Source organism: Rhinichthys klamathensis, unplaced genomic scaffold, assembly GCF_029890125.1.
Source record: "Rhinichthys klamathensis goyatoka isolate OS25496 unplaced genomic scaffold, OSU_Roscu_1.1 h1tg001175l_1, whole genome shotgun sequence".
Classification (NCBI taxonomy): Eukaryota; Metazoa; Chordata; class Actinopteri; order Cypriniformes; family Leuciscidae; genus Rhinichthys; species Rhinichthys klamathensis.
In genome coordinates, this window is record NW_026607374.1 from 40,021 (window position 1) to 158,317 (window position 118,297).

The following is a 118,297-nucleotide window of genomic DNA, read 5'->3' on the forward strand; positions in this document are numbered from 1 at the left end:
ACTAGAAAGTCCTTTTCAGTAATAATAAGGCATGCAATGACAGCTGCCACCGTTCCACTTATTGAGTAAGTGTGAGCCTAGTTGCATAGGAGAGCAGCCCACCATGATGGGAAAGATGTCACTGAGTAAAGAAGATGCAATTAAAGGCTCACCTGAGAGAAAATGAGTGCCGGTGTCTCGACGGGCTGTTATGAAGCCTCACGTGCTGTGTATTAAAGATAAAAAGGTTCATCAGAAATTCTCTCTGAAAAGGCAGGAACAGTCACCATGAGGATTATGATATTCATTAACATAATAAAATAAACAAATGAAATCTGTGGGGCATTTAAATTATAATCCACATCAATGGCTTTTCGGAGCATTTTTCCCCTCACAGAGAAGACCATAGAGTGTAAAATGATGACAAGTGCTACAAATATACCATAAAACCTGATATACAGCCATGTGGATGCCAAAAGAACAGCCTGTACCACAAGTTGGATGTAAACGGAGAGGTCTAGCTTTGCGTTCTCTTGATCAGTCACCTTTGCGAATCCCATTTTCATCCATAGATGTCGGGATTATCTTCACTATCTCCCTGACACAGTTTGTTTCTGTTTACACTGTCATGTGGCGTTTTATGTGCTGTTGTATTGTGCATATTGATATTTCACACCAACACAGTCCTCTGAGTTGTCACAGGTTGCATAACATTCATTCTGGCTGATACACTGCCAATTCTGTTCTGGCACAGGCCTTCGTTGCCCATGGCAAAATAAACATCAAAACCTCACCATGCACGCCAAACCCAAAGAGATTCAGGAGCGACCTCCGCGGCTCAACGTGGATGAGGATGAAGCCAAAGAAGCAGATTTAGAATACATCACAAAACCTCTGATGAAAAAGAATCTCCTCTCAAAGGGTTTTACCAGCCATCCACACTGGGGTTTGGAGGAACACATCGTGTATCAGGCGCAAAATAAAGTTGAGGTGAAGAGAGAAAATATTGCTAAAGAAAATAAAGCATGATAAAAATAACTCAGAACATGTGACCAGGAGCACTAGAGGAAAACCTGATTCATGTCAAACTGCTGGATAATAATCCACACAGCACAATTTCAACAGATGGGATGATGTCTAGTGGGACCTGAAATGTAAGGCTTCATGGAGAAATGGCTGAGCACATTAGAGTTAATACCCACCTGATATAATTTGTGATCTCTAAGTACCAGCTGAAAAGCTCCAACATGACAGGTAACGCCAACATCTGGTCCTCAAAGTGCTCACAGACATACATACTACTGTAGCCATCCATGAGCCAATTGAATGAGCCAATCACAACAAGCGACAACAGCTTGAACCCTTCAAGACACTTCTCCCACCCCAATGTCAATCACATAGGCAAAAATACCAAACAATTCCAGCCTCGCTGTTGCTTTTTAAACAGAAAATGTATGTTGTCTTAAGGAACGGCATCTGCATAATACCCCATAATCCTGTGAATCCTGCAAACGTCTGTCTGACAGCAACATAGACAGAGCCCGCAGGAGAGGTTTAATCAAAGGTCAGGACAGAATCTTAACACCGTTTACCAGCACGGCCCAATCCCTCATTTGGTGCGGCGCCAAATCCCAACTCCGAGGGGAAATGTGATTTCAAATGACTTATTGTACAGTGCATGCTGATGAGAAACTAATGTCATTAAGAGAATATGCAAAAGCAATTGTTCGATGCACTTTTAATGGGAAGGAAAATTTTCATCTCTGTTTTGACAGCAAACAAAGGCACGTCAACTGTTTATGACCATTTATACCTGTGCAAATGGAGGGAAAAGTATGATTTGCCTTTACAGGCAAAATATTATTCAGGCTGTCATAGCAATACTGATGACAGACAGATGGAGTGCTTGTTTTGCACTCCGGAAAATACAGCTTTACACGGACCGTATATTACAAAATAAACTTTGCTTATTGCTTGCGCTAGTCACCCTACACACAGCCACCCTCCTTTTCTTCGGGGTAACCCCTGAACTGGTTTTCTTCCTATTCAAAATAACTGCTTAACATAAAGATTCTTCTGTCTTACAGCTTTCACTTAAAAAGATTGAGGACAACAGGCAATTTTCACTCAGGCACCTCGAGTCACCACCCCCTGCATCAGAATGAAGACGGCCGGAACGGGCAAAGCTCAAACATCTGGAAATCCTGAAGAGATAGTGGTACTTTTACAAGATTAAATAGACCACATTTAATAACATTTTACTGGGGAAGACTAATGTTTCCTTTCGAGCGCATTAGCATTTTGATAACCAGCTGAAGACTTTTCTTCCATTTGCGATAAGGAGAGAATGCAAGGCTGCATAGACAGCATGAAATAATTGGCACACCGCATGTGAAAAGTCAGCATTTAAAAAGGAGAGTGAGTAGAAATAAGGAAATAATAAAAAGGAGGTGGAAAAAAACACATTTTCAGGTAGATGAGAACCGAGGGAGTGCTGATTTTAGAGTTCAGAGAAGGTTCGCTACAGCTCAGGGTGATTTCACAATTTGAGCAGTCCTCCATGTTGAATAAGTGTCTGAACTAATTATGTTAAAAAAATAAATAATAAAAAAAGCATGCCTCAGCACTATGCCCAGAGTTAGCCTGACGTATTGCACTGTACTTCCACTGAATACAAAAAGCTTGAGAGCCCCTACCTCATACGATCTCCCTGATGTCTAAAATAAGAGGTAGAGTAGCCTCAATCCGTTATCACGCTTCTCAAAAAAGCCTTCAGATTGCGTTACGGTGTAAACGAAAAAGTAAAGCAATGACTCATCTGACCTATGAGTAAGGCTTGGTGTAACACACCATGGTAAAGCCTCTGGCGGATTTAAGACACATGAGCGTGTAGCCGTGCCACGGGGTGTTGGTGACTGGTCTGACAAAACCATGCTGTGTGAAATCACTTTGAATTATCACTGTTATCATCACCAGCAGGCCCCAACCTCAGAGTACCTAAGGACAAAACGCCCAACATTCAGCTATAAGATCTTGATGTCCATGAAGACCGACGTGATTAGTAACCCTTCCTCAAATACAAAAGCCTAAACGAATACAAGGAGCCAATTAAATAATATACAAACAAACACAAATTAAAGGAGATGTTAAGCGCGCTGCTAATGCCCGTCAGCGAATGTCATGAACATGGAGACTGAAGGTCAATGTGGTGGCGTGTTTTTCTTCACTTAACTGCTCCTGAGCTATTGACCTGCAAAAGCCACATTTCTAATCTGTGCACTGTAACACGTCAAACATTAAAATTTTGCTAGTGATGAAAGCATTTATCGATGACTCATTCCGGTGTCAGGCAAGATTCGGTCACCCCACAGGATCTAACTGATATAACTTTAAATGGGAGCTCTATTTGGTGCCTAAACAAAAATCTATGTCAAGTCAAGTAAGTTTTATTTGTAGTGCGCTTTTCACAATATATATTATTTCAAAGTAACTTTACAAGAAAAAGATGACGTTAATGTTTAATTAACATTGCGATTTTATTAAATATCTTAATATCTATCTTCACACCTTATATAGTCACATTTAGCAGATTAGAGCTGGGTGATAATATTGTTTACATTTTGCAACAATATAAACAAATCAAACTATAGCAACAAATTGCTATATAGTCTATATCCCTTTATATATGTATGTAAGCAAGTTTAGCTGGATATTCTTAAATATCAAACTTTTTTTTACAGAGCTGTGCAATAATATAGTATACATTGTGTGATAATATTTTTTTAAAAAACATACATGTTGTCTTAATTTCGTCAATTTGACAATTAGTATCTTTCAAAATGTCATATATCATAATCAAAGCGTAACACTTTATTCTAAGGTGACGTATTTACACGTTACTTACTACATGTACTTACTATAGTAATAACAGTAAATTATGTATAATTACAAGTAACTAACCCTATACCAAACCCTAACCGTAACTCTATAGTAAGTACATGTAGTCAATAAATATTACTCAGTACTTATTTTTAGTAAGTACAATGTAACTACCTCACCCTAAAATATAGTGTAACCAACCAAAGCTATATTTTTTTTTAGTTAACTTGCAAGCTAGCCTACTAACATAGTATCATGAAAAATCAGACCTCCTTTAAAACCCCAAGTGATCTTGCTCAAAGAACTTTTAGTGAGTACTCTCTCTTTAATGGATGTTTACAATTCCTACAAAATCACATAGCGATATGTCATTTGAAATATGTTGTAAAGACCATTAATGTCTGTTTTAGATAGCTCACAGATACCGAAATTAACCTGAAAGCTTAAATTATACACTACGCATTTGCATTTACACTACATGTAATTACGACAATGTTTAATGTTTAAAATTAAAATTGAAATATAATGTCAAAATGTTAAATGTCAAAATGTTTCAGTTATTAAAAGAAGAGTGTAATTTTAGCGATTCCATTTCCGATTCTTATCGATTCCAAAATGGTCAAACATTTAGATATCAAACATATTTGAAGAGTTCAGATGCAAAAACCTCTAAGTGCCATTTGAAATTTTCTTCTAGAATGATCATTTTTATCAAGCTTGTTTATTTAAGTTCAGTAATTTCACTTAAATGACAATTAATAGGTCATCTTCATTGCCATTTAAGTGAAATTACTGAACTTAAATATACAAGCTTGATAAAAATGATCATTCTAGAAGAAAATTTCAAATGGCACTTAGAGGCTTTTGCATCTGAAATCTTCATTTATTCTGTGTCTTTTTGCAAAACATCCTGTTGCAGCTGAATACCATGAACAAATATCAGCCGCCAAAAGAACAACTAACTAATATAAATTTCAAACGTAATTAAATACAGTCAGTAATACAATAAGAACAAATAAGCAAATTAACAATAGCAGCACAAATAAATACTGAATAAAATAAAATAAAAACTGAACAAAGTTCAGAAATTGAAATCAAATAACATTGCGTAGTTTTATTTGTACCACCAGTGCAACAAAAGGATGACCAGAAGGATTTTTTTTAATTATCTAGAAGCGATTGTCATAATGTGATAAAAAAAAAAATTTAACGGGCATTACAAATGGTCCAAAGGGGATGGAATTCTGCAGAGGAGATATAATCTCGCACAACACCGGACAAATTCCACTTAGGTCTAATTAAATCACTGTTTTGTTTGGCCATCTATGATTTCATTTATCACTGATTAAAACAAACACCTTTGAAAGGTGTCACCACATCTTCATCCCTTTATCCTCTCTTAATGTTTTGGCGATATACAGATAGAGATTTAACTTTGCCCACCGTGAACATAAATTCAATTACATTAAAAATGTCAGCACAAATAACTGCCAGCATGAGATCTACAACTGAGATACTATGTGTTGGGGGTGTTTTCTTAAGAGGATGATGCAGGTGCTAAATGCTAATGGCTTTGAGCGCTACAATCCACGGCCAATTAAGATTTGCAAATGCGTGTTTATCAATGCAAACAGAGTTGGGATTAAAAACAGATTATCCTGAAATTCATTGCCACAAGGGCCAACATACACCATTACATTCCAATAAACTGGTTTCTTCTCCAGGCCAATAAGCATCTCCCTCCCTGAGGCTATTAAGCAGCTATTCTGTCAGTCTTCTTCATTCACAGACCTTCTACAAGCAGCAGTATCGATTGCACTGGAAACCCTTAATAACCCAGGACAACAAACAACCAACATGGATACTTTCTTCTTGAAACTGCAGTTACAGTTCGCCCTCTGGGATTACACAATAAATCACTTGCTTATCACCTAGCACTAGGCTTCTTGGTTGGTACATCACATTAATGAGATTCATCACATGTCTTTGCTTTTAAATCTCTATCATGCACTGATAGAAAAGACCAGATTTGACAAACGCTGTCTAGACTGCATTCTCAAACAGACTGCTTTAAAAACCTTTATGTTATAATAGAGAGGGTTAAACAGTTTTGTGTGGAAGTCAATGACAAACGTCATTGTCAATGCAAAACGTATCTGTCATCTGTTATGGAAATAACTGTGAGTATAAAGAATACAGTCATGGTCAGAATTAATGGCACCCCTGGTAAATATGACCAAAACTGGCTGTAAAAAATAAATCTGCATTGTTTATCCTTTTGATCTTTCATTAAAAAAATTTGCAAAATTCTAACCTTTCATTGAAGTAAAAGAATTTAAAGTGGGGGGGGGAAATCACATTATGAAATAAATGTTTTTCTCCAAAACACGTTGGCCACAATTATTGGCACCCCTACATTTTTTTTACCAGTAAAATATCTCTGAAGTATATTCCCATTAATATTTACCTTTTTTAGCACACCAGGGTGACTAGGAACATGAAATTGTCCAGCCATGACTTCGTGTTTCACAGGAGTTTGAATTTGAGGAAACACAAATGCCAAATCCCCTTAATCATTCATCACAATGAGTAAAAGCAAAGAATATAGTTCTGATGTCCATTAAAAAATTGTTGACCATTACAAAATAGAAAGTGACTGTAAGAAAATAGCTAAAGAATTGAAAATCCCCATTTTGACCATCAGGGCAATAATTAAGAAGTTCAAATCAACTAAAGATGTTACGAATCTGCCAGGAAGAGGACGTGTGTCTATATTGCCTTAATGCACGGTGAGGAGGGAAGTTTGAGTGGCCAAAGACTCTTCAAGGATCACAGATGGAGAATTGCAGAGATTAGTTGAGTCTTGGGGGTCAGAAAGCCACAAACAACCCCTATACGTCACCACATGTTGTTTGGGAGGGTTTCAAGAAAAATCTTCCTCGCTCATCCAAAAACAAACTCGAGCATATTCAGTTGTCAGACACGACTGGAACTTCAAATGGCACAGGTTTCTGTGGTCAGATGAAACTAAAAAAAGAGCTTTTTGCCAGCAAACACGCCAGATGGGTTTTGTTCACACAAGGATAAAAAGTACCCCATGTGTACAATTTAATATATCGTTGGATCTTTAATGTTGTGGGCATATTTTTCTGCTGGAGGTCCTGGACTTCTTGTTCAGATACATGGCATCGTGGATTCTATCAAATATCAACAGATAAAAAATCAAAACCTGACGCCTTCTGCTAGAAATCTTATAATGGGCCGTGGTTGGATCTTCCATCAGGACAACCATTCAAAACAAACATCAAAATCAACACACAAATTTGTTACGAAGCACAAAATGAAGCTTCTGCCATGACCGTCCCAGTCCCCTGACCTGATGAGTGCAGAACTGAAGAGAAGAAGCACAAACATGGATCTGGGAATCTGCAGGATCTGGAGAGATTCTGTATGCAGGAATGGTCTCTGATCTCAGGTCAGTTGTTCTCCAAACTCATCAGGCATTATAGGAGAAGACTCAGAGCTGGTATCTTGTCAAAAGGAGATTGCAAAAAGTATTTAATAAAAGGGTGCCAATAAACGTGGCCAATGTGTTTTGGAGAAAAACATTTATTTCATAATGTGATTTATAACCTAAGTACTAATACTCCACTATATCACAGTCCGATGAAAATAAAAAGGATTTGGAATATTTAAGAAAAATTGGCAAGTAAAAGAGCCATAGCATGCTTTATAAAGACAAAATCATACAAATCATTTCCTTATCATCATGATTTCAATACTGTTTGAGCAAAAAGAGCCAAGTGTTCTGATTGGGCAGGTAAGAATTTGACTGACAGCATTTAATCAGGCCTTATAATTTGCACTGCTCTGTAATGTCCTTCCTCTTGTAGCTGCTAGAAAACTGTCTGACATTACAAGTCAAAGTAGAGTCGACTATATTTGAAGGAAATTGATTTTGAAACTTGAGCTCTGCGTTTTATTCAGAAACCAAATTCCTTCACAGGAATGTCACAAAGCTTGTTTCTATATGCTATGCAGCAGACACAGTACTGTATGGCATATAAATGCAGAAAATAAGTAGGAAAACATAAAAATCACACAAAACGAATACTGCCAATCAGAACCTACTTTCTTTGTTCAAAACATTGAGAGTGTTACAGAGTTTTTTTCAGGAAGGTGTTTAAAAGTTCATCTATTAGTGCCAAATTCATTTGGTGTGGAAAATAACACCATAAATCATCTGAGACATGGAGAAATCATACAGAGCGTTTTGACATATTGTTGTGCCACGGATCTTGGCACATTTTCTTCCATTTGTTGGCACTGTGTCATAGCCACAGTGATTCAGTCTCCATTTGTAGTAAAAAGAAAAACATCGGCATTGTGTAGGACCTTATACGGGCTCAGCTGTTGTTTTCTGTGCATAATATTCCTCTGTGGGAAACCACGATTTTAGCCATTGACTCCAGAATGAAAATTGGTCTTTTGCCATGTACTAAGCAGGGTGCAGGGAGCACTCCTTATGGAAGCTGGCCATTAAGCATTACAATTACGAATCAAAATTGTAGGTTCTTGTGCCTATATGGCTAACAAATGAAAATAGCAGATTAAGCATCATTACACTATTAGTGTTAGTTAAACACAAAATGCCTCCTCTGTCACACAGACATGTTGTGTATTGAGCTAAATAAGCCTGGTTTCAGGCAATTTAAGACATTATAACTGTCACCTAGCTTTATGTTAGTAGTCAGATGTGGCTCGTTTAAACAAATGCAGGACATAAACTCAGATCAAGAGTGTCTTAGCTGCATTCCACTGTCACTGTACAACTCAACATGGTGCAAGATAATGCACTATTTTAGAGTCAAAACAATATCTTATATTTCTTAAAGGTTTAAATGTGACAGATGACCATACATTAGTGACAGTGGAATTAGTCAGACTCAGAGTAAACCACTCAAGTGAAAGTGTCTCTGCTGTTAACCTGGGAAAGGTTAAGACCTGTTCTCCAGGATGCTTCAAATAAACTAGAGCCTGATTAAACTGGAAGTTACGATCGCTCTCGTAAAACAGAACCCAGGGTCTGTGTGTCGTCCACAAATACCTGTGTAAATCACACCTGGCTGCCATCATAACTCAGCTGAAGAAACTGTAATGATAATCTGGAAAAATGCAGTATTATATTAAATAATAATAACAATCACATTTCAAATTAAAAACAACAGAACACACCACAAATGGTTCACACATGGCTAGTACACTACATACTACTACTAGATTGTATAAGAGGGTACAGGGCACATTTCTCAAGCTTTTTATTCTCTATATGAAATGAGGTCTACATTTGAGGAGTTCTGTGCTCAAAACAGTCAGTTTGTGACTAACGTCCACGAAAGACTACTCTTTTATTCCCTGAGCATAAGGCAGTGAGAAAGCAGTTATCAGTCTGTCTCCAAGTGACAATCTGAAAGGCATTATTGTTTGTCATCTTCTTTGTAACCCTATTTCATATTTCAACATCAAGTACATTTGCAATGCACAGTTTTCTTCCTGACTCCCACTGTCAAGCGCACAGATGCATTTATTGATTTCAGGGTGAGGAGATGAACTTTCCAGTCTCAGGTGAACCAGCAAAGTCCTTGGAAATAACGCAGTAACAGTTAAATCCGAACGATCTCAAGCATGTTTAATCAAGCAGGTAAAAGCGTAACTTTGCAAGCTAGGTAAACCACATCTTAACGACCACAAAGTCCTTTAGAAATGGTATCAGTGTACTGGCATCGACAATTAAAGAGAGACCATGAGATATGGACCATTCATTAACTCTAGAGATCTCGGAGAGCATGCCTGAACCCAAAACACATGCCATGCAGAAAGCACCGGTCTCTCTCTCTCTCTCTCTCTCAAGTCCCTGAGAAATGTCCCTCAACGCCACAAACCTCAGGCGTGCATCAAGATGCAAGAATACAAGCCAAGCTGTTGAGATGTCACCACTAACCTTTGATGTTGCAATAAGGCTCAAGCGAGAGTCGAACGAGAAGAAAAACGTGTCGGCTGAAGGTTTAACGGCGGCGCACTGAAAACATCCCACGATTTCGCGTTCAAATTCCTCCTCTAACCAACGTGCTCATTTTCCTTTCTCCCCACCGCTCATGTGTCTTACCTGAAGGGCATCTCCCACGACTGCAATTAGCTGCCAAGATTTCATTGTGGTCGGGCAGCGAAAACGCAAAGGAAAAGTGCCTCCTGTTTTCTCAGTGGAGGTAAACCGATTGCGCGCGGAGAGAGGCAGAACGGGCAACAGAGAGCGCGCGAGTGGTAGTCAGTGGACCGTATCCACGTGGTGCCATGTAAATGACTGCATCTGTCACTCCACGCGCCTGTGCCACAGTCATCCTTGTGATCCTTCTCAAGTTCACACCATTGAGCCTGACTTTGGCTCAGGGGTTTAGTGTAAACAACTCGAAAGTGATGCACGGAATCCTACAGCTTTTCTGCACCACAAGTCGATCTAGTTAAGTGGCAAATGCTGAGCTATGCATTCGGGCTGAAAGTTATGTTCTGTATAGATACCAGTTTATTTTACAACCTAAATATATGAATGCATTCAGATAATCTTAAATAAGATCCATTCAGACACCATGGATTCTTCAAAACCATTAGAAACGAGCGATGGAACTGAAATAACTGTCATACCATCACCCCTGAGATGACAGCAATGCTGAAATAAATAAATAAATAAATTTCACATCTGATAAAATAGGACTTTGGGCGTATTTTCCAGTTGTGTGCACTTGTATTAATCTATTTGAAATAAAAGCATAAACTTAAAAGAATACATTGTTTTAAAAATACATTGTTTTTTATTATTATTTAGTATATATAAAAATTGTAGAATTTTATTAGATTGTTTTCTTAAAAAAAAAGATAATTAAAGGGTTAGTACACCCAAAAATTCTGTCATTAATTACTCGCCCTCATGTCGTTCCAAACTCGTAAGACCTTTGTTCATCTTCGGAACACAAATGAAGATATTTTTGATGAAATCAGAGAGCCTTAAAATAGTCAATGTGACTAGTGGTTCAACATAATGTTATGAAACAACGTGAATACTTTTTGTGAGCAAAAAAAAAAAAAAAAAAAAAAAAACGACTTTATTTAACAATTTCTTCTCTTCCGTGCCAGTCTCTGACGCTGTTCACGTGAGCACCACAATGCATGCGTGTGATACTGATGCAGGATCCAGCCAATACGCAGCTGGAGCTTTGACGTAGAACCGGAAACTGCTGCGCTGTGTTTACAACGTGAACAGCGTCAGATACTGACACGGAAGAGAAGAAATTGTTGGATAAAGTTGTGTTTTTCGTTTCGTTTTTTTGCGCACACAAATATTATCGTCGCTTCATTACATTAAGGTTGAACCACTGGAGTCACATTAACTATTTTAATCATGTCTTGACTCTTTACTACCTTTCTAGGCCTTGAAAGTGGTAATTATGTTACAGTCTATGGGGGGTCACAAAGCTCTCAGATTTAATAAAAAAATATCTTCATTTGTGTTCCGAAGATGAACAAAGGTCTTACGGGATTGGAGCAACATGAGGGTGAGTAATTAATCACAGAATTTTTTTTATTTTTGGGTGAACTAACCCTTTAATAATTCAAAACATAATTGTTTTGAAGTAAATTTGATTACCAAAGTGCATACATACAATTTATAATGCCTAATTGCTGTTACAACCCAAAAAGTGGGATTTGTAGGCCTTGACATTAATTTACACAGTTCATGGACAGTCTGGTATGGTGTTACAGTATGGTTTGGGAACATAACTGTACAGCTTAAATCTAAATTAGTACACCTGGTGTTGACAGCATTAAAATATTCTTCTAGCCCAAACAATTTTCAATCTTAATCTTCACTACTTATATGAGAACTGCATTCTTAATCAGGTACAGAACATTTTGGGGGACCAAACCCCATTTCTTGTATTCACAGTATGAACTGCTTCCCTCTGGTAGAAGATACAGAGTCCCAATGTGCAAACTAAACAGGTATAAGAATTCCTTTGTACCTGTATCTGTACAAATGTTTGAATAAGTGTTTATCCTGATAATTTAAAAATGTAAAGTCTAAACTGTCTTTTATACACTCACCGGCCACTTTATTAGGTACCCCATGCTAGTAACGGGTTGGACCCCCTTTTGCCTTCAGAACTGCCTCAATTCTTCGTGGCATAGATTCAACAAGGTGCTGGAAGCATTCCTCAGGGAGTTTGGTCCATATTGACATGATGGCATCACACAGTTGCCGCAGATTTGTCGGCTGCACATCCATGATGCGAATCTCCCGTTCCACCACATCCCAAAGATGCTCTATTGGGTTGAGATCTGGTGACTGTGGAGGCCATTTTAGTACAGTGAACTCATTGTCATGTTCAAGAAACCAATTTGAAATGATTAGAGCTTTGTGACATGGTGGAAGTAGCCATCAGAGGATGGGTACATGGTGGCCATAAAGGGATGGACATGGTCAGAAACAATGCTCAGGTAGGCCGTGGCATTTAAACGATGCCCAATTGGCACTAAGGGGCCTAAAGTGTGCCAGGAAAACATCCCCCACACCATTACACCACCACCACCAGCCTGCACAGTGGTAACAAGGCATGATGGTTCCATGTTCTCATTCTGTTTACGCCAAATTCTGACTCTAACATCTGAATGTCTCAACAGAAATCGAGACTCATCAGACCAGGCAACATTTTTCCAGTCTTCAACTGTTCAATTTTGGTGAGCTCTTGCAAATTGTAGCCTCTTTTTCCTATTTGTAGTGGAGATGAGTGGTACCCGGTGGAGTCTTCTGCTGTTGTAGCCCATCCGCCTCAAGGTTGTGCGTGTTGTGGCTTCACAAATGCTTTGCTGCATACCTCGGTTGTAACGAGTGGTTATTTCAGTCACTGTTGCCCTTCTATCAGCTCGAACCAGTCTGGCCATTCTCCTCTGACCTCTGGCATCAACAAGGCATTTCCGCCCACAGAACTGCCGCTCACTGGATGTTTTTTCTTTTTCGGACCATTCTCTGTAAACCCTAGAGATGGTTGTGCGTGAAAATCCCAGTAGATTAGCAGTTTCTGAAATACTCAGACCAGCCCTTCTGGCACCAACAATCATGCCACGTTCAAAGTCACTCAAATCACCTTTCTTCCCCATACTGATGCTCGGTTTGAACTGCAGGAGATTGTCTTGACCATGTCTACATGCCTAAATGCACTGAGTTGCCGCCATGTGATTGGCTGCTTAGAAATTAAGTGTTAACGAGCAGTTGGACAGGTGTACCTAATAAAGTGGCCGGTGAGTGTATGTTTATGCAGCAACATGTAGTCCACAACAAATTTCCTTTCGAGGACAATAAAGTATACTACAACTACTACTACTACTAGTTGTGGAATATTTTTGTTATTATTATTACTATTATTATTATTATTATAATATTTCCCTTACAATGAGGTTGAAACAAAGTGTTCCAACACTCCCCACTCTCTACTACTTTACTTTGAGGGAAATTGAGTAAAAACAATAAGCCCACTTTCACATCCATATCTGTATCATTATCTCCTTAGCCATCTTTTTTTATCCTCTTACAGATCTGACAGATATATATTGCTGTCGGATAGCACGTGAATTCCCCCGTATTAACCCTGTTGTATTAAGTAGCCCGATCAAATTGCGCCCTGCCTTTGATATGAAATTCAATCACAGTAGTCAGTCTCATGCCTCTTAGCAGTCACTGCTGATAAGTTTAGCATGAGGCCTCTCCCGGACTTACCCCATCCCTGGCATGAGGTCGAGAACTTGAAAGGCATTATTCGACTGCAAGGTCCTTGGCAACTGTGACATCTGACAACCACATGACAAGAAAATATCTCCCTTTTTTTTCCTGGTGAGCAGCAGGAGGCTAGTGTAGATCAGTGTGATAGCAGTCACCGCTGCAAAATCCCGGTGACAGTCTACATAAATTGGGTTAGCAGCAGCCCCCACAGAGCTGCATCAGGCAGGGAGACTAAAGGACTTGTCATAGGTGACCTCTATGTAACTACATCCCTGCTGCTTTGAAGTGCCGTGAGACATGATGTTTAATATGTATTCCATCCTGCCCTGACATTCCAATTTCTTAGCGCCTCACAATGTTTATTAGAGTGTTTTTATACATGCAGACTTTTATAATTTCATCATGAGCACAGTCATCTGAACGTTTCTCCCCCAAGTGCCAAAATTATGAACTAATAGCCCTGGGATGTTTATTAGCTGACAGCCGTCCTTCAAGCAAAACAGAACATCATGTTTGGGGAGTCTAGCATTCAAATTTAAAAAATAAGAATTTTTAGACCTCCAGTGAACTGGTGCTTGACTGAAATAAAATGTAACAGCAGACTTTAATCCTTTCATCTAAGAGACACCATAGAGCCCCACTCTTTTTCTTCTCCTTTTTTTTTGGTGCCATTCCTCAAGCCGTGACGCTATTCCCTCATGCATTAAATACCCAACACATTACAAAATAGGCCACCTTGTAGGGCCCTGCATGTTAACACACAGCATCCCACTTTAGGTGCAAATGAGAGCAAGGGGACAGGAAGAGGACAGAGGCTATAGAGATGGACAGTTCCGTACAGTGGATTAGAGATTCCTCCTTGGCAACATTTATGGTTATTTATGAGTCTCCAACACAATATCGGTAATGGGTTACCGTTCATCCAGGTCTCCCCGGGCGCACCCCTATACGTTTACACAAATTAAAATTGGCAACATGCCATTTGTTTCCACAGCGCCTCTTGCTTCCAACCAGGTCGCTAATGGGATTATTCAGTTCTTGTTTTTATGAGCACAAACAGTGTTGGAATCATCTGCGTGCTGTAGATCTGTTACCCTTTTTTCCACTTTCTCATCTTATTTAATTAGATTTCTGACTGATTTGTCCCGTGCTGTGATTGACAGATGCCAGTACGTGGTTATCACAGGCTTAGTATTTCACGGAAGGCACGCAGGCCAGTTAGCTGCACATATACTGTAGCGCGTCAAGGACGACTCTTACGATAAGCTGATAGAATCTGGGCCGTAGGTAGCAGAAGCAGCGGCAGTCTCTATAAATTGTCATTATTGAATATGCTGTTCTTCATGCCCATGCGATAAGAGCGCATTAAATGAGAGGGGTGCACAATGCCAGAGAGAACTGAAAGGAGACATTTCGATTTCATTTTCATCTGTTTAATTTGTTCCTATTACACCCAACAGCTCTACCTTTGTGCTCGGGCCTCCAAATCGGTTAAGTAATAATTGTAACGTTGACATGTTGAGCGATGACAAGGCAAAGCGGTCGAGGAGATTGTTGGTCACGTACAGTATATCCAGGAATAAGCTAAGAGTATTTTTCTCTCACTCTGCAGCTCCTGGCGGGGGGGCTGCCTCATCTCTTCATTGTCTGTGCGGCTGTTGAATCTGCACAAATTATTTTTCCGCCATTCCCGTAATTACCTCCTCCCTCTTTAAATAAGAGACACCGCTTGATCGCCAAATTGCCTGATGGTGACAATAACTCGTATTTGTCGGAAAAGTTCAAGGGCTGTGGCTTTCCATTGTGCAATAAAAAAAGAAGTCAATAGAGAGATTAGCGTGCACTGAGAAACTCAATATATATTCAAATATGAACAGCAATGTGATTCGGAGTTAGCCTTCTAGACTATTATCTTAGGATAATCTCATCAGATTCTGTTTATTGCTTTCATTTATAACTCTGCCGTCCTCCCCAATTCAGCCCGCACTGTTTCATCATCTTATTTACTTAGAACAACTTTGAAGCTCTTAACAGTTGCTTTCCCCATGAGAGGCAGCCAGGGCCTCGACGCCCCAAGCTGCTCCCTACCTCGGAGCCTAATTGAGGGAGATGGGTAATGGAAGTGACTTCTCTGCCTTGTGAGAGAGAAAATTCCATCTTGCTACTAATCCACGACAAACTCTCAGGTTCAAAACCGTGTGACTCACCGGCAGAGCCTTTGCAAGAATTAAGATCGCAATCTATGGCAGATGAATGCTTATCTAATTGAGCTGATACTTTATGATTTAAATTAATGAGGCGAGAGGCGCCGTGACAGAAGCATGGTGTTGTTGCTTTTTAGCCGCTTCGCTCGCAGCCATGTAATTTTGTTAATACGCAGATTGCCGATACCAAAACGCAGTAATACCTTTGGGATCATGCCGTAACCACTGTCAGTATGATTGAAATGCAGTGGGGCTTTCCTCTGTGCACTGGGTGGGTTGTCGATGGTATACCGATCGGTGGCCTGTCTTTGTAAGACAAAGGCAGCATGATGAATGCTGTCAGGCACGTTTAAAGCTGCCATCTCGATTTCGTCTCACCTTCCACCATCTTCCCCTAAAACAGGGATATGTTCTTTATTCTGGAGTGGGGCCACGGAGCCTCATCCATCAACGTGGCAAGACATGGTGCAGCACTGCTCATACCTTTACAGCCAAATCAATAAAACAATTCCAGCCATCTCCTTCACACTCCTGAGTTTCACAGTGATTATCTCGAGCAGCATTCATATTTCTTCCATTTGTGTATAAAACGCCTTGGGCATCAGGACGGAATGTTGAACATAATATTGATGGATGCAAGAGTCATTGACCTCTATTCCACCATGTTGTGGGTGCTGAGGGCTCGTTAGAGCTCGCTGAAGAAATCTCCTGCAATACGGGAATGGAGACTGATGAAGAGAATGGGCTTTTGTGTTTTCTTCAATGTGAGCAAATGATGTCTTGAGGTCTCAACAGGCAACGGCACAGAAAACGAGAATGTGTGTCAGCAGTGGGCGGATGTGGGCCAGGCACCAGATCATTTAGTACTGAAGGCTTCTGCTATCCGTTAGCATTCCTAATAATCTCAATGGAAGCACTCAATCTGAAAAGTGGCATCTTGGAACCACAGAATTTTCTTAACCAATCGGTTGAGCTATAAATGCCATGTGACCAATGACACACACAGTCTCAAACACTTCCCTACTTGGGATGCGTTTCCCAAAAGCATTATTAGCGAACTTTATCCGCAAATTCTGTCGTTATTTGGTGAGAACAACAAAAGAGTGAAGTAGTCATATGGCAGGTTTGTTTTTACAGCAATAATCTCACATGAATCGATCTAAAATCTTTTCATTAGCAGAAGCTATTACTCCACCACCTGTGTAACACGTTTAACGACAATACTATATTGTTTAAAACTGTTTGAATGATGAATGTGTGAGAAAATTATCTCACACAAATTACTATAGATTCAGGTTGTGACTAGCTAGTAATTTCTGCAACAATGCAGTGAACTAAACAGTGAGTACGAGAAATGTACGAGAAAAGGCCAAAAAAAAACACATCTTTAAGATAAAAATGCTCAAATCAAAAAGACATCTCCACATATTAGTTTGTTATCAGAGCATTATTGTGATATCCTAATCTTGTTTCAATTAATCTTCTTAACCAATTAGCACGATGCTAAACTAGTTGCCTGATGAAAAACACGTCATTATCGTGATGTCTTGCTAATCAAAAAAGTTTATTTTAAACAGTTATGCTAAGCTAGTATGCAAAGCTGTTAGCATGCTAACCAAAGGCTAACTGAAATAACAAAGAAAGGGAAATGTTTAATTTCACCATGTTTAGCTTTTAATGAGATATGTCATTCAAAAGACATTTTATGACACATCCTAAAACAATTTTCTAATCGGCACAGAATAGAGTAAACCAACACGTAAAAAAATGTCTCAGCCAATGGAATGGCTGTGGGGATGATAGATAGGATTTTGCACAACAATATCATCTAGCGATTACCAGCTGCTAACAGGCTAACAAGCCAAACAACAACATGCTGCTGCACCAAAGCCGTCCTTCACCACATCCTGCCCTGATCAATCCCTGATTCCGATTCACCCACGCAGAGTTCTCATTATCATCTACAGCGTTTACTGCGTTTGATAGAATGGTTTGGCCCCTCTCTGATAACTTGTATTGGGAAGTTAAGTCAATTGAAACTCTGAGGTGTGCTTTAGAGAGGCAGGAAGAGAGAAGTGGGAACTTTAGGATGCCACAACGCACCCCCCATCCCCAACGACATTAAAATATGAGAGTTAGTAATAGCAAAGTAGGGGGACACAATATTACTTTCTTAAATTATGTATAGTCTGTAATACATACACAATGATAAACAACCTTCATGAAATATTTAACTGGCTCCCCTCCGATCCACTCTCATTCACTCCATTGATATGACTTTACTCTTTAATAGTGCGGCAGCAGCCACATAATAACCTTTGCCGTCGGAAACATGCTGTGCTGTGCGTTCGCCGCCGAAAAGAAGGGAAAATAAGAAGGGGAAAAAATGCAGTGCTAAATGTTTGCTTCAAAATTCATAAAGCGCATTACTGGGTGAGATGGAGCGTGAAAGGATTCTATCCAGTGAACACACATGCAGGCTACACTGGCTCAGAGCATATACAGCCCTGGCTGCTGTTTCCTACCCTCATTTAATTGCATGTTTCCATGGTTACTGGCATACTTGGGAAAAAAGACAATAAACAAAAACAACAACAACAACAACAACAACAACAACAACCTAAAAATATTATCATCCAGATATCTCCGCCAAAATAAGGCAGGGGCAAAGACGCTACAAAATATATAATCTCAATATTTATTTTGACACTGTGCTATTGAAAAGGAAGTCCTTTGAAAAATCAAAGTCAAAGGCTTATGTCTTTGAGACAGTAAAAACTTTGCTTAGTCACCTAGGAGACTAGCTATATTTTTAGTCATGTAGCCTCTGGTGTTTTGCAAACATATTTCTTCCTTTGTAACGGATTTCTCATTTGGAAAGTGCAGCAGGTGAAGGTAATTTCAGACAAGAGGCAGTCACATGGGCTGTCGGAGCACGTTCGGACACATTTACATGTGAAGAATAGGGCAGAGAGCATGACTTGAGCACATTCATTCCGCACCGCTCAATAGTTCAGATTTAACTGATGCAATTCCAAAGCAGGGAAGATGCAACCAACTGCAGTATAGTACATTTCCCATCACCGTAAACTACTCGAAAGACGAAACCCATTTTACTTCTCCCCAAGTGCTGTGAGAGCATGAGACATTCACACAAAAGTGCATCTTTTTTTTTTTTTTTTTACCGGGGACACATCACATGAATATCCACCAGCATTGTCTGGCTTTTATGCTGAGAAAATGGAGAATGCCAGTATGAATTCAGAGTAGAAACAGCATGCCTTCACCTAGCTCGGGGCTGTCACACTGTGTATGTCAGTCATGTGACAAGCACAATGCAATTGGTTGGGGCCTAGATATGCTGACCAAAGAATAAGAGATAAACTCAGATTTTTCACCCAGACAAAATGAAACCCTCACTGCACACAGCTGAGCTCCTCAACGAGCCTTCGAATGGTTTACTCAATCAAGAGCAACCCTCTTAACATAATGTCAGAGACAATGCCCCCATCACAAAGCTACCATCTGCCAGTTAGTTTGCGGCAATCTGCGAGACGAGTGACTAATGCCGGAATAGAGGGTTTCGGTGCAAGAATGTGAATGAAGAAAACTCAAAACAAAGCAACATAATGCTGGAGAGCAATGAATATGCCTTTTGTGGCCTTGTTGGACTGTTATTGAGGAAAATCATATTTTTTCATATATAAAACTACTTACCTGCATTCAACTCCACTCAAGCCTGTTGAGTGCAAAATCTTAGGGATGCACTAATGTAAAAAGAAATTCCATCTGTAATAACAACATAAAATAAAATAGAGGAAATGAACATGAACAATTACTGTATATATCCAATACAAATACATTTAAAAATGTCTACTGTTGGCTGATGGTATAACGCATCTCTACTAACTATGCATGATTAATATGTTCAGTTGCATTTTACTATTTGCATTTTCCCACAGCTGTCCAGTGACAAAACACACCTGACACCACAAACACCAAACCCTCGGTTTAATGAAAGGTGAAGGTTCAGGACTGAGAAACATTAATACTTGGCCAACTGGTCAGTGCCTAGAGTTTGTGACTCAATAATCTATAGGCTATAAGATATAATCAGAGAGAAACAAGTAGTTGTTAGTGGTCCCTGCACACTGAAGAATGAATCAATCCATCCAGTGACAGTACAATTCCACAAGCGGGTCTCAGCTTTTCTCTACAGCCAAGATGACAGACAACTGCTCTTGATTGGCCATTGAGAAAGATGCGTCCCAAGGTGCTGGAAGACAAAGTGACATAAATGCAATACACATTTTGTATGCAATAGGTTCTTGCATTAGCTATTCAAAAAAGCATGTATTATCATACTCTTGTCTATAAACATGACAGTAATGGAGGACAATTGCACCAAGTAAGAGACTCAAAATGATTGAGTCTTACTTTGTGATTTGTTCTCCCTCTATATGCGCAGGATAATAAATATAATCATAACGCAAAATTCAGTTTACCCAAAGATACCTCTAATCAATGAATCTCATTATTTCAAAAGATGCTTCAAGTTTCCAGCAGGGATGCATGTAGTCCACATTGGCCGTGGAATATACAGAGCAGCGTTTTGCCGTTTTAAATTTTCCAAAATGCATAGACCCTGCAAAAACAGCTTGCATACATTTGCTCCACCAAGAGCAAAATCAATTAGGTGAGCGACCCCTTTTGTCACAAGGCGTTTACACCGGCATGTTTATTTGTTGCTTTCTTCACCAGTCAACATGCTCTTATTCACCATGATCAAGGTCACTCTCCTCTATTTATTCCGCATTACCGAGCTGTCGCAACAAAACCCCTTCCCTCTGTCCAAGTCTGGACTGATGCGCAATGACCCGACTACCATGGCCAATACAACTGCGGCTAGAAACCAAATTGCCTCGCTGACTAGGCCTCCGTAAATACTTAAATTGCAATGGACAGATTGGACATCGGTCCTCACTGGACACAATTACCACAGAGGTCCAGCTAGTGAGCCCCAAAAGATCCCTCTGCCCTTCAGATTTATCAGGTGTGCCTGCGGGACCCTGATAAGACCAATGAAGTCTGCTTGGAGCACAGCGGAGGTACGTTCCATTCATCCTCAAAACAAGTCTTTATCTTGCCCTCTCTCTCATCCTCTGTCAATATTCCCCAAACGTGCCACGGGTTGACCATATCAAGCAAATTATTGGCATCAAAGGCAAATCGGAGGGAGTTTAAGGGTTTGAGTGTTTAGGTGGCATGAGCGGGCAATGGATCTTTGTCGTGAGAGAAAAGAAAGGAGCGGGAGGAATCCTCTTACGGGTGGAATACTGATGAGAGCGTGATTGAGCTGGTGTGCTAGCGATGGAGAAGTGATGTCACTGATGAGGCTATTGCAGGCAGCTGGAAATGACAGCAGGAACCTGACACCAGCTCTGCCTTCTGGCTCACACAGTTTCCTGCTGCTCACCTCTCACACCACACAAACCATCTGAACTCGAGTCAACAAAATCTCTGCTAGTTCCTTTTGTCGCACCGACATTCTCCGATGGCCGAGAACACAATTGTAAAAGAGGCCGTTTAGCTGCTTTGTAAGCACAAAAACAAGTGTGGAAATCCCAATCTGCTACAGATTATACCTAATAACGTCAGAGTACAGGAAACACATGAACGCTGCATAATTTCAAGTCCCTATTTACATACCAAAGAAAACAAACTTTCTGTAACAATTGTGTATGCCTCGGCTCGTACCCATATCTGAGTGTAACATTCAGACAAAAAAGAAGGAGGAAAAAAACAGATCATGACATTTTAACCATATCAAATATGAGGAAAAGCCAATCAAAAGATGAATATTACATTTATGTTTCGTCCACCAGAAAAGGGCCCCGGCTCACTCATCCAAGGAATGAAATTAATAGCATTTAAAGCAGCAGGCGAAGGGGAAATGTGTTTCTCTAGATCCTCTGCTTCCTCCCCGCCCCAGGCGCTCCGCTACACAACTATATTTCACAGCAAAAGCTAACAATGCTGCCATCTTAATGACCCTAGCAAGGCCACATTATTCCAGAATTTGTTTGTGCATTTCCACTCACAAATATGCAATTACTTCGCTGCTCATAAACAAAACAATAATGCTAGATTTCATATATGACCCCATAGTACAAACCTATCCATTCTCCCCTCGCAACAACACCAACGCGTCTCACCCTAGAGATAATTAAGCGAGGCTACTATATCAAATCAATCAATGTCTATAAACAATATGTACAGTGGGATCCAAAAAGTCTAAGAATTAAATTCAGTTTAATTACATAATTTGAGTGACGAGTTAAAAAGAAGTTGCTTATAGGCTCACCAAGGCTGCATGTATTTGGTTAAAAATACAGTATAAAAACAGTAATAATGTAAACAATTATTACAATTTAAAATAACTATTTTCTATTCATATATTTTAAAATGTAATTGTGATGGCAAAGCTGAATCTTCAGCATCATTACTGCAGTCTTCAGTGACATGATACTTCAGAAACCATTATAATATGATGATTTGATGCTCAAGGAACATTATTAGCAATGTTGAAAACAGTTGCAGTGCTGCTTTATATTTATGGTGAAATGTGGTACTTTTTTGAGGAATCTTTGATGAATAAAAATTTGTAAAATTGTTTTTAACATTATAAATATCTCTACTGTGATTTTATTTTTATCAATTGAATGTGTCCTTGCTGAATAAAAGTATTATTTTCTTCTTATTCGTAATTTCTAATGACGGCAGTGGTCTGACGCGAATGTGGTGGAGAAAGAAAAGCCATTTGAAATAATTCAATTTGTGAAGGTTGTGAATATGCTACAGTCAAACCTAAAGTATTTCTGTCAATTCTAGCCACCTAGGTCCAGTCACTCCAGGAGTGCGATGTGGAGCTCATTATCCTATGCATTTAGTGGACGAAGGGCCTGTTTCACATACAAATAAAAAGACATCAGAGATATTGTGTACAGACTGAATTAAAATGTACATTACAAGACAATATCAAAGCCCGAATTCAGCCCGTTTCCACTGGATGGCAGTATCTGTTCAATTAAAGCATATGGATGTTTATACATTTAATTATGACTTAATGCAGCACTTAGATGTAACCTAATTTCATTTGTTCAGGAAATAACATGCTACTTTACTGCTGTGTGGTTCAAACTACAAAGCAGAGTAGTATTATACACTGCTCAGGTCACTGGTTAGATGATTGTATATGTATCTCGCCATCCAAACATCCGGTCAGTGACTAAATGCATCTGGCTCACAAGCATTCCAGCTCATTTGTCAAAAGAGGGCATCTTCTTATGACAAAAGATGCACATAGAAAATGTCTTTCTTTTATATGGTCCTTCAATGACTGCAAAAAAGAAAGAAAAAAAGCCTTCAGGATTCTGTTAACCACCCATTACGTAGATGGCAAAGATTGTCTGCATAGCACAGACAGGTTTGCATTTGAAATGCAAATGGAAAGCAACAGCAAAGATTCTGCACAAGTGCCCTTGCTAATTTATTCTACATTCAAATTCACACAGATATTGCTATGCAGAACATGTCAATGTTTACGGCCAATCAATAATTTATCATCTTTTCCACAGATTCCTCGATACCTAAAAGAATTACCATTGTGCTGAAGTCCATTACTGAACTATTCTGCTTTTGCAGCTCCCACATTCCCTCCTTCAATGGAACAGAATAGCTACAAGCTTTACAAGATGTTAAATCAATCCATCTGCTTATTGAAGTGTCTTGCTGAACTTTTGACTTGCCTAAAAGTCCATCTGTGTGGCATTCCAAAAACACAACATGCTACGCGGAAGCCCATTGGTTGCTTGCCTTGGGAATTCACACAGAATCGGAGACATTCCCCGATTCCCCTGAACACACACAATTCTGCAGTACTAGTGTCACATCTTGTAAGAGTGTCAAAAGGAACATGACGAAAAGACCTGGACGGAGTTGTCCAAGCCCAGTGAGAGGTTAAGGGAGGATCAGAGAGAAGAAAAACAAGAAGAGGTACGCTGCCACACAGAGTTACCATTTATGAGGTCAATGTCGTTCCCCTGGCTTTGGCCTTGCAGCTATTTTGAACTGGCCTGACCTACATCTTGTCGGCAGTCGGCAGCAGACCTTTGCCTGACATGAGGCCCTCTCTGGGCCAAGCAGTCGCACTGCTTTTTGCTTGTAAATATCTGTTGACAAGAGCAAAACATCCTTTACTTTCCCATGGCTGATGTTCTTGCTGAGAATTATGGGTAGTCAGCGAGGCACATAATACTCTAATCTTCTTCTGATTATATGGTAGCACGTATGTGCATGCACACAGTTATTATAAATCACTGCACCTTTTAGCCTGACTTAAACCCAACTGTATAATCACGGGTCTCCAAAGAATAAAACCATTCACCCAAAATGATAAAGCCTTAACCTCACATTTCAAAGTGAGATTATCTCTGGACAGAACCCTTCCCACTTAAAGGTGGAGTGCATCATTTTTAATGTGAAAATACATTTTTCTATCCAAGCTTAAGCCATTCATAGCCTGACTTAACACAAAAGAATAACAGAGCAAAGCTGTTGCTGTGTTTGTGTGAATTTCCTGACCAGACCTACATAGCAACACTGTTTCAACCAATGGCACGTGTTTGGGGGCAGGATTATATTTTTGTCTAACACATTTAAGATGGGGGAAGAGTTCAAGAAACCATTTGAAAACAGTAATTCGGTCTCTTTCACTAAGCCTAACTCTTTCACACCTACATGTATTCGTGCATAAAATCGGCATATAAAAAATGTATGATTCATGAATATGTTTGCACTAAATTTTAATTCTAACTTCATTATCAAATTTAGAACCAACTGAAACCACATACATCCGGTGGCCTTAGAAATGTGAAGTATATTAAAGTATTCATCATTTCAAAATTTACAACAAAATTACTAGATACAGGCACAGTCTCTCATTTATAATAATCATTAGAATGAGGGTAATAACAAATTTATGGTTTTCTGCAGAAATTTTGAGTGAAAACTTTTCCTGCACACATAAAATTATTGCTGAATGAGGCCCTTTATTTTTGCATTTAAATTTGGTGAACTGCTAATGGCACAGAAAGTACATACTTCAGCTTTAAATACGAGGCTTCCAAAACCAGTGGGTGAGAAAGCCAGTAGACATTAGTCTGTTAATGGATGATCAGCATGTGTGTATCAGAATTCAGGGAGACCCTCTTGACTCAGCAATTGTGTTTCGGGAATAAATCTCTAAAAAGCCTTTGCAATAATCTGCTTGACTCCTGCCCAGACATAGCCAGTGTGCACTCCAAACGGCAGGCTGCAATGACAACCAAACAGAGAAATGGCAACGGTTTATGGAGAATGAGCGGGCTTCTCTTAGAAGCCAAGCAGTGGATAACAGAACACAACAGAGTCAGTCAGGTTTGAACAAAGCACTATGGAAACATGTGGAGACAACCTGGAACCCAGTGCCGTAACAGGCAGTGAAATAAACAGAATTTTTATCTTTTTTTCTTTTCTTTTTTTTTATAAATATTTCTGATTTCAAACCGATTTGAAACTACACCAGGGTGAAAAGAAAACAAAACTAAACAAAGACTATAAAAAATAATTTACAAACTTTACAGCAAGGTCAATTTCCGGTTTATATATTAGGTGTCATGAACTAACAATGAACAGCAATTGTTTTACAGTGTTTTTTTGTCTAGGTTAATGCCATTTAAAAAAAATATATATTGTTCATCGTTTATGTGGATGATTTAAGTAGTTCGTTTCAGTTATGCGGTGAGCGGACTTAGGCCAAGAACAATGGCGAATATAAAAATAAATATAAGAAAATACCACGATTTACCAATCAAGTATTCCATAACAAATGTTAATTCCTGAAATATTTAAATGTTAGTATATGTACAAAACTGGTATACTATAGTTAACTAAGACTAAAACCAAAAATAAAAATATAAAACTTAAAACTTGTTAAAAACAAAAACTGAAATGAAAATAAAATAAAATGCTAATGGAAAATATAAAAAATAAAAAATAATTCAAAATATTAATAAAACAACAATAGCAGTCTCAGTGTTACTAAAATAACACTGGCACAAAATAACATTAGGCAAGATGGAAACAATACTTTACAGTGTCCTTGTTACATATGTTACATGCAAAGTAATAACAATAAATTATTCATAATTACATGCAATTAACCATGAACCAAACCCTAATCCTAACCCTATAGTAAGTACATGTTGTTAATTAATATTACTCGGTAAATATATAATTACACTAGTGTAACAAATCACACCTTGAAATAAAGTGTAATCGGCAAGATTAATGAATGATAATGCATTAGCTAATACATGTTATCTTTTTCATTAACTAAAGTTAACATAGAAGAACCTTATTGCAAACTGCTGCAACTCAACTTACAGTACCACTCACACAAGAGCTTGCAAGTGTCCAAATTTGTAATTACCTGTGAATGAAGAGAAAATGAAAAAAAAGTGATAAAACGAACGAGAGTGAATGAGAGAACCACTGTATGTGTAAAAAAAAAGACATTAAAGCATTAAAACAATGAAAATCAGATCAAACTATGCCACCACATGTGTTCATTTTATGGCCACTAAACTCTAAAAAGACTCTTTTAGACCTGTTTATGAGTTATCGACAACCTTGTTCTTTTCATCTACTAGAGTCTATCAACCAGCTGTCAGGACAAAACATTCAGGCAGTGCTTGTGTTTGAGCGGTTCTCATTGACCTCCATCAGCTTAGAGGTATCGACGAAATTTAGGAACTCTCTGGACGTTTCAGACCGAATTCAAATGCTCAAGATGCATCCGGTGAGGAAAATTAAATCTATAGTCATCAATCAGAAGGCTCTTGAGATGCTCAAGTGCTTGCATGTGAATGGCTTCTTTACCTCTGTCATGCAATAGCGGGGCGGCCCACCAGTGATTATGTTTGGACACACTGGCTCTCATAAATAAGCTCTGCCATTCTGCAAGTGGGGACCTGAAAGGCGATGGGCCCCGGGGAGACATTTAGTGTGCTAACAGAGCCCGCGAGTATACAGAGATTAGAAAGCTGCCTTTTTATGTGCCTGCCAATATTGCGGCAGTGTGTCGTTAAACTCATCACACTTCCAAATCACAGCTGTAATATGCAGTAACATTTTAAATGAAGTGTTAAATATGGTATCTTTGGTAGGTGAGGTTTTTCTGAGATGATAAGTATGCATTTGTGAAATCTGTCATTTAGCAGACACGTTTATCCAAAGTGATTTATAGCAGGACAATTCCAGGGACGGTCCTCCAGGAGCACCTCAATGGCAGAAGGGAACTGCACAATAAAACCCACCCTCACCACCACGCAGCTTCAACACAACTGTCAGTAATCAATCAGTCCATTGGCTTCCCTTTCTCATAAGTGTCTAAGTGCTTGGTTAAAACAGACACATTCAAAATGTACATTAAGTGTACTGAATATGTAATTAATCTTGTCAGGTTTATGTTTGTATTCGTGGACTTTTAGTTTGCTTTTCCTTGTCTCCTGTGTCTTTGTTCCCCATGTTCCCGCTCTTTATTTGTTGCCATAGTTACTGATTTAGTTACACACCTGTTTTTAGTTTGCTTGTTTCACTATGTATTATTGTATTATTATTTATTATTGTATGTATTATCATTATGCATGTAGGCTCAAAAAGACAACACGTGACGTTCTATTCGGAGCTGTTCACGTCCTCAGATTGGGAATTATGTGTTTCTATGGCAACACTATGAATGCCTAAATGAATCTACAGCGGTCATGTGGTACAAGTAAGAGCTCTCAGAAAAGTCCCATCTTACAAGCTGTAATTACTAGCTTTACAAGGACGTGAACGCTTTTTACAAGTTGAAACCTGTGGCCAAAACCGGTCTTCCGGTTAGATTAGTTTCATCAGAGTTTTTGAAGCCTCATCGTTTATTGGTGTTTTGATGTACACCTTTATTTCTCATTGCATTGTGGTCTTATTGTTTATATTTAGTTTTTATGTTTATTTTAATTTGGTATTGTACAGCACAGTGGTCAACTACTGTTGTTTTTATTGTGCTTTATAAATAAATGTTGGTAAACTTCAACATGGCGTGAGCGCACCTTTAAGCCCTAAGTTTTCCTCAGTTCTTTGTCGTTTATTGTCTGTTGCACTGTTCCTACATTATTTGCCCTAGTTCGATCTTCTTTGATTTTGAAGCACAATAAGAAAAGTTAATGTCAATTTAGGTGAATTATTTTGTAATTTTAGTAGGTAAAAGTATATTTTAATTCAATATCTTTCTATCAATGCTTAAATAAGAATGAACTAAGCATAATAAACATACATCATTAAGTGTACTTAAAAAGTACTTAAGGGGTTAGTTCACCCAAAAATGAAAATTATGTCATTAATGACTCACCCTCATGTCGTTCCAAGCCAGTAAGATCTCCGTTCATCATCGGAACACAGTTTAAGATATTTTAGATTTAGTTTGAGAGCTTTCTGTCCCTCCATTGAAAATGTATGTACGGTATACTGTCCTTGTCCAGAAAGGAAATAGAGACATCATCAAAGTAGTCCATGTGACACCAGTGGGTTAGTTAGAATTTTTGAAGCATCGAAAATACATTTTGGTCCAAAAATAACAAAAACTACGACTTTATTCAGCATTGTATTCTCTTCCGGTTATGTTGTCAAGCCGCGTTCAGTGACGCTGCTGACGTAAGACGCTGCTGACGTGTAATCTGGTGCGCCCGAGCTTCGTTTACAGTCTGAGGGAGAGGCCCGCTGTAAACAAAACAATCTTTGCAAACATGTCTAAGGATTTCGACACAGAGGAAGACTTGCCTTTTTTTGCCCAGCCATATTTATTTGAACCCGAACGCACCAGAACACGTCTGCAGCGTCTTACGTCATCAGCATCACTGAACGCGGATTGACAACAGAACCGGAAGAGAATACAATGCTGAATAAAGTCATAGTTTTTGTTATTTTTGGACCAAAATGTATTTTCGGTGCTTCAAAACATTCTAACTAACCCACTGATGTCACATGGACTACTTTGATGATGTCTCTATTTCCTTTCTGGACAAGGACAATGTACATACATTTTCAATGGAGGGACAGTCACAGAAAACTCTCGGACTAAATCTAAAATATCTTAAACTATGTTCCGAAGATGAACGGAGGTCTTACGGGCTTGGAACGACATGAGGGCGAGTCATTAATGACATCATTTTCATTTTTGGGTGAACTAACCCTTTAAAAGAGCACTAAACTGCATATAAGTAGGTCTTAAGTATCTGTAAATACATTAAAGATTATAATACAAAATACAGAAGATAAAAATACAAAATTAATATTTTAATAATTAAAACAATGATTATAATAAAAACAAGTGAAGCAGATTAAAATTCAGCATACAGTATTTAGTTGCAGTAAAGTGCATTATAGTTACCGAATAAATTACATACAATTTCAAGTATATTATGTGTTTGGCAGTCTATACAACATTATACTTTGAATATATTTCAAGTCTACACTTGACTCGCTTAATGCTGAATTTAACACAAATTACAAATCATCCTAATAAAATGAAGTTGCAAATCACTGCTCCAAAATAATACATTAAGTACATGTACATAAAAGTATGTGTGAACTCTGAAAGTATATTATTTTGATAATCAGTACTTTTTAGACTCAACCTCTTAAGTGTCAGACCTTTTTTTTCTAAATAAAATTGATTGGATGTTATCTTTTAAACTCTTGGCATGAAAACAAACTGAGGTTTCTACGATTCTTTCATGATTTTTCATGTTCACCACCATTTCAAAATAAAGGTCTGGAGTATGAAAATATTATTGTTGCAAGTTGATAAATTACGGCTCCTCTGTCATTTATTTTGAAAATCAAATATTTCACCAAATATGAAAACTAGAGATTGTAAGCTTCCAAATGATATATAGTTTGTCAAGATCAGTTTAGATTTAGTATAGGATATTACTGTTTTAAATATGTAAAAACAGTGGGCCGGTGACACACTTTTTTCCACAAGGGTATATATAAGCATATGATTGGCTGGTCTTTACCCAGTCCTTTAGATCCAGTGTAAGAGTAAAACCTTATGATTACGCAAAGAATGAATTATTCCCTGCAATAACTGCAGTATTTGTTTTTCAAGCTATAATTCAAAAGAGATGTGAATTCAAATGATATACCCAAACTGAAGTCATATCTATCAGAACTAAACTTTTCCTTTTCCTACCAGATTTACCAAAGAAGGTATCAAACTGAGCCAGTGATATTAATTGTTTTTCCTGTCTATTGGCGTAAGAATCCATTGTCTGAGACACTGAGAGTCAATCCACAACCAAATTTGTTTTCACCCTAGAAAGGCTTATCTTGTCTTGACATTTGAAAAAAAATGAAACATATCAGTAAATGACTCTGCGAATATTGAATCCGCAATAAATTAAGTACCTTCTCTCATGTCTAGTGGGATCAGCATGTCGTCGTGATACACTTCAGAAAGTCTGAGTAGGAAGTAGGGAGCAGGGAGGAAAATGAGTCTTTCTTGAAGATATATTGAACAAAACAGCATCTCTGTGATATAAGGCCTCAGGCTTTTTATATGAATCAGCCAAGCAAGGCTACTGCTAACAAGTGTACATTTCTGGGCTGCAGCTCTGAAACTTTATAGTGCCTCTCTGGGATCTCAACCTACTACACAATGTCTACAAAATCCACAGTCATGTCATATTTGGCTTTTTCTTTAACGAAGATGTGGGGCACCACTGAAATGTTATCATGTGATTTGACTTTTTGAAATTTTTAAACAATCAAGTCAAAGTAATGATCACTTACACACAATTCTCAACCGGGGTTTATATATGCATTGAAAACTTTGTTCACTGATGTATCAAAACAGACTGTGTTTTGATCTGCTTTGGCTATAGAAATAGCAATAACACATGCACACTGCTCAAAATAATACACTAACAATAACAATATTGTTTAATGTGCAGCAATTAAAAACAGCTAAACCATGAAGCATGTCTTATTAGCTTTTTGATGCATGAATTATTAAATCACTGTTTACACAATTCTTTTATACGAGAATAACAAAATCGGAAAATACAAATGTTCTGATATGACCTTTTCATATAGCCTAGCTAGCTTTTGATCTCACTAATAAATAAATTCTGGCATCAACATGCTCATCTTCTGCATTCATGGTATACAAAGATCCCATAGGTGACCAAAGCATGATGCACATATACAGTCCATATCCATGGATGACAAACAAACAGATATTTAGTAAGACATTTCTAGTCTTTTCTAGGATGCAGAGCAAACACAAGCATGAGCAAACACACTCAGCTGGGTCACTGCAAAATGTATTCATTACTCTACAGCAACAGAAAAGTAAGCTGAAGCGGTGAAACCTCGGCATATCCTTGGCACTCTGAATACAGCACACCATATGAATATCCCATGGAAAGGGGGGTACATTTACAGAGCAAATTGTGTGGGAAAGTTCCAGAGGAGTATCAAAGAGCTCAGGCCTGGACAGCGAGTGTCCACCTTGGGAAACTCAAGACTCTGACAGCATAGCTGCAGGCCACAGACGAAAGCAGCAAAAGTTCTGCAGTGCCACAGAAGAAACCCAATTACATTCCCACCGTTGCCCAGCTCATCCCCTCCTGCCCAATCTGCTTCATGATAAGGAATGGCAGCAACATGGGAGAGCCTTTATAGAGGAACTAGTGATCGATCCAACTTCTCTCCAATTAACAGCAAGGTAAATCCCTCTCTGTGGTCCCTTGAACGTGTTGCCAATTAGTGCTGGATGGCAGATGCTTGAGGGCACTTTCAACAGACCTGCGTCTCAAATTTGTTTAGAAATGCAGAGGCTGTTATTCAATTTCGCTCCCTCTTAATACCTCGTGCCTCTTCACACACCGCTTATCTGGGGAATTGCGATTAACAAAGACGTCTAACACACACAGGGTTACCGATTGTGGTTTAAAGGCCTTCCAATATTCAGTCCGTATCGGCTTTTGTTTATTTCACAGCTTCAGAGAGCCAGTTCAGGTATTGGAGCAACGCCTCGCTCACACAGCGCTTGTTCTTGCTGTAATGAAACAGCAATAGAGGAAAGCTATTGCATGCTTATTTCCCACTGACCTTAAAAATGCAGACAGCAGCACAGAATCTATCTTTAAAGTAAACATGAAACGCATGTGGCTTTGGCTTTTTTGCCTGCCGCCTTTGACTATCTGCACTGAACATTTTTCTGAAGCAAATGTGCATTTTAATCTAGGGATTGTGAGATTTAAATAACCCCTGGCCTAATCACAGCCCTCGCTCGCGAGTCCTTCACCACGTACGATAGAGAGCTTGGCCGTAGCTGGTTATTAACAATACACTTCATTACACGCTGCATACGCTCAAGTGGAAAGGCAGGTTAAAAATAGCATGCTTTGAGATTTGGTTCGTATGCTTTAATAGCTCATGAACGTAACTAAAACAAAATGTCCGAGGAGGTTGCCTGGCAACAAAGGCAGCTCATTTCAAAATGTTTCTACTTAATGAAAGAGTTGAGTAGGTGGCGCAGAATCAGCCCGAGGAAGCGGTTTTAGTCGATGCCTGTCGACACTTTCGCTGGCCATCTTAAAAACACTGATGGCAAAACATTGTCTGGGGACTTCCCCTCTTCTTTGTGAAAATGAAACCAATTATAGTATGGTCAATTATTTCCAAGTTAATTGCCGTTAAAGCCTTACTTGTCAAAGGCTAATGGCTATAATCCCGATAAGAGGTCTAATTACGGCAGTTATAGGAGTAAATGGATTTAAGAGTCTGGTGGCAGGTGAAAACAGACAGTCTTTCTTCCGTTCTATATTTTACTCGAATGAACGAGTAAACTGGGGACCTGGTATCGCAACGCATCACATTTTCTATCATAACAGGCCTTGACCCCATTGTGGATTGAACTCGCGACCGCTCACGTTAACCAAACACTTAAGATGGAAGCACCATCACTCACAGAGATGTGTAATTGTGCCCTTATCTCTTCACAGAGAAAGATTTTACCATGACAACCAAGGTACACAAGTAATCGAGCAGCTTTGTTACACCTGCTATTGTGGCTTTACAAAAAATGTGCTAGTATCATATCGAAGGCTGATAAAAAAATAAATAAATTATGTACTACCCTTTTTTGGGTGGAGGGGCAGTCTGTTTTGATCAAGGCATGCATTTGTTTAAATATACTGTACAGTAAAAGCCCTAAAATCGTGAAATATTAGAGTTAGAATTAGAGTTTTAAATGGTCGTTTGACAGTACAAGTTAAAGCTGAATTTTCAGCATCAGTCTCACATTGTCACACATTTTCAGAAATAATTCTAATATGATGATGTGGTGCTCAAGAAACATGTATTATTATTATTATGCTGAAAACAGTTGTGATGCTTAATATGTTTGCAGAAACTGTGGTGCATGCTTTATTTTAGGATTCTTCTATGGAAGTTTAAAAGAACAGTATTTATCTTTTTTATTAAAATAATAATTTTACATGTAAATAAGCTAATTAAAATAACACAAAATACAAAAAAAGATGCTGGGAGGCAAAATATGAAAGTATCTTTTACAGTAGGTGGCAGTGTAAATGCTTAGGGTCAAAATGGGTCTCGTTCTTCAGGACCTCCACAAGCTTTTCAATGTCCTTTTCCTGATGGTCGTGTTTATAGATATAACTGACATGCCCTATACCAAGGACACCAAAACACAGCTCCTTATTTTACAGCAATGCATACATTTTGTTGCTGCTTCAGAAGATGACCTTTAAAAATATAGTATTCCTGAGGTTTGTAGACTTGGGAAGGTTATGATTGTTGGGAATTTTTTTACAGCTCAAATATGATCTATGGCCTCGTATTAAAGTAGTGCAGAATCGAAGAAAAAAAAAAATCCACCAAGACTGCACAGATAGGTTGGCTAGATTCAATAAAAGAAAAAAAAATATGCATGACCTCCAACCAGCACCTTTTTGAAATTCACTGCAGTCTTTGATTTCCTCTGAACTTTGGTTAATTGACATTTAGGAGGGGAAGCAACAGCCTGTTGAGAACTTAATTGCAGCACGACAGTTTTCGCTTTCTCTTCAAATAAAGGTCAAGACCTTACCTCCTCCGCCGTTAGAGGCATGCATATGCGAAACTCCTTCAGGAGCATAACGCCCACACTCGTGAAAAGTGTTCAGAAATTCATGAGAAGGAAACGTTTTCCGCTGACTGCTCCCACTTAGTTAACTTCCTTCCTTTGTTAAAGTTCTCCAATCGCCTCGAAACCTACAGGGGGAAAAAAGATCTACAACACTTACATTTTACCAGCATCTTCTGTGATCTGTATTATGGGTTTTATGAAATACTTTGTTTTTTCCATTGCATAGCAATATAATTTTTTATTCTGTTGCAAGGAAAATGTTTTTGCAATGTTGTTCAAACATTTAGAACTGGGGGGGGGGGGGGCTTAAAAGAAAATATAAGACTGTTATTTAGTGTAGCCATGCAGCAGAGCCTAAATGTCAAACAGTTTGTCTTTGTCTTGATGAAAAATATCATTCTTTAAAGACAAAATGTACTCTGATGGCTGATCATCAATTAAAATACAGATAGCCTATTTTAAGCATAATGCAGATGATGCAGGTAAAGTTTGTTTGATTTTTTGGCGGTCTTCCGCAGCCTTTCACAGTGAGAGTTGGACATGTTGTGTGCATGTTGCAGATTGGATTCCTGCTGACATGACAATGGCATTTAATTAGAGCGGGTGAATGGATGTTACCTTTGGCATGGTGATTGCCTCTCAGCTTCTGCTGGGCTGTCATTGATGCTGTCACATCACTCTGCAGGTAATCATACAAGAGAAGGACGTCAATATTACACCTCACAGTGAGAATGTGTACCGCTGTCTCATGTTCAGGCCATTACGTTTCATATTTACACGTTTTGTGTTCCCTTTGAGGCAAATATCACTGACATACTTGAAAAAAATAATAATTCTCTTTATTTCCATTTTGTGTTTTCCAATAAAAAAAATTAGACAACATTTACTGGAAAAGGAGGAGTTTACTGGGAGTTGTTTTCAGAAAATGTCTTCCTCCATATATGCCTAAAACACAATAAAGTTATATGCCAATTAGGTGAGAAATATGAATTAAAAATATCTGCAAATCAGTGTGTGTGTGTGTGTATGTGTGTGTGTGTGTTTTTACTGGAAAATAAGACAAAAATCATGATTAAAACCGACCTTCACACTGCAGAAAGAAAAGTGATTTTAGTTCAAAGCTTTGTTTTTTTTCCTCTACAAATGGTTATTTCAAGATTGTGCAAGCTATTCTTCTTCTGGGGTGAAAGAAAGTGTGTTTGTTGTGGTTGTGACAGGTGCCGCGTTACTTTAGCTTTGCTCATCAAATATGCATTTTGTTTTCTAAGACAACACACACCTCAACTAGTTCTTACCTACACCCCCACCTCTCTGAAGAGATGCCCTCTGTGCTCTACACCAAGCCTGGCTACCTGCTCATCTATCAACCTGTCTGACTGTGCTGTGTAGATCCAGTTGAAGTTAAATTCCTAGCCCACAGCACACACACACACACACCTTCCTTCTCTCAGGGTGCTATTCCTTTATGGTAAGATGTGCTGTAACGCATAAACGCATGCATAATTGTAGATTTTTTTTTAAAAGTGGCTTTGATATTCGAATTCCATTTATTATGAGCATGATATTTATGTATACACAGCACCAACAAATCAGTGAGTGACGCCGTTTTCAGATTGCCCTCTACATTACAGAATGTGATAGAAAGTGCATGCAACAAACATCAAACAACTCATCAATAATGTTATATTCAATCCTGTTCATTAATATCATTCAAGTGGCCAATCAAGTGGCAGTCACGGTTTAAATGTACTATCTAATGAAATACACTACGCCTTTCAGCAGCAGATGGCAGCAAGGAGCTTTTTACCAAGTAAAAACGTTAGGAACTGAAAAGGTCACTAAACAGTCTGTAGTTAGATTCCTATCTTTTCACATGATCCAGTGATTTGGAGAAATAATCCTCATGTTAAAATATAATCCTCTTTTGAAATTTAATTTGATTATTTAATTTGGTTTTAGCTGTGGTTGTTCAGTATTCTTTTTTTATTTTATGTAGCCTTGTTTCGTACAAATTTTGAATGCATATAAAGAAAGCATCAGAAGAACACACACAGCACACACACACACACACACACACACACTTCTGATGTTTATCTGATATGTATTCTGAAAAAGCAATATGCACAAACTACCCTTCAAAAGTTTGGGGTTGATATACAGTATAAAGAGTATACTGCGGAATATTGTTACAATATAAAATAACCATTTTCTATTTTAATATATTTTGAATTGTAATTTATTCCTGTGATGGCAAAGCTGAATTTTAAGCAGTCAATACAACTTCAGAAATCATTCATATATTCGGCTATGCACAGCAGTGGATTTCATATCCACAATGCAATTAAAACTATACCCACACATTTCATACATGTCTCAAATCAGTCATTCTTTCATTACACTAGCAAAGGTTGTCACCCAACATATACACTTTGTAAAAGGGGTTTTAGCTAACAACAGGGAGCATTATACAATGTTTTCATTTGTAAAATATTATTTCAAAAACAAGAATGACACAACTCTATTGTTTAGAATTCACTGCAGCATATGCTACATGGTCTGTGTTTACATTGCAGTAAAATCATGATTCTTAAGTTGTCCCCTTTTGTACAGATGGGAATGAAATTACGTAGTATTGATAGCATTTCATTTTTTAGATTCAGAATATATTTCAATGTGGTATTACTTTAGAAATGTAGCAAATTGATGTCATATTCAGTTTTGAAATGAAGTTAAAAAAAAAATGTAAATTGTAAATTGGCCTTTAGGTACATAGAATTTTGCCGGTGGTTGTGCCTGAGTGAGAAAAGATCGTATGTAATTTGAAAGATGTAGTCACTGAATGCTTTTTCTACAAAAGCAATGGAAAATTATTCACAGTTTAACAACATAAACTGCTGTTGTACTCACTGTGAGTTCTGAAATGATCAGGAAATTAGTCTAAATATAAAATGTATTATTATTTCAAATTCAGACCTATTTCAAATAATTATATACTGTGTGGCAATCTATCCGTCCAAACAAATCACACATTTATTCAAGCCAAATGAAAGCAGGTCCCTGGCTCACTTGCTCACACCTGAATTCACCTGAAGTTCTGAATATGTCCTTACGTCACACAAATCACCCACTTATGGCTCTTATGTCTCTAAAGCTCTCGATCCTCTACCCCCAGCAGCTTTATCATGCTTGACTGTGTCGGCGCAATGCGGTAGCTGGTGATAATGATCAGGAGGTCAAAAGAATGATGGGAGCTATACGAGGCCAGGGGGCAGTTTTCTCCTGCCTGTCAGTCTGTTGATTTCTGGATAGGGTTAGATGACAGCCGGCCCATAGCCCCCTTGCTTTAGGTGCAGCTCCCAAAGGGATCAATCAATTAGCAGTGTCAACACAGATATTAGCCTATGTGATGGTGATTCACGTCCTAAGAAAGCAGCAGGCACATCCGATAAAACAAGAAAACTCCTGCAATATTTGAACACATTCGGTTTGAGAAAGCACTCTATCTCTGCAGAGGATCTAATTGGATACTGGGTGCAGCATAAATCCAGTGATTTATGCTGCACCTCACCTCTATCTGTATTGGCTGGAGGCAGCTGTGAAGAAGAGTATGATGGGAATAGGGAGTGCAGGCTGGCACGTTTCCACAGCGGGAAAGCTCTCATACACTGTTTTGCGCTCCTTGATCAAATTCCATTTGCTGTTCTGGTCAGTTGCACCGTATCAGAGAGCATGACAAATATTAATCTCCTGTTCCTGTCAGAGCTGTGCTCCCATCGCACCCTTGAATAATTCAACAGCGACAATGCGAAGTTGGTAACAGAAAAATGGGAGCGAGAGCCGAGAGGGCTGATGTTGTTGATCGGCGAGGAAATCCACCAAAAAAAATATTTCACAGCGCAACGCTGTCAGCCGTAGTGACAACATGCTCACAGGTATGCATGCCCTGCAGCCACAGGTGCCAGTGCTGATTTCAAGATCATTGGCTCGCTGGGTTGAAAAGTCTCCTTTTCACCTCTTTAAAAGCAGATTACGAACACAATGTTATCACCAGCTTCTGAGTACATACCTTGGTGACAGCACCTAATCTGTGACCTGAGGCAGGTGAGGTCAGAGGTCAACCACTGTCCAGCCAACGAGCCTGACTTAACCTGCATAGCCCTCGCTTCAGTGGATATATCTGCAAATCAGAACAGTTCAACAGACCTGAGCTTCTGCTACAGCAGATAATCTGCTCACACATGTCCACCAGTCTGAAATCATTCATCTCAGTCAGTACTCAAAGAAGTAGCTGGAAGATGAAACCATGATACTTCTGGGTTTTGATACTGCCAAGAGTTTGTCAGAGTATACCGGCCTTGCAAATATGATACAAAAAAAAAAAAAAAGTTGGAAGAAGCAAAACCGTAAATGCAACAACAGATTTCCAACTCCTGTGAGGAATTCAGATGATGCAAACACTGAATCTACATGCACCTATCCTAAATTTGCAATTATATCCTAATCATTTTTTAAGTCAAGTCGCCTTCATTTCTATAGCGCGGTTTACAATACAGATTGTTTCAAAGCAGCTTTACAGTGATAACAGGAAAATAATGCAACAAAGTTTGTTTCTAGAAGAAAAAAGCGTCATAGTCCAGCTTAAGTAAGTTCAGTGATGGTTCATTTTTGTTGTAAAAAAGTTATTCATTTAGTTTTATTTATATAGCTAGCCGCTCTGGAGAAAACCGTGATGTCATCGCCCAGCTCAGTTCAGTTCTCATATAATGGTGTCAATGCAGGCAGATCAATATTATGTATGTTAACTTAAAAACATGTATTCATTACTTCAATGAGCTCACTGTTTCTGCCTTAAATGAATACGTTGTTAGCTAAATGCGTGATTTGTATTTCTGAAATACATAACTTGACACAGTCACCTCTGTTAACAGATCACTCTAAACTCATACATTTTCTGTAAAGCTGCTTTGAAACTACCGGTAAATGTATTGTGAAAAACACTATGCAAATAAATGTGAATCGAATGGTGTTGAGTTTTTTTAAACTGAAAGCGTGCTTGTTGCTGTGGCTTTATACAGAAATTTAAATGATTTTCGATGCACTACAGTGACTATTTTCTTACAAAAACTGCCATTACCGGTAATTATAAAATAGATATCAAGGATGGGCCACTGAGAATAATTACCGCATTTACACTTACAATGATAATTTCTGCTCGTCGAGCAGAACCTGATCAGAACACAAACACCAAAATGGAGCTAAACTGTGGAAGCCAGCATGCAGTCCGATTTAATGAATTAATGTTGTGTGCCTGTCACTGCATGGAGCCTGCATCTAAAATCATTTCAATATTCTATACTTCATAAAAGCCTTTATTGCAAAAGATCATATTGACAAATAGCTTTACAAAGGATATTCACCGTATTTTCTGATGATTGCAGAATGCTATGCATTGCAGAAATAGGCTTATCATCACACTGCTTATGTGTGTGAACAGTGTGAAACATGCTAATTTGGCCGCCGAAGTAAATACTCTACAGTTCAAAAGTTTGGAATCAGACTTTTTTTTATTATTAAATTTTTTTTTACAGCAAGGATACTTTAAACCAATCAAAAAAGTGGTAATAAAACAAATATAATGTTACAAGAGATTTTTACTTCTAATTGTATTTCTATTCACCGAATAATTAAAAAAAAAATGTATCATGGTGTCCACAAAAAAAAATATTAAGCAGCACAACAGCTTTTAACATTGATAATAAAAAGAAATGTTTCATGAGCAGAAAATGATCATATTAGACTTATTTCTGAAGGATCATGTGACACTTAAGACTGGAGTAATGATACTGTAAATTCAGCTTTGCCATGCCTGGAATAAATTAATGTATTAAAAATAGAAAACAGTTATTTTAAATTGTTATAATATTTCATAATAAAATAAAATAAAACAGCCTTGGTGACCAGCTAATTCATAATTATTTATGCTTGTTTTCTTGCATTACATAACAATTCAGGCTGCATTGGTCACATATCCATACCGAAATCAGCTTTAATGATTTTTTAACTACATAAATCACATGGATTTACATTGACATAAATAATATTAAAAACCTTGGTCATGACCTTTGAAACAATGCTTGAGAAGCTTATTTGTTTGGTGTGGGAAAGTAACTCTGAGCTATAGGATTAAATGCTCCCCAAATGTTTTGAGAAGCGTTTCAGTCAATTGCAGCATGCAGGAAATTGAGCGAGTTTATGAGTAATTTACTGCTGCAGCAGCTGTGTTTGCTAGTTCTCTGACATTTACTGTTTAACTCGGATGTGTGCAAAAAAAGAAAAAAAGAAAAAAAAAAGGCTTTTTCAAAAGATCTAATATATTCTGGATAAACACATATCCCATTAATGGTAATTTGTTTAAAAGTTGCAAAGATCTTTTGTCTAAATTCTGGGAACCTCAAGAAACTTTTAGGAATGTTGTTACACTGAACATAAAAGCAGACATTCATGGAAGTTAAAAAGTACTTTGCCATCAGGCCCCAGTTCAGAGGGCATACACTTGAAGTTTGTACTATCTCAGATCGCTAGTATCTCAAATCTATTTTTACCCTAACAAACCTGTTACCACTTCAGTGCTCTTAAACATGTTGGAGAATAGCTGGCAATACAAACATAACACAGTCTAATCCTTCCCTTTAATTTCACGAATACATAATGCACTTTTCAACTTCCAGAGGTGGTTAGTGGCGCGGTCAAGGTCTCAATCTTCTACCAAAGCCCAGAAACTCTTCGCCTAGTCAGGACCTGTCTGTCTGAATATTAAAGACTACATGACATTAATCCCTAGCACACTACTCTCAAATGGCTAATGAGGGCCACTGAGGATCACTGTCTGGCTCCTCCGCATGGACGCTCAAATGTGAGTCTGGGAACTCAGTCACATGGTCACTCTCAGTCTCCTTCCACTTTTAATTGCCACATTTCCTGTTTCTGATATAAATAAATCCCCCTATCTCTTGAAAATAAGCAGCAAAATCAAAGTAGGCCATGGAAGATGAAAGGAATTCTCAGTTATCCTTCAGATGAGGGGCTCTCTACAATGGATTAAACCTTCTGAAGCTGTTTTCTGATCTAAGACTTATTGTTATACTGTTACATCGGAGTATAATTGCATTGCTAGAATTCAGTTTTTAAAATGGGGGGATTATAAAACAAATCAGTGTTATTACAAACACAAGATAAAATATACATTTCACTTGTTCTTCATTACACTGAAGTGAACATGGGCCTCTGGACTTAACAATTACCCACAGAACGATGAGGGGTCAATACATGTGTTAATCCAGGACAGGTAAGTCCCTAAATCATACGGTGGCCGAGACAGCTCAACGCGCTGCAACTGAAGCAAACACATGCAAATAGAAAAAAACGCGTGCAAAAAGAAAAAAAACGCATGCAAATAGAAAAAAACACATGCAAATAGAAAAACACGCGTGCAAATAGAAAAAAACACCTGCAAATTTAAAAAAAACATCTTCATCAGTTTCACAACACACGTGTGCTCCAAATACAGAAACGCGCTGCAAAAGTTCACAACACCACCAAATACAGAAAACGCGCTGCAAATAACACAGACCACAACGGAAATGTTTCCAGGGGAACCAAATAAGTGACGAACCCGGCTGGGACGTGCTTATTGCTCGTGAGCTTCCCTATGCCCTACTCCCTTCGAAGGGCAGATTGCAGAGCCCTAAAAGTGGGACTGTGGAGTGAGCAGGGCTCTAGTGTGCCATTATAGCCGTGTGGAACGCACTTGATGAAGGGAGCAACGAAAGACAACGTAATTTCCTCATTATTTTCACCTGGGATGCTCCCATGACAACGCAGCACAGTGTCCATTAGCTGGTCTTACGACAGAAATATCATGCTGTTAACATTACGGATGCAAATACATTTTTATTTTTAGTTTACAAAAAGCTTTTAAAATATGCGTTATATATCTGTGTCTCAACTTTAAAATTTTGGACCCTACATTACTTAACATTTCTTACGAAACTTTTCTTTTATAAAAATGTAATAACATGAAACAATTTGTACAGTGTAACTGATGTATAGATAAATATCTTTCCTTTCCATGTTTTTCTTCTTTATCTTTTTTATTTATTTATTTTAGTTTCCAGCTCATTGTTCTTTTCTCATTTGTATTCTGATGACATTGAACATATTGTTAATACATTTTGTACATTGTATACAAGTTGTATGTCATAAAAAAAATGTAATCTCTGTATGTTTTTCACAAATAAATAAATAATTAAATAAAAGTATAATTTTAAGCTGTAAGCACCAGCACGCATAGATTTGTGGATATCTATGCCAGCACGTCCCAGCCGGGTTCGTCACTTATTTGGTTCCCCTGGAAACATTTCCGTTGTGCTCTGTGTTATTTGCAGCGCGTTTCTGTATTTGGTGGTGTTGTGAGTATTTGGAGCACACGTGTGTTGTGAAACTGATGAAGATGTTTTCTTAATTTGCGGGTGTTTTTTTATTTGCACGCGTTTTTTTTCTATTTGCATGCGTTTTATTTTATTAGCATGTGTTTTTTTTTCTATTTGCATGCGTTTTTTTCTATTTGCATGTGTTTTCTTCAGTTGCAGTGCGTTGAGCTCTCTCGGTCACCGTAAAATCACCCTCTCAAAGCAAATTATACCTAGACCAGTCACATCTTACATTCATAAAAGCAAACAGATAGATAATGCACAGACACACACACACACACACACACACACATTAAATAAACAAGAAAATACATTATCACTCAAAAATGTTTGGGTCAGTAAGAAATTCATTTTAAAATTTATTGTCAAAAGTGACAGAAATTTCAAAAAAATATCTTTTTTTAAACATTCTATTCATCAAGGAATCCTAAAAAAAAAAAAAAAAAAAAAAGTACCATGGGATGATTTCCACAAAAATATTAACTGTTTTCAACTTAGATAATCATACTTGAACACCAAAACAGCATATCAGAATGATTTCTGAAGGATCATGTGACACTAAAGAGACTGATGTAACAGTAATGGCTGCTGAAAATTCAGCTTTGCCAACACAGGAAATTACATTTGAAAATATATTAAAATATAAAAACATTTATTTTATATTATAATTTATAATGTTCTATCAAATAAATTATATATTATATAGTTTTCACCAATGGTTATATCTCAGCAACTACAAGGCTTTCACAAAAAAAGTCCAATTACACAAGTGTGTTTTCTCTGGCAGCACAAATTCAGGTAAGAATCAACAATAGATGTGACCTAAAAAGTTGAACTATTGTTTTCAAATCAGGAGGGTTTTGGGGTCAGGCTGTCACAAAAGGTGTTTTATTAAATATTATCTAATTCATTACAATATTGGTTGGCCAAAGAAATGATATTTCAGTGTAATATTTGCCGTTTCATTAATTGTTTTACGGTTTAAGTTTGAGTAGCCTACAGAACTTCTAATGGCAGGCGCCATTGTAAGAACCTGCAGGCAAACGCCAACCTACCCTAAACATTTTTCTTAATTTACTTGAGTAAACCCGTCAACAAGCGCTAGTCTAGTCTGATGGCGTACGTTCTGAATGAATCAATTACAAATCTTAAGTCCTTGCTGCTCCACATACAAAGTGTTTCATTGATAATAATCGGCTTCTCAAGAAATCCACTTAGACTGAATCCCTCCCTCATCTCTCATGAGATAAGGACAAAGAGTCGTCTATTTTGGGGGGCACGCATGTTCCCCACACAAACAAACAGAAGAAGCAAACGAAGGGGGACATATACTTGCCTTTTCCAGGTGTAGCCGCCGGGTGGGGTGAAAGGTGGGGAGGTACTTTACCCACCATTCTGTTCGGGAGGGGGGCAGGACTCACAGGGAGGAGGAGGTTTATCAGATGGTTTGTCTGCTTTTGAGTCTCTATTGAATCTGACGTTCAGCTCTGCGCTCTCAAATGAGAAACGACTCCCACCAAAATCGCAACTTTTTTTGTTGCATCACAAGCCCAAAAATCGTTGGATAAACTTTGGTCGGGTTGATATTTTTTAAAGAGGTTTTGTGCTGGTTTTGCATTGATTATTTCTTGTGATTGCGTGCAACTGAATCTGGAAGTTTTCTTTGGACTGAAGTCACGATGTCAGATATCTCAGTCAATGATCATCTGGAGGGGATATTGTCTGATTTCGAGGGTAAGTGCATTAAGTTTAATAAGTGATTTATGGAGCCATGGGAAACTTTTGCAAGTGTAGATTATTTAAAAATAAATTAAGTCTACAAAAACTTTTTTTTTGTAAATAACTTTTTTCACCACGTGTATGTAGGTAGAATAATAAATATGTAATTTAAATGGATACATTACTAAGAAGTACATATTTAACTTAAGAACTTTTTAAAACTATATTTTAGTCTATTTTGTCATGCACATTTACTGCTGATTATAGGACGAGTGTGAAAGTTTATTTGATGTCTTATTATAATGTTATTAGAAAGGCAATGCTTGGTAAAGAGCCTGACACTATTCCACTGTTGTTCTGCTGCAAGTATCTTATTATCTTAGCATCCAAATCTCACATTTTTACACTGCAGAGAGTGTCAAGAAGCATCTCCACCCTCACCACAGCCGTGTCCACTATTGAATCTGACACATTTCTCAGGAAGAGAGGCACCCTTTCCAATAGATCCGTCATGGACGGACACAGCGGGAACTGGAGAACAATAGTTTCTCTCAGTGTTTAAACGGGTGCTGATGTGAAAAGGAAAAACAAATTAGTTCAAGCACTCAGAATAAAGCACCATCTATTATTATATTTATGTGCTACGTGGAGACAGTTGTGGGCTAAATACTGTCTGAGGAAGAGCTTTAGCTGCTTTGGTAAAGTTGTGGAGCGGTTTGTCTGGTAGATGCTTCAGCAGAAAATCATTCTTGAGAAGACTGTTGCAATTACACGTGATGACAGGGAAAATTGAGGTGTCTTTTGCTAAGCAGTAAACAAATATGTTCATTGGGTGTGTTCCTTCCAGAACTGAAATAGAATCACAGTTCTCAAAGTTTTGCCAATGCTTTAAACAAAATCACATGACATGCCTTGATTTCTGTCAGTTGCAACCAACTTTTATTAATATTTTAAAAAGTACTAAGACTTGAGACAAAGCAACATTGGATTTAATTAGAAGATTGGAGCATCGCCATCCATGTCCCTTTAAGTATAGATGTGAAGGCATAGTGTTCTTAGCTTTGGCCATTACAGTTTTCTCAAATTCATACAGGCCATGTGATTCCTAGTAGCAGATGCCACAAGAGAGATATTACATTCTTTCAGCTTCACCTCAAACCAGCAAATAGGGTCATTTCCGAACAAGAGACCAGTGTGCCGCCATGTGCTTGAGTGAAGATAGACAGAACCGCTGTTCATGTTGAGGAAAACGCCTCTTGGAATGTTGTGGGACGTATAGTGAGATCCTTGGTTCTTTCATATGGAGTAACTGTGAAACGTAGTCATCCATTTCTTATCAGTAGAAGTTTAATTGTAGGCATGAACTTTCGTGATCCAGAGAGATGTCTGTTCAGCGGGTGACGACGGATGCATTTCCTGTAAATGTGAATGTGTGGAAATGAGGGAAAGCCCCCCTCCTCCCCCCCCCCATTGAGTAATTTGAGACTGACCCATTAGAAATGGCATATGCTGTATTTTGAGGCTACATTTTTGATCAAGCAGAGCCAGGGTCATATGCTCTTGAATAATACTGATTTACTGATTGTGATAATACTGATACTGGTACTGATTCTAAACTAAAGTTTAGATTAAAACAAAAGACGTTGGTTTTCATTGCTTTTTCATCCTATACATTCCTCATAGCATTATGGGAGTCATAGAATAAAGATTGAGGAGAAATAGGGGCCCGGGTAAAGCCTTATGGGATAAGGAAGCCTAAGCTTTAAGGATTGTGTGAAATATCTATGTACTGTGTTTATGTATGTGTGTATGAGCACTACTGGGGAGGAAAAATTGGACCGTGCCAAGTTAAGTTTTAGAATTTTGGCGTATATAATATTACTCAACATGACACACAAACTGACCTTGAACTTCAACTCTAGAAATGTGCAATTTAAGGAAAGACTTACTTGACCTTCTGATGTCCTTTCGAGATGTTATCTGTTCTTTCTGCAATATAAAATACCACTTCACAAAATAGTTGTCCAAATAGTGGCTGTTCAAGCTTACACTATGTAATGTCATACCATACCATATGTTACCCGTTTACCGGACAATATATGTGGAATCTAACCACAGCTAGCCCCACTATTATTCATACACAGAATTCATAGTATGGATGTATAAATATATCTTTTAATAATTTTCCTCATTTATTTATTTTTCTTGATTATTTAACTTTTTTTAAATGAAGATCATGTAAACAGTGGCACCAAGCTTTTTAATGTTGCATTTTGTTATGTCAGTCATAGATATTTAATGTATGATTGCGCTAGATTGGGGGCAATTACAGTAACATGCCTCTTTTTATCTTGGCTGCATCTCAAAGACTCCTATGTGCACATACCTTCTAAATCCGCCATTTGACTGTCTCTTTCTAACTCAGCTCAGCCATAGTTTGATTGTTATTCCTAGGAATTGGTCTTCTCGAAACTAAGCATATGTACCTGAGGGTCTTGCATTAATCGACCTTTGTTTACCCTTTGATCATTATTTAGAAGAGGTACTTATCGTTTTTGAGATATTTCCCTTAGATCAGATTCTACAAAAAGCTGCCAAGTTAAAATTAGAAAGACACCGGAATCTGGGAGAACACAAAGTGGCTCAGGCATGTTTCTATGTAATTGCCTGACAGCTGATACCACACATTGAGTATATGTGGACTGAAGCAAATCAAATACCATTATCAGCCATGCATTCCTTTTTTTAAACTTTTTTTCCCATTTGGAACATTAGATACCAAATCTGAAATGGTAATAAAAACACACTGGTGTTGAATGGCACATGTGGTTATACTGGATCAGTATGATGGAGGAACTAAATTCAACTCAGGGTAAAAAGGTGATTAGAGAGTATCTGTGGCTATTTGAACGTTTTTCATGGCCCCCGGGGGGTGTAAATGCAGCGCCTTATTCGCATCGCTGCAATGTTGAAAATGGCGGCTCGGAATTCAGCTTCCAGATGTGCCTTAGCAGAGGTGGTCCGAACAACGTCTGAGCTATGTGCTTAGGGTGGTGTTTCAAGGGGTCGTCTGAGAATACCTGTGAGGAATGTGATGGTGGGGGATGGAAAACCACAACAGGCCCAGGCTTGCCCCCCTACCCCCTGCCCCCCCACAAAAAAACCACGCACACACACACACACACACACACACACACACACACACACACACACACCCCCCCACACCCCACCCCCCAATCACATTATACTCTCCCTCCCTAGGTGCATCTCTAAAAATTTTCCTCAGAGGGCTATCTGATTAGGAAAGAACCCACATTTATTACTCTGGAAATATAGGCTGTTGCTGATTATCTTCATGTGATTAACAGAAATGGCATAGATATACATCCATCAGCGACTATGTGGTGTCTCCTTTACCTTCCCCACCTTTCTTGTTTACTTCTCAAACATCACCAGGTCTTTCTCTGTTTGCCTTGCAGCCCCACACCATAAACTTTAGGTCCAAAGTAGCATGGCAGCTAGTGTCATAAAATCATGAACTGCATGATCCCGAATCTATGGCCCTGTTTACACCTGGTATTAAGATGCGTTTTGCCTGATCGGATCACACGTAGACTAGGTAGACACACCCGTTTACACCTGGCTTTTTAACCACTTCTGTCCTGATTTCTTCGAGGGGAGGGTCTATGGGTGGTTAAATGCAGTTTTTTTTTTTAGATATTTCTATCTAATGGACAAAATAATCTCTGCACAATTTACATATGAACTCGACCGGAGACGACGTAAAAACATACGGAGAGCATCTGCTTTCGCTTCTGCTCTTAGAAATCAGGAATGGTGAGAGAACATTGTGCTTAGTATGTTTTTCATCTTCAAACCAAACTTAGGTCTCCAGCCAACAAAGTTTAAATCCCGTCTGGCTAGCGTGCTTCCCATAATGTTTATGCATTAAGTCAGTAGGCGGAGAGCAGGCGGTCTTTTGTGGCTGTGCGAACGCATTCGACCACATTAGCATCTATACTACGAAAGCAATCTGGTCAAATGTGTTTATGACTACCTCTGGAAGTGGTCAAAAGTGTACAAGCTCAAAAAGTTTTTGACCCCCCTTTACACCTGTATTTACCTGTATGTGAATGCACAGAACACATAAGGAAACATCTCTTTTATTCTTCCACATGCGGCTTCTTTTAGAAGGGGTCAGAGATATATTGACAAACCACAATTCAAGTCAAGTCACCTTCATTTATACAGCGCTGTTTACAATACAGATTGCTTCAAAGCAGCTTTACAGTGATAATAGGAAATTAATGTAACAAAGATTTGTTTTGGCTATATAGCAGCTCTAGAAGAAATTCATTGTCCAGCTTATGTAAGTTTTTGATTGATTAATTTTTCATTGTAAAAATCATTGGTTATTAACTTAGGGGCCACTTACACAACACCGTTTTTAACTGAAAACAGAAAAATTTTAAAGTGTTCTGGCCAATCATTTACACGACAACAGTGTTTTTGTCGCCTGAGAATGCAAACTTTGAATTTAAATAGTTTTCAAAGTGCATGTTTTTTTAAAACGATACCGTTATAATCTCCGTATAAACTTGGCATGCACATACACACATTACGTGTTTAGTCCCCCGTCCCCTGCTCCTCTCCATCATGGCGAATGGCAGCAGGCTTCTGCACACGGCGAACGGCGGCGACTCCTCCGCTCCCTCACGGACGGCAGCCGCCCCTCCAGAACCAAGAAGGCCGGCAGTGAGCTCGTCCATCCACCCGGCAACTCACTCCAGCGCACCGCCTCGAGCGTCCATGGCGACAGACTCCGCACAGCCATGCTCGATTGCACCGCGGATTCCCCAAAGTGGCGAGGGCTCTTTGACAGCGCGTTCCTCCTCCTTCCCGGGTTTCGGCACCAGTGTAACGAGGTTAGATGCTATGGGAAGAAGGAGATGGGAACCTGCGAACATTCAACAACTTTAATAATAAAATAAACCAATACAAAATGAAAGTAAAGACAGCAGCCCCTCACGGACTACTACTGTCACATATAACAAAACACAACATAAAATCCAAGCCTGGCCCCGTCGTCGCTCCTCCTTTTATGCTTCCACTCCTCCGTTAGAGATACGTATGAAGGTAAAAGAGTAGCAATACTCGAGAGCACATAGATGTGAATTTGAGAACTTGTACAATAAATATTCGTACTTGTATGTGAACATTTACACTCACAGCTCCAATGTGAAAACCTGTAAAATAAAAATCTGAACTCTACTCTTTTCGCGATATATGAGGTGCAAAACTAATTTGTGCACTTGCAACTCAGTGGCAGTGAGAGAGAAATTGGGGCGGGAGCGGGGGTGTTCAAAGGAGCCATTTTATTGGTTGGCGCCTAGCCAATGAAATGGGACTTCTATTGTATGCGATGATGTCACGAAACCCGCCTCCTCGTGGATGTTCTGAAACGCTAACATGGCTTAATGCATTAGACAGATATTAAAAGAAATAAATGATATTATCAAACTTAGTAAACACCATACTAATAATGTATACTACAGAAAAGCAGATGAACACAGAATATGAACGCAACGCATTTAATTAAGACAGTGGTATGAAACACCCCCGCTCCCGCCCCACTTTCTCTCTCACCGCCACTGAGTTGCAAGTGCACAAGTTAGTTTTGCACCTCATATATCGCGAAAAGAGTAGCAAAAGTCAAGGCGCGAAATTTGAATTTGTAGTGACAGATTTGAGAAGTTGCAAGTGTCAAATTGAGGTTGTATTGCGAATGTGAATGTACGAATAAATGCAAATATATGTTAGTGACTGTCATTGTATTTCTGTGAATGGCATTTTACACATTTGTGACTACTTGTCTGCAGCTTCAAATTCAGAATGCTGGTTTGTGACTATTATCTGTGAGTGCAAATTTCAACATTCAACTTCAGATTTTTATTTTACATGTTTTCACATTGGAGCTGTGAGTGTAAATGTTCACATACAAGTACGAATATTTATTGTACAAGTTCTCAAATTCACATCTACGTGCTCTCGAGTATTGCTACTCTTTTACCTTCATAGATACGAGACTGGTGCGTCACGCAGGTGTTGCTTATCATCAATCACGCCATCGGCCTCGCGCCGTTCTCTCACGGCCCTCGGCCTTGTCCTGCTCGCCACAGTCTATTTTTTTCTTTCTTGTCCATACTATGAAAGACAATGAAGCACAATGTTGTTTTGGATGAAATTGACAGTTGAAAATTGAAATGTTATTTTGTGTTTCACAGAAGAAAGAAATGCATACAGGTTTGGAGTGACAGCATTTTAATTTTGGTTGAACTATCCCTTTTGATCATATTTCAGAAACCAATGGGTTTATTTAGCCCATGAGTCCATCAAATTTTTACCCTGGGGCCAAACATTCCCAAGCTGTATTGAACATGGTTAACAAGAAATTACAAAAGGGCCCAAAATGTCCTTAATGAAGGAATTTCAACAAATTCTTCCACAGGAAGCATATAATCATCACAGGAGGAATTGACATCCATCCCAAAGAGCCATAACATGCAGCAAACAGTCTCGATCCAGAGGAGAGACAAGGCTTAGCCGTGAGGAAAAAGGGAGCAGAGAGAAGGAGCTTCTCAGGTTCCTCTCTTTTATCAGATTGTTCGGGCATTGTGCTGCTCCATGTGTTAACAGAGAGGATTAAACTGCAGCAAAGCTGAGTGAAAGAATATTGAACAGCGCAGAGATGGTGCGCTCTGCTGCCAGTGTAATTATTTCCTGAGCGTTTGACAGGGTGCCAGTAATTACCTGATACCAGCCCCTTTTTTATCTCAGTCAAAGGGTAGTACAAGTTTACACTTGCATGTGCTGCACCGTAAAAAAAAAAAAAAAAAAAAAAAAAACTGTTAGACTGTGCCACTTGGTTTGCTGTCCCTCCCTCACTTTGTGTCTTTTCTTTCGGTTTCCAAAACTGTAGTCAGTTAAAGTAGTGCATACTTCTTTGCTAAAGTGCACTTCTCCATCACTTGATTGCCATTGTGAGAGTACACACTGCAATGGTGTGGTGTGTACCACCCTAATGGTGGTGTTCTCATATTAAATGACTTCTGGGGTGCTGCAGACAATGGCATTGTGTGTAGCAGCGAAGCACAGGCGGCCTTACCAAGGGACTTGCTGCTGGAATTCGATTAGGTCTAAACTTTCACAGCTGTGCGGATGATGATGGGCGAGCTGAAACAAAGGGTCTGTGGTCTCCTCACTGTAAAAGAGGTGGCTGTTCCAGCGTAAAAATCTGATTGCATTTAGTGCCTGTAGTCTTCTTGACTCTAATTGGTAGCATACCATACAGGAAGACAGACAGCCTCGGCTTCAGCCCTGCCCCCTGCTGTGCGAAGATAAAATCAGAGCTGCTGGGTGAGATGCTATGATAGCTTCACACTGATATCTGCGTGTTTATACAAGGCAGCACCTGAAGAGGATTGAAAATCTAAGTTTGCCTCTGACATCCTGTCAGGGTACCAGGGTTTTTGATATGCCAAAGATGGCATGTAAGCTGTGATAGTCTGCAATTACAAGCACCTCATAACATCACACCCTAGGCAGATCCAATTGTCATCACATGGCACAATGGTGTCTACATGAAATACTCAAGATGCCACTTCTAATTGGGTCTGCCACAGAGCCGTTAGGACATTTGTAATGTTCGCCACTGGAATTTTCTCAGTCATGGTGAAGGGCTGTTGTAATCCAAGCCTTCAGCCCCTGACACTGTGTCTTTGAATTGGCCCTTTATGCTGGAGGAAAAGACACAGCCTTTCACAAAGGGAAAAGGTCGGAAAGCACTGTTTGCCTTCAGCTTTGTGTTGCAGCTTCTGAGAATGAGGGGATTATACAGTGTCACTACAATTTACATGCTCCAGGTGTAGACTTACCATTCAGTCCCACAAGAGACTGTTTCCACTGTCTTTTTGTACCTAACATTTCCTTAGCACATATTTTCAATTTAGAAAAAATGGCATGATGCTTTAAAAGTTGATGTAGGGGTGACATGAAGTTCTTTACAATTTTTACTTCACAATCTATGTCATGTGGATTTTGATGCAGCTGGTATTTTAAATTGTATTTAATTAATATTTGCAAAAATCATACTTAATCAGTATGTTTTTCTAGTAAAAAAAATCTAATCAAAATTTAATTTAAAGAATAACATTTACTAGAGGAGAAAAAAATACACAAAAAATACTTATGTAATGTATCTAGTCTTAAGTATATTTATAACTACAATATAATATATTATCTGAATTATTGTCTTCTTTGTATGAAATGGTTAAATTCAGATCGTCAGTGATGTTTGTGCTGTGTACAAACATTTCTGTCTACCTATCCTACTTCTCCAGAAGACTTACAAAACATAACCTCGATGCTCGAATAAAGCATATTTGTTAAGTTGTTATGTCACCCTCAAAGCAAGATTGCACAGACACCAGTGTAATAATGGCTTGGCCCATCAAAATCTGTCTGACTGGCATCTATTCAGTGAGGGCTCCAGGCTGCCCTCACCGTCAACGTCAAGTGTATCCTTTTATGGTTTTGTGCCTCTTTCAATCAAATACAGGAAATGACTGTCCTTGCTGATTGATAATTTCTAGCACAAAAGAAATCCAAAACTTTGATGTATTATCAGTATTATCACAAATTTAGAAATGTTTCCTGGAAAATGATAGCGCACTGTTTTTGGATTATAGCCTTATAGCCTTTGGTTATTAGGTATAATTTAACTTGCCTCATTTTATGCTATGTCAGTTATTTATTGAGCCTTCAAGAGTGTCTTTTAACATTGAAAATTAATCAAATTTGTGTCCTCTTTCCTTATATAGCTTTGAAGAGGTCCTTTGATATCGATGACGTGAATGAGATCCCCACATCTTCTGTCACATCTCCCATCAGCCCGAGTGCAATCCTCAACAAGTCAAATGATGTGAGGAGTCCAGGGAACCAGGTGTCTCCTCCTTACCGCTCCAGGATTAGTATCAGCTGCAGTCCTGCCCAGAGTCCTGTTATGAGAAATAGGATGGTATCCAGTCTCTCCTTCAACCGAGGGATATTGGAAAAGCCCACTATAAATGCCAATTCTGGGATCAACCGAGCTGCCTCTTTTCAAAACAAATTTAATCCCAATGGCTTCATTTCATTTTCAGGTCCAGGAAGTGACAACGACAGTCTCCATAGCTCCTCTTCCAGTCTGGAGTACCAGGCCTCTTCTAAACTCTACTCTTACACAAGCCCTCCCCAGAGTCCTCTTGGTGTTGGGGAATTTAAGGCCCAACGTTTAGGCAGCCCAGCATTGAAGAAGTTCTCCTCCCATGGGAATATGTTCCATTCAGAGCTGGAGGGTCCTCTGGTCATCCCAACTGAACCAATGGGTATTAGCCATGGCTCCATGCCTTCTCTGGACCTCCAGATGGAGACTTCAGGAATGAGACGAGTGATTTCTCCTGGATCACGATTCACCAATACAGGTCCACAGTGGGGCACAAGTCCCCATAATATCCAGAACAGCAGTACCTTTGCAAGGGACTCCTCTCTCAACAACCAGTCTCCTAGACCTAAAGATCCAGTGCGCCTCAACAAGTTCCCTCTTGACCTTGACAACCTAGTCTTCAAGTCTCAGATGGAATCTCCGGGAGCACCTAAACCACCTCCAAGATTCCACGCATTATCCAACAGTCCTATTGTCTCTGCAAGTCCCTCTGCATCCATCAGCAGCTTGGACAGCACCGACCTACCCCTGGCCCACAACAACAATAACAACATCATCGAAAAGAGAGAGCCCCTCACTCCTCCTGGAGCTATCCCAGTCCCCAATATCAGCGAATCTCCTGTGCTGCTTTCTCCAGCCCAGACTCTTCAGTACAACGTAGTCTCTAAGCCCCAAGTGGTCCAGGTGGCCCCTGTCTCTCCTTCCCCATCAGGAGAGATGGAGATCAGCAATGATATTGATCAGGACGATATCCATGCCAAAGAAAGCGTGGGTTCCATATTACAGCGGATTGCCTCTTTCTCCAGAGTGGAGACTAAATTGCCCGTGTTTGATCCAAGTCTGGTCATCCCCCCAATTAATGGCATCAAGAAAGACTCACCAACAATACAACACAAGGAGCTCAAGAGATCTGAAGGTGAGATATAATGTCCTTAATATTTCAGTTCAGGACTTAATAGCTAATTATTAAAGTTGACTGGAAGAACTGGGTCAATGCCCCTGGTGGTTATGCTAGATGTCAGAAAAAGATTTTCTATCGGTTGTGCATTTAAAATGGGAGGTATGCCCTTTACAAAGAATTTTAATAAGTTAAGTAAACAGAACTATGTGGGTCTAAAGGCAGCACTTTATTTGAAGTGCTGCTGTCATCACAACTGTCTTTCCGCACCTTACTGACATACTGTAGAGAAAAGGGTGATGGGAGAGAAGAAAAAAGACACAAAAAAGAGGAATCCCTGGCATATCAACAAACGGTGACAACAGTTCAGTGAAGTCTGTCATCACTTACTCAGTAAAGTGATCCCTGGCAAACATAGCTAAGTCGAACGGTGCCAGAGGCTACAGAATCATACCCTTATACAGTTAAATTTCTCAGGTGTGTCAATCTCTGCTACAATGATCTCAACCCAATCCAGAGACGCCTACGTTACTTACCATTGGGATTAGAGCAATCCAGAAAGGGCTTGGAGTCCTGGCACCATAATTATGTTCTTATGTATGGCTTTACATCGCAATTGACATTTGACAATAATGAATTTCAGAACTGTGGCTTAGTGATTTCAAAGGGATCAGGTTGGAAAGCATATATAGTTCATAGTAGGGTTGGGCGATGTCTACCAAATTGGCATCAGATGATGTCTACAGTAAAACATTGCGATGGACGATGACATCGGGGGGTTGCTTTTGAGCATTAAGCTCCGTTAATGTGGCGTTCGTCTGGAGAAAGAGAGAATGCGCACAAAGCTGAAAGGGCTTGAATGAAGCGCATTTGGCTTTAGATAAAACTATAGAGGATATGGCACTGAAATATCATTACCACAAACTATCTTTAGTGATTGTGGTGTGATCCGCACCGCTGTTTTGACGTGCTGCTCACTTCAACTAGAAACAGTAAAATGGTGCTACCGTTCTGTCTCGCGGTCCGAATGGAAACATGCCGCGGTTCACCATTTGAATATCAGTGGTTTAGTTAGTGTAAAACATACAGCCTATAATTCGTTTGCTGTTTTTTGCAAAATAAAATCTTTAGTGTTTAAATTGTGTTCATTGAACTGGAAGAATCACGATGCCGCCTCAACATCGTGATGTCTGTCAGCCATTGGCGATGGACGATGGCATCGTCTATCGGCCCAACCCTAGTTCAAAGTCAACAGCATGGTTGCCACATATTTACCCATTTGCGGTGTCAAATATCTATTGAATCAGGATATTACTCTTTAAAGTACATTTGCCTAAACAATTATTGATTTTGCAGATGCAAGGCGACTTAAAAAATCAAATCATCATAGTGGTGCTGCTAGTAGACACGGTGAAAGTTACCTGATTGTGACGGATGGCCGAATTTACATGACACATTATAAACTAACATTATAGTCTGCCATAGATACAGTGTCAAAAAGAAGAAGAGAAGAGGAAAAAGGGGAGAAAGACAAAGGTAAAGTGATGTAATTAATGAACAGTTTATCTAATTACACAGTAGTAAGATACTATAATGTTTGCTAAATGGCAGTTATTTTTACCTTAAACTTTATGCAAACAGCTTTTCTGGGTTCTCCAGAGGATTTTGTAACAATCATGTTTTTTAGAAGCATGTACTATCACTTTTTTATTAATGTTTTTATTCTACAGTTGTGCAGTTTTGGGGGGATATATGGCTTTTTAAAAATTTATTTTCCAAAATTAGTAATGATATTTATATAGGGGTTTATTTAAAACAGCAACATTTTATGTACAATTCACATTAAAGAAGATCTACATTTCTCAGTTTCATTCATGGTGAAAACATGAAACGTGCCATAGTTTAGTGATAGATTGCTGTGTCATCAACTGGAAAGCAAACACTTTTGATAGTGCTCAGTAAATAGTTTGTGCATTGATGCAAGATGTTTAGGCTGTAATGTGCTATTTTTGTATAGTTCAACCATTATCAGCCTTTTATATATATATATATATATATATATATATATATATATATATATATATATATATATCATGAACACAATGACGGGGTGAAATGGGCTGTGATGCATGGGGCACCAGGTAAAATCTTGCCTAGGGCAGCAGATTTGTCAGGGCCGGCCCTGAGTTGATGCACTGTAAGAAAGACAACAGAAAGAGTTAAGTCTGTTGATAGAAACAACATGAGCAAACAGAAAACTCCACAGTCCTGAAACTTGGATCAATAATAGTAATGATAAAGATGGGGTTAGGTATCTATAAATCATGGTGTGCTACACCTCTGTGGAACTATGGCAAAGCAATAAAATGGTGACATGTTCATGTTGGATTCACATAAATGGCAATATGTTTCATATAACTGTGGTGTGCCACAAACTGTAATGAATTTTGACATATTTCGGACAACAATACATGTTGGGAAACCTGCGGGTTTGATTTAGTCTGACCAGAAATGAGTTGAGGATTTTTCATCTCCAGATGTTGTATATTTGCCTCCGTCTGTTGTTTTTCCCTTCTTCTTCATTTCCTGGGGTCATGTTGCAATGAGGAGAGGGGTGCATTTCCTGACCCGAGAAAACAGAGAGCATTGAACTGGAGGAAATCGGTGGGCGCCTAAAACTGTGTTTAGACACAGATCCTACTTGTATAGCTTATTTAGCAGCGCTAGTTGTGCATCTCACGAGTAAGCTAACATCAGGGTGGGCGTCTTAACATCTGCACAGATCCCAGGCAGCCAGCCCCCACACTGAAACTTCTCTGAAACATAAACATGACATGAATAATAAAAGTGATTTATAATTTCCAGTGTCAGTAAGTGTGGCAAAATGGGTGCCGCCCCAGGCTTGTACCTTAGGCTGAAATGTGTTGTTTGCTGTTTGTCAGATGGTTGAGCTGTAAAGGCTGCGCTGATAGGTTCGAATACAACCAACTTCGCAAAGGTTGCAACAGTGGAAGTCTGAGATGTGGGTGCTGTTTATGTCATGCTATCTGCTTCAGGCAGTGTTTTTCAGCGGTTCTGTGGTGTCTTGTTTTCTTTTCTTTTCTTTTTTTCCCCTCAAAATATCTGGGCGCAGTGCGTACGGATGTAGTCCTTTCACAAAGCCAATGGGAAATACCCGCCCATGTTTTCATCATGTTTCATGTGCATTATGACTTGTTTTACTTTTTGAAATGGGGGTATATTTAGGCCTCACGTCATCCACCCATCATTGAGCTATATGTAGGCCCATTGCACTGTTTCCTGTGATAACAAGGAAAGAGATCATTCACTGTTGAGGCCAAACACATGACATGCTCCCAACTGCGTTTATAGCTGTTCTCCTGGGACAACAGGATTTGTCGGTTAATTTATCCTGTTAGCAAATATGCTAATGTTAATGCCATAAGCTATCAAATGGGGTTATCATAATGACTTGAAGTACATTAAGAATTTATTTATATATATATATTTTTTTTTTTATTGTAACGAATCCACTGGTGGCAAGTTGCAGAACCCAAGTGCAGTTTATTTACATCCAAACGTGATCAAAATAAAACAAAACAAAGACTTGACAAAGCATAACATGACAGAACTTGACTTGACATAAACTAACATTCACCACAAAGTGGTTACACGAACAATACTTGACAAAGACACATGGCAAACATGAGGGCTTAAATACACACGATAGGTGTGTTCGACATCGGCTGCGGCTGGATGTAACCGATCGGCGAGAGTTGCCGCTTTCTCGCACTGCGTTTGCATACTTTGTCACAGTTGAACTGAAATAAATGCAATATTTGCCAAATACACAGACGTTGTATAAGCAGTACATTAATTATTAAATGGAAATGTCTCTGAAACGTCTGTTTGCACAAAGAATAAAGTTCAACATACTATTTAAATACCAATGTAGTTAGATCTACGTTTTTTTTATCAGTTTTATTTTGATAAACATGACACAATATAACATCACGACTACATGAAAAGAGATTTTACTGTTTTTTTAAAGATTTGACTGATTTGTAAACATTAGTGCAACTGAAGGTGTGAGAATAAACATGAAACACACGTGATCGTTGTCATGTGGTGTATTCGGCCAATTGTGGAAAAGTTGTGTCATCATCAGGGCTCGTGCAGCTGCTCTGGAGAAGCTGCGCAAAATGAATCAGCCATCTGCTCTCGAACCTCTCTCGCGGTACTGTGATGGCACGCGTGCGTCACAGTCACGTGGCGTCGGCTCTGTCTCAATTCAGACAAAATATCTAACCGGCATGTGCTGCTTCAAGTCAGCCGCCGATCAGGCTGCACAGCGTATGAAGTGGAACAAGCCTAAGGACTAAACAAGACTACCTGTGAACATGATTAGACAATTAACCAATGACAATATGACACAAAAGACTAGGGAAGCACATGGCAGGATCACATGAGGGCAAGGGAGTCACATGACAAGACAGGAAACATGACTGACATGAAACATGAACCAAAAACCAAAACTAGTAACATGAACATGAAATAAAACTCAAAACTAGACAGAACAATTCTCTTGTAAGCTGCTTTCAGATTTACATACTATAAGAGTATGTACTACATTTGATAAAGAACTTTCTTCTCAACTGTTAAAAAAAAGTATGGATGTACATACTGTAAGTATGTGTTGTATGTAGACTTGCCAGGTAATTCCTGTTCTACTCTGTACAAGGGACTACCAGTGTAAAATGTTGTATCTGGTAAGTATAAAACATCACGATTAAAACTTACGTAATAATAATGTTCCTTATTATTAATAAGTGACATCTGCTTAGCGTGTTGGTTGTTTTTGTTGAACAAAACAATTATTTTTTTCTTTTCTTTTTTTTATTTGTACATTTTTTTTAAATCATCTTGTGTTATTTTGTAGGCAGTTTTGAAATGAAATTTACCCCAGTATCACCAGCCAGCAGTAACACCAGTTGACATTGTTGAAAGTCCTAATATACGCTACATACTACATTATCATCATGGGATAGTGAAGTGTTTGTCTGACGCATACTTAGTAGTAAGGTAGTAAGTCTAATGGGCTATATGCACGCATAACTTCCGCGTTTGACGCAAGGATGCTCGTGCGTTTCCGGTTGGGGAGATTTAAAGCGGAGGAAAACCAAGGAAAACGGGATTATGGCAGAGTCTTCAAAATTTACTGTCCTCTCGTCTTTGAAACGAAACTTTAATACGTTTAGATGTAATTTTATATATAGTTATGTTTATTTAATATAATAAACACAGAAGCATAAACAAAATGAGGAGTGTCTGTTTTGTCTGTTTTTGTGACTAACGTTTCTTTAGTATAGCAATAGAGTATAAAAACCAATATAAATTCTCGGTATAGCATTGGACTCTACGATCGGCGGAAGTAATCCAGCATCCTTAGACCTTCACCGGAAATACCGCCGTGCATAGAGCCCATTGTATGCTAGTGTTTCTTTGTTATTCCAAATTCATATACCAATCTTGTTTTTATTTGTGGAATACTGATGCTTTAAAATAAGTTCTTAATAATTGCTTAAAGGTGAGTTGTATAATTTCTGCATCCAAAATAATGACATGTTTTAACAAGCATTCCTCCCATCTTCCATTGGCCTAACCAAACTGATAGCCCCACCCCCAAACTCACATCATTGATCGAGCCAGTGTTCCTGTCCTGGGCTGGTTGGAATTATTAAACTAACTGAGAAATGTTTTGATAGCACAGCACCAAACAGAATCGCAAAAATAATGACAGGTTTCTATGAATATTCCTCCCCTCTCTATTGGCCGACCAAACAGATAGCCCTGCCCCCAAACACACATAATTGGTTGAGACAATGTTACTATGCTGGGCTGGTCTGAATTCTCAAACAAACAGAGCAATGGGTTGATAGCAGCTCAGAACCACTGTTTTTACACTGTTTTTTTGTTTTTTTTGGCATGTTGCTTACTTATTATACATAAAGCTGGAATAGAAATGGAGCATTTCAGCAACAAAAAAATACACACTGCTGCTTTAAAATAAAAATGTTTTTTTTTTTTTTTGTAGTAGACTACTTATGACTGAAAACAATTTGAGCAGATCTACTCTTCTTGTTCCTTGCATTTATTGGAGTCTTACACTAATATAGACATGTAGAGAGTCTTGGAAAATCAGCCATCATGTTATAACTGGCTGTAAAACTGAAAATTGTTCTGCTGATGCATGTTACCTACTCAAATTATTATTTTGCTATCACTCCTTTCTGCGCTAAGTGTTTGCTAGTAAAAAAAAAAAAACATATCAAAACAGCCAAAGGGCCATCCTCTGCTCTCTTCCTCTAACAGAGAGAGAGAGTGAAACCATCTTTGAAGCTGCTCATAAATACAGCAAGACCTCCTGAACAGACAATAGGTTCTCTCCTGAAACTGCCACAGCTACTTAAAATAAAGCATGTCTGCTGATGTGCTGATGAGTTGCGTTTCTTTTCATCACAATGACCTTAGAAGTTCCTCACGTATCCGGAGTGTAAAATTCCATTAACCTAGCTATTTCTTCATTTCTGTCAAAGTGCTGCTTTCTGCATTTTTACAGTATTGAAATCCAGTCAAAATGAAAAAGATTTGTTTCCATATAAGTCTCTCTCTTCTTTCTCCCCCCATTTCCTAGGTCTTGGCTTCATGTCTCCACTTGTCTGATGAAGGCTGAAAGCTCTTTGGTCCCTTTTACAGCACAATTTATTCTGGATCTAATGACAATGATTTAGGGAATAAATTCTTCCCAAGCAGATGTTTAAGGCCCTCCCATTATCCCCTCCAGCTTAGAGAAAGAACAAGAGAATGCTTGGCTTTATAGAAGTTTAGCGCCTTTCTGTGAGTTAAACAGTGTAGTTACATTATCAATTCCTGTGTTTCTGAATAGACAGGAAGTTCAGAGAGCGCAGAAGTGAAATGTTGTAAAGTCAATAGAGTGCAAGTTCATTAATTCCTATATAGTGTAATTGTAGATTTGAAAATCATGCTTTCCCCCATTATGGAGATTTGAAAATCATGCTTTCCCCCGTTATGGTTGAATCACAGAAGCTACACCAGTTACTTTTGCCAAGAGATTTCTATTTATTATTTTATACATGTATCAGACAGAGAGAAACAGACATAGCAATAAGGCTATAGATGAGGAGGTCTTCATTCCAGATTTCTCTGTTCCCCATTTCTCTATTCCCTCACCCCATCATGCCTCTACGTTTCTCTGGGGTGGTACAGTAAGGATTGAGCTTATATACACGACTGTGGGATGCACAACTTCCTTAAGGTAGCAAAACATGTTGCGTATGCTTAAAAATGGAACGTATACGCTTACACATGGCACAATCCACTTTCCATTAGAAACTTCCCTTCAGTGTATACATATGTGGTACATGTGGCATCAGTTGAAAAACATTTCTTTCCTTGTAAAGAATATGCCAACTGTACGCGCATTTGATGTATCATTATCAGTGGAACATGTTACATTCTCCCAGCGCCCAGTCTGACATGTGATCCTCACACATGCTATCTGTAGTATGCATTCAAACACATGCATTTAAAACTCCATAAGATAATACAACTGATTATGAATTTTAATAAAGAATAATAACACAGATTAAATAATGAAATTATATTAAAAAATGACATTTTAGTCTTCATGTTAGCTTCCTTTTTCATTTCTTTTTTAAAGGCTGTTTATGGTCAATGCTTGGTGCCATTTTCAGCCATATCACAGCTTATTTTGTATTGAGAAGGAAAGGTGTTTCCTTAGCAGATAAGACAACATTAACAAGCAGCAGTATTCTTATCTTAGAACCATTGAGGTGGGTCAGTGATGGGATTGACTTGCCTGTTTACTAGAACCTGGTGCTTTTCTCTGAGAAATATGTGGATGTCTTCTCCCTGTTTAGCATAATTTAGCTTGCTGTCATTGATGATTTATTACCCGTGCACGCTGTCTGATGCATTGGAGAGATGAACACTGTTTATGGGTTTAACTGGCAGTGTGTGTGTGTGTGTGTGTGCGTGTGTTGCTATTCAATAACAACCCAGTATTTAGTCAAGAGGAGCGTTTACAAATTACCATAGAAACCTTCAGGTGCTCTGCTTACTTCACATGTAAAGATATTTCGGTAACACTTTATTTTAAGGTGCTTGTAATAAGCAGTAATTAACAGTTAATAAGACACTTTATAAGACCTTATAAGATGCATATAAGATGCATATAAGCATTAACTAATGATAATAAATAAATAAAATTAAATAATACATTTCTCAAGTATCAATACATTGCACTTTTAGAACCGCCGAACAAACATAAATGGTAACACAAACTCCCAGTGCCTTAAAAATTGACCTTCCCAAGAGGGAGTAGTTTCCCTGATCTCTTCAGGGCCTGGACCTTTAATTAACCTTTATATGAAGTAGTTAATGCTTATATGCATCTTATAAGGTCTTATAAGTGTCTTATTAACTGTTAATTACTGCTTATTACAAGCACCTTAAAAAATGAAGTGTTACCGATATTTCAGTTAAACTCGATGGCACTCATTTCCATGAGAGGAAAATATGGCCCTCTGGGTCATATTTGACCTCATCTAATCCTCTCAGCAAGCAAAGTCAATGATGACAACTGAAGGACAAGCTTTTAAATCTAATGCTTGGCCTCACATTCATCAGCTACAGTTAAAAAAATGACAAAGATTAAGGAAAATCCACATTTTAGGGAGAAATTGGTTGAGATATCAGGTCTTCCTGTTTAAGGCAGGGAGATTAAACTGTGCCGTGATCAACATTCTTTAAGCGAGGAGTACCTGCAACAGAATCTACTACCAGATAATTCTGCATAAAGCTCTAGAGATTTCACATGCACGTCTTTCAAAATATTCTAAAGACCCCCTGCCCCCTTGCAAGGGTGCTTATGAAATATTTTGGCTAATGTCATAATGATTTGAGCTGCTTTATGCTTTACTATACTATTAATTGCATAATACTTTCAGTTCTAGGAAAGCAACAATATTCCAATTCTGGCTGATATCGATAGACTGATAATTGTCTTCATGTCAGTCAATTTGTCTTAATAAATTAAAAATAAAATTATGAAAAATCAATATTCACGTTAAGATTTGCTAAAGGTGACATTTACCACTGTTATTAAATGATTAGTGTTTTTAAAGATTAGCTTTAATGGTGAAGTATGTATGATTTTTTTTTATGTTAACATACATTCTCTTAACCCAGTTGATTGTTCATTGACTACTATTCTATTAGTATGCCATGGGTTTATCTCCTCAAAAAGCGTAAACATTGAGCCCCCCTGCCACCGTCTAAAACCCTGCTCCTGGGGACCCGCAGTCCCGCAAAGTTTATTTCCAACCTGGTCCAGTTCACCTGACCTGTGATTTTCCAAGCGTTCCTGAAGAGCTTGATTAGCTTGTTCAGGTCTGTTTTATTAGGGTTGTAGCTGAACTATGCAGGGCAGTGGGTCACCAAGAGCATAGTTGAAGACATAGGATCTAAAAACATTGAGAGCGGTCCGCTCAGATCTTTACAGTAGTTTTTTTTACAATAAATTAATACTTTTATTTAGCAAGGATGCATTAAATTGAAAATGACAGTAAAGACATTTTATGCTAGTGCATTTTATAACTGCTTTTTTGTCAAAATTCTTGAATCTGATTGTGTTGAATATTTAGATAAAAATAAATGACATCATGGTGTCCCACAGGCTTGCCCTCCATTCTTATTTTAGAGTTAGCTTGAAAGTGTTGATGTGAATGAGTTCAGATCAGCAGCCCAGGGGGGTTTCATAACTGATACGAGAAATGAGGATGTTTGGGAAGGGAAATAGGTAATTTAATGGGTTTAATTCATTCTTAGTGGAAAAATATTCCCACCCCGAGGGAAGTATGCACACAGTTCAGATGTTCAGTTGTGTTGACGGTCTGTGTGGGGAGCTAGCCTTGTTGAGTTCAACACAATATACCGATAACAACACAGGACAGGTTTTATTAACCTGATATTGTGGATGCAAAAGGTTCTCCGGTTTTTTTTATTTTATTATTATTTTTTTTTTTTTTTTTACACTTTAGACTGGGGGATCTTTGTTAAATCTGGCCTGCTTCCTAAACAAATAATGCCACAAGTGCTTAAGAGTGACATTAGTTATACTGACATTGTAGTCCAGCTGTATAGAGTTGTGGTTTCAGTATTCATGAATAATTTGAATGAGGTCTCAGTGGAGCAGAAACAAACATGTTTCATGTAGTTTATGTGGATAATCCAGTTTTTGTACCAAAGTTTGTCTTTTCACTAACAAGTAAACTTTCTTTTTGACAGTGTGATCCAACGCAGCTGGTAACCTGATATCTGTTTGCATATGATATGATATATGTTGTCCATTAATAACGAGTTGTATATTGTCTCGAACAGCCAATCTGCTAATGGGCTGTGCACACAGCTCATTCCAAACATGTGACGGGGAGTGAGCACATCATTCAGGTCTTTGGATAGATTTGCTGATTTAGAAAGTGCCAGCAGTAATACATGGCAGCTGGTTTGGGGCGTTTTCCATCTATCTGGGTTTTTTTTTTTCTCTGGTGAACAGGCACTCTGATGGGGTGTGAGGATGGGGGCTCAGCTTGGAGTTTATGATTTAGCACGAGGGAAAAAACTGTTTCAGCTGAGAATTGACTTCTGAGACTTCATAGGTCTTTCTACAGACAAAGATATAATTAGTCAAGGAATATCAACAATCTGACAGCAAGTGTCCAATATATTTTCCTGGGCTACATACATAAATTGTTTTTAAAAGATTTCATTTATAAGAGGCTGCCCACCTTGGTAGTGTTGCGTAAGACTGTTAACACTTTCCTCTCCAGCATGTTTTTTTTTAAAGCTGCCAGCCACCACCAGCATGTTTTATCATTTTCACAAAATGAACCTCTGCTTTAATGCATTCTATTTATTCTAGCTTCACGCATTCTTTTTTTTATCAACACTTGAATGTGGGTACGTTTATTTAAAAAAAAAACATTTTGAACAAAAAAGCTGAGTGCTCCCTTCTGTACATCAGTGAAAACAAGGATTGCCAGAAATTGCCATCAATGGCAGGGAAGCGTTGTGTCATAAACACAAATTACTTCAATATTCTATCAATGGCGGGGAAAGAGTTAAGTCGGCATTATGCAGAAGTTGTGCTAGTCTTTTTTCCCCCTGTTGTGAAGTATATCTAAGTGAAACGGCTTCTGGAATGATGAAAAAAATCTAGAGCAGGATTTGATTTCATTCTTCAGAAATTGATTGGCTCATATGAAGTTGGGTTTTGCTTACTAATTGGTGGCAGATCTGAATGCAATGCCAGTTTACAGTCAGTTGTGGAGGAGATGTAACCCCATTCTCTGCCAAGACACACGTTAGAAGAGAATCGACGCCGTTTCGAGGAAGAGGGGAGTTATTTTATTTTTTTATTATTAAAGATTTTTGATTAGAGGGCATATGCATTTTAAATTGTAATTTACTTGAACCCATGGAAACTATCTTTAAACCATGTTTTTAAACAAGGATGAATTTGCACAGCATGAATTTCAAATATTTTTAAATATTTTTAAGTTACACTTCAAGTTCACAACAAATTAAAATTCTGTCATCATTTACTTGCCCTTATGTCAGTCCAAACCTGTACGTTTGTCTTTCTTCTTTGCAACACAAAATAAGATATTTTGAAAAATGAACTATCCGTTTAATGAAATTGCATTTCCTTTTTTAAATGTTCAGACTGAGTAAATGATGGCTTGTTATTTATTTTTGGGTGAAGTGTCCCTTTTAGACAAGCCTAAATAAATGTACTATTTCATATTTAGGGCCAGATTTACTAACAGCTTGCGTCAGAGCAAACCCTCTTTTGGTGTTAAAAAAACTACGATCAGGATTTTCTAAAGACACGCAGTGAAAAATTTGCGCTGAAAAGGCGTGGGCACGGTTATTTTGGCGGCTGACCTATATTTGTAGGAGATTCCCATTATTTACCACCCAAAAAAAGCATGTCTAAACCTGACGCTAACTGGTAGATTGCGTTATGGAAATGATCAGGCTGTCTGTGTTCTTTAATTTACACTTGTCAGTAGATCATGAGCAGGACTTTCCACTCCCATCTGCATTTTTTTGGAATTGTGCTCTCACGCTAATTTACCCTGTTTAGTAAATCTGGCCCATAATGCCTAAATATGGACCTCAGTATGTTAGAGCAGAATCTTAAAAAATGGATGCTTCTGACAAACTCTTACTGTGATAAAATATTCTCAATATATATATTTTTTTAGAATAATAGAATTTTTTAATCAAGGTGTCAGTTCAAAGTTTCATTGAATCAGTCTGTCATCAGAAGTGCAACTTAATCCCCTTATTTGTTAGACCAAGATTTTGTTCCATTCCAAACATTTCTTTGATCATCCAAGTCTGAACATCATCAGAACGCACTTTATTCGCCAAGTGTGCATAAGCACACAAGGAATTTGGTATGGTTTCTGGTATGGTATGGTTTTCAAGGAGCTGTTGCTCCGCAGGGTGACTGTTCTGAGATACAGTACCTCCAGAGGTTTGAATAGGGACTGTTTGAAACTGACACGAGTGGAAATAGGACTTTGCAGTCGGTCATGTTGGGTGTCAAGGATATAATCACAGACCAGTGACTGTAATCAGAGTGTGGCTTGAGTGTCTCCTTCTGTTACAGTAACCGCTCCACCGCGTGCGTCATAACATGTCGCACCTTCATTCTACAGGCGTGACTCACTGGTCCTCGCTCGTGCCTTCGATAATGTACTGTTTGTTATGCCTGGTGAAGCCTTCTATATTTAATCTGTGAACTATGTGCTCTAGGAGGAACTGATCTCACAGTCGCAAAGACGTTGTTATGCAGGGAGTCCATTGTTTTGACAGCTTCTCTGCCCACATTAGGCCGACTTTGATCTGAAAAGGCCATTCGCATGTGCTATTGATTGATCTTTCTCTTGGGCCTGAGTTTCCATTTCTCTTACAGAGCTGTGGGAAATAGATGGGTCAAACAACAGACCTGCAGGTACTCCAGTTTCAAGAGAGAGAATAATCTCACTCTTTATTCATTTTGAATCCCAAACCCCGCTTTTATACCAAAGGACCTCAGATTGGAGCTTTCAACAGGGGGGCTTTTGCTTGATTGGCAGGCTGGTGTTTTTTCATCATTTCCATACCCTTTGTGAATAAGGTTATTTTGACAGTTGCAAAAAAGAAAGTCAGGTTTTGAGTTGATAGATGAAGCCGAGAGCCAATTATTTTTGTTAGCGTAAAAGTCTAAACAAATGGCAGTCACAGACCGAAGGTTAGACTCTGAGAGCAGACTGTTTATTCTCCTGATCTGAAATGAAAGGCTTGGTTTTTTTTTTTTTAAGCTGTTATCTTTTAAGCTGTTTGACATTCTCTCTGGGTTTGTATCAGCCTTCAAGGCACCATATCTTAATAAACAGGAAACGGTAAACTCTGAAGTGCTCTTTCTCACTAATTCTTTACAGTGACTCATGGGTAATGAGGGGTGTTATGTGGCCTTTTTGACAGTTGCAACCATGAGTCTCTCCCCTAAATATATGCCCTGATGTGAAAAAAAACAGCTCTAAACATTATAACATCACATTGCCTGAAGAATGAACTGATAATGATAGTTCTTAAAAAGAAAAGATGGGAAAGAGACACTCACTTATAAAATCCTTGGAGGCAAATTCACTAAATGGTTGTGCCACTTTTGCATGCTGTATTCTTATACGAGAACCACCTGCAACCTGACCAGGTGCTTAATGACGTATCATTAGTAATATCGTAATATTAGTAAAATACGAATCATGTTTGGTAATAGCCAATCAGCTGACTTTTTGGTGTGCATCTATAGGAATTAATGTGGTAAGTGTGTTTCATTTGCTTATAGGGGCTGTTTACACAACACCGTTTTCAACTAAAAACTTAAAACTTTGTATGCTTTTTGGCCTTTCATTTACACAACAACGGGGTTTTGTGTGCCTGAAAACGCAAACTTTTGAAAACGGGCTTCAGAGTGCAAGTTTTTGAAAACGGTCTCTGTGTAAACAACAAAAACACGTATCTACAGTATTACACGTATCTACAGTGTTTCATCACCATCTAATGGCCTGGCAGAGGAATAAAGGTTTCCGTGTGGATCTGTGTGAATGGGGATCGGTTTGACAATGGTGTCGTCTGTACGCGGAAAATTCAAAGGAAAAACGTCTCCGTTTTAAGCATACCGTTGTCGTGAAAACGCACCCTTAGAGAATAAAAATACATCCACCTCAAGGGAGCTTTTACATTTTTTTTATTTGCATCTTGGTGTTTAAATAAATTGGGGTCAGTAAGATTTTTGCAAATTGTTTGAAAGAATTCTCTTATACTCAAAAAGACTGCTTTTTTTTTCAAAAATACAGTAAAAAGTCTAATATTGTTAAATATTATTACAATTTAAACTAAGGGTTTTCTATTTTAATATTTTATTTAATTTATCAATTCATTATACATGTCTTTACTGTCATTTTTGACCAACTTAATATGCATCCTTGAATAAAAGTATACATTTTTTTCAAGAAAAATCTTACTGACCCCAAAACTTTTGAACAGTTAGTGTACATTCTCGATCACTGTTTTGTGATTATATCTAAATTAGTAGAAAATGCATGTTCAAATGAGTCAAATTACCTCATTCACAAATCTTGCACTGTTACCGGACTTGCATGATTTATTTAGTGAATACAAATATATAAACATAAATATCCCATACATGCATGTAACATAAATGTAAATATCCCGCGCATACATATAAAGTCACTATCACCAATATTTGTGAATTTCCCCTTTTCAGTGAGTGAGTAGGAGTTTTCCATGAATTCAAGCTGTTATATCACATTACAGGAAAGCTTTAACACATACTTCACCAGTTCGCACATAGCTCCAGCTGTCTCAATACACACAATCTTATTGTGCAAATTGAACAAGATTTCCTGGGGGCAACAGAAATCTGAAGTCACATCACAGAGGAGGTTTTATATGCCTTTTGTGGTAAACAACTGTCTCTTTGTCCAAATGGCCCTCTGTTTGTTTGAAGCTGATACATCTCCCCCAGCACCTGATATGTCTGTAAGTGCCAGATGATAATGCTAATATTTGGAATCTGTAGACGCACAGTACTGTCATTCATAACCAGCTACCACAGGATAAACATAGAGAGTTTCTTATCATATCCGTGGTCTAGATGGGTAGGGAAGCTCCCAAACTAATCTTATTAACTCCAAGCATCTGTTTTCCTCTCTTTGAAAGGATGATAGTGTATATGGGAGGAGAGCAGCATCAGCTGTGCATAATGGGAGGTTGCTTGTTTTTGTGTTTATCCTTTCCGACAGGACGGGGAACTTCTCGCGAGGAAGGAAGGAAATGCCAGATCCGTGTGCTGAACTAAACTTGTGCATTTCCCTCTTTTGAAAGCCATAATAAACTCAACCAAGTGTGTAAACATGAAAGATAAGCCCTTGCAAGATATACTTATGCTTGCCTTTGAAATCCATCCAGCTACCATAAAAAGCTAAATGTGTGCCAACTTCGGCCTGCGTTCCTCCGCCTGCGACAGTGAGGCTTACAGACAGCCTGTAGTCTAAAACTGACAGAGCAACCCACTAACCCACTGCTGGCATCTGCATTCCTCAGGCCTGTCCGCTGAATGAACCGATAAGTTCCTCAATAAACTTCAATGATTAATCTTTCAAACCATGCCACATAATGCATTTTTTCTCGGCTGTTGCGCTGTCCCTAGGAATGGGAATCAATCAGGAGGCATTCCGATTCTGATTCCTCTTGGTGATTCTGGTTAAGAAATATTTGAAAAACAGAAATAAAAAATTAAATATATTAACTGTAAAACAAAACAAAGAGTATTTTTTATTTATTTATACAAAATACTACTGACAGTCAGGAACTAAACTTGAATATTAACAGCCTTAAGAACATCACAACATAGTATTATTTATTGGGAATAGGAATTCAAACAGTATGTTTATAATTCCTTCAAAAGAACTGGCCTATAAGAATCATTCACTCAAGACTAAGAGTTTGCTGGTTGTGCTGTGTTTGTGATTCACTAAAAAGAACTGGCTCATAAGATCCATTCATCAAGAATCTGACTTTACTGGTCATGCTGTATGTTTGTGATTCTCTAAAAAGAACCAGCTTATAAAAATAATTAGCCCGGGATTCAGATTTCACTGGTTGTGCTGTATGTAATTTAATCGAGTGTGACTCTTAATTGAGTCATTTAATCGAGAATCGAGTGTCACTAGTGGCTCTGTATGTTTCATGCTGAATAGCAATGCAGGGAAAACTGTGGTAAAGTAATAGAACCAAATGTCATGAAAATTAGCTTGGATCCCAAACCTATCTGTCCCTCACCTCATGTGTAGCCCAACTTTCAAAATCAATTCGAGAAGTAAATGTCACAAGCTGTGTTTGCCACCTCCAATAAGAATCATTCACACCCGTGTGATCATTCCTGACCCTGGACCAGAAGAGCTCCAATCATCTAAGACGGCTTTATTGAAAGAGACTGAACCCGACGTGCTAAACGTGTTTTGTGGGTGTAAATGATTTCTAATTAGATGAGCACTCAATTACAGCGATTGCTCTCTCAGAGTAAGTTAAGCAATTGATGAGGCTAACGCTCATTTCACAGGGAGATTAATTGAGGCTACGTAGAGTCTTCACCCTTCTGTCTGGAGATAAGGACCACAGACACCCTGCTGAAGCCAGGAGGACATGGAATAATGGGGGTTGGGCACCTCAAAGAAAGAGGTTCCTTGAGTCTTTTGTGTCCAGGGTTGTTTGATAAGATGTGAATGGAGCCCTTGTTGATGATTGGGTGTTGTTGTCTTCTGTTCTTTGGACAGAAAGTGATGAGACCGGGGAAAAGTTGGGAGAGCGTAGTGGATATCTTTACTGAGAAAGGGAGCGATAGACACAGAGCATCTGGTGGTGAGATCCGGTTATTGTTAGTGCAAAGGAAAGCCCCAGCTTCACAGGGCCTTGACCAGTTACTCTCCACAGCCAGCAGAATGGAAACGGAATAAGGATGAGGCTGTTTTGAGCTCTTCAGGGGGACAAATCGACTCAGAGCAGGAAACAGTTACAATGGGATTGATGCCCTCGGATGTATTATAAATGTCAGTCATTATTAGGATAATCACACACTCATTATTATTATTGTTTTTTAATTGTTAAAAAAAATATCCGAATACATGTTTGGCCTGCTTTTTTAATGACAGGAAGGGAAGTTACTGAATTGCAATTCAATAAAAGTTAAACAATCAATTCAGAATGCATTATTGGAAATTAAGTTTGGTTCTACCTTCTTCTTTTTTTTAGAGCTGCTTCATTTTAATTTTTTCCTGGGTTTCATTGTAAAGCTGTTCAAACAATCTAAATTGTATAAAGGTGACTTGACTTTTTTCAAAACTTAATGGCTTAATTTATCTTGACAGCTAATTGTATTTAAATTTAAATTGCAGTTCTGGATTCTGTTTGGAATTGTTTGGCATTCCAATTAAGAATGACACACATCCCTTCCACCACTTTGAGCAAAGCACCGTCTTACACAAACATGGTGGGTATGTGAGACCTGTCACTGATTACATGCTAATAAAAGCTTCCCAGTGCTGAGATCCTGAGAAAGTATTGTATCCGTGTGTCAATGTGGAAGACAACTGCCCAATTTTGGAGGATACATGAATTTGTTCCTTTCAGAGCCGGAAAAACTACACTCTTAGCGGGGTTTTGCAGCAATGCCATAGAAGAACCATTTTGGGTTTTCTCAAATAACCTTTTGGTGAAAGGTGAACCATTTTTTAGTGCAAAGAATTTTTCAATAATCTTAAGAACCTTTTGTGCAGTGAAAAGATTCCATGGATCTTAAAGGTTCTTCATGGAACCATAGATGCCAAATTGCGAACCTTCATTTTTTAAGAGGGTAGAGAAGCTAAAAAAAAATCACCCAGGGCCCCCTTACCAGGTCCTAGCCACACCTAGTGCTTACAGCTTCAATAGCTGGACTCTGATCCCAGGAGAATTTCAGCCATATTTCTGGCTGTCTTGTTGACTCAGTGTGGTAGTGTGCAGCTGTGATGGAGTAATTAACCGTGTGCAACAGACATGTTATTAGAAGCAGAGTTTGGGTAAGATGTTTCTGCAGGATACCTGATACGGTGTCTGATCTGGAAGCAGTAGTCTGTGTAAAGGCCAGGACCATCAGTATTCTCACAGTACGGTGTAGCGCCTGTAGGCATGGCAATTTGTCTCAGCTCCACCAACAAACAAACCCAGGGGAAACGGTGCAAGGCTGGACTTGTAATAGGGGCAAGGCTGATAGAAAAGACCCAGAGTTATGGCTTGTGTAAAGACAGCGTCTTTATGTGATGACTTTTCGAGCCGACCTGGAAGGCAAGGCAAGCATTTGTGCTCAAACATGCATTAACATACATGAACTCCCCCTTTCCGCCACACACACACACACAGGCATACATACAGACTTTTGACACTTTTGACGCTTATATGTTCGCTTTGGGAACATGATGCTGCCTGCTCATCACATTTCCCTGTGGTCTTTCCAATCAGTTGCGTAAAGCACAGGAAATATAGGTCAGACAGCAGATGTGCTCTCGACTACAGGACAAATCACCCCCTCTTTTCAACGTGTCAGGATCAAACGGCATAGCCGGGGGGAACAAAATTCTGCTTTCTAAACGTCTCTAACCTTTCTAGAGGAGAGGAAAAGTGGGAAACGGATACCGCTGTGCTCCATGGTGGTGTATTGTTGGGTCTGGAGTGTGTACGTGTTTGTAGAAATGTTTGTGAATGAGCTTGTTTGGAGATTTGTATGTGTGTATATACATTATACACATATATATATATATATATATATATATATATATTACACTTGGCACTATAGTGTGTGTGTATATATATATATACACTCACCGGCCACTTTATTAGGTACCCCATGCTAGTAACGGGTTGGACCCCCTTTTGCCTTCAGAACTGCCTCAATTCTTCGAGGCATAGATTCAACAAGGTGCTGGAAGCATTCCTCAGGGAGTTTGGTCCATATTGACATGATGGCATCACACAGTTGCCGCAGATTTGTCGGCTGCACATCCATGATGCGAATCTCCCGTTCCACCACATCCCAAAGATGCTCTATTGGGTTGAGATCTGGTGACTGTGGAGGCCATTTTAGTACAGTGAACTCATTGTCATGTTCGATACAGCATTATCGCGATATTTTCTGTGGCAATACTGTATCGATACACGGGCGCCAAGTATCGATCTTTTATTATTTAAATTAGCTACACATGAGAATTTAACTTTGGTAGTAGAGTGCATGTCTGCGTGAGTGTTCAGCGGTGCCGCGTCTTCTATCTCTCTTCTCTCAAAATGTGTTGTGCAAGGCAAGCATCAAGCGCTGCGGCGATAATACACACTCGCGTTTAGGAGTCGGGACATGACGGAATATTCACTTGCACAATCGAGCCAGCAGTGCATCGTGACTGAAGTTTACCATTTGCACGTCTTTTTAAGTCTTACCAGTTTAAACATTCAAGCGATTTTAAACTAATCAGTGTTCGCGCGCTCTCTGAGATTATTTTCTATGCGCACATTCATAGAAAATCCGCCTCAAAAACAGCTGGCCAGTAACAAATGTTATTTTTCGCGGATTGTATTGCTTTAACACGCAAAATTGTGTCAATTTCGGTCTTCGTGAGTATACTTTAAACAGTCGGTTTTGTCTTTAATAAGCATAGAAGGCATGTGACAGTATAATGAACACAGGATCCGTGCACTAGCTCTTAAAGTGACGGCAGCCATATGTGTCTGTCATTAATTTTGTTGTCAAAAAAACAACAAAAGATAGCTTTAAGTTAAAGGAATCAGGATTAATAGCCTATGTATTTAATTTAGTCAGGACTAAAATACTACCCAGTGTTACTATCTGGGTAGTATACAGTGTTGTATATCCATTTGATTACATTATTCAGTTTCTGTATTTATGAATATTAGTGTTAGACCTATTCAAAAACTTTTCTCTTTATTTGTCATTATTTGTATCTTTATTCTATTGTATTTATTTGTGCTACTTTTTTCAATTTAATTACGCAATTTAAATCAAGCTTCCTTGTGTTGTGTAAATTCTTAACAATATTACCCCTATTGTAAAAATTGCAATGAGCGCAAACATTTAGGCGATATAAATGTAATAATTTTGTTTTGAAAAAATGCAAAAATTGAAGTTGAAAAAAGGTAATAAATTGCAATATATTGCAGAATATCGCAATATGTTTAAAATCGCAATAATATCGTATCGTGACCTAAGTATCGGGATAATATCGTATCGTGGTGCCTCTGGTGATTCCCACCCCTAGGTATGCAGCAAAGCATTTGGGAAGCCACAACACTAGTGATGTATGTCGCGAGACCGGTTAAGACAAGACCAAGACCAAAGACCGTCAAGGCCGTGACAAGACCGAGACCACGTAAAAGTGGTCTCGGTCTTGTCACGGCCTTGATGGTCTTTGGTCTTGGTCTTGTCTTGGTCTCGGACCTCTCGGTCTTGTCTAAGTCTCGCTGTCTCAGACCGACATAGTGGTCGGGGGATTTAGCAATACAATACTACAATATCCACGACGATATCCGCAACGGATTGAAGCGCGCGTCCGAGTGAAGACAGTGCGGTGCGCGAGCCGTATCCGCGTCACTGATCGCAGCGGCAACGAGCACTTTGATCACTTGATTTAAAAAACACATATCATGTACAGTTTTTGATGTATTAATATTTAGTAAAACACAAATCAGTGACATGATGGGTTTTAAATTTATTCAGGAGATTTTGGGTAACTGCACAACTGACAGATGACTTTGAGCGCACCGCCAACGGTGTGTGTGTGTGTAACCATAGCGACAAAACAACCAACTTTCAGATCCTGCACTTAAGCTTATAATTTTGTTTTTAAAAATATAATTATGTATTTAAAAGTTGCAGAATGGATTCATTTGGAGACTTCGAAATCGGCAGAGATAGGCAGGCAATGCAAAACAAAATCTTAGAAGTTATTGCTTAGCTTCAACAACACTAGTCTGTTTTTTCCCCTCCGGTCTCGGTCTTGGTCTCGACTTGCTCTGTCTTGGTCTTGGTCTTGGTCTTGTCTTGGTCTCGATACCCTCTGGTCTTGGTAGTATCTTGGTCTCGGTTTAGGCGGTCTTGACTACAAATCTACACAACACGCACAACCTTGAGGCGGATGGGCTATAACAGCAGAAGACCCCACCGGGTACCACTCATCTCCACTACAAATAGGAAAAAGAGGCTACAATTTGCAAGAGCTCACCAAAATTGGACAGTTGAAGACTGGAAAAATGTTGCCTGGTCTGATGAGTCTCGATTTCTGTTGAGACATTCAGATGGTAGAGTCAGAATTTGGCGTAAACAGAATGAGAACATGGATCCATCATGCCTTGTTACCACTGTGCAGGCTGGTGGTGGTGGTGTAATGGTGTGGGGGATGTTTTCTTGGTACACTTTAGGCCCCTTAGTGCCAATTGCCCATCGTTTAAATGCCACGGCCTACCTGAGCATTGTTTCTGACCATGTCCATCCTTTTATGGCCACCATGTACCCATCCTCTGATGGCTACTTCCAGCAGGATAATGCACCATGTCACAAAGCTCGAATCATTTCAAATTGGTTTCTTGAACATGACAATGAGTTCACTGTACTAAAATGGCCCCCACAGTCACCAGATCTCAACCCAATAGAGCATCTTTGGGATGTGGTGGACCGGGAGCTTCGTGCCCTGGATGTGCATCCCACAAATCTCCATCAACTGCAAGATGCTATCCTATCAATATGGGCCAACATTTCTAAAAAATGCTTTCAGCACCTTGTTGAATCAATGCCACGTAGAATTAAGGCAGTTCTGAAGGCGAAAGGGGGTCAAACACAATATTAGTATGGTGTTCCTAATAATCCTTTAGGTGAGTGTATATCACTACTCATTTTCTTTATGGGTTGCTTTTGATTTTAATTGTATTTTTTAAATATCTATAATATATCCTGAACATAAAAAATGAGCAACATTGACAGATTGCAGGTATGTTTCAGTGTGAAAGAGTGCCACAAAGGGGAGAAATTATAGAAAAAAACATCACTGAGCAGAAAAGGTATCAGTGATATGCTCTCTTCTTCTCATTCCAGTCATGTGTACTTTACTACAGCAACGCAATCACATTCTCTTATGACACATTCATTGAGACTGACCTACATCACTTTGGATAATAACTGCAGCTTTAAAAAGAAGATGGATAGTTTGATGGATGGATTCTAATTTTTCCTTTTCATCCGCTGCAATTCTGGCATACAGGTTCACTCTCCATGAAAGTGCAGTGCCTGCCTTTGCTTGATCCAGTAGTTATCAGATCAACCACTAGGGGGTAGCAGCGTTCTCATGTCAGATTACCCCAGCTGATTGAAATCCTTTATTCTGAAAGATTCATTTACTCACTCGAGTGAAAACATGCTTTCTCACATTCTTTTAGAGTGATACTAATACGTTTTCAAAAAGCTGTAATCAGCTCTTCATGCACGCCTCTTTGAGAGCATGCTCTTTTTTGTAGGAATTTATACAGCACACTGAAAGATGCTGATTTGTTCTTATTTCCCTTTAAATAAGCCTTTAATCACATAAAAACAATAATTAAGAGTCAATTATTCCCTAGTGCCTGAAGCAGAAAAGAGAGAGAACATGATTTTTAACAGGCCAGAAGCGTATATTCTACATACTAACTCGGTTGTAGCGAACATAAGTTCTCATTCTCATTGGTGTTAAGCACCATGTTGGTCAAATCTCCTTTGATCCCATAAAGATGCCTGATCTCTAGTTACCCCACTTTCAAACCCCACTTGTCTTCACATCATAGGATAAGGGTGGGATTGTGAAATGCTGATCTGACAAGGCAGCTCATCTGGAATGCTGTTCCCTTCATCTACGTTCCCCTGCAAATGAGTGGGTTAATTTACACATTAGCACAGATTAAGGGTACAAATGAGACCTTGTGTCACTAATGGAGGTCAAAAGAGGGGAAAAGGGTGGAAAGGAAAGGGCGAACACCTTAGGGGACTAGGAAACTGTAGCTCTGTTCTTTTGAGCTTATCTGGGTATATTTTGGTTGTTGCACATGACTGTTTGGTTATTTGACCTATTATCTGTGATATGGTGGGATACATATTAGTGTTGTCACGATACCAAAATTATTATTTCGATACCGATACCAAGTCAAGAATTGCGATTTCGATACTTTTTCGATACTTTTCCTGAAAAGGGAGAAACACTCTCAAATATCATTGCTGTGCTTTATTTTAAAACTGGGACAACATTCCAATCATAACACACTAATAAATGAACATTTGAACAGCAGATAGGCTATAATAACCATTTGAACAAAATATGAAATATGAAAAATATAAAAAATAAATTAGAGCAATGACATTCAATGTAAAAAAAAAAAAAAAAATTAGCAGCATTATCTCAGTTATCATAAGAAACATAAGATTTTATCAATATCAATGCCACTGACGATTCTGCTTATCGATCCGATTCTTTAACGATTCTCTTATCGATTCATGATAGCATTGTGTGGAAAAAAGTAGTCATATGCTTTTTCGGGGGGGAAAAACAAGTGTTTTTATTTGTTTTATGTAATTTATGTAATAAATGAAACCTTATTACAAAGTGTTAACGATTAGTTATACACCGATTCAGACAGATCAGTTGTTTTAACCATTCATTAAAACGAATCGGTTCAAATGAGTCATTAGTTCGCGAATTGGACGTGTCATTATCGGACGTGTGCGCGTTGTGTGATTATCCAGGCGGTTACATCCCACTGTCATCACAGAAAACATTTCATGACTGGATAGTTTTTTTCGTTTATTTAAAGTGTGGTTTATGTCAGCTGAATGTGCGGAACGATTCAGAGAAGATAAGGCAACGTATTTTACCACAATTTACACCCAGCGGTAATTCAAAAAAAAAAAAAAAAAAACTCCGAATGCTCCACATGAAACTTGGTGCGAGGGAGAGAGAGAGAGCAAGACAGCGCTTAGTTTTGAGACGGTGAAGCCTTGTTTATACTTTCGCCTGGCTCCGCAGAGAGAGAGAGAGTGCGCGCGCGCGACGGGGGCTCGCTCACTCTCTCTCTCTCTCTCTCTCTCTGCTCGTTCAGTTCACGCGCCCTGTCACACGCGCATGAGGAGAAAAACACAGACGTCCATAGGGAGGCACTGGAAGCGTGCGTTGCACACACCAACATGCAATACTCTCTTACAAATCTGGAACGCGGTCATTCTTAGAAGTATCGATACTAATAAATTTAGGTATCGTGAAGTTTTTAATTTCCGAGTATCGCGATACTTTTGAAGTATCGGTGCACCGTGCAACACTAATACATATATTATATTATATTATCATTTTTTATGTTATTTAATATATAATGTTAATTTAATTTAATTTTAATATTTATTTAATTAATTTAATATTATTTAATATTTTTTTATTTCCTTTATCTTTTATGATTTAGGTGCTTAATGGTAATTCATGTTTGTTTTATTTATTTATTTTTGCTGCTGATAAATTGATCCGACAATGTGACAAAGGCATTTCTGAACGTATAAATAGTTCATGTTATCTTGTCAATTAAAACACCATAAAACTGCAAAACTACTTGCATTGAAAGCAAATTGGAGGACGGCCCAATTAGGAAAAAACATTACTATGCTACTGTGGTTTCTATGTATCCAGCCTTTGCTCTGGGCAGGGGTGGTGCAGTCTCCATCTGAATGTTTTTCTTCGGCTCTAAGCGACGTGCTGAGTCTCTCGCCCCGACCTGTTGGGTGTTTACGTGTTGACACTCGCTACGTTGGGACTCACATTCCTGGCAGAGGCCTTCTTGAAGTTGGCATGTTAGTAAAAGACTATTAGGTTTTTTTTTTTTTTGATTTTGAATAACTTGAAATTAATATTTGCAAGTTAAGTTTAACTTTCAGTTTTCACTTGAAAACTTTAGTGAAAAGAACATCTGTGACACTTCCCCTTTTCAGACCACTTCCACTTTTGTAGATTTTCTAGAGATTTATATAAAATTTGTCTTAGTTTATTAAAATGGCATTCAGGTTTTTTTTTTTTTTTTGTAAATGTTTTTCTTTTTTTTCCCACTATTTGCAGTCAGTCATGATTAATTCATTCAACTAGCATGTGTGAACAATACTAAGGCAAAAGTAGTAGTATTTGGTCATGTGATTTCAACTTGGGACCCACGTGAGGCAAACTGCTCCGTGTAAAATAAAACAACCTACTGATTTTTTTGATTGTTAAAAAAATACAGAGGGCACCTTAAATGTTTAAAAACCCATCAAATCACACTGCAAATGTTCCATCCATGAGTCTTGAAACATTGTGTTGTAGATCTAGTGTAGAAGGTCAAAGTTCTGAGCCTTCTGGACCCACATTTTCCCCAGCCCGGATGAGGGGAGGGGAGGGGAGGGGAGGGGAGGGGGGGGGGGAGGGGGGGGGGGGGGGGGGGAGGTGATTTCCTCTTGGACAGCATGACAGGGCTTCCTGGAAGGGTCGTCCCTCCCTAAGAACAACTGCATCCTGCTTTGAGAATGAAATAAGACTCAGTAGAGCCACATATGTTGTGAAAACTAGCATGGTGAGCCATCTTGAACCAGTGCTAAAGAGTCAGCTATTATATTATCAAAATGAATTTGATTAAGTCACTCTAGGGAGCAGGCGGTCCATAGATAGTAGTAATAATTATGAAGTCACCTTGCGTTTATTGATGGTTTTCTGAATGTCACTGGGTATATTATAGGCTTTTATAGGCCACGACACAAACACAAAATAGATAGAGAATATGAAAGTAAATGTTGATCATGTGTTTTTCTCTTTAATACATCCTCTTGGCAAGAATCCATGAGTGAACTGTTAATGGAAAGAAAGCAAAATAGAAAGTGAAAAAAGAGAAGTGTGCGGGGGAGTTTGTGTGCTTGGTTGTGCTTGTACTGTATGCAGTCATTTTTGCTGCTTTTGGAAATTGTGCCCTATCAGGAGCAGCAGCTGTCAGTGCAGGACGCGACTCAGCTCTTTGTGCACTGTTGATTTGTAAGTTGCTCTTTGTCATCCCTATTAAGCTTAATCACCAGCTGTTACTAGGAAGTATTCGTTTAGGCCTACCTCAAAATGGTTTGATGTGAAGGACACTTTACGCATGACTGTCCTAGTGTATAGTGACTCTCTCAGACCAACAGGTCACTGTTAAACAACGACAGCCTTGATTTGTGATGACTGTAAAATAATTGCTGTAGAACTCTTTTACTTAATATAGTTCAACTACAATGGATAGATGGTTGGTAGGTAAGTATGCATGTAATAGTTAGGTAGTTGGTTTGTTGTTCAGTTTAGTCGGTTGGTTTGTCAGTTTGCTGTGCAGTTAGTTATTCTTTCATTCAGTTAGTTAGTTAGCAACTAACGCTAAATTATTATAGTCTGACCATGATTCAAACCAGTTAGTTAGTTAGTTAGTAATGTAAGACAGATTATTAAGGAGTCTGACCAGTCCATTGAGTGAGTGAGTTAGTTGGCATTTGGATGGTTTTATGTTTATTTTATTTTAGTTTATTAGTCAGTTGGATGTTTAGTTTGTTAGTCAGTTGTTTTGTAGTTAGTTTATTAAATCCAAACCAGATTATTAAGGGATATGACCGATTAAAACCAGTTAGTTGGTTGGTTTGTGCTTTAGTTTAGTTTAGTTCAGTTTAGCCGTTAATATTACAGTGAATATACACTATATAAACATTATGCACAATATACAGTATAAAGGAAGGTATGTAATGCTGAAATATTTTTAATTGCACACCACATTAGGGCCTAGAACCTTTTTAGGGCCTATAGTTCAAATTCAGTTGAACCTTGTTGTGCTGTGATGCTCTTCCCTTCTGAAAAGTTCTCAGCAGAAAGTCCAGCTGTGCATCAGCTCAGTTTAGAAGACGCTCTAAAAGATGTCTGGAAGTTTTCCACTGTCCTCCTGCTATGTCCTCACCTGTCCCTCCCTCTGTGTGTGGAAGACACTGAGAAAGCACCGGAGGACGGGGTCAGACTTCAGGAATCCTTCTCTTCCGTCTACCACGTCCTTTTAAGTGTGCTTGGATTAGGATGAGGTTAAGATGCTTTAATTGAATTTACCCCTTGAACCCACACAAGCAAAGCTGGAGTAAAGAAGCAGAGCTTTTGCACGGTGTGTCTCGAGAGAACTCCGCTATAACCCGATACTTCCAGTCTCTTTGGGGAGGTTACCCTAGCAACAGTATGAATGAACTGACAACGTCTGTGCGTACATGTGCTTTTCATTTAAGAGAAGCGATAATAGAAGCATTTAGTGGCAATTCACTGTCCCTTGTGGCACAGCAAACACATACTTCCTCCCCCTCTCTTCCTCTTCCTCTCTCACCTTTTTGCTCAACCATATCAACATCCGCAGAAATTAGCGGCTGCGTTTAGATAACCTCTGTTCCTACAGCCAAAGGTTTTATGAAATTAAAAAGATAGTTCACCCTAAAAAATATATTTGGTCATTAATTTCTCATGCTACTTTCTTTATTCTGTAAAACACAAAAGAGATATTTTAAAAAATGATGTTTTGTCTATACAATGTTGTTTTTGGACCCCATTGACTTTCATTATGTGATCAAAAACAGTTAAACCTTCTACAAAATATCTTCTTTTGTGTGTCCCAAAAGAATGAAAGTCTTACAAGTTTGGAACAACATGAAGGTGAGTAAATAATGAATTTTTAGGTGAACTATCATTTTAGATAGTATAGATAGAAAAAGAATGTCACTTTCTTTGCACATTTTTTAGGTTTGTTTATGTCAATCCTTGTCAGAAAAAGTGGCTTGGATTTGCTGTAAGTGTATCTTATCATGCATAGATGTCCAGAGTGTGTGGATTGGAAGAGGAAAAGATACATTAGTCATCCGATAATGACCTGGAATGACCAGACCGATGTGGCGGTGGAGAGCACTTTGTAGGAAACTCCATTAACAAACCTCAGTCAGTTAATTAGCTGTAGACGCAGCGGAGCATACAGACCCCGTGTGTGGCTCTGAGCTTTGCGAAAGGCTTTTAGATGAAAGTGATGAATTGCTGTCATTGGGCTTGTTCTATACTTTATCAAATGATTAAATATTGAATGTAAAATAGACAGCTCTCGCCGCATGCAAAGGTCATTTTCCGATTGCCACATTAATCAAAATGCTTTTTCCTGTCAGCAGTGAAGAGAGAATTCCCAAAACAGCAGAGATGCGTTGTGTGGTGAAATGCTGCAGGCACAAGTGTGTTTGTTTGTGTCTGTGTGTGTGTGTGAGTTAGACACTGTAGGATGGGAATTGGCCTCTTCTGGAACCTTCCACAGCCTCTTTTAGTTCATTCTACCTTATTTCCATTCATGCATCCCAGCAGATTGTATTCAATTCACAAGGATTGCATTTCCATTTTTCTACTTTACCTGCCTGGGATTGTGAAAGACATTTCCTCGTATCTCAAGGGTGGGATTTTAACACAGACTTGTGCTGATGACATAAGGAAAATGGATAAACATCCATCCCACTCTTGAGAAACACTCTTATTTAGGTAACCATGGTGATAACAGAGCTGGAGAAACGGCCTTTCTTTTGTGTGGCATAAAACTAGTTAAAATACAACCAGGAAGAGAGAGGCCCAAAGGCAAGGAAATGCATCACCCTCAGTGCTGTCTGTGGTTATGCTACGACACACCCTCACACACACACAGACACGCATAGACTCACACATTCTCGTAACTGACATCCTGAGCAGTTTGCAATTCACTCTCTGACAGCACATGGGGCCTGGCAACTGCTCCAGGATCCCACTTATCTGCTAAGGTAAAAGACTGATTTCTGTTAATATTTTACCATATCAATCTCTCCCCTGGAATGTTTCTGGTATGTGTAATCTGCTAACTAGCTGTCATTTCAATAGAATCGGTTGTGGTTTGCGAGTTTTGGCTGTTGTGTTGAGCTGGGAGTGCTGTAGGTACATGTTGTGGTTTAGTTGTTGGCTGGTGTCTTTTGAGTGGAAGTGTGAATGTGTTGTTTTGGGGCCTCACCATCACACATCAGCCGTCTATTGAGTTCCAAACAAAGGAACTGTATTGTGATTCAAACATAAAACCATCCCTACAGTGTCTCAGCATGGGCTTGACCTGCACACACACACATTCTCTTTCACACACAGGCACATTTTGAAAAAGACCCATCCTTACATGGATGTATTTGTTCGGTCTCCTTGAATTTAATTTATATGAGGTGGACTTCATTTTATGGAGAGCATAAAGACTAAACACTCAGATTGTGTGATAAGTCAGACAGACAGCTTGAGAGTGAGAAAAACACACTTCCTCAGTGAAACTGTGCAGAGATGCTTCACCTCCTCATGTTTAAACAGATCCAGAGGGGAGTCCTTAAAGGGATAGTTCACCCAAAAATGAAAATTCTGTCGTTTGTTTTACTAACTCGCATGCCGTTCCAAACCTGTGTGAATTTCTTCCCTAAAACAGGAAGATGAATTTTGGAAGAATATTCTGGCCACTTTTTTCAGTACAATGAGTGTGATTGACTGGGATTGTCAAGCTACAAAATGACAAAAAGCACCATAAAAGTGTTTAAAAATGTGTCCAAGCACTGCATTATGTCATTATTTACTCACCCGCATGCCATTCAAAACCTGTACCACATTTGTTCCTCCTTAGAACCCAAAGATGAATTTTTGAAGTACAGTGAAAGTGAATGGGGACTGGGGTTGACAAGCTACAAAATGTAAAAAAAAAAAAAAAAAAATCATAAAATTGTCCAAGCACTACATTTCAAGCTATACGATAATTGTGTGGGGAAAGACCAAAATGTAAGTTATTCACTGAAAATCTTGGCGTATGGCCTAGATGAGAGAAGTATTAATAAACATCATTCTTTTTCAGTGAATCGTTTGCTCCAGTTCACATTTGGCTTAAATGATTCATTCATTGGATGATTTAAAACACAAGTTCATCCCACTGACTCAATGGTCAGGTCATAGCGGTTAACAGCCAACTGGCTGAATGAATGAATGTCAAATGAATTACAGCTTAAATGGCAGTCTTGTCATCATAAGAGTATGGCTTCAGAAGACTTCAATATAGTGCATGAATTGTGTTATTAATTATTTTATATATATATATATATATATGTTTTGTTTTATTAAATGTCTCCTTTTGTGTTCCACGCATAAAAACAAGACAACACAAGAGTGAGTAATTGATGATTTTCATCTTTGAGTGAACTGTCCCTTTAAAATCACGCTTTGCTTTCTTGAGCAAATGCTTTTCTTCAAAGCCGGTCTAGTTTTGATGGGCAGTTTTGAAGGTATAGGCTAGACTTACAGAACAGCTAAAATTATAACTGTTCAAATAAAAACGTACCGATATTATTATCCAGTAATATCACGCTTTCTGTGCACTGATAATATGTATCCATGCACTTAAACTCCAATGCTGCGTTTCTGTAAATGGTAAAATACAAGCTCTTTGTCAGCATAAAAACCACTCACATCTGATTGACCATTACCATGTCTTTTAACTGCAATCCACAGCCAAACAGCCCAGCATGACAGCACAGGAGGCACTTATTACCAGCACAGAAATTTGCACTGAACGAGTAACCTCGATTTGCTTTTCTTTTTCTCTGAGTTGAGCGAGTCTGTGGATGCCAACTCAAAGAAGCACTGAAATTTCTCCTAATTGATTTTATGGGTCAATTACGTATTTTCCTCATTGTGTGGTCAGCAGGGGAGCCTGGGCCGGCCGACTGACAGCAGCTCCACTCGTGTGCAAATGAGTTTGAGAGAGGCAGTGGGAGGAGGAGGAGGGGTGGATGGGAGAAGTCCTCTTTTGGATTAGTGGAAGCTTCTTGGCGATCTGCATGTGAATGAGTGTGAGCAGCTTTAGCCGTTACCCCTGCACTCTTTCTCCGTAGTGAGGGAGAGAGACACAGAGAGAGGGGGAGAAGTGCATGGGCAGTTACACAGAGCACAAAGCAAAAGTTTAGGGACAAGTCTTGTGGTACATCACAGTTGCGGACTGCCTGGTGTGGGCCGCTGGGTCTTCAGTTGGGAGAGTGGTGTGGACAGAGCTTTGTGAATGAGAGAAGGTAAGAATATTTTTTATCCTATGGGCTTTTCGTGTGTCTCAGCTTCACTGCCCTTCTGATAACAATGGAAGCAAGAGCAATGGAGCACTTCAACTGTGCCAAAAGGGGGAGGGGAGAGTCTCATGGCTGCTCGAGAAGACACTTTAAAAAAATTATGTCCTCAAAGTTGGGTAGTTTTGCTCTATTTTTGTAATTAGATATATATTCAGGCAGGAAGGAACTGAGGGTTGACACATTCTGATGTTTGAAGCTTGGTTATGGTTATTGGTGACCCCTTTTCAAGATGCAACAGGCGTGTTTGCCATTTCCAGCAAGTATAATGAAATACTTGCTCTTTCATATGAAACCGTTTGAGTCATTTCCTCTTGTGTGCAACATTTTAGAAGTAAACTTTTGAAGTTTTAGTAATTTGCGACAAAATAAACAGGAAGTTGGCATAGAGAGCCTAGGAGTCCAAAATGGTTCCATGATGAGGTTCAGATGTAAGGTATTTTTTGTGGTATTGTTGACTAGCATGGATAAGATGTTTTTTACATGGTCCTGGGATTGATTAATTTTAAATGTGTCCTTTACTTAGACTCAGCTAAATTAAGCAAAACTGTGTAAAATTTGTACAGAGCCACATAAAAGACAACACAGGCCTTGGAAACTTTTATAGCCATTATCAATGCTTCATATTGACATGCGCTATTTGATCATTCTCTTTTTCTCTCCTTTTCATTCGCTGCCAAATACAGTGTATTTCTCAGAGATATTGCTGTGGTTTAAGACCATTTAAATTTATATGATAATAATTTCCATATGGGAAGAGGTTATGAGGCAAAAATGGCATACAACATTCATTTTCTTGAGCTGTAGATCAGATGTTAGCATTTAGCATTTAGCACAACCAAACTGAACATCATTAAGTGTAAAATGGATGCTCTGCATTCTTTCTTTTATGGCTCTGTGGGTCTTTGTGATGCTCAAGGGAAAACGTATGTGACACATTAGGAGTGTGTGTGTGTGTGTTTGCCAGTTTCCTGCCATTGGTCTGTTCATTGGGCATTGGTGTGTTTTCACCACACATTTAGTTGTAGATTATCTTATTATCTTGACATTTCGGTTCGCGTACCCCGAAGTGATAAAATAAAACAAAATAAAACAAAATTCTGTATCAAAATTTATAGGCAAGACAAGTAGTTTGTTTAGGCATGGGTTGTATGGAATTACAAACCTGCGCACATATTTTCAAAAGCACATAACTAGAATCAATTCTGAATGAGCATGTGAACGCCGCCAGAGTTAATCACAGGTTCGCGTTTAAAGTCTGATCATTTCGACGGAGGTGAATCATTCAAAATTAACTTTAGCTGGAAATAACATTATTCAAGAACCGCTATAAAACCAAAACAATCTCTGTTACCTTAAATTATATGTTTATCTCTGTAAAGCTGCTTTGAAACAATCCATTGTTAAAAGCGCTATATAAATGATATAAAAAATATTTCAAAAGCTTTGAATGCAGTTTGTAAAACTCTGAAGTTTAGTTTGAACTATCAATATGTACTTGCCCAGGTCTCAGCCAATCAAACAAATATCTCACTTTTTTATTTCATTGATGTCTGAGTTAAAATGAACAAATTTATGGTGTCAGTGAGGGAGTACTCAAGTCTCAATGATGGCGTTTTCGTGGGATAAATACAAAAAACACTTTTATACCATATCTGAGATGCTTTTTTTGTATTAAGTAAGAAAGATTTGTGTTTTCTTGGTCATGTCAAGTGAAGATGGGCCACGTCTGTGAACAGTTTTATTAAAGAGCAAGAACAGACACTGAGCAAACCCGGGGACAGACCGGCTTTTATTTGGACACAATATGCAAGGCTTTTATTAAAAAGTTTCAACTTCGTTCCTAGCCCTTTTTCTCTCTGTTTGCTTTTCTCAAGCCTTTGGAAGACAGTGTGTCTGCCCTCTCAATCTCTGAGCAAGGCTCTATTTGTCAGCTTCTATTAGTGTGCAGGCAGTTTTCAGACTGCATCAAATAAATAAATCTGTCAGTCCACAGTCTGGTTGTCTCTTCTCCTTGCTGCACAAGTCGTGCTTCTCACAAAAGTCTTACTTCAAACTTTATGCGTTCAGTAATGACAATATATACTTTTAAAATTACGCTAAGTTCAAAACCAGAAATTCAATTGCTTTGCCTCAAGTCTTGCATAGATCATCAGGTGCTGGATGAATCGCTTGGATGTGAAGACTTAGAATGAGGCAATAAGAAGCCCAGGATTAGTTCCATTTTGGTGGCTGGAGGACGTACAGTATATTTATAGCCGATTAAGTCTTCTGGACCAGCAGACGGGCTCCTCAGTTCACGACAGTTCTCGGCTGATCAATCGCAGCACGTGCTGCATGCTGATTTACTACACATAGTTCTTGACTCACTGACATGAACATTTATCATCTGCTGCATGTGACGTATGATTTTTCAGATCTTAAGCTGATATAATTGACAGTGTGATTCAGCAAGAATCAGGGTTGTGACCTGGCCAAGGCCACAGCATGAGAAAGTTTTTTAAGTTGTCATGAGAAAGCCATATTGAGGTGAGCACATTTGCAGCCTCTGGCAACAACACTTCAACACTTTCACAATGTTCGTCTTCTAAGAGATACTGATGCCAAGAAACTCAACATAGTATTAATTTTTGCCTGAGGTGGATGATCATATTCAATTCAATTCACATTTATTTGTATAGTGCTTTTCACAATACACATCGTTTCAAAGCAGCTTTACAGAAAATGCATGTATCATATAATATTAGTTGTAAAACCATGGTGTAGCTTGTCTTAAAATGGTTGCTCACCCAAAAATGATCAGCATTGTTTTTGTTTCTCCATACAGTTAAAGTCAAAGGGCTTCGACGTGTTTTTTTTAGGACTCCATGCTTTTCATTGTATGGGCAAAAACAACTGAAACATTATTGAAATGATCAATATGAGAGTGAGTCAATTTTGGGTGAACTATCCCTTTAAGATAATCCTAGTGTGATAGTGTTTTGGCATACTTGTGTTAATGGCATTTTGTTGACCTGTTAATGTGACACACTCATGTATATGAAGCAATCAGAGTATCTGTGATGTCATGTTGGGTGCAGTTCACACTCACTGCTATTAGCAATGCATGATAAAGGATAGTAGACTTGGCATTTCCTGGGGATCATTTTACATTTCCATATTTTCATACACAAATGAGCTGATTTTAACACACACATGCACACTTTGTATATGGGTGTGAAAGCAGCTGTGGTCTTTGCAAGGTAATAAAACTCGTCTTCTCATGTTTGAGATGGTCAGTTCTTATATTATTCAGCTTGTCATAAGATTACGTGTAATACTCTTCATTCCCACAAGCTTGAGCGCAACTGTAGGATATTCTTGTGCTGTTTTCCAAGTTCAAGGTGTCCAAGTTTTGTTTACATTTACATTTACAGAATTTAAAGGGTTAGTTCACCCAAAAATGAAAATGATGTCATTAATGACTCACCCTCTTGTCGTTCCAAGCCCGTAAGACCTCCGTTCATCTTCGGAACACAGTTTAAGATATTTTAGATTTAGTCCGAGAGATTTCTGTGACTGTCCCTCCATTGAAAATGTATGTACGGTATACTGTCCTTGTCCAGAAAGGAAATACAGACATCATCAAAGTAGTCCATGTGACACCAGTGGGTTAGTTAGAATGTTTTGAAGCACCGAAAATACATTTTGGTCCAAAAATAACAAAAACTACGACTTTATTCAGCATTGTATTCTCTTCCGGTTCTGTTGCCAATCTGCGTTCAGTGATGCTGATGATGTAAGACGCTGCAGACGTGTTCTGGTGCGTCCGTGTATTCGGGTTCAAATAAATATGGCTGGGCAAAAAAATGCAAGTCTTCCTCTGTGTCGAAATCCTTAGACATGTTTGCGAAGATTGTTTTCTTTCTACTCCCTCAGACTGTAAACGAAGCTCGGGCGCACCAGATTACACGTCTGCAGCGTCTTACGTCATCAGCGTCACTGAACGCGGATTGACAACAGAACCGGAAGAGAATACAATGCTGAATAAAGTCGTAGTTTTTGTTATTTTTGGACCAAAATGTATTTTCGATGCTTCAAAAATTCTAACTAACCCACTGATGTCACATGGACTATTTTGATGATGTCTTTATTTCCTTTCTGGACAAGGACAGTATACCGTACATACATTTTCAATGGTGGGATAGAAAGCTCTCGGACTAAATCTAAAATATCTTGAAACTGTGTTTCGAAGATGAACGGAGGTCTTAGGGGCTTGGAACGACATGAGGGTGAGTCATTAATGACATAATTTTCATTTTTGGGTGAAATAACCCTTTTAATTTAAGGATGAATTAAATATTAAAGCTGCAGTCCGTAGCTTTTTTTGGGTTCAAAATTATCCAAAATACATATTTGAGAAAATACATAACCAGCCAGTGCTCAAAACTCTCTGCTTGCCTTAGCTCGATTCAAAGCGGTAAGCTTGTAATAATGTTTTTAATTTCAGTGGTACTGGTGGATTTCCGCGGGAGATTCGAGCTTGTCTTTGTGTCATTACGTCACATCTGTACACATAAAGAAGGAGTCTCGGCTATATTGCGTGTGAGGATGTTGGAGGTGGAGATTTATAGCCTTTTCTCACAGCACTTGATATAATTAAATTTATCAATTTGATGGCGGATCCAGAAAGTTTAAATGACAATCACCAGTGACAACAGATTCACCCGCTGTAAAATGCAAAAGACTTCGTTCGGACTTCGGAGTGGTTACAGAAAAAAGAGACTGCAACCGGACCCATGCGAAAACAAGGATAACGTTACATATCGGAAGGACATTACATGTAGTCACGCAATGCTGACGTTGTTAACATTAACAATTTGAGAACAAAGTATAATTTGCACTGCATGATAAGCGATTGTTAGATTTAATCAGCGCGATTTACTGCAATGTCAGAACCAGAACAAAAGTGGATGTTACTTACTAGTTCAGATGACATTTTCCTGGTCATACTTCCAAAAAGAATAATCTGTGATTCTGAATGCCAGTATCCACACCTGCACGATGACTGACAGCCTCACAGTCTCCTCAAACATTGTGTTCATCCGCGCTGTGCTGTGTCGAAGTACAACTCACGTAAAGTTGATAATTACGCGAATAACTGCAATTGCAGATTTCGAATAGAGATGGCGACAAAGAGGAAAAACTGCAGACTGCCGCTTTAAATTAAATCCAGATACATCAATGTATTATTTTTTCAAATCTTTTTTTTTTTAATCAAATGTAAAATGTCACATTCAATTCTAATGAGAGTGAGCTGATTCTTAAATCCTGGATTTTGTTCAATGCTGAGCAGCTAGTGTTGTGTACTTGTGAAGGTAATGTGATTTTGACTTTGTTTTGAACAATGTGACTGTTTTCTCCAACAAGACAACTTCAGAGGTTATCAGGGGGGGTTGTTTTCAATCCTCTTATAAAGCGGAGCTGTCTCAAGATGGCAATAGTACAAACGACAGTATACAGGGATAAGACAAACATTAGTCCTGTAACACTATCCACCAGTCAGATGGAGCATCCTCCGTCCGAGCCAGCTGACAGGTGTCCGTGCCTCAGTGGTTAACTAGTGCCGTGTGAACTGCTGTCTCTGTGTTGGCCGCTCTCGCAAGTGAACTCAATTGAGCTAAACAAACTGATGCGCAGGCAGCAAAGCCATTTCTGTTCTGTTTTTTTCGCTGCTGACACTATGCTGCATAAAGTTCAATGCACATTGAGGGTACTTTCCATATTCATTTCCATTCTGTGAATCTTGAGTAAACCTTAAGATAAAATTAACCCCTTCTTGACCCATAATATTAAAAGTTAACAAATGAATCTAAGGCCTTATTTCAGCCCAGGATGGAAGCACGATTATGGACAATTCTCAATTCTTCATCCTCATTATTTCAGTGTCTATTTACAATAAGTGCAAATAGCCCGCCTTGTTGGCAAATGCTATTTATACTAACTCCACCTACTGACGTCTGGTTGGGCCAGACAAAATTACGGAAGACACTTGAATGTTTACAGCAGCAATAGTGTAGGGGTAAGGCAGAAAGTTCTGACGCAAATCTGACGCCTTTTGTCGAATTCACTCTACTCCCGTTTCCCATCTCTTATCAGATCGGAAAGGCATTTATTTTCAATAAAAATGAAGAAAATATAAAAAAAAAATAGAAATAAAGTGTCTAACGTGTGTTTATCAGTTAGGGTTAGGGGTAGGTTTAGGGAGGGCTTTGTTGCCCTAATAAGGCCCATCCATTTAATAATTTTAATAAATATAACCATTTGTTATTATTGCATACCATTAAATGTAGGCTACAACAACACTGAGGTCTAAATAGTATCTTCCACTATTTATAAGTATAAATATCCTCTAACTACTTTTTACACTTATTGCAAATACAATTTTATTTTTACATAAGTGTAAATAAGAGATTGCTAAGAAATGCTGCTACTTGCACTTTGTGTAATAATCTATTGCTATTTGCACTGTGTGAATACCATCTATTGCTATTTGCACTTAGTGTGAATAGCATCTATTGCTAGCACTTAGTGTGAATAGCATCTATTGCTAGCACTTAGTGTGAATAGGATCTATTGCTAGCACTTATTGTGAATAGCATCTATTGCTAGCACTTGGTGTGAATAGCATCTTTTGCTTATCTATTGCCTACCGCTGCCTTATTTCAAATTCCCGTCTGAATCGACATGTGCCTCACCTACATTTGCCTCCTGTCAGTCAAAATGTGCATTAATTTTCACCTGCATGCTCACAGCGCACAGCTCTCTAGCTCATAAACAAACCTGGCAAAAAATGAACATCTTTTCCTCAAATTAATTGCAGCGGTGAATTGTGCGTTAAGCTATGCACATAATGTCAGGAAACGTGGGCGTTGGGTAAATGTGTGCACAACAGAATCTTAATGTAAAAATGCTTAAAGGAAAATAACCTAACCTGGTCCAGGGGTTTTTCTACTTCCCAAATAGTTCAGATTTCTAATTTCCTGCCAACATTTTGGCCCCAATAAATAAATAAATTAAATTAATTTGTATAATGTATACTGTTATCATTAACTAAAACCTAAAACTATTAAAAAATAATTTCCGTTAATTGAAATAAGGCTCAAATAAAATAAAATATAAATATGACAACAACTTAAACGTAAACGAAAATTATAAATGTTATTTTGGCAACTAACTGAAGTAAGTTGAAGTAAAAAAAAAAAAAAAAAACTGAAATAAAAATAAATGTTTGGTATTTACACATAAAAAAATATTTTTAAACTTGATTCATGATAAATGATTTCAACACATTTAAATTTGATTCATTTAATGCCTTGCTCATTACCAAAGTGCCGTATAGTGTCCTATTTGTTATATTTAGGTGCCCGCAATGCACATCAGACTGATAACCCACAGTCTATGAGACATTACATCACTAAAGTGTCTCAGACACAATCTGCAAGGACTCAATTGGTGACTGAGCTTTAATTAGACTTTTTTTTAAGAAACATCTGAGGTTCCTGTATGCTAACTTTTGGGTGTCTCTCTCTCTCTTTCTCTTGGTAGAAACAGGACAGGAGCAGGGCCTGGATCTGGAGCCACCTGTCCGGATGGAGGAGGAGAAGGAGGTCATGGAGGAGAGGGAGGTGGAGGAGAGAGTGGTAGAGATAGAACGTCCTCTGCCATGCCTCACTGATTCTGACACACAAGGCATTATCAAGGGCAGAGATCTATTCGGATATGTCGGCATTGAGGCAGTCTTGGACCAGATGAGACGCAAAACCATGAAGGCTGGCTTTGAATTTAATATCATGGTGGTTGGTAAGTGGAACATTGGTCTGATTTAGTTGGGGAAAAAAATCAGGATATGTCCAGTTTGTATTTGACCAGAAGAATATCAGGCCCTTAAAAAAAAAAAAAAGAGCCGATTTCTTAACCATACATTGAAACTTTCAATTTCCAACGGCATGTATAACTGCTGGGCCTAAATAACTTCACACCTCTGTTTTTTTTCTTTGCTCAAAGTGTGAACTGTTGAAATGGGGGTTTTAGCCAAGACTGAAATGAAAATAGAACAGACTTGAGGCATCAAATAAGGTAAAAAGCTCTGTATAAAATCGTAGAGTATGGTTTAGAGGGACTGAAGGGGGCAAGACCGTTCAGACTATATAGTTCAGTCTATAACAGGGAAATGGTGTCATTGGCTGTTAGGGGAAAGGTTTAAACTGAGCTCTTTTCAGAGACTATAGGTGCATCACAAATTTGCGTACTTATGCACTATTCATTTTCACACATTTGTCGTATGAATAGTGTGAGTGATAATAATCATAATGCATTTTATTTTTCATTAAGTTTCATTAAGTATTTTTATTAAGTCAAGAGACATGCAAGGATGCAAGATTGTGCAGAGCTTTAAAATCTTGTACTCTACGTGATATTTAACAGGAAGCCAGTGTAACTGATAAAGAACAGGAGAGATGTGCTCTCCAGGTTTCTAGTAATTATGCGGGCGTCTGAGTCCTGGACCAACTGAAGTTTATGGAGAAGTTTGAGAGGTAGCCCAAATAGGAGAGAGTTACAGAAATCAATGTTTGAAGTAACTAGAGCATGTACAAGAATGGCTGTGGTATTGGGTGTAAGGAATGGACGAAGACGACGGATGTTCCGTAAATGGAAATATGTGGACAGAGTGACATTATTAACGTGTGTTTCAAAAGACAAGCTACTATCAAGGATGAATTAAAGTAGTGTGTTCTTCACACTGATAATTCCAAGAAGAAAAAGTGAACTTTAAATATCTGGATGGTTCACTTATTATATCATGACAAAATATTATTTTAAGCCTTACAGATGGTTGAGTGCATAGAGCATATATAAGTGCATAGTGTATAGCATATTGACATTTGGCACACAATTTATTATGCAGTTGTTAAATATGTTTATTTATTAAAGGTGGCTTATTTTATTAAAAACAAACACTATACATGTTTTAAATAGGTTGTGCCAAATTATATGGCAATATTTTTCAGCCTTTTCACAATATTCAATATACAGTTCAATATTTATGTATTAGCTCTGCAATGAAAGGGTTTTTTTTTTCCAAAAAAGACTAACCATCATTTTAAAAAGATTGTTTATGTTTGAGGTCAGTCTATTTATTTATTTAACTTTTATTTTGCAGTGATGCATTAAACTGACCAAAAGTTACATTGTACAAGATATTATATTACAAAAAAACTTCTAAGTGTTTCTTAAGCAGCAATTCATCATATTATAATGATTTCTGAAGGTTCATATGACACTGAAGACTGGAGTAATGATGCTGGAAATTCAGCTTTGCTATCACTATACATCTATACATAAAATATATTAAAATAGAAAATAGTTATTTTAAATTAGAATAATATTTCTGATTGTACTGTATTTTAATCAAATAAATGCAGCCTTGAAAGGCACTTTTTTCACAAACCTTGCGCAAACCAAAAAAAAAACACCTTGCTGATCCCAATCTTTTGAATGGTTGTGTATTTATTATTTTTCTCAAATATATTATGAAAAATTATTCATTCTTTTTTCTTTAGATTTTTTTTTTTACGTTGAATCAGATGAATCAAACTTACCATAAATGTTACTACAAATCTTCAAATCAGAGAAGCTATTAAACCGTCTATATCTTCTTTATTGTGAATATTTAATGTAGTCAACCCTAATTACAAACAAAGAACCAAAATAAAAATCTTTGAATGAAATTCACGAGAATACACTGGTTTTGTCCAGGAAGGGCCCTCTGAACTGCTTAAGTCTTCTGAATAGTCACATATTTTATGCCAGGTTACCTACTAAGGCTGTACTCTGCCGACCCAGCAGAGCTTGCTGGTATTAACTGTCTTGGGCAGTTACTGGACATCTGCCTGATTCAAAATGGCCACCTTTATTCAAGCCTAACCAATCACAGTGCTAGAGCCTCCCAAATCCCCCTGTGTTTCTAGAGAGGGGGGGGGGGGGGGGGGGTATTGTGTTGGCTGAGTGTGGGCCTTACCTAATTAAATGGCAAGGGCTATTGTTGTGTTGTCTGTGGGCTGGGAGGCAGGGCCAGGCTGGAACCAAATGTGGCTCAGAGTGTTCCCCAACTGGGCCAGCCAAGGGGATTTATGATGGCCTCAGCATCACAAATTCAAGGCCATCCAGCTCTCCAGTGAGAACCATTCTTCTTTTCTACTTTTTTCTCTCCCTATTTTTTTTTAACCAAGCTGCCAGGATTTCCACACTCCCTTGCTTTTGCTTTCATTCCCCTCGGTGGTTCTTCCATAGTGTTAATAGAAAGGACATTTTGCCAAATCCTTCAAAGGCTGCAAGTCTCATGGAGAAACACAGTATCAGCCGCTGTTCCACAACGGTGTCAGCAAAACAAATTAAAGCTGAAATGTGTCGTTTTTGCACCACTGCCCTCGCCACTAGCGTTACAAACTGTTTTTCCAGAACCGTCCTGCAGCCCTGTTTCCATCTGTCATTTTTCGGACACTCCGGTAGCCCCATCCCAGGAGAATTGGTCTTCTTTTTTTCTGTAAGTAATGAAAATTCATACAACAGTCTCATTTCCACCATTTACTTATACTTCTGACTTTTGTCAGCTTCAGGGCTTTTGATAAAACTACAGATCGTAGTTACACAATTTTGTATCCCTGCTTACAGACAGTTGGATTGAGCCCAATGCATTATGGGTGTTGAAGTTCCCCTACCTTTTTGGCAAAAGGGAACATCACAACCCTTTTACCTAGGCAGTCAGCACAGATTTTTTTGAAACAAATGCCTTTCTACTGCATAGACAGCCAAGTTTTCTTAAACGCATTTATAGCATTCAGACAAAATGACAGCAGTGGAAATAAAAAAAAATTTCTTTTGAAAAAAAGGACTTATTGTTTTCGTTTCGTTTTTTATGTATCCTAAATACATACTATCATATAATAGTTTCACACTTTTGTATAATTTTGCGAAAATTACAGCTCTATTGGAAATTATGTACAATAAGAATACATTCACACAAATATTGCATTGGTTTATGTTTACTTCACATTTTCTTTAATTATCAGTTAAACGTAATAATATTTGTATGATTGGTTTTCAAATTTTAAGACTGAATGTGAGTCTGGAACAAATAAAACAATAAATCTATACAAAACATCAGTTTTAATATGTTTAACAAAAAGAAAAGGATGAAAAAGGTCAAAATTTTGAAGAAACACCCATTGAAACACTCCATAAATACATTTCAGCTTTAAATATGATGCTGTATATTCTCTCAAATGTGTGGGAATGATATAAGGAGGAGATATGACAATAACAGTCTTCACCTGTACACATTTTGGCCACTTGGATGCTTTTCAGCTTGAAACCTGTTCAGTAGGGAGCAGATCAAAGGCATGTTAAAGCATATCATTTTTGCGATGAATTCTACAGAGCAAAACAGCTCTGGTTCAGTGCTCACTTCCCCAAATGCTGGTTTATGGCCTGTATGAGTTTCCTCCTTGCCTCAGTGAACTGTGGTAGTTACAGCATTGCTATTGTAGTAAGTATGGTGGTGCTCTCCATGCCTGATACGTGCTACTCTGGACATACATCAAAGGTGAACCTCTCCCTTTCCTGGCAGAGACAGGTGTGGAAACAGTGGCAGTAAAAGAGGGAAGAAGAAAGAGCTGTTTGACTCACTCTCGACACAATGTACAACTATTGACAAATCATTGACCTTTTATTTAGTGCAAAAGACTTTTATTTTGAACAGGGAATGTTTGTATTTGAATCAGTTTAATGGTTCGTGTAGTTTTCGGTTTGTGTATTTTGCAGTTGCCTTGGCAATACATTGTAAATTATAAGGGCAGGGGTTCTGACAAGGGTGTGTTTGGGAACACTAGCATGTATTAGCTAACATGACATGACAGCGAATGCAAACTTGACAAAATACAGGAAGAGGAGGAATTGTGCGAAAGCAAGATATACACAACAGGATGAAATTGCAAGGATGGAGGAAACTCTACAGGATGAGTTTGGTCCGCTACGCTCATCTGTCCACATTTTCCTGCCCTGGGGTGCTCTTATCCGAGAGTCGCACACACATATGGTAGCACTTGGAGTCGGTTGGTCTGTGTAGTTTGTCCTCGGTTGTATAGGTCAGGACCCTTTAGTAGCCTCTGGGCTTAAACTACTGCGAGTCTCCCAGTTTCCCATAAGTCAAGTAGCAGTCTGCTCCCAAATACAAGTTTAGCATATTCTGACATTTTCGATGCAGTCAATACATTCAGCTTTGTTGTCGCCCGCAAGTCGATGGGGCTTTGTAGATATTGTGTTCAAAGGAAAAGCTTTGTAAACTGCTATTCAAAGTGTCTCAGGGGAGATGTGTTTTTCACCATTTGAAATGCTTTTGAGAAATCAATCGGAGTTTAACACATATGACAGTGGTAAAATTACTACTTGCATTTGTTGAAGTTTCTTGTGGTTGTGGTAAATGACAAATTCTTACAACTCAGCATTTCTGGGTGAATGTGTCAATGCATGACTCAGACAAGCACCTGACTGGGTCTAGCCTTTATTCTTTTCACATTATCTCAGCACAGGGTCATTTATAAGATCATCAGTACTTGTACCGATTTCATTTTTTGCAAATACCTGAACCAAATGATGTTTACAATACAATACAAAACATAAAGCATGACCAGTGCAGTTTGATTTGCCAAATGAACACGTTTTATGAGGTGGTTCTTTTAGAAAGATTGAAAAGTCAATATTTTGCAATGGAATAATTGTTTTGCATTTATTAATTATATTAATACAAAAATCATCTAGCAACCATGACCATCTAGCAATGGAATTGCATTTCTTTTTTCCAAATATTTCTTAATATTTCATCCAAAAATAATTGTTAATGCTATCGTTAAAGAACAAAATTTTCCCATCCCTATTGAGCAGGTACAGTATGTGTGACTACACTGAAAGCTTCAGGAAGCCCTTCTTTGCTCAGCCACTGTCTGAACTGTTAAATCAAAGAGGCCCAGGAGGACACACAACGTGGGTTGTCAGTTCCTCATAAATTTGATGTCAACTGCCTCCCATGGTAAGAGGCCATGGCGTAAATCCATCAAAGCCTCTGTTGAGGTGGGCAATGATGGAGGGGCCAGATCTTCCCGGCTCTGTCGTCTATCTCTGTCAAATCGTTTCATCCATTGACAGCTTCCCGAGGCGGCCAGGCCTCTCAACAGGTGCAAACGGAGCGGCGAGAGCGTTTAGCACATTCTCCACCCCTGCCCTGTGAAAGGGAAGCTGACTGGTGGGCCTGAGGGGCCCTCTGAGCGAGACAGAACACACACACTGCTCATCATCAGCACTCAATACAAAGCAGCTCACATTAACACAGCACATGTCCTTTGAGGCAATGAAGGTGGCCCCATAGATTTACCCTTATTTGAGTGAATTGAGATGGCCTTGATAAGGCTCACTCTCTGGTAATAGCTTCCTCCCTCTGATCTGATCTCCGTGAGGACTAGTGTGAAAGAGTCATTAAGTGAAAAAGCTTCCCAAAGCTCCCAACGGTGTGGTGTTGTCAGTGTGTTTGGACACCCACCAGATAAGACACTAAAGCACTTTGCCGTGGCTTGACCTGGTCTTATTACATCACTGATGATTTGCCGTATCAAGGGCTTATGTAAACCCTGGAGGCCTGCGCTGCCTGGTCATGTGATATTTTATGACCTCAATTTTATGTGTGCCATCTTATCTGTGTGCAATAATAAAGTTTTATCCCCCCTGCTAATGCTAAGCAAAGGTCGTCCTGCAAATAAACGTGCTTAGGGTCTGCTACATATGCAGTTAATTGTACTTTACTGCAGTTTACAAACAAAAGTCATTAAATCTATTCTTTTTCTCATTGACAGGTCAGAGCGGTCTGGGGAAGTCGACGCTCGTAAACACACTCTTTAAGTCCAAGGTCAGCAGGAAGTCCTGCACTCCTAATTATGAGGAGAAGATCTCGAAAACTGTCCAACTGCAATCCGTCAGCCACAGTGAGTATTGAATACTCACAACACACTTCTTTCTTTACAGATACCCCGTCACACACCTGTCACACCCACGGGGTCAAGGATTAGCTGGTTCACATAGCCCTGTCAGCCCCTCCTGCTAATATCGTAACTACAACATTTGGACCCAATAAACATCTTTGAACATTGATGGTCTTTCAAAATTGTGCTTTTGTCCTAAACAGCCACAACAGGACATTTTGTCAATAGGTGTTTTTATTTTATGGTGCATTTAAGTCCTCCTAGGAAGTTTTGGGAGTTGGCAAGTCGTAACTACAACATCAGTTGCGTTCAAATAATATAGACCCTCCCATCTGTGACCATCTGTCACCAATAGGAGCACAGAAGCTCTTCCGTACACAGCTTTCAAATTTGGCAAAACAAAAGAGAGACGATGGTATTGGTGCTGTTTGGTTGAATTATTCAATGGAGGTAAGGTTCGTGGAGCTATGGCAACAATACTTCTGCCTTAATATGTTCCCTCGAGTGACTACCATGACAGAGTGAGAGAAAAAATGCTGGCAAATGATGGTAGGCGTACGGAGTCCTGGAACTAGCATTAAGCTAAATAACATTCCGCTTCGATAGGTTGTTTACGCTCTTATTTCCGGAAGTCAGACCCTAGTTCCGCCATCTTGATGACATCACATACGTTGTGGTCACATACGATTGGTTGGCAAGCAAACATGTAGTCTGACATGTTTCTTGGCCACTACACAACAAGAATTTAGTAATCAAAATTGCATAATCTGACACAGTGACTATCGTAACAGACAAAAATATTGAGTAGTCTGAACCCGGCATGACAGAGTGTATTGGCCGGAGTGATTTCTGAAAGGATGGAAGAAGAGTGACATTTAGACAGGATGAGCTGGAGGCAGAGCTCAGTGTTTTGTAGGGTTTGACTTGGAGAAGAGCCAGAGTGATCGGAGCATGTGCTCTCAAAGGAAAGAGAAATTAAAAAGCCTGCAAGGGGGACGGATAAGGAGAGATCAATCACACTTCAACTGTTGAGATCGGGCCACAGTTGTAGTCATGAGCTCTCTTTCACAGAGAATGATAGAGGAAGAGCACACACAGGGCCATATTTTATCGCATGGGTCAGAAGATGACTCCTGGTCTAATTGAAGCCACCACTTATAGACAGCGTCTGACTTCAGTGAAGCAAGCTCAGCTGAGTTAATGAATTGGTTGATTGAGCAATGTACCATCTCTGTCTCGCATATTACCTCCAGTTACAATCAATAGAGGCTTGGGTTCTTGTCTCAGGCAGGTGTGTTTTTGTGTAGATGTGTAGAGTTAAGTTTCATTTAGGCTTGTTTTGGCAATGAAGCAAAGCTTATTTTGATTTTTCCTTTGGTTTTGAGGTAACTATGGTTGATTTCTTCCTGAAAGCAAAACGTCTCAAATATATCAATAAATTGTCAATAAACATTGCATTTTGGCACTATCTGGTATCAATAAGCAGATAAATGTTACCACATGGCCAATAACCGAAAAATGTTAAAATTCAATACTTTTTGGTCAAAATAAAAAAACGTACATTTTAAATTAATTGCTTTACATTTTAAATTTAAAGATTGATTTTAGGCATCACAAAAATTAGAAAGTACAGTATGAAAATGGATTTTTTATTTTAAGATTATCTAAATATTACATTTAACACTGTTAAGTCAGCATGAAATTCACCCAAACTATTTTTAAATGTTATCTTATTGTGAAGGATTAATTTATTTATAATGAATTTATTGTCCTTGTTTTTTATCAAAATGTCATAATTAGATGCCATTTATCTCCAGCATACTTTGCTGATGTTTAAATTTACATCACGTGCACAGTATGCATAAAAAACAAAGTATACTTTGGGCTTTAGATGGTGCCAGAGGTAATCTAAATGTTAAATTAGGGGAAATTAACATGCACAATCAAATATACAATATTAGCGATAAGATAAATAAAAAAAACTCATGTTAGTAGCTACACAAAGGTCCTGCTACTCCTTTTTGTACTGGAGCTGAGCTGTAGATCACGCAGAAAGGCACATACCTTCAAACATCCCGCATATGCAATGAGAAAGCAATGAATCTCCATTTATCTTCTGGCGGCGCCACCATGCATCGTTGGAAAGAGGTGTGAAAGGCAGATGGCGTAGCCAACTTCACTAGTCCTTTAAATGAAAGTATTGTTTGAGTGTGTGAGTGTGTGTGTGTGTGTGTGTGTGTGTGTGTGTGTGTGTGTGTGTGGTGGGGTGGGGGGGTGGGGGGTGTTTGCCCTCAGTAGTTAGTGTAGTCGCACCCAGCTATCCATCTTCATTTCTCACTGTAGACCGGCTGACAGGGGTCTAACAAACACAAAATTTGATAGTGGTCCTCTGTGTCTTGTATTCAGAAACTGCCCGGTGGGACAAGTAAAGTAAATGTACTATCTTTGGATGGATTGCAAAGGCATGTTGCACTGCAAGAATGAGACTAACTAATAAAATGTATATGCTATTGCCCTATCTAATTACCCCTGACATTTTCATCTGGGTCAAAAGTTTGTGGAGTTACCCATGTTATGTAGTTTAACTGCAAATCTGCCCTCTAATTGAATGACCCACAATTTAGCATATCAGATATAGAGAGAACATAATCTAATGATTCTGTCTCAGGATGTTGTGAGACGCCAGAGAAGCATGCCTCCTTTTGTAGTTTTAAGTGTCAGTCAATTGCTGTGTAAAGGCCTTTGCTGGGCTAGGTCATTACCGTAGCCTGCTATGTTAATTGCCATGGTTCCTACGTGATAGCAGAAATGTATGAAGACCGCTGAACTTTACCCCCAGTCTGGATATGTGCATAGACACATCCAATTACAAAACCCCACAGAGAGTTAGTGCCATGCCAGGGCGTAGCAATGGAGTTAGTTGTTGCTATACCGCCATGTGCAGGTTTCGTAGCAGCTACGCTAAAACTCTGTCCTTCTTCCTTCAGTTTGCTGCCTACTGGTTTTGAAATTAGTCATCTGATTTTGTTTTCAGGTAAAGCTTTAGACCTAGATCTGCTTGTTGATCTCTCTTCCGTTTCTGACTTCCCCTTGACAGATTTTAGATATGTAAATGTTATTCAGTATCACACTCTCGCAGTAGCTTAGCTTCTTCACAGCTTTCACTTCAGTTAGCCAAAGGTCAAAATGTTGACATCTGTTTTTAGATCTGAAACTGTAATTTCCTGTAATTCTGTGCATCAAAATCTTCGCAGTTGCTGTCTCAGCCTGTTATAACTCTGCTGTTATATTTCTTTGTGGAAAGTCTTAGGAGCTTTTGGAAGTATTCTGTGTAAAATCAAGAACAAGTGTTTATTATTTTATTTTTTTTAGCGTAGCAGTGTCATTGCAAGTGGAAGAAGGTTTCTATCCAGTTGCAGTAGCAGCATCTGTTGTATCTCTGCCCTACCATAGCCAAACCTCATTTCTCACAGACCTCTCAAAACGTATGGCCCAATAGTTTATAAATGTTTGACTTGTAGAATGAGAGAGTGGGTGGATGAGAATAAAATAATGGGAGACGCTGGGTGTGCTGTTTCTTAACAAAAGAAGATTGACGATAAGTCGGTTCAGCTTGTGACTTCCTGAGATATCCCCATGGTTCAGGAGACACCCCTCACTGACTTCTCTCCGTAGCACAACGTAAACATTACAGTGAATGAGAGTGTCCTGTTCCTCTTTGGGTTTTTTTATGGTAGCCTTCGGAAAGGCGAGGCTGCAGCGCTTGACACATGATGTAAATATTTACTGTATTTTACTATTTCGATTGCATTAGCCCTCATGCGAGAATTTATTATTATCTAATATCTATACGATTACGGTTGGGGAACATTCTTAACATTAAACTATATAAATGATGTATTCATTACTTTAATAAGCTTAATGTTAGCTTAATGCATGATTTGTATTTCTGAAATACATAACTTGACACAGTCACCTCTGATAACAGATCACTCTAAACGGTATTGTAGACACGTTTTTTTTTCTGTTAAGCTGCTTTGAAATGATATGTATTGTGAAAGGCGCTCTACAAATAAATGTGAATTTAATTTAATTTAATTGAATTGAATATACACAGGCGTTCAAATGTTTGGGGTCGGTAAGATTTTAAAATATTTTTGAAAAAAGTCTCTTTATGCTAACCGAGGCTGCATATTTGATCAAAAATGCAATAAAAACAGTAATATTGTGGTATATTTTAAATTATAGGCCTGTGATGGTAAAGCTGAATTTTCAGCATCATAACTCCAGTCTTCAGTGTCACATGATAATTCAGAAATCATTCTAATATGATGATTTGCTGCTCAAGAAATATTTCTTATTATTATAATTTTCTTCTTATCAAAACATTGAGTTGAAACATAATTGATTACTACATTAACTCTTCTGAGCTGTGAAAGAGCAACTTCAGAGCAATATTTCTTTAGACAAGAAAAAAAGTGTAGAACCTTCTGTCTAGATTCTGATTAATTGTGCTTTTTTTATCTCCAAACAACATTTTTCTTCTTTATTACAGATCATTCCAGTGTTTATCAGTGTAAATATGACCTTCTGAAATAGGCTGAAACGATAGACCGTCTCTGGTATTCTCTATCAAAATGACAAAACTACTGCTTGTGTTACTGCTAAACTAATAAATTGCCTTTGCAGTCTCCGATTTGAGACATTTCGTCTAGCAGATGTCTTGCTGTCCCTTGCTTCCCCAGCAGTTGTGTCTTTCCAAAGAGCAGGCCTGTGGAAAACAAAGAGCACCAAAGTCTCAGGGTGCCTGACACCTCCACACACTACAAAGCGGCCCAGTGGCCCTCACAGCCTGTGAAAAAAATCTGGCCTGCAGACTGACCGCCAGGGGAGATGAGTGTTACACGATCCCCCCTTTTCTCAAAGACTACACAGTGCAGAAAATGAAGTGGCGGGCCGCTCAATGCCACCATTCAGCTCTGCTCCCTCCATGTGGGTGAATATGGGAGGAACTAAGCCCTGCTTTGTTGCTGAGTCACGCCAAGATGAGCATATGTGTTTCCATTAGCTGATCATGAGGGGTTTTCAATCATTGGCCCACCGATCTAAAAACTGGCACTCTTTTTTGCTAATGCCCCACTGCGTACGAAAATTGATCATCATCAGATAGAGTTATAGCACTTTGAATCTGGAGTGTTGACTGACAGTTTAATTTTTCCTTGTTACAATCTCGTCATATTTACCTTGATTGCCTCATCCAGAAAGATTAACATGATGAGTCAACAACAAATGCCAATCAACCAATGCCAGGGATACAGTATGGGTCCCTGCTTGCACAGACAGCGTATTAGACACTTTTTGCAGGCTGACTTCCTGTTGTAAGCATTCCTGCAGTATTATATGAGAGATGGAGATTAAATGAAAAGCTCAGGGTCTTCAGTATGCGATTTTAACTGATTAGTTTCTAAGAAATGTATGTTGCTGGGAAAAAAGACTGGTGAATCCTTGTCAACAGGACATTTTATCCTTTCATTCTTTTCTTCTCTAACTCTTTTGTCTTGTTATTTTCTAGTCATCGAGGAGAAAGGAGTGAAGATGAAGCTTACGGTAATTGACACTCCTGGATTTGGAGACCAAATCAACAATGAGAACTGGTGAGAGCAACATTTAAACCTTACCATATACAATTCATACTATATACAAATACAGGAGATTCCAAAAGTCTGAGGCCACAACGAAAAATATAGGATTCAAAATCTAATTTAAACTTGGAAATAAGCAGAAAGCTTTAGAATTATGAATAATATAAAAAAAAAAAAAATGTAAAAACACTAAACCAACCATTCCAGATTCTGTACTATTTCTAGGTCACTAATAAAAAGACATTTTAAAAGTATATTTGTGACTGACATTTGTGACCTTTTTACAGAAGGTCAGATGCTGAAGCACAAGGCATTCTTTGGATTATTATGAAACCATGTCGGAAAACATGATCATCAGGTTTTACACAAACCAAATACAAAGACATCCTGAAATTTATGTTAATTCAACTTTTCATTTAAATTGTTATGCTAATAATATAATTTTCAATGAAAATGCCAAATAGAAGCTTTTTCACTAGATGTCTCAGGCTTTTGAACCCCACAATATCTAAGAGAGCTCTAAAGCAGTGTGAGATCAAATATGTGCGAGATAAATTCTCGTAGTAATTAAAGAGCATTTGGGGTTTTTCTGTTAAAGTAATCATTTATTTGACACTAAAATCATGCCTTAGTGTTTTTCAGAATATTTATTTATTAATGACAATGTCATTTTAAGTAACTTTAAGTATAAGCATGTGTTGTTAATTGTAATGTTAACCCTTCCCTGTGTCTTTTTTCTCAGCTGGGAGCCCATTGTAAAGTACGTCAATGAACAGTATGAAAAATACCTGAAGGAGGAGCTGAATGTCAACAGGAAGAGAAGAATCCCTGACACCCGCGTTCACTGCTGCGTGTACTTCCTGCCAGCCACTGGACACTGGTGCGTGTCGACTTCTTGCACGTATGATGTGTTCACACCTAGCCAGACATGTTAAAACGCTGTTGTGCTTCTGTCACATTAATATGACAAGGCTTCATTTAAGAATCTCTTAAGAAAGTCTTAGATTTAAACCCACTAATCCAGTGAGATGTCATGAAAAATCCTTCTTTTAGCTGCAAAACAAGAGGGTTATATACATCTTCTCACGTCTCTGCTCACCAAGGCTGCATTCATTTGATTTGATTCCTGTGATGGCAAAGCTGTATATTCAGCATCATTACTCCAGTCTTCAGTGTCACATGATCCTTCAGAAATCATTCTAATATGCTGATTTGCTGCTCAAGAAACATTTCTTCATTATCAACATTGAAAATAGTTGTGCTGCTTAATATCTTTTTGTGGAAATCGTGAAACATTTTTCTCAGGATTCTTTGATGAATAGAGAGTTAATTTATTAGAAGCAAATTTTTAGTAATATTATAAATGTCTTTACTGACAGTTTTATTAATTTAACACATCCTTGCTGAATAAAAGTTTTATTTTATTTTATAAAAGAAAAAAAAACTTGCTGATTCCAAACTTTTGAATGAAGGTGTATGTAATATTATTTTATGTTACTTCATGTAATGATATTTTAGCATCAAATGATCTAGATTGATTAAGTTCCGTTTAATTTTGCAGACGCTTTTATCGAAAGTATGGTGTGTACCCCATTTTCACCTGTATTTAAAGTCAAAATCAATGGTAATACTGGGTGTTAATGAGGTCGAATGTGTCAGCAGTGAAACATGGGCTTTGATCTATCCTGCCCTTCCACAGGTTACGCCCTATAGATGTGGAGTTTATGAGGAGACTGGGGAAGATAGTGAGCATCGTTCCTGTGATCGCCAAAGCAGACACGCTTACTCTGGAGGAGAGGCTAGAGTTCAAACAGAGGGTGAGCTGTCCGTCATCTACACCTGCGCACATTTTATCATATGCATGCACAATCGAATCATCCTCTATATTTCCCGCCCACACGTAAATATTCAGTTCTTCGCATAATTGAGGTCATGAATATGGATGACCTGCTGCTGTAAATGCTGGAATTGTTAGAATTCACAGTTCAGCTGTGTGGATAAAAAGTGAGATTGATTGAAAAACCAGAATGGATTGAGAGAGAACCGTACGTTGCATTCGAATCTCCAAAGGTCCTTTGGCTCTGGCTTGGAAAAATGAATAGGCCAAGCTAAGGTTACGAGCGGTGTCTGCGACGTCTCCGTCGGGAGACGGTCTCTCCTCTGACTGATGTATAGCAGCTACTTCAGCCCGGGCCACTTGCCATCAGTTCTCCCCACGGAACGCTTTTGGACAGCTCCGACGGCACGGACCGCAGGGCCAGAACGGCCCCCGCACGCAGTGTGTCTCCTATCAATATACACCAAACAACACTCCTAATGATGTACTCTGTCATTTCAGCCCATTATCCAGAGCTGTCTCTCACTGCTCAATAGCCTGAGTAGAGCACCATGCGGGGGCGGACGTCACACTGTGCTCAAGATATCAATCGCAGATATCATATCCATGTTCAACAGCCGCACTCCAAAATCCTCCCCCACACGAAAACATGGCAGCAAAGGCATTAAACTCTAATGCTTTGCACCTCGGGCCCAAAATTCTGGCTGTGAGGGGGAAAAAAAGAATTTCCTAGTGAACTTTACTGTGGCCTCCGAGTACAAGAATGCATGAGGATCGAGATTGAGGCTAGTAAAATATAGCGGGAAGAGCTCGAGGGAGAGGAGCTGCTGTCGTATTTCACCCCCAGGGCAATTGTGTGGTTTTTGTGTATGTGGTTGTTCAGTAGGTGGTAAAAATCAGTGTAATCCATCTAACTGGAAGCCTCTCTCTGCAGATAAGACAGGACCTCCAGGCCAATGGGATCAGAGTGTATCCACAGAACGAGTATGATGAGGACACTGAAGACCGGATACTCAACGATAAGATTAGGGTATGATGATGCTACTCTTGAGACTTCATTACAACCAATTAAAATAACTTGATTTAAATTGTTTTTGGGTAAACTGTCCCTTTAATTGCTTTAAGTGGTTTTATACTTTGTGCTTGATGACATTGCGAATGTTTCTTTTAGGAAAACATCCCTTTTGCTGTGGTGGGAACAGATAAGGAACACCAGGTGAACGGGAACAAAGTTTTGGGAAGAAAAACAAAGTGGGGGATCATTGAAGGTGAAGAGTCTAAAGAAATAATCATGTCTTCCTTGAACTGCTGGTCACCAGTAATATGTTGTATTTTGGATGCTGGTGCCAGGCTTCTTAACTAGCTTTTCCCGAAAGATTGTTGGCTGACCTACTTGGTCTTTTCAGCAGGGTAACTGTAACAATTGTCAAATCTAATTGTACAACGAAGGCTGACAGGCTTTGCAAGGCAAGCTTGTCTGTGATTTAGGTTATTCAACACTGCCATCAAGTGGTATGTATAGAAAGTACAGTGATGCAAAATGCCTGGATGAATTCATGAACATGCCTTTGTATTTTGTTTATTTCAGTTGAAAATGTTGCGCATTGCGAGTTTGCACACTTGAGAGATCTTCTTATTAGGTAAGTCAATTTTTTAACTGCATGTATTGAAATATCATAATTGAATGATATTAGCATATGACAGACAGACTGCTTTTTAGGGAAAGTGGGAGTAGCCATTAATACCCTTGCATTCTGGTTGATGGGATTAGAGGATGTAGAACATGCTCTTCCTAAACTTTCATTTGGAATTTAGTTTTTGAAATATGATCCAAACGGTGATCAATGATATCCTATACTATTTTAGGATAAAACATTTTTTTTTAATGGTCAACTATAGGTGAACAACTGTAGGTATTCATAGGCTAACTTCCTGAAGAGTGTAAACACTGGTGCTATGGTCCAACATGTACATTTCTGGCTCAAGTAATGTTGTTTTGTATTGTTTTGTTTTTTTGTTTTGCAACTAGACATTATCTCATCTATATCTCATCTATCCTATCTAGCAAAGAACATTTATATAATCATATAATTATATCATATCATAATTTGGAACCAATCGTACATGGGATCATACAGAAATCCATCCTTTATTAAACAAGACTATATTCTTTTTTTTTCCGTCATTTTCATTGCACTCTAGAAACGTGTGTGTTGTGTGTGTGGCTGTGGTTCAGGTATAGCTTACATTATGGGGACAAAATTTCCCCATTAAGATGATAATATCCGAAATCCCTGTCTTTTTTCGAGAAATTTTTTATAAATTATATTTTTTTATAAATGTTATAAATTATAGCCCTACTAAGTGATGTTTTTTGAAAATGTAAAAATGCTGAACGTTTTCTGTGATGGGTTGGTTGAGGTGTAGGGTTAGTGTAAGAGGATATAAAATGCAATTTGTGCAGTATAAAAATCATTCATGTATATGAAAAGTCCCCATAAAACATAAAAATAGTTTGTGTGTGTGTGTATGTGTGTGTGTGTGTCCTGTATAATCTTACTTGATTCTTGAATCTTGTATAATCTTACCTGATTCTTTATTTGATCCCTTATATGGTTGGTTGCAAGTTATGACAGAAATAGCATTAGCATTTCAACAACAGATTGGTCAACAGATGTCAGAGTTTCATGCAGCAGCAGTTCAAATTAACTTCTGGTCAAATGACATCACTTTTATAAAGGTTTTTTTTTTTTTTTTTTTTTTTTTTTGCTCTTCATCCTTGCAACAGCACTGAAAACACAACATCTTCATATAACTAACAACTTGGAGGTGTAGTAACTTGTAACTTTAGAAAGCATACAACCATTTCAGTTGGTTAAGTTAATATATGAGTAGTAGCTGAGAAGGTCCCTCTCCTGTGAGCTCAGTAAAGGACAGGTTAATTACAGAGTCCGATCAGGTGAGGCCAGGTCACAAAGGTATAGCTTACATTATGGGGACAAAATTTCCCCATTAAGATGATAATATCCGAAATCCCTGTCTTTTTTCGAGAAATTTTTTATAAATTATATTTTTTTATAAATGTTATAAATTATAGCCCTACTAAGTGATGTTTTTTGAAAGCCCTCTCACCATAACTCTTGGATGGCGGCCCATTGACAGATGGTGTGAGAGTGATTCCCTGCTGAAACAGGATACAAAGGATGTCCGTTTTAACGCTCCACATTTTTGAATCACCTTTCACACTTTTTGATCGGCCTCCCGCTGAAGCGGAGATCAAATTAGAGTAGGAAACACCAACTGAATATCCACAAAGGGATCATAAAAAGCTAATGTAGTCAGTAAACAATTCAATTCAACATAGGAGAATGACTTTTATTTTACACTGTGCATATTTCCCTTAGGGTATGTTATTGTGGGATCAAAATTGATGTTATGCTCTATTGCGCTCTACTTTCAAGGTCCCATTTGCAAGATTTGAAGGACGTCACTCACAACATCCACTATGAGACGTATAGAGTGAAAAGACTTAACGAGAGCAATGCCAATGGACAGGCACTTTCACCTTTGAACCGGGAGAATGGTATCCTAGAGAAGAGTGATGCAGAGAGTCACCTTTGAAAGAGATGAAGTGTGCACCCGCCTTCACCCCCCGTCAGAATGGGAGAGATGAACATTTCACTTCTAGATTGCCACTGTTGGAAAATCGACACGTTTGACTAAAGACATTTCCGCTTAGGCATGTAAACTTCATATGAGTCTATTTTTTGAAATGAATCTATATTGTGGGTAGGGATCTGGGATGAGAAACAATAACTGATGAATTATGGGTAGAATTGAACCAGGTTTTGGGTAAGAGAACGTTTCCCTCTATGTAATTTTTCTCTTTTGATATCTTTCAAACTCTTTTTGCCGAATGAATGGAACAGAGGCATGTTGGAAAACGTGTGTGCGTGTGTGTGCGTGTGTGTGTTTGTGTGTGTCTGCACGCCTGACACATCACTTGATGAGAAAATCCCATTATCCCTATCTGTGTTGCTGCACCTATACATTAACACTGAACCAGCAATGTGACATGCTCCTTTTGCTCTTTTATTTTCATACGTAATTATTTTAGATTTTTTTACAGCAAAAATATGATCTTTACCTGTACTTTTGTAAAAGAAGAGATTAAAAACTTTAGACAAATATTTTTTTTACCATAGCTGCTTCGAAGCTGAAGGTATTTTCTTAACCGATACTTAAAAGAGTCTCTTACTGCTATCCATACATGACTGCTGTGATGATAGCCGATTTGTTGATATAATGGGAAATATTTCAAATATAACCTTTGACCTCAAAGGTCCGGTATGAAATGTAATACTGTTGATCATTTATAATGCAGAGATGGGTAGAGAAACAAGAGAAAGTTGATTCATACTGATGTTTGTCGTACAGTAACAGGTCACGTTTATGGTTATATGTTTTTCTTTCTCTAACTAGTTAACTTGCTGTTAAAAGGTACACATTGTGCTGTTTACTTCTCTCCACTGGACACCAGGAGTCCATCTTGCCCTTTTGCTTATCAAAGCTACTGTACATAACTATAATGTGTTCTTATTTTCTGTCACAGCAACACGTTTTTTTTATGCGACATGTATTAGCGGCATCATGATTTCCTTGTTACTAATATTACTATTCATGTAAACACCATTGTTGTATGATTAAAAAATTGTCACCAGCATTCAATATTTATGTGGAGCCATGGACAATGCTATTGGTTTCACCGGAGATTGCCATAATATTATACGCTACTGTTATACATTTTGGGGTCAGTATGATTTTTTATGTTTTTGATAAGAAGTTATGCTCAGCAAGGCAAAATACCATCAAAAACTGTAATATGGTGAAATATTATTAAAATTTAAAATGACTTTTTTAATATACTTTATTCTGTAATGGTAAAGCTGAATATTCGGCATCATTACTCATTACACTAGTTTTTAGTGTCACACGATATTTTATAAATCTTTCTAATATGATGATTTAGTACTTAAGAAACATTTATTCGTTTATCATCAGTTGAAAATGGTGGTGCTGCTTAATGAAGTTAAAAAAGAAAGTTAAAGTCCCCCTGTAGTCAATAATTGTATAACTTAAAACTCATCTTTGATCACCAAAATGACATACTGTATTTAAACGTTCTTTAAAATAAAGGTCTAAATAAATATTTTAAAGGTCTTTAAAATGGTTCAAGAAAGATGGATACATGTCTTTACTGTCACTTTTGATTAATTTAATTAATCTTTGCGGAACATTCTTTCAAAGAAAAATCTCACTGACCCCAAACTTTTGAACGATACTGTGCTCATAATTAGTTTGCCTGTGTTCTACTTACAAAGACTTGAAATGGAGTCTCTCATCATTTTAGAATGGCAAAAATGCTTTACTGAAGGCTGACAGTAAGACGGGCATCTTACCTCATAATCATACCTCAACAGTTGCTTCACCTTTGATCCATTTTCTTCTTCTGACATTCTCGGTTATTTGCGTTTTTATTATTTGTGAAATCCACTGGGTGCCAAGTGAAGATGTTTTCATTGTGACTTGCTTCAGGCGTGTTAACATCAGGCTAAATTTGGCAAAATAGCTTACTTAAGACTCTTATATAACACATGCTTATAAAGCAGAGCCACAAACATCTTTTATCAAGCTCTGCGGGACAGGTTTTTGATGACCTGCAAACCATTACTAAGTTTTGCTTCCTTTTTAGAGCCTTATTCATAAAAAAAAAAAAAAATGGTGGTCCTTGGGGTCAAAACACTTAATACAGATGGTATGTCTAAGAATAGACAAGGTAATTGTGTTTGTGTGTGCATGCAGATTTAAAAGCAGCATACACAGCTGAAGCATGTGCTAAAGGGATAGTTCACACAAAAATTATAATTCTGTAATTGATTCACCCTTAGCCTATATGTTGTTCCACGGAAACAAATACAGTTTGATCATTTAAGAAAGTTTGGGGTGAACTATGCCTTTATAATTTAACGTCAAATAAAATTAATGACGCAAATATGGTGCTTATTTTGTACAACTTTTACTAAAACGGTGCAGACTGGAACCAATCAATTGAAAACAACAACGCTTGTCTGACAAGGCACTGCAGCCATGAGATGGAGTTCATAAAACTTTGTCTTTTTTTCGCTTTCATTTTAAATTAACCACCACAACAGTATTTACAGAAATAAATGTACCCAAAATAACCGAGAACCGTGACATGCCCGTATCACACCAGTGAAATAAAATACCAAATGAATAAAAGAAACATTTTCAATAATCAGTGTGAGGACATTGCTCATTAGGCTGTTGAACCACATTCACCCAAACCATGTTTGCACCAGAATAAAAGTCGTTACTGACCCTGTATGAATGTCAAAAGCATTATTAATATTGTTTTAGTATTACATGTACATGTACATAAAAGAGCAAACAAAGGAGTCGCTTTCTGTTATTGAATCATGTCGTTCTCAAATTTATAAAAAGAAACAATCCTGACATATGTTAGCTGGGAAGAGTTAGATGAACAGATGATTTATTCTATTCGCTTAACAATTAAAAGCGCCAGACATTTAGAGTTAAAAGCTAGCTGGAGGGTGAACAGAAACTGCCAACACACTCTGGATGTGGTAAGCTAGTAAAACTCCTTTAGAGAGCCTTTGATAATGGTTTAAATTTATAGTGTAAATCAGACAGAAACACTCCATATCTGCCAGCCAGAACTGTCTTGTAGGTAAGCGAAATTTACACAGTAGTACCAGTATTTCATAGACTTGGAAAAGTAACCCTGCCTCGATCATATGAGGAAGGCAGCAGGCGTGTGCGCGCTGCCCACGCGGTGTCAATGTAGACACACAATAAACATCTGTTAATATTCTTGCATTTAGCCTGTATTAACATGTCTTTGATATTAGCTCAATGTACAAAGTGAAACAAGCTTAAGTCTCTTATACTATCGATTGCTGATGTGATTCATCACTAAAAGACTTTTTGCATATCTTGCCACTTTCCTTGACCAGGTTTTTCTGCTGACTCGTTTTGTTTAGAGGGGTATAGACGTGCACGATAACCTGACTCCGCCAGATGGATTTGCTCCGCATATCCATCTGGAAACCTTCCGTTGAAGTAGTTTTGGTAAGGGGCGAAAATACTGGTTAGCTGATTGGCCTATGTTGGTGATAGACGGGCCAAATCAACCAATCAGATCAACGAAGCATATGACGTACTAACAGAGCGTATCTTTTCCTCTGAGAAAAGCCTCCAGAGCAGTGTTTTGCTCTTCTTTCAGTGAAGAAATACTCTGTAATTCCGATAAAACTTGCTCGATAGCCACGCTGATGCTAGTTTCATCCGCTGAAGCCGACATGTTCTTTAGACTGAACTGACGCGCTTCTCGTTGCGTCACACCTCAACCCGCCTCAAAGCCAACGCTGATTGGACGTTCGTTTGGTGAACTGCTCCCAAATTTTCTTTAACGGAAAGTATCCAGACTGATCTGCGAGTGAAACCTTGAAAGCTCGCGAGATCAGGATGGTCTCACGAGGCTACGTGCACGAGCCAGGCAGCCTCAAAAACAGTTGAAACCTTCTGACAGATGACCTCAACATATTGATATATATTTACAGATTACAGTGGGGTTAGTGCATGAGTTATAATATTTATATTTAGAGTTCTATTAGGTGAAAAAAAATCCATCCCACACACATAAACTCTGATTCCATACAAAGAGGGAAAAGGCTTGGGTTTGAAGTGAAAACAATATTATTTATACAAGATTAATACAATATCTCCGACAGTTTCATATAATTGTCCTCAAATACTATGCAATGCCTTAGAGATATAATAATAATAATCTATTTTTATTTCATTCATCTCAAATGGTTCTGTTTATGTTATCAATGGAAACATACGGAATGAAAAGAGCTTTGATGGGATTTCCTTTAAACATTCTCTATATATAAACGCTGTTCTTTTCTTTAAAAGACAATCGGTGAGTGTAAATACTGCTATATGTCTTCTAACAGTTATCAGGATACCTCAAATCAACCAAACACAGCAAAAAAATTGCGCTCATATGAATTACTGGTGCAGAATGTTCAACATCCAATCCTGGAGACAATGCCATTTCACTATAACTCAACTGACATCCATTTTAAGAACAAAAACAAAATTAGTCACCAAGAAAAAAATATTGGGTTGCAGGAGGGTTAGAAAAGGTAGGTCAACTCACTGTCAGCCATGCCTCTGTCAACCAGTTATTGCCTTTCCGTGAGTTCTGTCAGCTGTGTGTCAACAGTTTTCCCGCCAAAAACAAGAGCCTCAGAGGATGCAGTTGAACCGTTGAAACCATGGCAAAAAAGGCCAATTTATCTGACAAAAACTTAACTCTATTTCCCACACTAGTTCCTGTCTTCTCAGTTACCCCTTAAAAAATCTGTTCTACTTATAAATAAACAACCTCGTACCATCCTCGTAAATGTAATAAATAAATAAATATGTGCTTCGTGTCAATAAATTAACCCACTAAGTAAAAGCAAATAAATAAGTAACAACTTCAATGATTCAAAAGATAAATTCACACAAGGTAGTGAGATTAAAAGTCTCAATGGGTCTTGCCTGGATAAGCAGCAGCCGCTAGCGCTGATTATTTGTGACCCCCCCCCCCCCCCCCCATTTAACAGGTCACTATATACACGAAGAGAGATCGACTGTCTGAGCTGAGTGCTAATGTTTAAATGTATGTAAATAGATATAATCTGTTATCTTTAAAGCCAGATGATTTAGGACTTGGCATAGTATCCATCTGTTTTGTTCTCAGTAAGATAGCTTCATGTTTGAATCAAGGAGGTCTATAATAGCTGGAGAAAGCTAGCTGTCCTTTACAACTCTCATTCATCTCAATGGTTTCACTCTTATAAATAAAGGCTCTTTATTAGCAAAATGGTGGCCAATTTTAAGAACTGGTTTAGAAACTGTTCACTGCAAGGCTTTTTGGGGGAACCCAAAATGGGTCTTCAATGCCATTGTTATGAAATCCGTCTTTAGGAAGTGAGTTATTTAGTCAGAATAAGTTGTTTTTTGAGTCCAGATAATGTGGTTCAGGCATTTACCAGCAGGGGCACTAACCAGCCAAATCCCTGATTTAAGTGCATTATTGCAAGTCAATTGATCTAAAAGTACATTTTTGTACAATTTCCTGAAGAAAAAAAGTAGCAAATCGTATGCACTATACTGTCCACATATATTATAATATTCAGAGGTAAACATTTCACGTTGCTTTTAATTAAATTATTCACCAATCTAAGACTCCAAAATTTGTGTATTGTGCCTTTTTTTTTTTGACCAGTTTGCATGTCTTAAATTTGAGACTGGGTAAAGTAGGTGAACATTAAGTGTTTTAACATCACAGCAGACCTATCTGAGATGATCTGAGCAGCACATTAATCTCCTGAGAAGACAAATGGGTTCGGTATGGGGTATGGAGCGGGTTGGAAAATAACAAATGTTTGGTTTCTGTAAATTCTCTTGCGGAACTGTATTCCACGTACCCCAATTTTACAATGAGGTAGGCACCACAGATGAGCAGAATTGTGAGGGCGAAGAACCCCGCATCTCTGAAAATAAAAGAGGCGCTACTGATCTAAAAGCAGACATGTGGGCATTGCTTAAATGGAAAGCAAAACTGCTAGATGAAGAGAGACTAATGTAATAATCTTGTGTGGGATGTTTGTGATCACTTTAATTACACTGGCCTGCCTCTGCATTTGATGCAAATCACTGTAAACCGTATTCATCAGATGTATTTAAAAGCATTTGAGCTGAAAGAGTCCCTGTACAGTAAGAAACTATGGTAGAATTGCCATGCTGTAATGGTTTGGCCTGATGACAAGTAAGCAATGCCGTGCAGTTTCAGGCTGTGAAAGGCCGTCACGTGGCTTCGCTGCATTATGGGATCACCCAAAGATCTCATCTTCATTTGAATAAGGATTAATATGGAAACCTGCACATAAGCCACTAATATCAATTGACATCAAATGGAATTAAAGCAAAACAGGCAGATGAAAAAGCCAAGCTATCTTTTGTACAAACCACAGTCCCTTTGAACCACATTAAAATGTATGAGCAGTTCCGATCCGATCCGCTCCGCTCCCCAACTCAAAATTTCTGGAAATGTCTTTAAAAGAGCAATCTGCTGGGGAAAATAATAACCTCCTGACTTCTGATTATGCTGGTTCCTTTCAAAGGACAGTACCTCTTAATACTGTACCTTCACCGTACCTGGATTTCCATCTTATTTCAAAGTGTCCCAAGCCTCAAACTCATACCCTAAATGTTTCACAGTAATCCTTATCATCAAAAATAATACTTAAAAAAATAATATTTCAAAAAAAGACAAAAAGAGAACCGCATGACAAAAAGCAAGTAGCGTTGATGTAAAACTCTACGTAGCTGTTCATCTCTAAAGTTCTCAATTTTTTTTCCTTTGATAAGACACAGACATGGAGCGGCGGCAGCACCACTGAGGGGAGCGAGAAACCCAGGTGCCGTTGGACAAAAGCGAAGAGACCCTGTTGCAGTGGCTCTTTAACCTCGTTCTTTCCCTTAAACGTCTCGGTTCCTCTCTATCTTTCCCTGGATATGAGAGACGGCTCAAACAGGCAGCGCACACCTTT

General features: G+C 38.5%; 1 protein-coding gene across 7 annotated transcripts; it reads left to right on the forward strand.

The window, feature by feature from the left end:
- The first annotated feature begins 44,144 nt into the window (after positions 1-44,144).
- On the forward strand, positions 44,145-112,311 carry septin12 (septin 12). Of its 7 annotated transcripts, none has more exons than XM_056244941.1 (11): positions 44,145-44,415; positions 53,280-54,578; positions 93,628-93,882; positions 99,984-100,112; positions 105,682-105,763; positions 106,494-106,631; positions 107,451-107,568; positions 108,523-108,618; positions 108,760-108,856; positions 109,177-109,228; positions 111,050-112,311. In XM_056244941.1, the coding sequence occupies exons 1-11, from the start codon at positions 44,361-44,363 to the stop codon at positions 111,207-111,209; spliced, it is 2,481 nt and encodes an 826-aa protein (XP_056100916.1). In that variant the 5' UTR covers positions 44,145-44,360; the 3' UTR covers positions 111,210-112,311. The 7 variants fall into 7 exon arrangements, with proteins under 7 accessions (XP_056100916.1, XP_056100917.1, XP_056100922.1 ...); XM_056244942.1 differs by having other exon boundaries at positions 93,634-93,882; XM_056244947.1 differs by lacking the exons at positions 44,145-44,415; positions 53,280-54,578 and adding an exon at positions 80,814-80,893.
- The last annotated feature ends 5,986 nt before the right edge of the window (positions 112,312-118,297 follow it).

Excerpts from the sequence above, each read along its gene's own strand:
- septin12 (XM_056244941.1), top strand. The coding sequence starts at position 44,361 with ATGTCAGATATCTCAGTCAATGATCATCTGGAGGGGATATTGTCTGAT. Across the intron at positions 100,113-105,681 it reads ACTGCAATCCGTCAGCCACA|TCATCGAGGAGAAAGGAGTG; the intron begins GTGAGTATTGAA and ends GTTATTTTCTAG. Across the intron at positions 106,632-107,450 it reads CTGCCAGCCACTGGACACTG|GTTACGCCCTATAGATGTGG; the intron begins GTGCGTGTCGAC and ends GCCCTTCCACAG.